Genomic DNA, 121,896 nt, shown 5'->3' with positions numbered 1-121,896 from the left:
TTCAAATCTATAACTGACGTTGTTGAGCTTCGCAATCAGGATGATTTGACCCTACTTTACCCTTTTTCCCCACCCTACTTTCACCATACCTTTTAGGCCTAACTGTTTTCATCCTGTTTAGTAGTGTGAACAACTAAATCTCTCTGTTTCCCTCTATCAAAATCCAGACGGCTCCCTGTCCCAGACAGCCATGATGCAGAGTGCTTAGGCTAAGGAGAACCACGCTCATCAAATGGCTGAGATGGATGCATTCCTGTTGACCTCGACAAGCAAAGGGCCTTGGCCACACACAAACATTGTATTAGAGATGTAGACATACAGTATGCTTTCCCACCATGTGATTTATGCTTGGGCTTCTACCTCATGCGTCCTTTCTGCCCTCTAAAAGGTAACTACCACGTAGTAAAACAAAGTCCAGTCTGATGGTTTCCACTAGTTACCACAGCCACAAAGTTGAATGTTTCTTCATTTAAGGTTAGGTTAATGCATAAGGTTAGCAGTGAGGTTAAGGTTAGAGTTAGGATTAAAAGCACATTTTAAACCTAACCTTTTTTTAAAGGTTAGGTTTAGGCATAAGGTTAGCTGTGTGGTAAAGGTTAGAGTTAGGTGTAAAATCAAATTTTATGAAGCTCAATTGTAGAAATAGGCGGGGTTTATGACTTTGTGGCTGTGGTAACTAGAGTCTGAGGCACGACCGACGACGTCAGGCTTCCTCCAGTGTAGCAGCAGTAGCCCTCAGGGTTAGCAGGGCTGGAGATGGTTATCTGCTTTCCTTTAGCATCCTAACAGGCCGGATAGAGTGGCCTGCTATAGTGTGCTGTGTCCTATATGGCCCAGGGTGGTAGGAGAGGTTGTGTGGGTGGAAGGTTCCTGCCAGGGCCCTAGACCAGTCATCTGAAGGGGTGGAGGTTAAATATCATGCCAGTTCATCTCAATTAAACACACTTCCCTCTTACACAGTTGATGGAAGGCAGATTGCAGCCAACATCAGAGGCATTGGCATGATGCCAGATGGCTTCCCGGAGTGGAAGAAACATGCCTTTGGCGGTAACCAGGCCTCTTATGGCAAGAAGACAGAGCTTACCATCCTGGAGCAGAGAGAGAGAGTGCCTGCCCATCTACAAGCTAAAGGAGAAGCTCACACAAGTCAACAATAGACATTGCCCTATAGAGAGAAATAAAGTTGTTTGTCAGACATTGCTTTATTTGTAAGGTTACCTGACTTCAATATTACTTCAACGGTTTAAATGATACATGGTATCCAGCTTTGGTCACTTCTCTTTTTCATTATGACTGGCTGTCCACGATAATCAGATCCTGATTGTGGTTGGAGAGACTGGCTCTGGGAAAACCACCCAGATCACCCAGTACCTGGCCGAGGCAGGCTACACCACTCGGGGGAAGATGGGCTGCACTCAGTCCCATCGTGTGGCAGCCATGTCTGTGGCCAAGAGAGTCTCTGAAGAGTACGGTTGCTGTCTGGGCCAGGAGTTGAGTGAGCAGTTTTACCTTGGTATACCTTTTGGATTTGCTTTTAGTCAGTGACTTTGTGTATGAGGGACTTCTCACCTCTCAATTATTTTCCACACCAGGTGGACTACCGCCCTGAGACGGTGATCAAGTAAGTACATGACATATGGTATGCTGCCAAGGGAATGTCCAATAGACCCAGACATGGGTCAGTAGACCCTCATTATGCTTGACGAGGCCCACGAGAGGACTCCATACTGACATGCTCTTTGATCTACTCAAGAAGATGCACATGGTCTTGTTCATAACAGCAAAACAGTCTGAATATTTCCTTGACTCCTTCCATTTTGAGAATAGTATAATGAGTGGTGTGTTAATTCCTTTAAATTCTCTGTCAAGAAACGCCCAGACATGATGCTGATTGTGTCCTCGTCAACACTAGATGCTCTCAAGTTAAAAATATAAAAACATGTTTTTTAAAATTCTATTCGTTGTTGGGAAGGGCCCATAAGTAAGCATTTCACTGTTAGTCTACACCTGTTGCTTCTGAAGCATGTGACAAATAACCTTTGATTTGACTTGAGTTTTCCCAGTACTACTTTGAGGCGCCCATCTTCACCATCCCAGGACGGACTTTCCCGGTGGAGGTGCTCTACTGCAAAGAGCCGGAGACAGACCACCTGGATACCAGTCTCATTACCGTCATGCAGGTCCTCACGAGTGAGCCCCCAGGTACGGTTAAAAATGGTTACAATGCATACATCCACAATGTCTACACTTCAGCGCCTGCGATAAGATGCAAATCCTCGATTGACATCTAAAGTTTAGGATTCGGCCATCAGTGACTCTTTGTCCTCTTTCGCTCCTTCTTTGCAGGTGATGTCCCAGTGTTTCTGGTGATTGACACAGCTTGTATGAACGGATGAAGTCACTGGGACCTGAAGGGCCTGAAATCATTATCCTTACCGGTCTACTCCGCCCTGCTCAGCGAGATGCAGACCCGTATCTTTGACCCTGCTCCCCTCTGCAGCAGAAAGGTACCAGAAGGGCCCACCCTAACACAAACCAGAACGGTCCCAAAAACACGTACCCACTCTTCTGCTGCCACACATGCCCGATATCGGAGGAAGGCCTAAGCCTGGTAATTTTGTGTTATTTGATTATGCAGGTAATAATTGCCACTAACATTGCTGAGACGTCTCTAACCATTGATGAGATTTACTATGTGGTGGACCCAGGCTTTGTGAAGAAGAATGTCTACAATTCCAAGACTGTCAGCGACCAACTAGTGGTGACCCCCATATCCCAGGTGGGCTGAATAGATATATGCAGATATCCTTATCATGCATGGAGAAGGAACACTGAATGTTTTTTTTTTATGATGAATATACTTTGTCTTGTCCAAAGTATTAAACTGAAATCCAATCAAAATGAACCGCTATCTTTATCTTTCTCTTTCTCAGGCCCAAGCTAAGCAGCAGTCTGGTAGAGCAGGAAGAACTAATGCTACCGTCTGTTTACAGAGCGAGCATACAGAGATGAGGTGTTCACCAGCAATGTGCCTGAGATCCAGATAACTAACCTGTCCAGCACCATGCTGTCTCTCAAGGTGCATAACACATACAGACACTAATTGGCATGTCCTAACACATACAGACACTAATTGGCATGTCCTAACACATACAGACACTAATTGGCATGTCCTAACACATACAGACACTAATTGGCATGTCCTAACACATACAGACACTAATTGGCATGTCCTAACACATACAGACACTATTTGGCATGTCCTAACACATACAGACACTACAGTTACTGATTATATGCTCATATTAGCACTGCAAAATACCAGAGTACCCTGCGTTAGTACAGGTTTATTTGCTCAGACCTGTTCTTCCAATGCCATCCACTCACTTCCCTCTCTCCTTACTTCCTTAAGGCCACGGGCATCAAGGGGCTATCGTTGACTTCATTTGACTTCCTCCCATGGATACAATTATTACAGTACATGCAGATATCCTTATAATGCATGGAGAAGGAACACTGACATTTTTGATCGGAGATGCTCTACATTTTAGGGGCTCTGGAGTAATGGTGCCGGAGAGGATGGTTGATGTTTTATTGGCTCTTATCCAACCGTGCTATTTTGTAGTTTTTGTTTTGCATTTGTTGTAACTTATTTTGTACATAATGTTGCTGCTTCCGCCTCTTGTGAACGAAAAGAGCTTCTGGACATCAGAACAGCGATTACACACATTGAATTTAGGAAGAAATTTTCATTAATGAGTCAGACAAGAGCGATTTACTCCAGACACTCGAACAGACCCTCATCCCCGTCATTCGCAGGAGTAAGTGACTGATATTTCGCGGAAGGAGGATCAGGCGACGAGTGGCTAATCTGCCTTTGCCATCCGTATTATTAGCCAACGTACAATCACTGGAAAATAAATGGGACGAACTAAAAGCACGTATATCCTACAAACGGGACATTAAAAATGTAACATCTTATGTTTCGCCGAGTCGTGGCTGAACAACTACATGAATAACATACAGCTGGCAGGTTGGACACTCTATCGGCAGCATAGAACAGCAGCCTCTGGTAAGACAAGGGGTGGCGGTCTGTGTATATTTATAAACAACAGCTGGTTCTGATATCTAAGGAAGTCTCAAGGTTTTTCCCGCCTGAGGCAGAGTATCTCATGATAAGCTGTAGACCACACTATCTTATCCTGATGAAGACAGCTTGGCTGTCGAAACGTTGGTAATTACATTTTTGCATCTGAGCTCCTAGAGTGTGCGGCTCTCTTTTATTTTAAAGTTTTCTACTCCGCTAGCCAGCACCTCGTCTTAATAGGTGTGCGTTTATTTTTCTTCTAGACCACACTATCTACCTAGAGAGTTTTCATCTGTATTTTTCGTAGCTGTCTACATACCACCACAGACCGATGCTGGCACTAAGACCACACTCAATGAGCTGTATACCGCCATAAGCAAACAGGAAAACGCTCATCCAGAGGAGGCGCTCCTAGTGGCCGTGGACTTTATTGCAGGGAAACTTAAATCCGTTATACAAAATTTCTATCAGCATGTTAAATGTGCAACCAGATGGGAAAAAATATAGACCACCTTTACTCCACACATAGAGACGCGTACAAAGTTCTCCCTCGTCCTCCATTTGGCAAATCTGACCATAACTCTATCTTCCTGATTCCTGCTTACAAGCAAAAATTAAAGCAGGAAGCACCTGTGACTCAGTCAATAACAAAGTGGTTAGATGAAGCAGATGCTAAACTACAGGACCCAGCTGTTCCAGATGACTGTGTGATCACGCTCTCCGCAGCCGATGTGATCAAGACCTTTAAACAGGTCAACATTCACAAGGCCGTAGGGCCAGATGGATTACCAGGACGTGTACTCTGACTATGCTCTGACCAACTAGCAAGTGTCTTCACTGACATTTTCAACCTCTCCCTGTCTGAGTCTGTAATATCAAAATGTTTCAAGAAGACCACCATAGTCCCTATGCCCAAGAAAGCTAAGGTAAATGACTACCGACCCATAGCACTCATGTCTGTAACCATGAAGTGCTTTGAAAGGCTGATCATGGCTCATATCAACACCATTATCCCAGAAACCCTAGACCCACTCCAATTTGCATACTGACCCAACAGATCCACAGATGATGCAATCTCTATTGCACTCCACACTGCCCTTTCACACCTGGACAAAAGGAACACCTATGTGAGAATGCTATTCATTGAAGACAGCTCAGCGTTCAACACGATAGTGCCCTCAAAGCTCATCACTAAGCTAAGGACCCTAGGACTAAACACCTCCCTCTGCAACTGGATCCTGGACTTCCTGACGGGCCGCCCCTGGTGGTAAGGGTAGGTAACAACACATCCGCCACGCTGATCCTCAACACGGGGGCCCCTCAGTGGTGTGTGCTTATAGTCTCCTCATGTACTCCCTGTTCACTCATAATTGCTTGGCCAAACACGACTCCAACACCATCTTTAAGTTTGCCGATGACACAACAGCGGTAGGCCTGATCACCGACAACGATGAGACAGCCTATAGCGAGGAGGTCAGATACCTGGCCGTGTGGTGCCAGGATAACAACCTCTCCCTCAACGGGATCAAGATAAAGGAGTTGATCGTGGAATACAGGAAAAGGAGGGCCGAGCACACCCCCATTCTCATCTAAGGGGCTGTATTGGAGCAGGTTGAGAGCTTCAAATTCCTTGGCGTCCACATCACCAACAAACTAACATGGTCCAAGCACACCAAGACAGTAGTGAAGAGGGCACGACAAAACCTATTCCCCCTCAGGAGACTGAAAAGATTTGGCATGGGTCCTCAGATCCCCAAAAGGTTCTACAGCTGCACCATCGAGAGCATCCTGATGGGTTGCATCACTGCCTGCTATTGCAACTGTTTGGCCTCCGACCGCAAGGCACTACAGAGGGTAGTGTGTACGGCCCAGTACATCACCGGGGCCAAGCTTCCTGACATCCAGGACCTCTATACCAGGAGGTGTCAGAGGAAGGCCCTGAAAATTGTCAAAGACTCCAGCCACCCTAATCATAGACTGTTCTCTCTGCTACCGCACGGCAAGCGGTACCGGAGAGCCAAGTCTAGGCCCAAGAGGCTTCTAAATAGCTTCTACCCCCAAGCCATAAGACTCCTGAACATCTAATCAAATGGCTACCCAGACTGCCCCCCCATCCTCTTCTACGCTGCTTCTACTCTCTGTTATTATCGCTAGCATAGTCACTCTAATAACTCTACCCACATGTACATATTACCTCAATTACTCAAACAACTTAAAATTGGTCAGTTTATGGTCAGTGACTAGTCTGAGTTAAAATGGCCTTGACCCCAACCATAATATTATAGTAATGAATGTGATGAAATGTTATACACTCTTCCCCACTCCTCTCCCTCTGTCTGTCTCTTTGTTTGTGTCAGAGGACTGAGATCCCTCTGGAGCCCATGCTGTGTAAGAAGCCGATCATGTCCGTCCACCTAGGCTGCAGTGAGGAGATGCTGCCTGTGCAGAACGTCTTCTCCAGGCCCAAGAAACCTCCGATCATAGGTCCATAAATACTGTGTAACCATGGCTATTATTAATGTCCACCAGGCCAGTGAGTGGTGTAAGTGAAAATCACAGAAAGAACATGCACGGTTAAAATAAATTAACTTCTGGAGCTTTACAATGGTGAAAGCTATTCAAATGAGAATAAATGTATCTGCTGTGTCTGCAAATACTATTTTGTCATAAAACATTGGGGTCAACATCGTGTTTAATGTTGTTAGCTTTCGAGTTAGCTAGCGATCAAAATGACCTGAATGTCAGCCCCACATTCTGCTAGTTTTGGCTGATAATAAATGTATTGATACATTACTTAAATTGCCTGATGTCTCTCGAATTGGTTTCAAATGTGCACATCCCAACTTTGTTATACAGCACACATATTAGCAAATATCTACAGATGTTAGGGAGCTAGCTAGCAGAAGACAAGCTAGCATCAAATTAAAATGTAACTCACTGCAGTTGGACAAAACTGTTATTTTTTGTCTCGTTGGCTAACAAAATATAATATTACTACTTGTTGACATACAGTTGAAGTCGGAAGTTTACATACACCTTAGCGAAATACATTTAAACTCAGTTTTTCACAATTCCTATCTTTTAATCCTAGTAAAAATTCCCTGTTTTAGGTCAGTTAGGATCACCACTTTATTTTAAGAATATGAAATGCCTTTAAACAGCAACATTGCCTTTAAATTGTTTATAACTTGGGTCAAACGTTTCGGGTAGCCTTCCACACACTTCCCACAATAAGTTGGGTAAATTTTGAATTTAAGCCATTTTGTCACAACTTTGGAAGTATGCTTGGGGTCATTGTCCATTTGGAAGACCCATTTGCGACCAAGCTTTAACTTCCTGACTGATGTCTTGAGATGTTGCTTCAATATATCCACATCATTTTACTCCCTCATGATGCCATCTATTTTGTGAACTGCACCAATCCTTCCTGCAGTAAAGCACCCCCACAACATGATGCTACCACCCTCGTACTTCACGGTTGGGATGGTGTTCTTCGGGTTGCAAGCCTCCACCTTTTTCCTCCAAACATAACTATGGTCATTATGGCCAAACGGTTATTTTTTTGTTTCATCAGACCAGAGGACATTACTCCAAAAAGTACAATCTTTGTCCCCATGTGCAGTTGTAAACTATAGTCAGGCTTTTTTATGGCGGTTTTGGAGCAGTGGCTTCTCCTTGCTGAGCGGCCTTTCAGGTTATGTCGATATAGGACTCGTTTTGATTGATTTGCATTGGATTGATTTGCAGTTTCGCACTAAAGTACGTTCATCTCTAGGAGACAGAACGTGTCTCCTTCCTGAGCGATATGATGGCTGAGTGGTCCCATGGTGTTTATACTTGCGTACTATTGTTTGTACAGATGAACGTGGTACCTTCAGGCGTTTGGAAATTGATCCCAAGGATGAACCAGACTTGTGGGGGTCTACAATTTTTTTTCTGAGGTCTTGGCTGATTTCTTTTGATTTCCCCATGATGTCAAGCAAAGAGGCACTAAGTTTGAAGGTAGGCCTTGAAATACATCCACAGGTATACCTCCAATTGACTCAAATGATGTCAATTAGCCTATCAAAAGCTTCCAAAGCCATGCCATCATTTTCTGGAATTTTACAAGCTGTTTAAAGGCACAGTCAACTTAGTGTATGTAAACTTCTGACCCACTGGAATTGTGATACAGTGAATTATAAGTGAAATTATCTGTTTGTAAACAATTGTTGAAAAAATTACTTTTGTCATGCACAAAGTAGATGTCCTTACCAATTTGCCAAAACTATAGTTTCTTAACAAGAAATTTGTGGAGTGGTTGAAAAACAAGTTTTAATGACTCCATCATAAGTGTATGTAAACTTCTGACTTCAACTGTAGGTTAACTAGCTTACTAAAATTCGGATTGTTTTCTCTATTGAAATGCATGGTGGAGTGTACAACTTTGCACGCAAATGCTCGAGTCGTTGTGCACATGTACCCTCTGTAAGATTTGGATACCCTTGTGCATGGTGAGTTATTATGGGTTTACTTACAAAATCATCTGCTATCGTAGCTATCACATTTGTTGATGGTGGTGAATTATGGTCGACTGACTTCCCTAACTTGTCATATATTGGTGGAAGCCTCAGACCATAATGAGACAGTTGTAGCCTAATGTGATTGGTGTTGATCAGTTGATGGCCAGTCATCGCTTTTGTAATTTTATTCTGTGCCGCCCCGGGACAAGCAGGCCCTGGCTGACCAGAAGAAGGCCACGTTCCACCAAGCCGAGGGATCCCACCTTACCCTGCTGAATGTCTATAGCTCCTGGATGGAAGAACAAGTTCACCAACCCTTGGTGCTTCGAGAACTTTATCCAGACTCGCTCCTTGCGCTTAGCCCTGCATTTATGCAAACAGTTTATGTAAACAGATGCTGGGCATCATGGACAGGTAGGACATTCATCATAAGAATTTCTAATTCATTCTACATCCAGTAACGTTCTCTACTGGTATTATTACTTGTGCATCGTATTAATCTTGTGACTCAAAGACACAATCTCTGGGGCCTAAATGTAACTTAATCTAATTCCCATTTATGGATTTCATAGCAAATCTATATGCCGACTTGTATCAATAATTTGGACATAGGGTGAATTATTGGAGTGTTACTTTGACCTGTGCCACGTGGAAAGGCCACAGTGCTCAAACAAAAGGTAATCTGCAGTGGTTTCTTCCGGGATGCAGCTAAAAAGGAACCCTGGGAAGGCTACTGTACCCTCATTGACCAGCAGGTGGTGTAAATCCAACTCTCCAGATCTCTGTTCAACATCCGGCCTGAGTTATGAGTCTATAACCATTGGGCCTCTAAGCATAGTCACGAGCAACTTTCATACATTTTTACTGGGGCTAGTGTTGCCTCTATGTAATGGAATCCTTGTATATACCATATATGTCTTGAAAGGCACCACTGTTCCGTGTTGGCCACCCATTTTTGGAAGTAAAGAGTGTAAGTGTATAGACTGTGCTACTTTTTAATATATATAATCAGGGAACAGATCTCCAGAAAGATTAAAAACATACTCTTCTATACCCTAATTTTCCCCACTCCTTTCATCCCTTTATCGCAGTCTAAGGCACTGCATCTCAGTGCAAGAGGCGTCACTACAGTCCCTGGTTCGAATCCAGGCTGTATCACATCCGGCCGTGATTGGGAGTCCCATAGGACGGCGCACAATTGGCCAAGCGTTGTCCGGTTTTGGCCGGGGGAGGCCGTCATTGTAAATGAGAATTTGTTCTTAACTGACTTGCCTAGTTAAATAAAGGTTAAACATCAACAGGTTGGTGTATGAGTTGCTGCTGACAATGCATCAAACAGAAGACGCAGCAGTGCCTCGACCCCCTCTATAACCGCTACGAAGAGCCCAACGTATAGAGAATCTTCCGCACCTTCCGCAGGAAATAGATGTGTATCCCTTTACCCTTACACACAGGCTCACACCACAGCAAGAGAGAGAGAGAGGGAGACAGTCATTGATTGGTTGATACATACCAGGCCATTGTTCTTCTCTGTGTTCCTTGAGTCATTTGGTTTTATGGTTCAATGTCAGTTAACTTACTCCCCTCAGATAGAAATCAAAAGTTAGTTTTACTTAAGAAGTTGAATGTATAAATCACCTTAAAACCGAACATCAGGGATTCCCTTAAATAAATAACTATTAAGTGAATAGGAAGGGAAGGGCAGTAATCTCATCAGCCAGTGGAAGTCTGTCTGTTTTTGAGGACACAATGCACAAAGTTGGATTAGTCTAGTGATCTCATGTAAATAGTTTATATCAAGGGAAATGGATGGGACTTTGATTGTAGGTCAGCAATTGCCAGATCTGTCGTTTCATTAAGACGACGGAAATGTAATCAGACTGAAATTATGAGTGAATCCTTTACTGTAATCGCCAGTGAAATGCCTTCTTTTTTTTTTCCCGAAATGACCATAAACCTCATAAAATATTGGATGGTCTCATGACTGTTGGTTTTTTCTTGTTGCTGTTATGTTATAATTAAACTGTCATGATCCGCCAGTGACATAAATGGATAATATAAAACAGACCAGTTACAGAATTGGCCCTTGCAGAACTACCATCAAAAGTTTGCAGGTAGCCGAGCGATTAAGAGCGTTGGGCCAGTAACTGAAAGGTCGCTGGTTTGAGTCCCCGAGCCAACTAGGTGAAAAACCTTTCAATGTGCCCTTGAGCAAGGCACTTAGCCCTAATTTCTCCTGCATATTTACTCATCTGGCAAATAGACACGCCCCTTTTAAACATTTCAGAGTCAAAGATAGATCTAACCCTAGGTTTTCTTCTGAGCTATCTGAGCTCATTCAGATGAGAAATCAGGACTGGGCCAAAGCAAGGGAAACTGACTCTGTAGTGGACTGGCAATCTTTCAATTGAAAAACAGATGTACTATCTCGATTAAGAAGGCTAAATCAAGCTACTTTTTAAGCTCTATCTCTGACTCTGCTGGTGAGTCAATCGACTTGCTCTTCCCTCTGCCAGCCTTTAGCCGACCCGACGGTTAACCCGTCAACTTCTAGTGAAACTTTGTTTTCAATACAACAATTTACTGTCTGTGATGTGCTAGATGCCTTGCTTAAGATTGATGTGAAAATATCCACTGAAAAATCTGCTGTTATGCTTGATCCATATTTGCTGCAGCTCTCTGCCCCCCGAATTGCTGAATCATGAATCAATATTTTTTACCTGACTATTATATCTGGTTCAATCCTCAAGGTGTGGAAGGCGTCCATGTGCTCCCCATTCACCAAGGTGGTGACCTTTGTGACCTAAATAATGATTGCCCTATTTCTAAACTTTCTTGACTAGCCTAAAATATTAAAATCCTTGATTTAATTCTCATCTAAGATCTTTCTTATCTTTGAAATGTATTGTAAATGTACATCAGTTAGACCAGGTCATAGCACTAATCTCTGCTGCATCTCTAGTTGTAAATGATGTTAACCGTATGGATAAAAGGCAACATTGTGCTGCCCTCTTCATTGACCTGTCAAAGGCCTTCGATACTATTGATCACTCACTGCTAATTCAGAGGCTTTCCTCGATTGGCCTCGACCAGGCTGCATGTAACTGGTTTAACAATTACTTGACGGATAGAACTCAATGTGTATCTACTGATGGTGTTAAATCAGGTTGACTGGATATTGTGAAAGGTGTGACGCAGGGGTCAATTCTGGGGCCTGTGCTTTTTATTGTTTACTTGTGTCTGTAAAGAATTATAACGTGCACTTGTTTGCCGATGATACTGTTGCGTGTGCTATTACCCCCACGGTTGACCAGGCTCTATCTGAACTACAGTCTGCCTTCATCGTATTACAGAAAAACTTTGACCTGAAATTCGTGTTGAAGTGTATGTTGTTCTCTAGAGTGCATAAAAATAACTCTTTGAATGCTTTCCATATCGATTGTGTCCCTGCTTACACATATCTGGGCATCTGGATAGCTGAAAAATGGTGATAAGCCGAAGAAGCTGAGAATAAAAATGGGCTTTTATAGAATATATATATTTATAGGTCCTGCCTCTTGCTAAATAGTAGAAAGCAGATGATTCAGTCGACAGTCCTATGGAAACATCCTCTATTATGAACGCAGCTGCCTCTTCATTAAAGTCATTTTGTACTCATGCAGTTTAGTACTCATTACTGCATTCTCTGACAGAAAGTTGGTTGGCCCTCTTTGATGTCACGTAGGTTGATGCGTTGCTATGTTTTCATTTATAAAGCCCTTTTACAAAAAAAGTCCCACTGTACCTAACATCCATTACTAAACTTTAGACACTAATCTGAGACCCATGGTCTCAGGGCTGGTAAACTCTTGAAATTCCTGTGGTCTCTACTGAGTTAGGTAAATCAGCTTTTAGTTTTCATGTACCTTATTTGTAGAACAATTCATAAAGGCGAAATAAAAAAGTCACTCTGGATAAGAGCGTCTTCTAAATGACTTTAAATGTCAAATTTACATTTCAACTGATTCTTTTAATTGATTAATTTGCAGGTGTCCCATTGCAGCTGGAGCGTGCTGTGTGTGCATATATTAGAAGAGGAACAGCCTGACCTTTGAGAACCTTTGTAGTAATCATGTTTCCTAGTTGACATAAGGTGTGACCACTGATACCGTCAGAAAAGGAAATGGCAGGTAGGAAATGCATGTGCTCTTTTGTCACCGACTTTGACTTCAGTTTGGTTAACTGATTTTGATGTCCATGATTTAGAAATGACTCCATACCTTGAGATAACACCCATTCTCCCTCTGTGTAGCCATTCCCAATCTGCCACAATGTTATCAGAGGAGTAAAACAACATCTTGGCACATAGAGTAGTAGTAATATTGTGTCTTTATTAAGCAATCTCTTTAACCACAGTCATGTGTATGGATTGAATAGGCCTCAGAAGTGAGAGGAATGCAGCTGTTAAAAACTCAAAAATCCCTAATGAGATTATTTCAAACAAAAAACACCATAGCCTTATATACAAGTGAATGGGGTGGGCATGTGCAATAGGTGGGTATTATGGGATATTACAGAGAGAATTTGGAGGATGGGGTCGTAGCATTAGTACATGTAGCCTTTGGAGTAGGGCTGGGCGCCCATGTTTGGTGGGGCTTGTTCTTGGGGGTAGGAGGCCCCCTCGTCCATGTGGGACAGGGGCACGGTGTCCTCCTCGTTGACGTAGCGTTCAAACTCGGCCTTCAGGCCGGGCCGATGGCTGTCGGGGAAGGCCAGGGAGATGAGGGCCTCGGGCTCGCACACAAACTTGTAAACATAGCGCTCCCCTGCCACCTGCAAACACAGAGGAAACGGATTTCTCTGTTAGACATGTTAATTCGTTGGTGTTGTTGTTGTTGTAATAATGCAAGTACGGAACAAATAAGCCATTTCATATAAAAACATTGCTTCCAAATTGAATTGAAGGAGCCAACAAACTGACAGGCAGTCTCTCCACTCTCAGAGACAAACCGGAACTGCTGAGTAGTAAAGCCTTAGTTTGTACCTTCTGCATAATTCCCTTCTCGTAGTAATATCGCAGAGAGCGACTGAGCTTGTCGTAGTTCATGGCTGGACGGTTCTTCTGCATGCCCCACAGCCTGGCCACCTGAGAGGAGAGAGGGAACGAGAGTGGAGGGAGGGATAAGAGAAAGCGAGAGGAGGGAGGGAACATAGGGAGAAGAGAGAGAGGTGGTTTTGCATCAGGGTCTGTTCAGCTCCAATGGATAGACCCTCTGCTCTTTACAGGTGAATGAACACACATTAAAGGAGACAATGTTTTTATAATCTGTCAAAGGACACTCCTATTATACTTTATTATATAGATTGAGTTTAGATGGAGTAAGGACTTTCACTCAGGAACCAATATGAATGAATTCCAAATAATTTGCCCTAGAAGGAACAACACAATTTTTCTTGCGTCAGCCTGCAATGTTTTACTGCCACCACTAGGGGTCCTCAGTGACCAGTTGAAATGCTCTTCCTCTCTGAGCTAACTGACTCATCATGTCAAAAGCAGGGCGAGTCCCCACATGTGGATTCACTTCCTTTTTATGTAACCCATCACCACTTGAATGCAAACAGAGTCCCACAATGTACGCAGTGAAATAAGAGTCTGGTGCCTGGTTCTCATTGAGGCGGCGTCGTGAAATTTGTCTCAACCTTCCGTTGAACAGCCTGTTAATTCCAATACCTATGAAAAGTCTCACATCTCCAAGCGAGTGTGAAGTGAAACCACTGTGTATGACCTTTGTGTTGTTGACAAACATTCTGGTCACTAGGAAGAGTTCAGTGTAGAAGAGGCATATTAGACTCCTGACTCGGCGGTTCGAGGGAGGTTTAAGGGAATGCTAGTGTCCCAGAGCAGACTCCTCTCTTTGATCCTGAGTGCACACTCAACCTTAATTGCTCTTGTAAAAACCTTGCAGTATTAATTATTTACGTACAGCTACCAGATAATGGAAGTGTCATTGTATCAGAATGTCTTATAAATAAACGTCTTAGAAGTTTATTCAAACAGGTAAATGAATTTCTAAGTCAACAGCCCTCAACTTCAAAAGCTCCTCTCATACATTTCATTGACTTATGGGTAATGTGATGTAAGGAGTGAATATTAGGTGATGAAGCTCTTCCTCCATTTTGTGTGTGTATCTACTGTTACGATTGGTAAATAATGCATGGAGGCTAATGGGCGCCTGGCAGTTTAGATCAGTGCATGGCCCAAGAGGGATTGTATAGAAGTAGGGAGGGGTAGGGAGGAGGAGGGAGGAACAATCTCAAACATTGAAACGTTATTCTCGACAATGACATGATCCGCATTAAAGACCTCCTACATCTGACTGACCCAAAGCTACTTCTAATGTTTCTAAACAACGGTCAGATCCCAAATGGACTTCACGGAAACGTAACAGAAATGCTGTAGATTTAGCTAGACTAGACCCCAGTTGTGTTAGGGTTAGGATTAGGGTTAAGGTTGGGCCTTACCCCTTCTGACTAGATGAGTTTGAACTCTACTTCTTGCTTTTTTCAACAAAGAGCAAAAATCCCAAATGGACTTATAATATCACGTAACTGTAGATCTAGTTACTGTAGTTTGGGCCTTACCTCCTCAGGTTCGATTAGTTTGAACTCCATGCCGCGGCCGGTCCAGGCGATGAAGTGTGCGTTGCCAGGGTCGTCCAGCAGGGCCACCAGGAACTGCCAGAGCTGCAGGGATCCCCGACGCTGGTAGGGGGCCCCCTCACGGAACACGGTACCACCCTCCTGCTTCACCTCACCTGGAGAGGAACAGGGATGCTGCAGGTTGGACCAGGCTGGAGGCTCAGGCTGTTTGAGGAAGTATGCAGCTACCATTGACTAGGGATGGTACAATTAGTGTATAATCGTGTGTAACAGACAATTATAACTGCCGTAACAAAACAAAAACAATTGTGCGGTTGAGTCTGAGTCTGTTTCTGGGTAACATGTATTTTTTTTTTTACAACGTGATGAAACCTTGTTGCTCCTTGCTGAAATAAGCAAAAGGTGTTGTAGCAAACAAGTCTTTGATTGCCTAGGCAACGCCCCCCTCCGTGCAGCTGCAGCACATGTAGTCAGGAGTGGAGGAGAAATGTGCTTCTTAATAATAAATAAATGAATCATTTGCTATTCAAATGATTATAACAGTGACCGCGCGTGGTCATTTGACTGACCATTAACCTGCAACCAAAGTTCCATGACCATCACAGCCCTACCATTGACGTAGGACAGCTAATGACAGGGATGGCAATGTGGGCAAAGATTTTTCAACATTACTAATAGGATAATGGACGAGACAGTAATTTTGGTTGAGTCCAATCAATGGCTGTCTTGACAGGCTTAAGATACTGTAGTAACTGCAACATTGTGAGTGACAGTTGATTGGTTAATTATCTTGAGAAGCAGGGAATGGTGCCAATATATAGTTCTATGAGTGTGGGAACATGGGGACTGTCACTGTAAGTAGCTGTCACTCTAACCCGGTGTGTTTCGCCAGTTCAACCTGTGCAGGAGCCCTCAGGCTCTCCCCTCACACCAGTCACCCCAGTGCACCATGGGAAACTGACTATCAGCTTGCTCCCATGACACAGGAGCCCGGTCCTTACCTCAAGCACGGGAAACAAAACCCACTAACTCAGCTCCAACCAGGAGCCTGTTACGCAAAAAAAACACAAAAAAAAACCTCTAAAGCTTATTGTTCAGTTATACTTTATCTGATACTATTGGCAGTGATATAGTGCTGATACCGATACACGTACTTGGGAAGATTATTGTGAGCGATAGGTACTCGATCCCAAATGGAGAGCCGCGTGGTGTGATTGAGTGGATTCTATGTCTCTCCCATGGAGAACTGACAGTGGACACCCTCAGTGCCATCATCAATAACCATAATCTGATCTCAGTGACACCTATTGGAGTGGATTGGAGTGTGCAAGGAGTTGGTAAGACTCACCTTCTAATTTCTCAGGAACGACACGGGAGTCGTTTTCAAAGAGATAGCCTGTAAGAAAAGACAGTGTTTAAAGTGGTCTTGTGTTGCTATAGCTTGTTCACCATGCCAGATCTCGGATCACATTTTCACAAAATGAATGACTATATTGGGTTCATGTATCTCTTACACTTCAACAAGAATGTGTAGAGCACTTAGTGAGAAGGGGAGGATTCCTCACGCTAAACATCTCGAAAGGACTCCATCTTCCCTCTTACTTTTGTTTTAATTATACTTTTGATTTGAAGTGTCTAAGACTCTTGTGATTCCTAAAGGGGCACCTCAACACGGATTTGGTAAAAGGCTGAGGGATGGGTCTGGAGATATTTAACCACTCTCAAACGCATAGACAGAGCTGTGGATACAAGGACTGACCATCCATGATATCAACATTATAGTTTTGTTTTGAGACTGTACAGTGTTTGTTTACATGTAAAACAAATGTATATTTTGGGTTCTGATGGGGTACGAGAGTTAAACGAAGCTCATGAGTAGGCCATCATTGTAGGCCGTCATTGTAAATAAGAATGTGTTCTTAACTGAAGGTTAAATAAAGGTTGAATGCATTTTTTTAAGGAGGCATCTATAAGTTATATTCTCCAAGAATCATTGGGTATATATCATTCATTTAAAAGGCTAAAATGGATGAAGCAACTGCAGAATGCCCACTTATTTAGGAAATTATGCTGGACAAGAACTAGAATGACCCAAAATGGTGTGACAAACAAAGGGAGTGAAGATGAGGATTGTTTTTCTTTTCTCAAGGAAAAATACTCTGTCTTTTTCCAGGAGTAATATTTATCCAGGGATTCTTGGGGCATGGGAGAGGCCAGAGCCTATGCCAATGGAAACATAGACACACCGCCGGTTAGCCAATGGAAATAAGGACACTCTGGGCTGGTTAGCCAATGACCGCAAAGCTACAGCCAGTAGCCAGGCCTCATTTAAATGAAGAATAGGAGAGGGAGATTCAGTACATGTAGTATCCCCCATCCTATCTTCAGTGCCATGAACCATTGGCACAGACTTTTGGTAATAAGGCATGCATGTAAAAAACAACAACATGATTAGGCAGTCATAATGCATTATAACACTTGTCATAAATGTCTATGTAGTATCTACGACAGGCTTATACATGCATATAACAGGTAATAATGAATTACACCAGACACATTTTTTGCTTACCTTCATTGTTGTGCTGGGGGTTGGGGTACCCCTCGTTGTGGTGGTACATGGAAGGACATCGAGGCACATCTATAGGACATAAAAACAAGCATACACCTATTGGTCAATGCAGCGAATCAAAAACAACCAGTAAAATAGTTTTTAGTGTACAGATGGATTTAGTCTATATACACTAGGCCAATATCCATGGGGAGAAAGAGCATTAATGTGCATATTTTTGTTCATCGCGAGGACAAAACGTTCATTTGTCCAAATATCACTTGTCTCCGACAGTATTTTTAGGCCATGAGTTAGCTCCTAGGGAAGAGCAGCAGTATAGTTCAGTGCATTGGTAGAGAATGTGAGTCTGCATTGTCAGCACTCTGTCCATCCACCTGTACACACCTCTACCTGACTCAACCATCCCACACTGCAAATGGATGGGATCTTCATACTTCTATCAATCCCAAATTAAATGTCCATTTCCTAAAGTTGTATTAATTGAAAACCTCGGATGTTTCCGCCTGTTGCTAATGGCTGCGCCCGGGTTGGTGACAAACTGCTCTTATCGCCTACACAGTGTACAGTATGTGTGCCTGTGTGAGTGAGTGCATGAATGGCAAGAGGAGGCCAGAGTGGGTGAAAGGTGCAGCAGCTCTAGTCTCCTGCCTCGTCTGCCTCTCAGTGGTGTTTAGCCTGGTGACTCACTCCTGGAGAGTGCAGTTGCAGCGCTGTGGCTGTGATAGGATGTCACTGGGGTATATCAGACCCTCCATTCCGGGCCAGCAGACTATCACACTGTAAATAATATCACTGTCAGCCAGGGAAGCCTGCCACTGGGGAGTGATGGGAAGATTTGGGACGAGAGCGCCCGGGTCAATTGTTTTCTGGCTGGTGTCGCCAGCTTTCGTAGCCATTTTGTGTCTTTCACGCAACACAATGGCACACATTAGTATACTAGATGGACATTTGAATATGAAAAAGACAACTTTATTCACAAGCCTGAACTGCATAACTGCCTATGTGCTAGTGGTGCGCTTATCTATAATTTTGGTCACATTTCAGCAGTGGTGTAAAGTACTTCAGTAAAAATACATTAAGTACTACTTAAGTCGTTTTTGGGGGTATCTGTACTTTACCTACTATTTATATTTTTGCCATACATTTTTCCTGACACCCAAAAGTACTCATTACATTTTGACAGGGAAATGGTCCAATTCACGCACTTATGAAGAAAACATCCCTACTGTCTATGATCTGGCAGATTCACTAAACACAAATGCTTTGCTTGTAAATGATGTCTGAGTGTTGAACTGTGCCCCTGGATATCTGTAAATAAACAATATTTTTTTTAATTGTGCCTCCTGGTTTGCTTAATATAAGGAATTTGAAAATATTCATACTTTTACTTTTGATACTTAAGTATATTTAAAACCAAATACTTTTAGACTTTTACTCAAGTCATATTTTACTGGATGACTTTCACTTTTACTAGTCATTTTCTATTAAAGGTATCTTTACTTTTACTCAAATATGACAATGGGGTCCTTGTGATAGCATTTCGGAGAAAAACAGCTGCTAGCTTTTATCTGCGGCACACGTCTCGGGCAGGCCCACCAGCCTCTTCAACTCCTCCTATCACTTTCAAAATATATAAACGCAGCCGGTATGATGCATTTTGCATTTTGAAAGTTATATATCTTGAAAACTTGATTGCTGATATGCATAACATTTTTGACTATATCAACAATGGACCAATAAAACAAATACCAAAAGAGATTTTTCCTTTAAAGGGAACAGCCAGGGCTTCGGGGCTGTTCTGCTGCACTGTGTTGGTATGGCTGCCAAGGCCCCTGGCTACCCCACCCTGTCCTCCCCCCTCCTCTCTCCCTCCACAGTCAGTGTTCAAGTTACTGCGGCCGCGCTCATTTTTCCATTATGAGTTCATCTGCCTGCAGAAAAGGGAGCCGCTGTTGCAACCCGACACCCCAGAGTGCTCCACTGGGGACTCTAGTCTTTCCAGTGCCCTCCATTTTCTCAATGAAATTCCTCTGCCTCTCTTTCGGTGAGACAAGTGTGGAGAAACTGTATTACAGTCCAGAGTCAATACCTTTTTTTGCAAAGTGCCAGGGAGTTGAAAGGAGGAGTTTGGAGGTAGGGAGGGGGTAGGGCAAGGTCTGTAGCTGATATAGAAGTGTCTGCGTTTGGACATTTCGTTCTAATGTCCAGACACGCCAGGATGACGCAAAGGAACCGTTTTTTCAAAGGAACTTTTTGTAGGACAGAGAGAAAAAGCCACAAATCGATATGTGTAAGTAATATGTGTAAGTAATACGTCCTACAGAAGGTGAATATGCCTACATGAGTGATATGGAATTAGTTAGGGTATGTTTTGCAGTATTCCGTGGGTCAGTGTGTTTTGAGTTGTTAGGGGGGAAAGACGCTCTGTGACCTCCGTGAGAGATTAGCTTCCCTCCTAAAACCACGAGTCATTCAGTATAGATTCTTTATATTAAACGGGGGCTGCCATTCTAAACAGACTCATATTGTATCTCTGTCATTCTTCCCTTGGACCCTCAGTGTTTTAATCACTCACCAGGCTCATAGGTGTAGTCGGTTGGCTCCTGCTTTACCATCATGTGGGCAGGAGGGAACCTGTGCGGATGGTGGTGAGCGTGCGGGTGGGGTTGTTGGTGTTGGTGAGGTGGGTGAGGCCCGTGCCCTGATCCATGCCCGGGTCCTGCCATGTGGGTGGCCCTCTCGTAAAGAGGGTCCAGGTACTCTTGCTTGAAGCTCTGCTGCAGGTAGGGTAGACAGGGGTCTGAGTGCTGCCGATGATAGCCACCACCTCCACCTGGTCCTCCACCTCCTCCTCCCCCACCACCGCCTCCAGCTGGGGCAGGGTGCATGCGCTGGAAGGCCTGCCCTTGAGGGGGGAACCCCTGGGGGCACATGTCTGCTGAGGGGGCCTGATACCTGGAACTAACAGAAGGGAAAAGAGAGGTTATGAAAACTATCAGTACCGACAGAATATTATTATGCCAACCAAAGGCTAATCGTTCTGTGGCACAATTTTAAGTATTTCATACAGTACAGGGGTTAATACCTGGGGTTCATGGGGTAGTTGTTGTGGTTGGGCAGTGGCTGAGAGGCGGCAGGGGAGTTCATGTTGTAGGCCGTGTTGTCAGGCCGTCCACCAGCGCCCCCGGCAGGCTTGGGGGAGTAATGATGCTGCATGGGAGACATGGGCGTCCCTTGGGGGCAGGAGCTCTTATTGGGTCCTGGAGCCCTCTTCGGCTCGTAGGCACTAGAAAACACACACAAGCATGGTTTATGAATCGCAATTTGGTTCATGAGTATTACCAAGGCATCAGTAGTAGGCCCTAACATTAGTAAAACAGGTCAGTAAGCCAGTGGGCTTATGGGGGATGGGTGTTTTGTAGTGACTCACGTTGTGTTCAGTAGCTTGTCTGATCACTCTCTTTGATGCACTGCCTTGTGTATGAGAATTGATTGGAATTGTTTGACTAGTGACCTGCTATGGATCCTCTGACTCCATAAGATGAGAATGTTTGTATACGGGCCATAATAAGCTTAGTACTGTACTTGTTGACATATGTACCTGGCATAAAGGCACTGCTCTCCATTGGGGATCTGCTTGTGGCTACAGGATTGGCTGGGGTCGGACCAAGGGCTCGGTGGTTCCTTCTTGATGGTGACTGGCGGGCTGTGGAATGCCACTGCTGTAGAAGAACAGAGACAGAAGAGCAGGTTGGCAAACATGGATCGTTTTTTTTTTACCCTCTATGATGTCATCAAGTTCAAAGGCAAAGCAAACACTTTCGTCCGCACAGGGATCCCTAACATGTGCCAGACCGCTTCGGTGACAGTCAGTTGAAAACAAGGGATGCAGACAGACACATCTAAACACGAATAAACATACATGTGCATACACACATTCCTGCAGTTCCTTTGGAAGCCATTGGTGTCCTCGCCAACTTTTTCTCCTCACTTCCAGACACAACACAGGCCATAACTTCCTATGCACCCAACACAAAATATACCCAAACCTAAACAACGGCACCGGCCACGAAACTGTCTTTCAATGAACAAAAGGCCAGGCAGATTGCTCAAAAGTGACTTCGAAATGGGATGTATATCCATGTCTCGATGTCGTCGGGAAATGCCTTCAAAACAGGCCACTAGGGGCAACAGTGAATATTATTACCATCAAGTAGGCTTGGATTTTGCAAGGGCGTTGTGGACGGGGGTGGTGGATCAGCCGCAACTGAACTATGCTGAGCAAGAGGAGCAACCCAGGGTGTCAAAAACATGTTGAAATTTTGACATTTGGAGCAACTTTGAAATTTGACGTTTTGGAAAAACGTAGATAAACGTCTAGTTCTGCAGTGAGATTGTGAGCTTGTTGCAAAAGGCAATGCAACACTTTGGTCAGTATGATGTTTGAGTGAAACATAATACATTCTTCATTTCCTTGGCAAACAATGTTATATAATTTTGGGTATTTCAGTTAATAACTTTATTTTCCAAAAGGAGACGGCCAGAGAAACATTTTACGTTTGACCTCACAAGGTCATGTTACTTGTTAAGAACAATATTATGATGATTATTCCCTATTGGAATTTGGACTCCAGGTACCCTCTCTAAGGCCAGAGGTCACCTTAAAGCAGGTCTTAGTAAGTGATATCTAGCCCTTGAGCCATAAAATTGGCCATGGGTGTCCTTACGCAATGAAGATGTTTCAAATGTTTCAACCCCTTAATGTAATGTTTTGGCCCAGGGCAGGGAAGGATGAGACAATGAACAGATAAAGAGGAGTATAACGTCTGGCCTCCCCCCCCGGAGGATGAGAGATTCTCTGCGAACCTCTTAGAGGAACGTGTCTGTCTTCCCATATGTATACGTCTGTCTATTTCTGTCTATTAAACCTTTAAATGTAGAAGTTGTTCGTCTTGTATTTTGCTTCTTGCATTTCTCCACACCTTGACTGGTTTTCAATTCCTAACATTTCCTGTCTTGGTTTCGTTCTTCATCTGCATGTACATTCTGAGTATGTTTACTAGATCTTCCACACAGCCTATATTCTTCCCCCATTTTTCAATCCAAACTCTACAGAAGACATCTACTTTCTGTCAAGCTCTTCCCTTGGTGGGGACCTTTGCCTTGAAGGCCACACAAACCACCCAAAGTGGAGCTTCAAACTGCTGAGGCTGTGTTTATTATGTGAGGGGAGGTTCTCACTGACTGACTGTACAGCACAGGATGTTTTTCTGGGCCTGAGAGGGTAAACAGCAGCAGCTGTGCACTTTCAGCTGGAGACGACTGTGTGTGTGTGTGTGTGTGTGTGTGTGTGTGTGTGTGTGTGTGTGTGTGTGTGTGTGTGTGTGTGTGTGTGCGTGTGCGTGGGTGTGCGCGTGCATGTGTGTCTGCAGTGGGTGTGGAGCTGACGGAACAGGCCACACCGAAACCCAAGACCAGGTAATTGCATACTGTCTGTATCCCATTCACAAAAAGGGAGGAGAGAAAATGCAGCGACATACTGTAAATGGCTGAGAAAGGGACGTCTACAGACAAACAGAGCAACAAAGAAAAAAAGGAGGCTCGGGAGGAATGGGGGGAGTAAAAAAACACGACAGACAATCAGTGGGAAATAAAGACAGAACGAAAGAGACTGAGAAAGGGAGAGAGAGAGAAAGTGACAGACACAGACAGACATACGCAGACAGGCAGACCGACAGCTTGTGGAACGTTTGAAAATGGGGGGAAAACCCCTATTGTTTTAGTCTCTTCTTTCCCATGACACACCCGGGCAGGTGAGGAAGTGTTGGCTTTAGAGTGCGATCAAAAAGGATTAGAAAAGTATTTACCCAGATTTCCCATACAGACACAATAGGATTACAGCCCTCCAAATCCCTCTGCCCTCTTCCTTTCTCCTCATGCCCAGGGTGGCACATGACCGAATTTGTTTCCAATATGGCTATGAGATTGTGGAATGTGTTTGTCTCACACGGTGACCCTCTCACTACACACAATCCACGGTGTGTAGAGTGTACACAAGTTCAGTCACAATGCAGTACAAGTGGAGCAGCTAATTCGTTTGGCAAACATACGGCCTTTTGCCGTGGCCCTGCTTTTGTTTAATTTCGAACACTGCGTTCTGCTCTGTGAACGGCATCGAATCAAGAGCATTGGCCGCTGTTTGAGGATGAAGCACAGCACCGTTCAACAGTAAGTGGGTGGAGATTCGTGTGTCAGGATATACAATATGAATTACTCTTGTATATGAGCTTAGGGCGGCTGTGAGTGTGTATGATTGGTGCTGTCGTCTGGCATGCTCCCCCCAATTAGCAGGGGTTGGCGGACTTCCCTGTTAACGAGGCCCTAGTGAATCAACTGATTTCTCAAGCTCAAGATCAAAGGAGGTTGGGACACGTTTGGATATCCCTTGATCCGAAATAGAAATGTCACAACATTTTGAGCATCTGAATTGTTTCAGTTGTATTTGATCAGAGTAAACTATGGAATCAGAAAACATCTAATCAAATGGCTACCCAGACTCTTTGCATTGCCCCCCCCCCCTTTTACAGCGCTGCTCCTCTCTGTTGTTATCATCTATGCATAGTCCCTGTAATAACTAATGTACATACTACCTCAACTAACCGGTGCCCCCGCACATTGACTCTGTACCAGTACCCCCCTGTATATAGTCTCGCTATTGTTATTTCACTGCTGCTCTTTAATTACTTGTTGCTTTTAATTCTTATTCTCATCCGTGTTTTTTTAAACTGCATTGTTGGTTAGGGGCTCGTAAGTAAGCATTTCACTGTAAGGTCTACACCTGTTGCATTCTGCGCATGTGACTAATACGATTTGATTTATGATTTATTTCAACCCGGAAAAGGGATTCTTAAAATGTACAATTTAAAAAGGATTTAACAAATAATGGCTTAACAAATCCTTGAACAAGGTGACATTATCAAGGTAAATTCAAATCCTCCGAAGTTTATAAAGGAGTGGCAGTCACATAAACAGAGTTTGGAGAGCATGGCTCTTCCCTATTGGTTTTATTTAGGGGACATTTGACCCCAGCTCACATGGTTCTGGTTTCCCTCTCTACATCTCTGTTAGTAGTTACACTTTTTTCCACCAAGATCCTCATATTTCATGGAGTTTTTTTCTAATATGGGAAGGGGGTGTTGTGAACTTAAACATAATGTATAATGGTAGAGAGAAGTGTTTAGATATTTTTGGACAGATACTGTACACATTAGGTGAGAGAGAGAGAGAGAGAGAGAGAGAGAGAGAGAGAGAGAGAGAGAGAGAGAGAGAGAGAGAGAGAGAGAGAGAGAGAGAGAGAGAGAGAGAGACTCTCTTTGTATTTGGAATGGGTGTTGGGGGATTGGAAATGTGAACACGTCCTAAACTTGTGTAAAATTATGATCTCAACAAAGTAGGGGTTGTTAACTTTAGAGACGCTTTAGAGACGTCTTATTTCCCCCAACAAAATTGAGGGCATGTGGAAAGTCTTCTTGTTATGAAAGTTGAATGTTTTCATCTTGTGTTTGCTCCTCTTCCTGATTCGTAAAAAAAACAAAAAAAAACATTTTATTTATCTTGCTTTCCCTGGTGTCTTGCCAGTCACTCCCTTTCTGATCACAGGATGATTCAGGATATGGATGGGGTTGGAGGGAGGAGCAGGGGGACTTCATATATGTAAATAGTGAATCTTTGGGGGAGGACGCAGGGTGAAAGGTGATGGTCTTGGTTGAGTGCTTTAGGAAGTGGAGGGATCATCATGGAGGGAGGCTATTCAGTCAAACCCCACCACAAACAAATCTCAGGACATGAGACCCCAACAGCACCCTCCCCACCCCTATCCTCGTCCACACAAAGTGTCCTCGGCTGGGTTAAGGTACTAGTGGGAACTCCTCGGGACTGAGGATCATCAGAAGCTTGTCTGAAATGGGACATTCTTCTGCAGCTTAAGTGCTAAAGAAATATCTCATGCCACTTTGTGTAACGCAAAGAGGAATTGAGGATTCAGAGTGTTGTGACGTCAAGAGACAAAGTTAAAAACATGAAGCGTCAAGGAAGACTACCAAATAAAGCTGCGAGCAGCAATAAACGGTGTTCAGGATGACAGAATGAATACAAGATCATTTGGAGAGCAAAGCAAGTACTCTGTCATGTAGGAACAATCTTCCTCTATGTGAAATCATGAGTCTAAATACAAAGTCTGGAGTGAATCTGCCGTATGGTTCATAAGGAGAAAATGGTTGTGAGCATTAGTGTTACATGTGCAAAGAATGAGTTGTTAATGAATAGTTTTACTTTTTTTTATTTTTTTTATATCAACACCAAATCTTGTTAGGTTCGTTTTAGAGATGTCTATGATATCAATGACAAGTTTCACGTTGATAGGCCACTGTGGAGTGGAGTTAGAGTGGTTTAAATGGACACATAAAATCAGATTTTTGATCTGTTAATAACGCAGCCATCTTTTGACCAATCCCTTGTACCATGGGCCTACATTCCAAATGCGGTTTCATTTGGTCCTATGGTACATTTTAGAAGTATTTTAGCATATTTTAGCCTATGTGCTAATATGCATCTACTGGTATAGTGTGGCCATCTTTAAATCCATCAACGTTATTATTGTGATGAGTCCAAAGGCCACATTTGGAGTGAATCATTGACTTTTAGTCAATGTGAAGAAGATTTTTTAGGATTATTTTAAGCGTAATCGTTACAACAACAAAAAAGAGAATTATTAATACTGCCCTACCAAGCAAAAAGGCAGTAACTGCTCATTTTCTTGCTACATTAAATACATGCTTATTAATTATGTGAACAAGTCTCTATTGTATTGTGTTTTGGAGAAAATGGGGGTCACATCTTTGCTGTGAACCCCTAAATAGGGTATGTACCTCTTCTTACTATTGTCTTGTGATCTTAAGTTTGTACAGGATTCCAATTATAGTTTGGTAGCTAATGGCAATGATCAAACGAGTAGCAGCCAGGGTTGAATGCCAGGTAGGAACCCCCATCTGTAATCTCAGTTTATTTTATACAGAGCGTTTCCTACCATTAAAGGTTCTTCTCCAGAGTAATCAAACCTGAACTCAGCGAGAGAGGATCTGGAGAGCTTTACATTAGGGTGTTTATCTCTGGGATGGGAAGTCAGTCTCTGGAAGTCTGCAGGACGTGACAGCTTCTTATTTTTATCCTTATTTTAACAGGTAAGTTGACTGAGAACACATTCTCATTTATAGCAACAACCTGGAGAATAGTTACAGGGGAGAGGAGGGGGGGGATGAATGAGCCAATCGGACGCTGGGGGTGATGGAATGAGGGCCAGATTGAGAATTTAGCCAGGACAATGAGGTTAACACCCCTACTCTTACGATAAGTGCCATTAGCGACCACGGAGAGTTAAGACACCCCGTTTAACATCCTATCCGAAAGATGGCACCTTGGTATATATATATACACTGTATCTTTGTGCCTGCTACTGGCCCTCCATCACCCATTCTAGCAGCATCTGGTCCCCCATCCAGGGACCAACCCTGCTTAGCTTCAGAGGCAAGCCAGCAGTGGGATGCAGGGTGGTACGCTTCTGTACCCACCAGCCAGTCAAGGAGCTTCCCAGTGACTTATCATTCTGTTTAACTGTATCTCAGTTGCAATGTCCAATAGGGTGAATAGTACTATGAAGACGTTTTATTGTCATGTACACCAGATAGGGGCAGTGAAACGTGTGGTTTTACAGGGTCAGCCATAGTAGTACGGGACCACTGGAGAAAATTAGGGTTAAAATGCCTTGCTCAAAGCACGTCAACAGATTATTCGCCTTGTCAGCTCAGTTATTTGAACCAGCAACCTTTCAGTTCCGGGCCCAGCGCTCTAACCACTAGGCCATCTGCCACAGGCAAACCATGAGAATGAAAGGAGATGTATTGACGGGAACATCCATAGTAGCTATAGTCCATTTCAAATATGGGCAACTGTCACATGATTGTTCCTTGAATGTTAGATGATATACAGTTTCCTGTATTAGTGCACGAGTTATATAAACTACATATGTACTGTACACCCTAGAACAGCTTTAGTAGAGCCCACGGAGGGTTTCTTGAGAGTCAGAGAGAGAGAGAGAGATGGTCCCTCACTGGCAAATTGATCCCAACAATGACAGACAGTTCAATAAAAACATCCCTGATGCCCAATTATGTGGCTCTAAAGATTTCAAAGGAACGTATTGATTTCTGGGACATGCCAAATAGCAATCCTCTCTCCGCCTCTGTGGCCTGGCTCAACTGTAGAAAGTAGGGTACACGAGGGATAGACAAGAGTCTTTCTTATAGGTTATGACGGTGGAGATCAAATGCAGTATATTAACACATGCCGCTTCCTCTACATCGCACTGTGCCACCTTTTCTGTTGTCGTGATTCATAGCTCTTATTTTCAACTGGGCTTGTTGCCCCTGCTGTAACGTTCAACCCTAATCAAGTAGAGAAGAAAGGCCTTCCATTTCACTTACTGCAAACATTTAGGTGACATTGAAAACGCGGACATTTTCATCCCAAGTAATGCTGGCCCACACGTTGAAAGTTCCGCATGCAAAAAGTGTGGTCGGTGGAAAATCTAGTGGGATGGTGAGTCAACGACGGCGATTCAATCTGTTCCACCTCATTGAGACTGGAAAGACAATCCAGCAGCAATTCCACTGTGGAACTGAAACATGTGCAGGACATGTGTGCTTCTCAGGTCAATGCACAATCAGAAAGAGCAGAGAGAGAGAGAGAGAGAGAGAGAGAGAGGGGCGAAATGACAACTGGAGATCCCTAAAAGCCAACGCTGGGCTCCAGAGTGGTCTCAATGTCTATTGCAAACATCGCCTGGTCCATTTAACCATTAGTGTCTAGTATCTGATTTACCGGTCACCCTTTCTTATCGGCTAATGCCTTTGTGACTTGGCTTCTTTGAATATTTAAAGCATTGTTGTCAGATACCTGCCAAACAAGCCTGGCGAGATTGAGAGAGAGCACTGTAGTATCAACAGGAAGTGATTGGACGGTAAAGCGACATAGCACAACAGATCAACTATGTGATGCTTTAAGATAAACAAAAGTGTTTCATGTATTTTGGTTTCATATTATTAGGTGTCGCTTGATGTTGTCTTGGAAACGAGGATGTGGCGGACACAGAGAATGGAGTGTGACCGGAGAACGGAGTGTCACACGTTGCTGTCATCCAAGTTTCACTTCTCACTTCGAGAACATTTGATGTCAGGTCGAACTTTTTCGGACTGTAAGATATTCCCTTTTAATGTTCCTATCGTGTGTGTGCTCTGTGTGGCAAATGATTTCACAATTTGACAGTGAAGATGGAGATATTACTGTAAATCAAAAAGTGTGTGAACATCATGTGACTGTGTTATGGCCATACCATTGGGCAAGACATTTCATCCCCAGTGCATTGCGGTGATATTTTTTACGTGGCCTGTGACCGTCTATAAATCTTTCTTCCCCATTGCCGTTTAGTAGGCACAATACAATACATCCCCATCCCAGGACACGGGCAGCGAGTGGGGCGTTCCATCGCAAAAAGCCGGGGGTGTAAGTAATGTGGCAAAATATTGACCCTTCACTCTCGATCCCACAGCCCCAATATAGCTGTCCCCTCTAAATGTTTAATGTGATAAACAACCCCCCCCCCCCTCCACTGTTACTGAAATGATATAAAGAGCTCCCACTGACCCAGCTAATATCCATCAAGTGGAGAAGTGAGAGAGGGAGGGGAGGAGATATAGGGGCGGACAAGGCTCATCTTGACTGAAGGAGGTAGATAACACATTCTGCACTAAGTTCCCATCAAGCCCAGTAGAAAGCCTGGTCAAACTCCTCCCTGTAAATATCAGAGCACATGCCACATCCACAGATCCTCTCACTCTATCGTTCCCTTCTCTCTCTCTCTCTCTCTCTCTCTCTCTCTCTCTCTCCCTCTGTCTCTCTCCCTCTGTCTCTCCCTCTCTCTCTGTTTAGCGATTAGGATCTCAACATGATGCCCCGAGGCACAGGGAAGCGTGCTGTGTGACCCCTCCCCCCCACTTTCCTGATTTATCTACACTTTATCTTTATCCATCTATCTATCCCTCCCCATCCCTCGCTGGGATCAATACAGCCCTACAAGGCTCACTCCACACAAGGCCTGTCCTGTGTCAGCAAGTCACTATGGCAATATCAAGACCTCAGCCTCAACCATCAATGATCCCCTCTTAAAGTGACATGTGGCAGTTGGAAAACGGAGCAAACCACGGCCATGTTTAGTAAGACACACCGGAGCAAAACGTTTTCTCCCTACTTAACAGGACCCAGCTATGTCACGGAGACAGAATCTAGGGATATCCCTCGCTGTGGGTCTTGGGCATAACAATAGCGTCACCAAGGGTAATTAGCTCTGACGCGATTTCGTGATGGCATGCTTGGTTTGTTGATGTGATCTCCTGGTCTCTCGTGCTCCTGTGTATTCTTGCTAAACGTGGAACCCGGGTCTGTTATTTTTAGGCCTGCCTGCATCTGTTGCCCCTGGTTTTCCCCTGCTCTCGTCTTGGAAAGAGGAAACGTTCCAGCTGTGGAGAACGTTAAAGCTCAGCCGTTCCTCAAATCCCCCTTTCCTCTCCCTGAACATGCAAATGCACTTCTCCCCTGACACACCACGCACAACATTTAGATCACCCACGGAAGACCATTTTTGCGCGAGTTAGAAAAGTATTATAGTATTATAACATTGGGTGCATTATAAGAGGGGGGAAAAAACTGTTTACGTTTGGAAAATAAATGGAACCCCTTTGTCATGAATGTATAACTGAAAGATAACATTGGCAGAAACCAAATGGTGAGAGAGAAGGCATTTGAAGTGTTCACCTTCTCTTTTTGTGGTGGTAGTAGAATAACAGCCGTCCAATTCATGAATGGAGATTCCCTCCCTTTAACCCAATGTGCTGCCTCAGCCAGTCTCTCACAACCAGCCCATTCATAAAACTGTGGGGCTGAAGTGTGAGTGTGTGTGCGTTTTATGTGCGCCTGTGCGCTTGTGCATAGTGTGTGGCTGTAGGTGGCCAGGATGCATGTGTTTCTGGAGAGAAATGACCCATTCAGTCATGTGTTCACATGTACGCACAAACTCCCGCACACACACACATCGAAGGGGAATCATCCCCCTTGGGGGCGAATGGTACCCCTGCATATCTGTCAGTCACCTGGATGTTTCAGCAGACTTGTTGCATAGCAGCTGTATTTTGGAAAGTTGAGAACACTGGGCTGCATATTTATTTTTGTTCAACTGGAGAGAGAGCAAAGAGAGGTAGGAGCTCGCCAATTCATGGTCCCTCTGCTCTAAATGGGGACTGATTGGGCCAGCTCTGAGCGAACCAGTGAGCAGGGGAACACAGCAACACAAAGAAGAGAGAAGGTCATAAATTCATGACGAGGCTTCCTACCGAAGAGACGAACTGTCGTGAGCATTTGCACTCAACTGCACTCTCTCTCTCTCTCTTTTTGTCTCTAAAGGACTGGAACGGCATCTACAGCCACAACTTCCTATATAATTACTACAAGGTCCAAAACTAAACAATCAGCCCACACAGCTCTGAAATAGTTGGATTAGCTCACATCTTGGAACGCTCAACGTAGAAAAAGCAAAATGGTAGATGGGTGAAAATGAGAGAGAGGCTAGGGGTGTCCAGAGTTATAATTCAGCTTAGTTTGTACCGATACAGGAAGAGGGAGGGGTCAGAGAATCCACTCAAAGAGAGGGGGGTCACAAAACGGGGTAATAGTACTGTAGCACTTTTTTATGAATGAAGACTAAGGGAGAGGGGGAGACGCTTCCTCTTACTTGCAGGAGAAAATATATGAATGGGACACGTCTCTTGGGCTGCTCTCCGTCTAACAGAACATAAAAAACGACTTTCCACACTATTTTTTATTTCAGCAACAACACATTTATCAATGGCATATTTGGTCTCAGACAATTCTAAAAAGTAGAAACTAGGTAAACTATCAGTGCGTGGAAGATTCAATTTGCATTTGACTGAGTTCCCTCCCTCCAGACAGATAGATTGAAAACAAAAGGGACTGTCATTATCCAACACCCTCATTACAGATCAGATGCCCCCTTCAAAAGTTCTGTCAAACCCCCAAAAGTTAACAACACTTCCCCTCCCATTTAGCTATCACGAACTGAACGTCATCCCCCCCATTTTACCATTGACTTCATTTCATAACGGTGTTTAGTGAATCATCCGTTAAGGGACTAACATGTGTCGTATTAAAGCTTGAAACTCCCTACAATACACAGTATAGGTCAGAGCAGTGGTTTAAAGTATTTTTTAAAGTAAAAAAATACTTTAAAGGACCTACTTAAATAGCTATTGTGGGTATCTGTACTTTACTACTTATATTTTTGACAACTTTTACTTTTACTCCACTACATTCCTAAAGAAAATAATGTACTTTTTACTCCATACATTTTCCCTGCCACCAAAAAGTACTCGTTACATCTGATCTGTGGGACTCACTAAAGACACATTCTGTGTTTTAAACGATGTCTGAGTGTTGGAGTGTGCCCCTGGCTGACCGTAAATAAAAAAAGACAATTGGGCCGTCTGGTTTGCTTAACATAAGGAATTTTATGTATAGTATTTACTTTAACTTTTTCCACCACTGTCCTTCAGTACACTTAAAACCAGATACTTTTAGACTTTTACTCCAGTAATATTTTACTGGGTGACTTTTAGTTTTACATGAGTCATTTTCTATTAAGGTATCTTTACTTTTACTCAAGTATGACAACTGAGTACTTTTTCCACCACTGGTAAGGAGGCAAATGACGTGTTTACATAACCTTCCCTCAGTGGAACTCTGGAGACAGAGCATGCTTGTTAGCTGTTATTGAGAGAAAAGGGAAAGAGATTACATAGATTTACCAGATGTGCAGGTATTGCACAATCACTTCTTGCCCCCCCCTCTCCCCTTAATCTAGCATTCCAGAGTGTCCCAAAGTCTGACGCTCTGTTTTCCCTCATCCCTCTCTCTCGTTCTCTCTGTTTCCCTCTATCTCCCTCTGTTTCCCACACCCATCCATACAGGTAACAACCTGACTCGGAAAACAACTATGTTTGATTTGCTGTGGCGCCTTTTCAATGCGGCTTCAATTATTTTTTGGCACAAGGGATTAGGACTTTGTTTGCCGACTTTACGCTCTGTACTCTGAGTTTCCCTAGCACCTGTCACCTGTTAAGAACTGTATTACAAGGCTGAAGAGCGATGAGTTTGATGGAATAATGCAAAATCGGGTATGGGAATAGATAAGGCCTTCATCAAATCCGCTGGTTGCTTCAATAGACTCACTTCAAGTCGCAACCACAAACATGTAGAAGAATATCTTTATGTCTGTGGCAACCTGTCAACTTGGAGCTTCCCATCAAATCATGTTGAATAGAGAGTCTTCTGGTCATTGAGTGTGAACAGCAGGTGCTAGCAGGAGCGCTGTCTGTCAACCTGAGGCCTTCTCGGCTCAGACTACTGTGTATAAGTGAGCTGCCTGTCAAAGTGAAGCCCCACTGACCCTACGGAGCATACCGAGGACTACCATGGGCAGCAGGCTGACCGCCGATTGGTTGGGCTGGCCCGGGGTTAAGTAGACATGACCCTTACATGCTCTAGGGTTCATCGCCGCTTCCTTGTTACCGTTGTTAGCCCACAGGCGGGAACTATATGTTTCACTGGGCATGTGTTACTGGGACTAAGGAGTTGTCACTGTGGATAAATGGCACAGTGTTTAGCCACAATAGCAGTTGGGTTTTGAACGGGGCCAGGGGGAACTAAATTGCTAAGTTTAAAATACACACAATAAAACTTCAGATTTATTTGAATGTTTAAATTATATTCAAAACATGTTCAAGTTAAGACTTAACCCGTCAAAATTGCTATGTTAAGTTTGCGTCAAATTTGCTGTTAAATATATTATTTCCCCATTCGTCATATTGTATGAACTCACCCATAAGTCTATGAATGAGTTTGAATGAAAAAGGCACAGAGGACGCTGTTTGCAAAGCGCACACTCCCCTACTCTGAATCGCCATTGTTTCAACACACAACAAAAAGGGAAACCCATTCAAATAGCAGCCGCGCAGTTGTGTAGTATAGGAATTTGCTTTCCCCTCTTACACCTCAGACATACACAAAAGGGAGTCTTTGTACCTGGACTCTGAATGATCTTTTACTGGTTTCCTGGGCTGATCCATTCAGCTTTTCAAAACCATGCAAATGGATAGAGGAGGACAATGGTAGCATCCACATTCACCCATGATGAGTAGGTCATGTATTAAGTTTGTGTCTCGGAAATGCTTTTTCCCAGGCAAAGATTAATGTGACTTCGACAAATACAGTAGCTCCACCCAAAGCCTCGAGCAGTTTCACAACCCAATGCTGACCCCGTATCTGAGTTCCCTCTCTCTGTCTCTCACGCACACACACACACACGCACACACACACTAAACAAACACATACACACACACACACACCAAACAAACACGCAAACACAGAATTCTTAGAATTTACACTAATGCAATCTTTACTTACAGTTTTCGGTGTGGAAATCAGGAACAAACTGTTCGTCACTGTCAGGCACTTGAGCTGAAATCAGAAAAGAAAGAGAAACCGTTAGCGTCATGTCATGGTTTGAGCAGAATGCTAAGCCTATCAATTAACCTACTGTAGCTAGCCTTGGTGGTCTGCAATTTACCTAGACAGTGAGCGCTACGCTAGCCTGTCTGACTATTTACATTGACCCCCCCCTGTTTTTACACTGCTGCCACTCACTGTTTATTATCTATGCATAGTCACGTTACCCCTACCTACATGTACAAATGACCTTGACTTAACCTGTACCACCGCACATTGACTCGGTGCCCACTGTATTTAGCCTTGTTATTGCTATTTTATTGTGTTACTTTTCATTTGAATTTTTACTTTAGTTTATTTAGTAAATATTTTCTTAACTCTATTTCTTGAACTGCATTGTTGGTTAAGGGCTTGTAAGTTAGCATTTCACGGTAAGGTCTACACCTGCGCATTTTCCTATTAACTGAGCCAGTCCTTGGTGCTTCATGCTGTCCGGCAGCCTTGCCAGTGTGGAAGCTCGGCTCACCCTGTCCATGGGTCCTGGCGGCCATGGTGCTGGGCCTCGCCAGACTCTCTCCTTGGCCATGAAACTTGACCCACTACCTGGATCCAGCCAAGCGACCTTCACCTCCACACTTTCCAGCGTGCCAGCATTTTGTCAACACCACATAGTCAGGGGGGGAATGAAGCTTAGCTCCTTGTTTCATGTGGCATTCAACGTCTTGACGGCACAAACACTGATCTATTAGTTAACCCTTTGAGCTGCAGCTCGCGAGGGTTTAACCTCAAGTCATGCCTTGACCTCAGTCAAACATCGTAACTGGGATTATTGACTGTGTTTTATTCTGGTCTGATCAAAAATGGTGGAAAAGGAAGATAGTTCACTTGGGCCGTTTATCATTGGGAAAAAATTGTAAGTTCCGATCTGCTTAAGCATGTGGCTCTCCCATAGACACCAGTGCGATAGAAGCTGGGTCTGGTCTACCTAGTTCATTAACTAATGTAACCAGAAAAAAATGAGGGAGTGGGGTTTCTCACTTCCTCTTCTGTCTCTGGACTGATCTCAACTAGGGTCAGGAGCTTTTCCTGACCACATGAGCTGACCAGGAACATCTCAGGGTCCCTACTTCAGACTGGCTTGTGAAGCTGTCTTTCGGTATGATGGACGATGCTCTGACTTGAGGCCTAACGATGGCAGCACAGGGTGATTTATGACCTTAAGAGGTGCACTTATAGTGGAGACAGGGTTACTGTCACTCACGCAGGCTAGCTATCGAACCAAACTGGTGATAGATGGATAAATACAAAGGTGGAGCTGCCTTCGGTCTTTTACACCCAGTTTGTGAAGCTGGAGGACGATCTTGGACAATATAGATGCTCTGAGGCTAGTGAAGTATTCTGGAAATCGTCACCTGCTTTGAGGTGCGTTCAAAAGTCAAGCTAGGGGTGTTAGGAGTATGAGGAATTGAGAGAGAAGTTGGGGGAGCTGAGAACAAGTTTAGGTTAGCACTATTTAGGGTTAGATCTTGGTCACAATGCCACTATCTAGTAAGAATGAGTGATGTTTTGTTGAATAATTCAATCACAAAAACAGCAGAAATGATCCAAATTAATCCAAATACTGGACTTGGTGAAATAAATACGAATCTATTCATACTAGATCTTAACTTGGAGTGAGTTTAATTTACAATCTTATAATTGATATTATATTTAAATGAACCGGATCCTACCATCTAGGCCCTAACATTCTGAATTGTCTTTATGCAAACCCAGCCCATTGGGTACAGGTGCAACGGGGCTTGGTAGTATTGTACTATCCTGTTTGCCAAGATGTTCAGATCCAAATACATTTCCGATATCAATTGTCTTCCCAAGCACTGGACATTGAACCACACAAACAGGTTAGGAAAGCCAGATTAGTGAACTGCCAACACCCAAAAGGGTGAAAAGGTCAAATTTACCCAGTGAGCCATGCATGAGCACACTGGCATCTGATTCGCTACATGTGGCTAAATCGCCTAACCCTAAACCTCGCCTGCAGCCAGGACTAGAAACCCTTACGACTAGCATCAGTCCAATTTGAAAGGTTCCTGCTTTTTCCATTGCTTCGGTCTTGCACTTACGCAACAGTATACTTAGGAAAAGTTGATGGTTATCATTAAATATTGAGACAACAATCTGTCCATAATGGCCAGCGAAAACAATAATTCCACCACATGGGAAGCACAGATCCACTCTCCACTCTGAAATGGTTTAACATAACCAGAATAAGGAACATGAGATTGTATAGTATTATAGGAAACCAAATCTGAAGTTTAATTTACAATGAACATTAAAAAGTCTCTCAAATTGAAACTACGGAGTAAGAAAAATGACTTCCATAGAACCCACAAAGAGAGAGTGAGTGAATGCCAGCGTCTGTGACATCACCCAGCCAAGTAAAGACCCCAAACTATCCGAAAGGTCCCCCCTCACTTCATCCACCAGCTACCAGACCATAAAACCTAGCTTGGAAACCAAAACGGAGTGAAAAGAGAAAATAAGAACTTCAAAATCCACTTTCACGTATTTCTTCCCCTCTTCCTGTGAGGAGGAAACCGGATGATGCCGTCTTGGAGCATGTTCAGATAAATTACATTGATTTCTTATATAATACTGTGCCTTGTTGCTATACGGTAATACTATTACCCCCTTTTAACTTTGCAGTCTTTTGCCCTAAGGAGAGGGATAAAGCTGTTTTATGAGAAAGAGCAGAGGCCAATATTTAGTCCACCAGACCAAACAATAAATCATTTCCACTAGTTTCAACATGTCTAAAATGGAACACGTTGGATCGAGCTCAGAAAGGGAAGAGAAAAACCCCCATTAAGGATGTCTGAGCGTCAGTGTGACTGGCTCGCAGACAAGAGCACAACCCCTGTGCTTAGGCAGACAGAGGGAGAGTGTGTGTGTGTGTGTGTGTGTGCGCGTGAACGCGTGTGTATCCGATTTGCTTCCAGGAACACCTCGTCAAAAGTCTTTGAGATGCAAGTCAGCACAAGACAGAAAGTGTGTTTATATGAGCACAGATGCATGTTTCCTTTTTTTCCTTCCAGACACCTCGAATGAAATGTTTTTTCTCAATGGAAGATCCTGATGGGATCGCAGAACTCTCAGTCATACATGTAAAGGAAAACAACAAGACGAGACAAGCTCCTGAACTCTTTCTCTCTCTCTCAACTTTCTTGTCTCCCCTCTCCCTTTCTCCCGCTCTCTCTAGCAGAAAACTCCCTCCTGCTACGCGGGTGAATCCCTTGTAACCACAATCAGTCAAAATGACAGGCCTGTAATTAATGTAAAAGGAAAGAGTTCTGCCAGAAGAGCTCAAAAACAATATATTATTTAGGGTTAAAAAACAAACACATTGATAGTTACACCACCAACCTCCACCCAGGCAGCTCGGCCTTTTAATTCTCCCTTTGGCCCTCTTCTTCTAGCCAATCTCTTTATGCAGTACAACAGCACCCCATATCTACTGCTATGCATGTTACCTTTGTGGCTGACTGAATTCAAATAATATGTCCATCAAAGGGACAGGACTTCGGAGTGGTTCTCATTGTTGTCCCTTTTATTGGTGTTGGCTTTGTCTTTGTCTGTGGAGCGTGGTGGTGTGAACTTGCCCGTTTGACGCTGCATGAGAATAGGCACCTTGGCCGAGATACAGTGAGAATTGTTTGCCGGGCTTCATAAACCGTCGTTTTCTTAAGAGGGAGGCCCATTTGACCCTTTTCACACTACCGTGCCGACCCGAACCATACTGTGTTGCCTCGGGTATTTTCTTTTCACGTTGACCTTTCCAGCACGGTCCCAGCATATATTTGACCCGGGTCTGCTCTAAATCACAGGGTATCAGTTTGGCTGGTTCAAGATGGTAAACATTTTGTAGTCGGCTGCATTTCTGGTTTAGAGATTGCTAACGCGTTACATATTGCCTTGCCACTTCTGGGCCCCAGATTTACCAAACATTACCAAACAAGCGTGAGTCATTCCTCGGTTTTGTTGTCCCGTCTTAACATATAATTGCTTCTTCAGAGCGTACGTCACGTTGTACTTTTAAACTCCACACTGCTGACAATTGCTGCTGCCTGCCTGGGTCCATTTCATCGGTATGTGTGTTAAGGGACAGGGGCTTAACATGCTGCTTGTTTGCATTGGCTGGGCATATTGGCACGCACGCATACTACATGCCAGCATACCAAAATAGGGCATGTTTACAGCTAATCATGTCCTGTCTATGTTCACAAAGGACATTTTTTTCTGTCACTAATGGCCATGTGTATTGCATCAGCATGTTTTAACTCCCCAGGGTTTTTTTCACTTCCTAAACGTCCTCGTTTTACTTTAAGAAACAACGTCTTGGTACTTCACCCCGTGTACTGTGTGTCTAGCACACACTATTGGCCTTTCCTGGTGTAGCCTGGTGACTATTTGGTACACATAACTAACATACCAATTCATTGTAATTATCCTACTGTAGATTATTTCAGCCCCACTCTACATGAATACATCTGTAGAAATTGAATAAATAATTGAATAAATCTACTTCTGGACAAATGAGCTCTATCATGACCAGGAATTGTTTGAAGCCATTGCTGCTTGGTGGTGGTATGACAGATTTATAAGCATAGTTTAAGTCATTTATCCAAGTGTTCTCATCAACCAAGAAGTCATTAACTGAGCAAATGGGATCAAACCCACTCACACACACACAACTATATCAATAGACTTTGTTATGGACCATTTCCATGTTTGTCTGACCAAGGCTGGTCCTCCAGGGTATCAATACGACCAATGTTCAAGAGATCAAACGCATATTTTAACATAACATTTTCATCATTGCCAATGCCTCTGAAACATACACAATTAAAACACATTACCTTCTGTGAGCCATGTCTCCTGAAGTTGGCTTAAATCCTGAAAGAGGTCTAAAAACACACACACACACACACACACACACACGAATACAACAGAACAACAAGATCAAAGATCATTACGCACATGTCATGTCAGCTAGGTCAGGTTTAGACAAGTTAAGACATATTTATCAATCCATAAATAGAAGTGATATATCTGCTTGCCGGATTGGTAAGCAAAGCATTGGCGAGGTAAACGTGTCACGCAAAGGGACTTCAGGCCATTGCGAGCTTCCTTTGGAGTTCTAACTTTACCTTCAGATTCCTGAGGGGGTAATTCCGTGTCCATGTATTTCCTCTTCGCTGCCATCAACAGTCTATTTAGGGGTCCATTTCCTTGTGACTTCTGCAAAGCATCAGAAATATTACAGATGTGGAAAATACAGTCAAACATGTCGTACACCCTTTGATGTCACAGGCTACATAGAACATGCCCACTGTCACTAATTGGTTTAGTTAATTAGTCAATATGGCCATAAATACTCAAATAAGTACATATTGCATTATAATTTGGGTATTACAAGGCTATTATTTTCTTATTATCAGTAGCCTAATTATTATAATTATTATCATTATAGTTGTAACTTTCTGTGTTTTTATTTTTTTCTTATCATTCCAGACTAAAAAAAATATATACCACAACAGAAAAACAATGCCGGTTGTCTCTGTGAATTGCAATAGTGTTGCAACTCAAACGCGCTTTATCGTTCCATTTGCCCTCTCAAATTGTTAGCCCATTTTCGGTGTTACACTGTCAACATCTCCTGTCTAGAGACAAGAATATGTTAATAAACAGTGTAAAATAAAATCTGTTGAAGCTGCTAATTTATATTATTTAGTTTTAAAAAATGTGCAGACCTTTTGATAGTTTAGAACCGAACTGAATAGAGTTTTCATCGCGCACATAGTTGCTTCAAACAAATCGCATGGAACGGGCGATCGAAAGAGAAAGCCCGGTAGCCAAGTCCTACAACTGAGTAAAGCATTAAACAAATACATGACTTTATACATACGTACATTTGCTAAAGTGTAAGGCACTTGCTGATCCAAATATCCATCCATCTTATAATCCATCCGTTAACCGTTTGTGATCATTTAGGCTGAGTTGAATGTGATCCACGCAGCCAGCCTGCAGCGAGAGAGGGACAAGGGGGAGCGATAGTTGTGAATGAAGCTGGGAGAAAGCTGCATACCTAATGAGCTCCATTCACAAAAAAATGCAGAGAGGGGAAGCTATGGCGAGCGATTACCCAGCGGGCTGGTGCCACCTTTACCGCTAACTAGACCGTAGTCTGTGGTTCGGGATAGACAGTCATCAGATACCGCACACAATTAACTCAATAAACAAGCCTATGCAATGTGCCAATTGCTCTTATATAGTTATAAAATGTTACTTGAATGTGTCTCATATAGGTTTTTATGTAGGCTAAATATAATAATCATGTAGAATTTGCAGTTGTAAAATCGTCCGGTAAACCAATAAATTGTGATTTTATAGGACATGCACTTATACAACTACAATACACAAATTGTAGAGGCCCTTCTTACTAAAAAGTATAGGCCTATGCTTTCTATTTAGGCTACATCAATGCCCAGAGAGAAAATGGAACCGTGGATAATGTGAAAAGAAACAGATGTCGCGTCTCAACTGCTACAGGGCAACTAAATAACTGTTTTAACCTCACCTTGCTTATAACAGTCAACAATAAGAAAATTTCAAGCTTAATGCGTGTGTTATAAGCATGGGACAGAAATGCCCAAAAAAACAATGTTGTTGTCAATTCTTTTCCAGACTTGAGTCTTGATTTGGACTACGGAGAGTTGCTTTTCTTGCTCTCTGACGCTCGCTTGGCCAAATGACTTGGCGATTCGTGGATTTCCTCTTTCAAGGGCTCGAATTTCTTCCTTTGTCCTAATGAATGACCTGACTTATGAATGAAATCTAGGCTCTCTCTTTGAACCAATCCGCTATGAGACTGTCCGGGTCCCTAGCAACCATGGGCGGAGTTAGAAAAGCAGTAGCCAATCAGAGTTTGGGACTCAGAGTCTTTATACTAGATTTTCCAGTTGTTTTTCATTCACAAAGCCAGAGAGGGGGGAAAGTTAGAAAAAAAACGTCCATTCATAAAAACCTGACCTAGCTTGAATGTTCCAACTTGTTTTTCCCTGCCTGCCCAGACTCTGTCAAATAAGCTAGTTTGTTTACCTTCTTACACTTCTTCTCCTCACTTATAATGTCTAGATAACATGTTTTATGTAATGTACAACTAGCAATTACGTTGTTCACTGACGGAGTCAGAGGTTGGCTATTTGAAACACCCTTTGAATATAAATTACATGAAATGTCACAGGTAGCTTTTAAACCAAACAAACTGAGGGAAAAGGTTACTATCTCGTTATTATATTTAATGACGATAAACAAATTACATCTTATTCTGTTCCATTCTATCACATTCACTCTAAAATGAAGGGAAAAAACTGGATTGAAAAGCAAGCTTTCTGTGGCTTGAAGTGGTTGTTTATTTCTGAAACTAATGGAGATGTTTCATTTTACTCAAAGTACACATACTTCATTTCCAAAAGATACATTAATAGCCATGTACTGTATGTTTGCCTGAGTCTAATAGCTGGCTCGGAGCTAAAAATAGATGCTATAAAGCTTTCTGTAGGAGGTAGTAGATGGAACCTGGTAGATAAGAGTGCTTTTTGATAAAAGGGGACTTTGTTTGTAGGGTAAAGTATTAATGTTTTTCTGCCCGTACTTCAATAGTGCTTGTTGTGAACAGAGACGGGGAAGCAGAAGTGGGGAAGACAGAGAGAGAGAGAGAGAGAGAGACAGAGACAGAGACAGAGAGAGAGAGAGAGAGAGAGAGAGAGAGAGAGAGAGAGATAGGGGGGAGGAGGGGTTTCTGTTTGAAGGAGGTGGGGATGGTCTAGTGTGGAAGGCTCGTCCCCAACACCGCTGTCCACTTCCCTCTCATCTTCTTTCTGGAGCTCTATCAGACCTTCCTCTCCTCCCTTCTCCCCCCTCTGTCCTGATAAGTCTGAGGGTGGCTGATAAACCCCTGAAGCTCCCTGAAGACCCACGGACATCACATTACTGGAACAGTATGCATACCTTTCTGCTGTTTTTAATACAAAATAGCTCACAACAAAGCCAGTACTGTTGAAAATGCTCAATAGAGCAATGATGATGTCCTGAAGTGGTGTGCTTGTAAAACGTTTATTTTTATGGCCCTTTATTCCCCTTTATTTTGTATTTTCTTTACCAATCTTTATTAATTCAAGCAGTTCCTGGCCATGTATTTTTTATTGTGTCTACGAGACAGCTTGCCCTGGGTCGCATCAGTGGCTCCATGGTTGGGCAGGTTGCCCCTACCCCCACTGGGAATCTAATGACTTCCCATACCAGAGACGAGCCATGCCAGAACCAAACCATGTGGGCTACATGGATCTCTGACAATATCTTACCCCTCACCCCATATATCCGCTTTTCCTTGATCATATGACAAGGAGAAATGTATGTTATTGTTTAATAAGAAACATAATATCTATACATTTTATACATCTTATTTCCTTAGAGTTGACGCTAAGCATTTACGGTTTAAATGAAGATTATTATTAACCATTTATATGTACTATCCTTCATTCTTCAATCTTCATTCTCCCCAAAATAGTGAAAAATGTAATAACGCTACATTTAGAATGGTTCATCCATTACATAATGCACATGAGGATGCCCATTCATTGAGATGACCTATGCATGACATCCATCGTTCCATGGCCATTAAAACAAACAGGACATACTCTCTCAGGCAGTGGGCAGAGGCCAGACAAGACAGGCAGCCCTGGTTGTTTGCAGTGGGGACCAGGCTTTCGACGAAGAGCAGCTTGCTCTCACGTGCCATATCAACTGGAAGATGATTCCCAGTTTAAACAGTGGTCGTGTGAAAAGAGGTGCAGCCCGGCCTGGGTGAGTGTGTGTGTGAGAAAGGAAATGTGTGTGAAGTGTGTGTGAGAAAGGAAGTGGTGTGAAGTGTGTGTGTGCTGCTAAAATGACGGGTTACTTATTTGGACTTTGACTTATCACACATCCTTTTTCTGCCATGCTGCCAAATTTGGATCCAGGCTGCCCTCCCCAAACATTATGTTCTGACTGCCCTGAGACCAGGGCGCCTATTCCGAGTCCAGGAAAGGACTCCAGGACTTCCTCTATCCTCCTGGACAGCAAACAATGCACACCTGAAAATAACTCAAGAAAAAGCTGAGCCAATTCTGTTAATTAATGCCAAGAGGTCAGAACATTTCATACACATCAAGGTTTTGAACCCACATCCTTGAGAGTTGTTGTGCTTTTTCTCAGACATGCCTGTAGAGTCACTGCCTGCCGCTGTCTGTTCAATAGAACTGTCTTCATCAGACAGGCACTTGTCCTGTTTTGAATACACCTGAGTAATAAACAGATTTTCCCCAAATCCAGAAGGGAGTGAGAGTTAGTTTCAGTACTTTCTCTAATATGAACAGTTTTAAGTCATGAGTTGGCGCAGTGGCTGATGAACGTCCCCTGGCTCGGGCTTGGTGCATGGGGTTGTCACTGGCTGCTGGCTTAGACCGCGACACATCAACTGTTTTCCCACCGCCACCCCTGTGGAATGCCTAGCACTGCAGTTCACACAGACCCCAGACAGGCTCAGCTCAGCCTGCCTCCCCCACAAAAACAGATGATCTTTAACTGCTGTGTGACTCTGTGTGCGTGTGTGTCTGTGTGTGCGCATGCATGCTCTGTACCCTCCGGTGGCCTATTATTCATTCCCCCAGGACATAGGGCCGTTGCTGGGATGCCTCGTTGTGTATAGGCACAGCCAGGAAATGTCATCGTTGGCATCTGAGGGAGGACTAGCGCGCCAACCCAAGTGTGCTCTCAGCACCTGCAGCCTCAGTCCCTTGCCACAGACACTGGCTTGCTTGTTTGTCAACGCCACCATCCATGCCCCACCAAAGTCAGCCTGTCTAGCCTCCACTGCCTTATGAAAGATCAATCGGGTGAACACAATAGTCTCTTCGTTTATGGGGGTGTTTTTCTGATGCCGCCTGAAAGTCTGCATGCAGCTGCACTGGCCTGCTGACACTCCAAACAAGACACAAAGCAAACCCCCCTTTATATACAGTTTTAGACCGGCCCGCTCCGGTTTTCTCCGCAACGCAAGATTCTTCATCAGGAGCCCATAGAGAAGAGCTGGGACTGGGAGAAGTTATTTTGTTCTAGCGTGGGATGGCTCTGATGAGGAGACATAGAGGAGCCTTGTTGCCGTCTCTGTCACTGTGTAAACACTCTATTGTCATTCGATTCGCCCACATTTTCATTTATATCCCATTTTCCACTTCATTTCCATGCTACTTTTGGGACAAAACAAAATCCCATGTACTTCTACTATGGTAATCCATCTGTATCATCTAGGCACATGGGGAAAAGCCAATGGTTTGGCTTTGGGGCCTGCGCTGTGCCTCATCATCACTGTTTCAGTCTAATCAAAATGCTATATGGACAGTATTGTGGATTTTTTTGTCTTGTTGGGGGGGTGGGCTACATGCACGATACATAAATGTATATCATTTAATAGTTATAGGCTGCTACTGAAAAATAAGAATACTCTTTTTTTTTTTTTTTTTAAAGGAACACAACTACAAAGCATTGATCATCATGATCATGACACAGAGCCAAAAATTAACAATACATTTAGTAAGTAACTAAATAAAAAATAATTGAGGCTCCACCCACAACCTCCCACCCCATTTCCCCAACCCCACCCATCCAACATCTTCCTCCACCCACAACCCATTTCCCCAACCCCACCCATCCAACATCTTCCTCCACCCACAACCTCCCACCCCATTTCCCCAACCCCACCCATCCAACATCTTCCTCCACCCACAACCTCCCACCCCATTTCCCCAACCCCACCCATCCAACATCTTCCTCCACCCACAACCTCCCACCCCATTTCCCCCCCACCCACCAACATCTTCCTCCACCCATTTCCAACCCCACCCATCCAACATCTTCCTCCAACCACAATCTCCCAACCCTACAGATCCTGGTTCAACCCCGGGTTGTAATCACAACCGGCCGTGATCGGGAGTCCCATTGGGTGGCGCACAATTGGTCCTGCGTCATCCGGGTTAGGGGAGGGTTTTGCTGGGGTAGGCCATCATTGTAAAATAAAAATGTGTTCTTAATTAACTTGCCTAGTTAAAAAAAGGTTAAATAAAACAAAGACATAAAAACTCATTTCCCTAACCCCACCCATCCAACGTCTTCCTCCAACCACAACCTTCCAACCCATTTCCCCAACCCCACCCATCCGACAACTTCCTCCCACCCCCACCCAGAAACCATGTTTACCGTCCCTTCCCACCCCCTAGCAACTAGAGTTGCTTGTTAGTCCCCCCTCCCCCAACCACCGCGTCCCCATCGACCTGAACAAAGAAAGACAGTAAAAAAATATGATAAAAGGTACATACATCTTTTTTTGTGTGTGTTGGGCTTCATAGATTATTCTTTACATAGTCATATGTATGTTCAGGCCTCAATTGTTCCTTGACTAGCACCATTCATTCACCATTTTAACGTTACAACTTCTAATTGTAACTGTATCCACTGGTGAATTGGGAGAGAGTGAGGTGATTGCCATCTAAGAGCCACCAACTTTTCTTTGCTGCAGTGCTGCCTGCCTGCAGTAATCTACTCCGATTGATTGAGAGATTCAAAGCGCCATCATAGTTAAGTAACATAATAGATGCAAAGCACAGAATATTTAAATTCATGCACTTGGAAATGAATTTGATAATGTTGTCCCAGAAGCATTTAACAGCACGGCACTCCCACATCACAGGAAGGAATGTTCCCTACCTGATTCAGGGGACACAGTGAACAGTTGGGAATTGGGGTCAAATTTTTCGTAAAACGTTTCCGTGGTGCTCAATACAGTCTCGGAACAAACTTAAAATGTATAAATTGATGGTTCAAATGATGGGATGCCAAGGTCATATCATTCCATATTCTGTTAATGTGGAATGTTTATCATGAATTTTAAAGCAAATAAATGAAGGAATGTTCCCTACCTGATTTGGGGGACACGGTGAACAGTTGGGAATTGGGGTCAAATTCATCGTAAAAAAATGTTTACTTGGTGTTAAATACAGTCCGTGAACGACCTTAAAATATATAAATTGATGGTTTGGATTACAGGATGCCAAGGTCATATTTTCCATCTTCTGTTGTTGTAGAATGTTTATCATACATTTAAAGCAAAGAAATTGGTAAGATACAGTAAACCCCTGCTGGTGTAACGGCTCTCTTCTATCTCCTCCTCTGACGAAGAGGTGTAGCAAGGATCGGACCAAAATGCAGCGTGATGATGATTCATGATATTTTAATGAAGGAAAAAACTATACATGAAGAAACTACAAAATAATGAACTGTGAAAACCGAAACAGCCCTATCTGGTGCAAACACAAAGACAGCAACAATCACCCACAAAACACTCAAAGAATATGGCTGCCTAAATATGGTTCCCAATCAGAGACAACGATACACACCTGCCTCTGATTGAGAACCACTCCAGACAGCCATAGACTTTGCTAGATAACCCCACTAAGCCACACACCCAACACCCCACAAAACCCCAAGACAAAACACACCACAATAAACCCATGTCACACCCTGGCCTAACCAAATAAATGAAGACAAACACAATATATTACGACCAGGGCGTGACAGCTGGGCTCTTTCTACTTTCATCGCTACTCAGACAGTCATCAAAGCTCTACGCTATTGCATGCTGGGAAGAGAAGAGACTTCTCACTAATTCAATGTCTCAGAGTTAACCAGTCATCTCACCCACCCTCACCTCTTCTCTCTTCCTAAATCACATTTTTGAGGTTCGCAACACTCCATTGCTCTGATTTCACAAGGGAGCCTCGCTAATTCAGTCAAAATCCTTGTTGTAATTCATTTGGATCGTTCTAAACAATGCCCTGAGACCCCTCAAAACGACTCAGGCCTGTGTTGGGATTCCAAACAACTGTCCGGTAGTGTTTAGTTTTGGTTCATCCGGTTTAGGCCGACCTCATAACAAAAGGTCACTCAGCTTGACTGAAGATGTAATGTACGACAGAGCAGTCTCATAAAGTTGATTAAACTGGATTGTCAAGAAATAGTTCTGGCTTGGACTATTGCAGCTGGTAGTTTTTAGTTTCTTCATACTGTATATTTGACTGTAGTTCATGTTGTCTGAATTCTCTATGTTTATGCAACTTGATATCCCATGTTTGTTAGATAGCCACTCTTAGGAAAACAGAGGTATGGACTCAAGCAAAGCAACTATGCTCAATCTAACATCCTGTATGCATGCGTATGACGTCAGTATGTACAGTGCCTTCAGGAAGTATTCAATACCCCTTGACTTATTCCACATGTTGTTGTGTTACAGCCTGAATTCAACATTTATTAAATATATTTTTCTCTCCAATCTACACACAATACCGCATTATCACAAAGTGAAAACATGCTTTTTGAAATTTTTGCTAATTTATTCTACAGAAAATACATATATCTAATTTACATAATTATTCACACCCCTGAGTCAATACTTTTTAGAAGTACCTTTGGCAGTGATCACAGCTTTGAGTCCTCTTGGCTATGTTTGTATCAGCTTTGCACATCTGGATTTGGGGATTTTCTCCCATTCTTCCTTGCAGATTTTCTCAAGCTCTAAATGGAGAGCAGTGTTGAGCGGCAATCTTCAAGTCTTTCCACATCTTTTCAATGGGATTGAAGTCTGGGCTTTGGCTGTATGCTTGTGTTCATCGCCTTGTTAGAATGTGAATCTTCACCCCAGTCTAAGGACGTTGGCACTTTGAAGCAGGTTCTCGTCAAGGATTTGCCTGCATTTGGCTTGATTCATTGTTCCCTCTATCTTTACTATTCTCCCAGTCCCTGCCGCTGAAAAGCATCCCCATAGCATGATGCTGCCACCACCATGCTTGTGCCTGGTTTTCTCAAGACACCTTGCATTCAGGCCAAAGTGATAAATTTTTGTCTCATCAGAACACATACTTACTTGCCTTAAGCTCAGTCTTTCACGTGCCTTTTTGCTAACTCGAAGGGTGCTGTTATGTGCCTTTTTCTCAGGAGTGGCTTCCGTCTGGCCACTCTCGCAAAAAGCCCAGATTGGTGAGGGACTGTAGAGACTGTTGTCCTTCTGGCAGGTTCTCTCATCTCAGCCAATGAGCTCTGTAGTTCTGTCAGAGTGGTCATTGGGTTCTTTGACAAACAACTTTGATTCCTAATAGATGTGTAAGAGATTTGGTCAACAATGGCACTAGAGCCATTCAGTGCGATCTGGGCATTGGCGAGGCCTGGTATGTGAACGACCTCCCGTTGGGATGAACTGGGTATGTGGGTCTGGCAGACCAGTGGCAGTGTGGACAGGCGTTTACTGCCATTAGACATAGGAGATATAGGAGAGGTGCCCAGGGGACAGGAGTGGAAATGCCAGTGGCTTAATGGGAGGACTCTAACTAATGAATTATTAAGAGTGAGAGTGGTGGCCTCTCACTGGTATTCCAGTATTAACATAGCTGTAGCTGTAGCCAAGATTTGAACATGAAATAGATTTGAACAGGAAATCTATTTGAATAGGTTCGGTTTGAATAAAGTAGTTGTTCAAGTGTTTAGTGGTCTACAGTGCCTTGCAAAAGTATTCATCCCCCCTTTGGCGTTTTTCCTATTTTGTTGCATTACAACCTGTAATTTTAATGGATTTTTATTTGGATTTCATGTAATGGACATACACAAACTTGTCCAAATTGGTGAAGTGAAATGAAAAAAATAACTTCTGTCAAAAAAAAAAAATGGAAAAGTGGTGCGTGCATATGTATTCTCCCCCTTTGCTATGAAGGCCCTAAATAAGATCTGGTGCAACCAATTACCTTCAGAAGTCACACACTTAGTTAAATAAAGTCCACCTGTGTGCAATCTAAGTGTCACATGATCTGTCACATGATCTCAGAATATATACATATACACCTGTTCTGAAAGGCTGCAGAGTCTGCAACACCACTAAGCAAGGGGCACCACCAAGCAAGCAAGCGGCACCATGAAGACCAAGGAGCTCTCCAAACAGGTCAGGGACAAAGATGTGGAGAAGTACAGATCAGGGTTGGGTTATAAAAAAATACCAGAAACTTTGAACATCCCACGGAGCACCATTAAATCCATTATTAAAATATGAAAGAATATGGCAGCACAATAAACCTGCCAAGAGAGGGCCGCTCACCAAAACTCACAGACCAAGCAAGGAGGGCATTAATCAGAGAAGCAACAAAGAGACCACAGATAACCTTGAAGGAGCTGCAAAGCTCCACAGCGGAAATTGGAGTATCTGTCCATATGACCACTTTAAGCCGTACACTCCAAAGAGCTGGGCTTTACGGAAGTGTCCAGAAAAAAAGGCATTGCTTAAAGAAAAAAATAAACAAACATGTTTAGTATTCGCCAAAAGGCATGTGAGAGACTCCCCAAACATATGGAAGATCAGATGAGACTAAAATGGAGCTTTCTGGCCATCAAGGAAAACTCTGTCTGGCGCAAACCAAACACCTCTCATCACCCCGAGAACACCACCCCCACAGTGAAGCATGGTGGTGGCAGCATGGTGGTGGCATCATCATGCTGTGGGGATGTTTTTCATCGGCAGGGACTGGGAAACTGGTCAGAATTGAACGAATGATGGATGGCACTAAACTAAATACAGGGAAATTCTGATATTTGAGACTGGGATGGAGGTTCACCTTCCAGCAGGACAATGACCCTAAGCATACTGCTAAAGCAACACTTGAGTGGTTTAAGGGGAAACATTTGAATTGTCTTGGAATAGCCTAGTCAAAGCCCAGACCTCAATCCAATTGAGTATGATTTAAAGATTGCTGTACACAGCAGATCCCATCCAACTTGAAGGAGTTGGAGCTGTTTTGCCTTGAAGAATGGGCAAAAATCCCAGTGGCTAGATGTGTCAAGCTTATAGAGACATACCCCAAGAGACATGCAGCTGTAATTGCTGCAAAAAGGTGGCTCTACAAAGTATTGACTCTGTGGAGGTGAATAGTTATGCATGCTCAAAATAGGAAAAATGCCAAGGGGGGGGGATACTTTCGCAAGGCACTGTATCCCACAAGTCACTGCCAAAATAATAGAAACAACAATATAATGGGGCGTTGGGCCATTATGTTCGACGAGCAGGTGCCCACATCATTTTGGTCATGAAGTGTAATTTGTAGCTGCCCACAGTGTAAAAATAACATTCAACCAGTTTTGAAAAGAGAAAAAAAAAACATTCTGCTCCATTGTGAAGTGCAAGGGTGCCAATATACTACAGCAGCAGACTGTACACTGCATTTATCTGGCTTTGGTGGCTCAGTTGGTTGGGAGTTGGTCATTCCAGCATGGGCCAAATGCTGTATACCACATAAAACGTTGGATAAAAGCATCAAAAGATCATACTTTGTCATATCACCATTACACTAATCCACCTCATCTATCACTGGATCAAGTCCGGGGCTGTGCACAGACGTTTCAGAGGACAAGTGCTCAAAATGAAGAAAAAAAAACAGACTTTCTTAATTCATGTCTCAAAATTCATAACATACTGTACCAACTGCCTCTGTAGCAAAAACTTTTTTTAAATTTATCGCATAGGCCTATTTATGTCTGCAACAACACATTCATCATAAATTGTAAGCAAGGTAAGTACAGTGCCTCCTAAAGACATGATTGACATCGGTAGCGAACGTGACGACGTGCTTAAAGTGCGCTTGGCGAATGGGAGGGCCAAGGGGCTTGTTCTCAGGGCAGGCAAACTGCTATCTGTGCACGTGCCTGCTGAAGTCGAAAGCATCAATGAGGGTATAGTCGTATATTATATCACATGAAAGCAATACACCATTCATAATACTAGGCCTTTATGAAAGGTATCAGAAGAACCCTCCCTGCTAATACCATGCTAGGTTAGCTCTTTTCAGGTATGGCCCTACTGATGTCAGCACTCTCTACCTAACGTCAGGCAGGGAATGAAGTCAGTGGTATTTTGAAGTCATGAGATCATTTTTCCATTGACTGCAGACTGGGCCAGTGTGTAAGGGACACCTTTGGCAATCAGTGAGATGCTGCAGGTTCACTTCACTCGAGATCATTAGATGAGCCCAACACATGCCTGCTGATGTTTCCTCACCCCCATCAACCAACCCCTACACGCACATGCAGTACACTCTCACACACCTCTCTCTCTCTCACTCTCAATCCAGGACCCTCTAATCCTGCAGCCTATTGTCTAGGCTGGGGTCATAACTATCACAGTTAGTCACTACCGTGTGGTTTTCTGCCTGTACCCCCTCACCTTCACTGCAGAAGCAATATGACAACCCCCCCCCCCCCCCCCCCCCCCCAACCTTACTCATCACAGCATGACATCATCCGTCCCGGGTTACACGGCCTCCTGAGTGTCCTGATGGCAGAGATAAGTCACTGATTATCCTGGAATCTTGTTACACTGGAGCAATGGATCCCTCCCTTCCTCTCCGCCTCCACTGACAGTTGCATGAGCAGGCCCATAAACCCAGGCAGGTGAGCGGAAACCAGCTCCCTCCACAACAACACTGATCTTGGAGAGGTGAGAGAGATGGTGTGGTAAAATAATATAGAGATTAGTAAATGATCTAACGTTATTCCATAGTACCTTGTTCACTTCCTGCTACTCTCACAAGACACATGTAACGTTTTTGAACGTTGCCGCAACTTGGTGTCCTGGATGTTGTGAGGGTGTTATTGTGGTGCCGGTGTGTTGAGCCTTTTGTCTGGGGAACAAGGGGAGAGGGGAGAGTGCACATGCTTGAGGGAGCCCCATTTAAGACTCAATCAATCCTATGGTGAGGTTCACTGACCCAGAAAATGGTCTCCCACCACAGAGGAAATGACAGCCCAGTAATCACCTTACTGCGAACAACAACACCACAGAGGAAATGACAGCCCAGTAATCACCTTACTGCGAACAACAACACCACAGAGGAAATGACAGCCCAGTAATCACCTTACTGCGAACAACAACACCACAGAAAGAATGCAAGGAAATCTGACGCACACTGTAAAGCAGTGAATATACAATTGTAAACGAGCAGTTGGATAAAGTGTAGATTTGACTTTCATAGTCAAAATGTTTGAATGACCTCATAACAGTATCTATTTTGCACCTTACATTACTTGGCCTTCACATGGCCATTTCCCCTTTGAATTTTCTCTCTCTTTTCATTCTAAATGCCATCCTGTACTCTACAAGGCTCTTAAGTATGGGTATATTGTTTGTGTTTTTGCGCATGCTGTTATGTTGACTTATTGTCCCAACTCATTCCTACCACATGCTCATACAGGGGCGTCATGAGCTGAGAGGTGGATTGTATTTCTCTCAACTTTCTCACGGGAGCTAGCTAGCTAGGGTGGTGCAGTCAACATCATAAATACCGTCGATCTTGGAGGTGCTTCGTATATCCACTCTCTATCTCCCTGGCTGAGACAAGTATGTACCCACTCAAGAGAATGTGTAGCTAAGTGCCTAGTCAAGTAGCATCACAGATAAAAAAAAAAACTGGCCATATCAAGCCCCTTATATCCCCCCAACTATTTGACTTGTATGTGAAGAGACCTGCTGGTCTCCGGGGCTCAAATGTTATAGTGAGAGGCTCAGTGCACTGATATGGGTGGGGCCTTCCAGACGAATGGAAACATTTCCCCTACGCTAGCCTGTCGTTGCATAATCATGTTTGAGTTGTACATGGAACTTTCAGACACTTGTTACTGAAGCTATCTGCAGCAATCTCGGTCAATCTGGGCAAGGATCTACAGTGCCTTCAGAAAGCATTCATACCCCTTGACTTATTCCACATTTTGTTGTTCTACAGCTTGAATTGAAAATGTATTAAATATCGTTTTTGTCTCTCACCTATCACACTTACTACCCCATAATGACAAAGTGAAAACATGTGCATAGAACATTTTATACGGAAGCATCTCTAAGATGTCTCTAAGTCTCTAAGAGCTTTCCACACCAGGATTCTGTAACATTTTATAGGGAAGCATCTCTAAGATGTCTCTAAGTCTCTAAGAGCTTTCTACACCAGGATTCTGTAACATTTTATACAGAAGCATCTCTAAGATGTCTCTAAGTCTCTAAGAGCTTTCCACACCAGGATTCTGTAACATTTTATACGGAAGCATCTCTAAGATGTCTCTAAGTCTCTAAGAGCTTTCCACACCAGGATTCTGTAACATTTTATACGGAAGCATCTCTAAGATGTCTCTAAGTCTCTAAGAGCTTTCCACACCAGGATTCTGTAACATTTTATACGGAAGCATCTCTAAGATGTCTCTAAGTCTCTAAGAGCTTTCCACACCAGGATTCTGTAACATTTTATACAGAAGCATCTCTAAGATGTCTCTAAGAGCTTTCCACACCAGGATTCTGTAATATTTTATCCGGAAGCATCTCTAAGATGTCTCTAAGTCTCTAAGAGCTTTCCACACCAGGATTCTGTAACATTTTCCCATTATTCTTTAAAATATTCTTCAAGCTCTGTCAAATTAGTTGTTAAACATTGCTGACAACCATTTTCAGGTTGCGAGCTCACAGAACAGGGCTCCGGGCAGCCGAGCGGAAATGGAGGAAAACTCGCCTCCCTGCGGACCTGGCATCCTTTCACTCCCTCCTCTCTACATTTTCCGCCTCTGTCTCTGCTGCTAAAGCCACTTTCTACCACTCTAAATTCCAAGCATCTGCCTCTAACCCTAGGAAGCTCTTTGCCACCTTCTCCTCCCTCTTGAATCCTCCTCCCCCTCCCCCCCCCCTCCTCCCTCTCTGCAGATGACTTCGTCAACCATTTTGAAAAGAAGGTCGACGACATCCGATCCTCGTTTGCTAAGTCAAACGACACCGCTGGTTCTGCTCACACTGCCCTACCCTGTGCTCTGACCTCTTTCTCCCTCTCTCTCCAGATGACATCTCGCGTCTTGTGACGGCCGGCCGCCCAACAACCTGCCCGCTTGACCCTATCCCCTCCTCTCTTCTCCAGACCATCTCCGGTGACCTTCTCCCTTACCTCACCTCGCTCATCAACTCATCCCTGACCGCTGGCTACGTCCCTCCCGTCTTCAAGAGAGCGAGAGTTGCACCCCTCTGAAAAAACCTACACTCGATCCCTCCGATGTCAACAACTACAGACCAGTATCCCTTCTTTCTTTTCTCTCCAAAACTCTTGAACGTGCCGTCCTTGGCCAGCTCTCCCGCTATCTCTCTCAGAATGACCTTCTTGATCCAAATCAGTCAGGTTTCAAGACTAGTCATTCAACTGAGACTGCTCTTCTCTGTATCACGGAGGCGCTCCGCACTGCTAAAGCTAACTCTCTCTCCTCTGCTCTCATCCTTCTAGACCTATCGGCTGCCTTCGATACTGTGAACCATCAGATCCTCCTCTCCACCCTCTCCGAGTTGGGCATCTCCGGCGCGGCCCACGCTTGGATTGCGTCCTACCTGACAGGTCGCTCCTACCAGGTGGCGTGGCGAGAATCCGTCTCCTCACCACGTGCTCTCACCACTGGTGTCCCCAGGGCTCTGTTCTAGGCCCTCTCCTATTCTCGCTATACACCAAGTCACTTGGCTCTGTCATAACCTCACATGGTCTCTCCTATCATTGCTATGCAGACGACACACAATTAATCTTCTCCTTTCCCCCTTCTGACGACCAGGTGGCGAATCGCATCTCTGCATGTCTGGCAGACATATCAGTGTGGATGACGGATCATCACCTCAAGCTGAACCTCGGCAAGACGGAGCTGCTCTTCCTCCCGGGGAAGGACTGCCCGTTCCATGATCTCGCCATCACGGTTGACAACTCCATTGTGTCCTCGTCCCAGAGCGCTAAGAACCTTGGTGTGATCCTGGACAACACCCTGTCGTTCTCAAATAACATCAAGGCGGTGGCCCGTTCCTGTAGGTTCATGCTCTACAACATCCGCAGAGTACGACCCTGCCTCACACAGGAAGCGGTGCAGGTCCTAATCCAGGCACTTGTCATCTCCCATCTGGATTACTGCAACTCGCTGTTGGCTGGGCTCCCTGCCTGTGCCATTAAACCCCTACAACTCATTCAGAACGCCGCAGCCCGTCTGGTGTTCAACCTTCCCAAGTTCTCTCACGTCACCCCGCTCCTCCGCTCTCTCCACTGGCTTCCAGTTGAAGCTCGCATCCGCTACAAGACCATGGTGCTTGCCTACGGAGCTGTGAGGGGAACGGCACCTCAGTACCTCCAGGCTCTGATCAGGCCCTACACCCAAACAAGGGCACTGCGTTCATCCACCTCTGGCCTGCTCGCCTCCCTACCACTGAGGAAGTACAGTTCCCGCTCAGCCCAGTCAAAACTGTTCGCTGCTCTGGCCCCCCAATGGTGGAACAAACTCCCTCACGACGCCAGGACAGCGGAGTCAATCACCACCTTCCGGAGACACCTGAAACCCCACCTCTTTAAGGAATACCTAGGATAGGATAAAGTAATCCTTCTCACCCCCCCCGCCTTCCCCCCCTTAAAAGACCTAGATGCACTATTGTAAAGTGGCTGTTCCACTGGATGTCATAACGTGAAAGCACCAATTTGTAAGTCGCTCTGGATAAGAGCGTCTGCTAAATGACTTAAATGTAAATGTAAATGTCTTGCCATACATTTTCAAGTAGATTAAAGTCAAAACTGTAAATTGGCCTCTCAGGAACATTCACTGTCTTCTTGGTATGCAATTCCAGTATAGATTTGGCCTTAAGTTGTAGGTTATTGTCCCAGTGTCTGGTGGAAAGCAGACTGAACCAGGTTTTCCGCTAGGATTTTGCCTGTGCTTAGCTCCATTATGTTTATTTTTTATCCTGTAAAACTCCTCAGTCCTTAATGATAACAAGCATACCCATAACATGATGCAGTCACCAGTATACTTGACAATATGTAGAATTGTACTCAGTAAAGTATTGGATTGGATTTTCCCCAAACATTTTTTTTCCCCAAACAAAAAAGTGAATTTCTTTGCCACATTTTTGACAGTTTCACTTTAGTGCCTTGTTACAAACAGGATGCATGTTTTGGAATATTTTATTCTATACAGGCTTCCTTCTTTTCACTTTGTCAATTAGGTTAGTATTGTGGAGTAACTACAATGTTGTTGATCCATCCTCAGTTTTCTCCTATCGCAGCCACAATTCTGTAACTGTTTTAAAGTCATCATTGGCCTCATGGTGAAATCCCTGAGCGGTGTCCTTCCTCTCCGGCAACTGAGTTAGGAAGGACACCAGTATCTTTGTATGCATGGGTGTATTGATACACCATACAAAGTGTAATTAATAACTTAATAATGTCTGCTTTTTTTTTACCCATCTACCAATAGGTTCCCTTTTTGCGAGGCATTGGAAAACCTCCCTGGTCTTTGTGGTTGAATCTTACGGATGATTGTATGTGTGGGGTACAGAGAAGAGGAACTCATCCAAAAAATGAAACACTATTATTGCACACACAGTGGGTCCATGCAACTTATTATGTGACTTGTTAAGACCATGTTTACTCCTGAACTTATTTAGGCTTGTCATAACAAAGGGGTTTAATACGTCTTGACTCAAGACATTTCACCTTTTTAAAAAATGTTGAAAAGCACAACTTCACTTTGACATTATGGGGTATTGTGTAAAACTCACATTTCAGTACTATTCTATGTAGGCCTGTTAGAAAACTATTGGTATTGCAGCTAAGCCCAAAACCAAAAGGCCAAGCATTCTTGATAAAGTGCATCACGTGGACCCTCTTTGTTTTCTTAATGGTCAATGATGTCATAACTGTAAATCAAATGCCACATATTAACCGAATAGAAACCAGTGTAGCAAAATCAGGCCACCTCATGGACATTTCCAGAAATGAAAGGTTGGATACATGAATATAGATAGAGATATATCCACATCGTCAGTTCTCTCGCTGTCTTTCTCTTTCGGGTGAGTGCCCATATACTGTAGGTGGATGTGGTCCTTAACGGATGGGTCAGTGGGGGAACTGAGAGGAGCAGATAAGGTTTGTGGCGATATCTCTCAGCAACATGACAGAGATTCAATTCAAATCTGGACCCGTGTTTGTTGGAGGTCAATATTTTGGTGACCTAGAAGGGGATTTGCTGGAAAAAGCACCTAATGGCTCCATATTAAGAGCTAGTTAAGAGACATTGAGATGCAGTAAAGTGAAATAGGTCCTTATCAGTGCTGTTCAATCCAGGATACTACTTTTAACTGTGTTCATGTAAGTGAGCTCAAATTAACTATAATTATTAAGCAATAAGGCACGAGGGGGTGTGGTATATGGCTAATATACCATGGCTGTCAGCCAATCAGCATTCAGGGCTCGAACCACCCAGTTTATAATGAGTCATGGATCATTATTCATTATGTCTTGTGTTGTTTTTCTACTCAAACAGAGAACATCACATCAGGGATGCAAATGGCCATTTTGTTGTCAACTTCGCCACCATGTGGTCATTTTTGGTACAGCTCAAGCGCTGAAAACCATCTGTTCATAGTACTGAGTGACTCTCAGTTTACAGTAGGTGGCAGTAAAGACCTAAAACTACAATGTGATGTTGTTAACTGACTGGTCACTGATCCCGATAATCATGAGTTATTTTCTAATATCGACTGCCTGCCTGTGACTACAGCCACACAGCCTACCTATCTTTACAGTAACACTCCATCAACTCCTTGCTGTGAATTCAAACATTTTGAATACTACCTGAAAATGAGCAAGCAGCTAAAGTGGTCTGCTTGATGGATCGGCCAGAGCAGATGAACAAAAGCAAACAAACTCAAATGATGGGCATATTGGAAGGCAAAAGACACATTTGTTTTTTTTGCTTAATATTAGCCTTTTTGTCGATAATTTGATTTGTCTTGTAAGTGGTGTAAGCCTTCCCTGCTGGGCCTGCAGCAATGAGTCCATTATTTTGTAGCCTAGAAACAACTGTAACCTATTTCTGTTACTAGTTAGACAGGGCAATGATAGATAGTTGGTACTGGTAGGGTGTGGAGCAGCAGGTAAGGCTGCAGGGCACATATTGGGCATGAATCCACTTTATTTACCACACTACGGAGCAAACACACACACACACACACACACACACACACACACACACACACACACACACACACACACACACACACACACACACACACACACACACACAATAAACAGAGAAATATAATATCTTATAACCCATTTAGTGGGGAGAAGTGTAATAAACATTTCTCTTATTGCATCTGTCAGGTCTCTCAAACTGATTGTCCTTTCGCTCTGCCCCCCCCCTCTCTCTCTCTCTCTCTCTCTTTCTCTCTCTCTCTCCCTCTCCACCCTCCTTCTCTCATTCCGTCTCCCACCTTTGATGAAATATGGTGCAGGAAGATGAGTGAAAGTCTGCCTGTTGTGAAACACATGGGCTGTTGGGGGAGAGGTCCGGAGGGGAAGGAGAGACAGGGTGCAGCAGCATAATGGAAGCCCTTTTGGAGTGGACTAGACCTGATTTCTTTCATTCATCCTGCCTGTTTTTAGGCGTCTGGTCGATTTAGGCATGCTACATTTACTTGAATCATTACGTTGAACACAATTGGTTGCCAGGTTGAAAATACCTGAGCAGGGGCAAAACCAATCTATTGGTTGACACCGTGATGAATTTCAGTACATCAGTGGTAGCAAAAAAGGCAATAAATAGGTAGCTATTGGAGATCTGTCAAGAACATTGGACACTAATTACATACTGTCTATGAATATTGTGCATCATGTCCACTGATTACATAGAAAGAGGGTGTAAAGAGATTGAAAAAAGAGATATTCAAATCACAAGATCTTCACCTTTTTTGGGAAATGAAGGCATTGAGACGTTTGTCATGTATTTCCATCTTCAAAATTAGGCTTTGATTTCTTGTCAGATGGAACAGGGGTCTTAGAAAACATCTACTAGAAAAAGTATTAAAAGATATTCGAAATACATAAAAACACAGTAATGTTGAAGTAAAGACCTCTGACAACTAATATAAACACTTACAGTATATTTCGTTTTGGATAAATTATTTGCCTTCTGTAACTTTAAGAAACATTGTCTTGTAATTCTGTGACAAAACCCCCACATATCTTTAAGAAATGGCCCCGGAGGAGATGGCTGCCGTTTTACCGTCTCCTAACCAATTGTGTTATTGTGTGTTTTTTTTTCACTTTATTTGTAACTTATTTGGTACATAATGTTTCTGCCACCATCTCTTATGACCAAAAAGAGCTCATGGATATCAGAACAGCGATTACTCACCTCGAACTGGACAACAATTATTTTCTTTAACGAGTTGGACACAAAAGATTTACTTCAGACACCAGACAAGTCCCAGTCATTCGCATGAAGAAGAGACATAGATATAGGGGACGTAGGGTGGGGTGCCTTGTAAGAATCCGACGGCGAGTGGGTAATCCGCCTCTACCATCCGTCCTATTAGCCAACGTGCAATCATTGGATAATAAACTGGATGAGCCTAGACCAAAACTATCCTACCGACTGGACATTAAATACTGTAATATCTTATGTCACAGAGTCGTGGCTGAATGACGACATGGATAACATACAACTGGCTAGGTTTTCGGTCCATCGGCAAGATAGAACAGCTGCCTCCGATAGGACAAGGGGTGGCGGTCTGTGTCTATTTGTCAATAATCTCATATTAAGGAAGACTTGAGGTTTTGTTCGCCCGAGGCAGGATATTTCATGATAAGCTGTAGAACCTATTTACCAAGAGAGTTTTAGTAGCTGTCTATTTACCACCACAACACGATGCTGGCAGTGAGACCGCACTCAACGAGCTGTATAAGGCCATAGGCAAACCAAAAAATGCTCATCCAGAGGCGGCGCTCTAGTGGCCGGGGACTTTAATGCAGGGAAACTTAAATCCCTTTGACCTAATTTCTACCATGTCACATGTGCAACCAGAGGAAAAAAAACTCCAGGCCACCTTTACTCCACACACAGAGACGCACACAAAGCTCGCCCTTAATTTGGCAAATCTGACCATAATTCTATCCTCCTGATTCCTGATTACAAGGAAAAACTAAAGCAAGAATTAATAGTGGTCAGATGACGCAGATGCTAAGCTACAGGACTGTTTTGCTACCATAGACTGGAAAATGTTGAGGGTTTCTTCCGATGGCATTGAGGAGTACACCACATTAGTCACTGGCTTCATCAATAAGTGCATCGATGACGTCCCCCCCACATTGACCGTACGTACATACCCCAACCAGAAGCCACGGATTACAGGCAACAATCGCACTCAGCTAAGGGGCAGAGCTGCCGCTTTCAAGGAGCCGGGACTCTAACCCGGAAGCTTATACGAAATCCTGCTATGCCCTCCGACGAACCATCAAACAAGCAAAGCGTCAATACAGGACTAAGATTGAATCCCACTACTCCGGCTCCGACGCTCGTCGGATGTGGCAGGGCTTGCAAACTATTACGGACTACAAAGAGAAGCACAGCCAAGAGCTGCCCAGTGACATGAGCCTACCAGATGAGCTAAATTACTTCTTTGCGCACTTCGAGGCAAGCAACACAGAAACATGCATGAGAGCACCAGCTGTTCCGGACAACTGTGCGATGCGAGTAAGACCATTCACAAGGCCGCAGGGCCAGATGGATGACCAGGACGTGTACTCCGAGCATGCACTGACCAACTGGCAAGTGTTTTCACTGGCATTTCCAACCTGCCCCTGACCGATTCAGTAATACCAACATGTTTCAAGTGGACCACCATAGTCCCTGTGCCCAAGAACACCAAGGTAACCTGCCTAAATGACAACCGACCCATAGCACTCACGTCTGTAGCCATGAAGTGCTTTGAAAGTCTGGTCATGGCTCACATCAACATCATCATCCCAGAAACCCTAGACCCACTCCAATTTGCATACCGACCCAACAGATCCACATATGATGCTGTGATGCTATGATTGCACTCCACACTGCTCTTTCCCACCTGGACAAAAAGAACACCTACATGAGAATGCTATTCAGCGTTCAACACCATAGTGCCCTCAAAGCTCATCACTAAGCTAAGGACCCTGGGACTAAACACCTCCCTCTGTAAATGGATCCTGGACTTCCATCACTGGGGCCAAGCATCCTGATATCCAGGACTTCTATACCAGGCGGTGTCAGAGGAAGGCCCTAAAAATTGCCAAAGACTCCAGCCACCCTAGTCATAGACTGTTCTCTCTGCTACCGCACGGCAAGTGGCGCATGTGAGAAATAATATTTGATTTGATTTTATAGTTTCTAATTTCTCTCCATCATGAGAAGGGAGGATAATGAAAGTTCACATAGGTAACAAGTAAAGGTATATCTGTCAATTAGTTAGTGTTTTTAATTCTATTAATTTTGTTTATGAATTAAGTGATTAAAACTCAATTCTGTTTTCCAAATAAGTAACAGAATTACAGATGTATTTTTAATGGAATTACAGCAATTGAATTGGCTACAATGGGGAATTAATGGGGAATTACAGTAGAACCCACTAGAGAAGAGTACTGTACTGTACTGTGCTCTACTGTACTGTGCTCTACTCTACTGTGCTCTACTGTGAATTCCAAACTTGTGAAACACAGACTTCTATGATTGGTTCAGATTTGATCCAGTCCGGACCAACCACATTTGGTCTTGTTTGGGGGAAGGAGTTCATTAGATTAATACCCAAATATGCAAAGGAGGATATTGCATATTTCTATCTGTGTATACCTATTCAGGATACATCACCATGAAGAGAATTGTCACGTTCATCGTATGAAGTGGACCAAGGCGCAGCCTGGTATGCATACATTATCTTTATTAAAAGAATGAACACCGAACAAACTAACAAAATAACAAACGAAACGTGAAGCTATACAATATAGTGCTGACAGGCAACTACACATAGACAAGATCCCACACCAGAAAGTGGAAAGCTCTGGACTGTGGAGGTGCACTGGAGGTCTGATGCGTGGGACCGGCACAGGTGGCACCGGGCTGATGAACCGCGGGAAGAGGCACAGGACGTACTGGACTGTGGATGCGCGCTGGAAACCTGATGCGTGGGACAGGTACAGGTGGCACCGGGCTGATGACACGCACCTCAGGGCGAGTGCGGAGAGGAGGCACAGGACGTACTGGACTGTGGAGGCGCACTGGAGAGTAGAGCTGGCACAATGAGTCCTGGCTGGATGCTCACTTTAGCTCAATATGTGCGGGGCGCTGGCACAGGACGCACTGGGCTGTGAAGGCGTACGGGCGATACAGTACGTAGAGCCGGCGCAGGATATCCTGGTCCGAAGATGTGTACTGGAGACCAGGAGCGCTGAGCCGGCACAACCCGTCCTGGCTGGATGCCCACTCTAGCGCGGCAAATGCGGGGAGCTGGAATAGAGCGCACCCGGCTATGAATGTGCACTGGAGACACCATGTGCGCATCACTGCATATAACACGGTGCCTGACCAGTCACACGCTCCTCACGGTAAGCACGAGGAGTTGGCTCAGGTCTAAACCCTACCTCCGCCAATCTCCCCGTCTGCCACCTCCCCCAAAAAATATTTTGGGACTGCCTCTCGTGCTTGCCTCGTTGGTAATACTCCTTGTAACGTCGCCGTTCTGCTTTCGCTGCCTCAATTTCCTCCCTTGGACGGCGATACTCCCTAGCCTGTGTCCAGGGTCCTTTACCATCCAGAATCTCCGCCCAAGTCCATGTCTCCGGTACACGCTGCTTGTTCCTTTTGTGGTGGGATCTTCTGCCACGTTTGTCGTATGAAGGAGACCATGCATACATACTCTTTATTAAAAGAATGAACACCGAACAAAATAACAAACGAAAGGTGAAGCTATACAATATAGTGCTGACAGGTAACTACACATAGAGAAGATCCCACACCAGAAAGTGGAGAAAAGGCCTGCCTAAATATGATCCCAATCTGAGACAACGATAAATAGCTGTCTCTGATTGGGAACCATATCAGGCCAACATAGACATACAAAAACCCTAGACATACAAAAACCTAGAGTACCCACCCTAGTCACACCCTGACCTATCCAAAATATATAGAAAACAGAGATATCTAAGTTCAGGGCATGACAGAGAATTTCTAAGCAAACAGCTGGAGGCAGGGCTTTCTCCTATAGAGCTCCATTTTTATGGAATGGTCTGCCTACCCATGTGAGAGACGCAAACTCGGTCTCAACTTTTAAGTCTTTACTGAAGACTCATCTCTTCAGTGGGTCATATGATTGAGTGTAGTCACTTAAGTGGGTTGAGTCACTGATGTGATCTTCCTGTCCCAGGAGTGTGAAGGTGAACGGAAAGGCTCTGGAGCAACGAACCACCCTTGCTGTCTCTGCCTGGCCGGTTCCCCTCTTTCCACTGGGATTCTCTGCCTCTAACCCTATTACAAGGGCTGAGTTACTGGCTTACGAGGGCTCTTTCATACCGTCCCTAAGAGGGGTGGCGGATATCTTTGTGGGCTATACTCGGCCTTGTCTCAGGATGGTAAGTTGGTGGTTGAGGATATCCCTCTAGTGGTGTGGGGGCTGTGCTTTGGCAAAGTGGGTGGGGTTATATCCTTCCTGTTTGGCCCTGTCCTGTCCTGACCCCTCCTGTCTCAGCCTCAAGTATTTATGCTGCAGTAGTTTATGTGTCGGGGGGCTAGGGTCAGTTTGTTATATCTGGAGGACTTCTCCTGTCCTATCCAGTGTCCTGTGTGAATTTAAGTATGCTCTCTCTAATTTTCTCTTTCTCTCTTTCTTTCTCTCTCTCGGTGGACCTGAGCCCTCGGACCATGCCTCAGGACTACCTGACATGATGACTCCTTGCTGTCCCCAGTCCACCTGGCCGTGCTGCTGCTCCAGTTTCAACTGTTCTGCCTGTGATTATTATTATTTGACCACGCTGGTCATTTATGAACATTTGAACATCTTGGCCACGTTCTGTTATAATCTCCACCCGGCACAGTCAGAAGAGGACTGGCCACCAGGTTTCTTCCTAGGTTCTGGCCTTTTTAGGGAGTTTTTCCTAGCCACCGTGCTTCTACACCTGCATTGCTTGCTGTTTGGGGTTTTAGGCTGGGTTTCTGTACAGCACTTTGAGATATCAGCTGATGTACGAAGGGCTATATAAATACATTTGATTTGATTCATTTCTATAATTATGCATCACTTTTTCTGCATAGTACAGATCAGGGACCCAAGATGTCCTCCAGTTACCATAATACTGTTACCAGGTCTGGATGTAAATCCACTCCACTTACTGTAGTTCAATAACCAAAATATATTTTTTCAAACTCAAGATGTCATGTCATAGTTGACACCCCATTCTTTCTGCAGACATCTGTGAATCTTTAATTCGGAGCAGACATGTAAGAGAGTTTTGGAAAAACGAGGTCGCATAAAAAACTGAGGGAGATTTTACTTTAATTCTGTTACCAAACTTTGCATCTGGACAGTTCCTTCAGTAAATTAGTTTTGGATTTGCCCGTGTATAATCTAACAAAAGAAAAGAGCAATCCAACACTCTACAAGAAGAATAAACATGTATTACATTAGGCCAGGCTAGTACTGTCCGTCTGTGTCCAGTTTGTCCGTTTGTCCAGACGAGTTGGGAATGCGGATTTATGAGCGACCATGCAGATGTGGACAGGACAGCAAGTGCTTTGGCGTGTGCCCCTGGTGTGAGTCCACCCCTCCATCCACCCTCCACCCCTCTGTCTTATCCCCCCTTCATGCGGCAGACAGCATCCCTGCTGGGCTAGGCCTGTTTATCTTTTCCGAAGCGGCCATGATTAATGAGGCCCTAAACACAGCCTCTTTCCCCTGGCTGGACCTGGGGAGCCCTACAGCTGAGTAAACAGCCTCCCTCTGTCCCCTGACTCACTCTCTACTCCCTTCAACCGGCCTTATCCTACCCTGCCTGCCCTGGGACAGGGCAGCAACAGCTACAGGTAGTCAGCCAACAGAGAAAACACACACACACACACACACAAAAGTATGCACATATAAGAGCATCTAGCATGAATATATTCCATTTTTAGAGTACTAAACAAGAGCCAATCACTCCCAACATGCTCATTCATAGGCTACATGACCATACCTACATCTAACATATTGGGGTGCATTGTCAAAACAAGGTGCACCACAAATCAGAAGAAGCAAGGGTAGAGGCAGATCCTTATAGGATTGCTTTCAATCCTTTTGTTGCACTTGTTGCACATAATATTTTGTTGCACTTGGTTTTAATTGATCCGCAACAGATTAGTGTGGAAAGGCAGATACTGAAGACATATCAATTGATGTTGGGGGGGAATTGTTACATTCTGGATTTGAATTCAATGTGTATTGTGTAGCGCAATACCAAATTCTTTTCGAGCCTTTCCTTTGGCAGCGACCTTTCAGATTGATCTCTGAAACGCTCCGTCTTGACAGGCTGGTTAACAAAAATAGATATTGAGTCACAAAAAGCATTACTTGTGCAGAGAAAACAACTTAATTTCCAATAGCACATTGGAATTTGGATTTATTTAGGCTAGCCAGAATCACAATTGCCCAGAATTGGTTCAACACAACTACCTTCCATGCCTGGGAGTGCCTTATGTATCCAATCTAATGTAAAGTTGGGATCAGTTTTGGGATTTAAGATTTTTATTTGTATTTTTCTTTGTTTTTGCATTTGTTTGTGTTGCTTCCGCAAAGCCCCGGTTTATTTGTTTAGGGCAGACAGCGGTGCCAAAAGTTTGTTTCTCATGCAATGCTGCGGTGTCAAAAGTTGTGCTCTAAACTCAGCAGGGGGTTTCCCCCAGTTACTGACAGGAACTACATTTAACGGCCCTAACGCCCGCTATCTTCTTCTCTTTCACAGGCGAAGTGACAAGGGAGCCATATACAGTGGTCACTTTACGTTTGGCCCATTTGTCCACACAGACATTCCCTCTACTGTGTGTGCTTGTGTTTCACTGGTCAAAGTGTGAGAGGTGCTGCTGTTGAGTTGGATAGTGGTCGTCAAACACTCATTCTGCTGCCGTACACATCTGTTGGACAAACGCTGAACAAAGGATGCTCGAGTTAACTTTGACAATTTAATGCACTTATTGACTGCCTCCTAATCCTGAGGCTAATTCAGTTGTTTGCTGTTGTACTCAGTCAAGATGAGATATTTTCTACTAAATGCCTTTCGATTGCCTTGGGCTACCCGCTCAAGGCAGTGTGGTGTGTAACTGCCAGGAATTTGTGTCTGTCAGGATTTTCCTTTGGAAAACATCTCAGTGATGAGAGGTGAATGTGTACCTATCAGTCTTCATCCTGCCAAGGGGGGGGGGATTCCCTAATGTCCGCAGGCATGGCATGTTTGTGTGTGTGTGTTTATGTGTTTGTGTGTGTGTGTGTGTGTGTGTGTCTCTTCGTGCTTGCATGTGTAATGGATATAGTGGTCTCCAGCAGTAGAGGCCTTCTTCCCATGGTTGATTGGGGCCCTCTCCAGTCTGTCTGCCCCTGGTCATCCCGTCTGGCTGGCCCCTGGGCCCCTGCCTGGTCGGGGGTGTGGGATGATGGGGAGCAGGCCGGGGTGCAGCCATTACTGGAGACGTGGGTAGATGTGGGTAGACACTCAGACACACACTGATATGGGTTTCTGGGGGAATCTGGCTCCCTCTTCATCACCCTCAGCACTGTATCCTCTTCCTCTCCCAGACTGGAAACCCGGAGGAGAGGAACAGATCTGTCCGAGACGAGACTGAGAAACAGCTGGGGCAAGGCTCTATATGAAGGTGTATGGTGTGGTGTGTGTGAGAGAGAGAGAGAGCTAGAATGTGTTGTGTGTACTCTGTCCGTCTATCTGTCTGTCTTGTCCATCTGTCTGTCTGCCTGTGTATGTGTGGCTTGGAACTAGATGATTGCTCTGGGCTTGTATAAATGTGTGTGTGCATGTGGGAACTGTCCTGTTTCTTTGGGCATTGGCATGTGTGTATGTAGGTATTTGTGAGGTTGGTGGACTGTGACCTGTCTGTCTAAGGGCTGTCCCCCAAGGGCTTGTGCTGCTTACTGGAAAAGTTGCTTTGACGCTCTTCCTGTCCTTCTCTTTCATTCATTCTCTCTTTCTCTTTCATTTTCTCTTTCGTGCACGTTCTCTCTCTCTCTCTCTCTCTCTCTCTCTCTCTCCCTCTCCCTCTCCCTCTCCCTCTCCCTCTCCCTCCAGCCCAGGAGAGGAGAACACAAACAGAGGTGCTGCCTGCGTGAGGCACAAATCCCTGCTTCCTCTGAAACTTCCAGCAGCTCTGCTTTTTTCCTGGCCAAATTCCACAGCCTTTAAACTTTCCTGGCAAGCGTTCAGAAAACAATGGCGCTCGACCCCCCCCCCCCCCCCCCCCGCACCCCTCCTCTGGATATCCCAGAACTTGCGGTCTGCCTTAAATAAAGATCTGACTTCATTGTTGTTTTGGCTTGCCGATCGTGTTACCTCCAAGGTGTCTACTGGTTTTCACAAAAGGTCACGATAAGGTGTGGGTGAGCGCCGAGCACGGTGTTCACTTCCTCTTCTCCTTTCCTTCCGGCTCCACTGTCTCAGTCAGATGTCTGGGGCTACTCTGCTTCCATCCAGCACAATAGTAAAGATGACAACATGGCTGGATTAGTGCAGGGTAAATAATAAATCAGGGCTGTGAGTTTAAGGATGTTTGACTGGTGGTGCTGCATTGGTTTGGTTCACTGGTAGCCGTTACAGTACAAACAATATGGCAGCCCTCTTAGTGATTCAGCAGAACTATTGTGCCGGACAATGTTTTGATTTGGAAATGGTGGCTTTTCAGAGAAAAATGTGTTCAATGGATGTGTCAATGTATTCTTCAAATAAGTATCAATATTGGACTGTGTATACTGTAGAAAGTCTATTTTGGGGACAGAATAGTTAGAAGTTAGCACAAGTATGAGAAATAACACATAAACACCATACCATTGCTAAACTTACCAACTACCATGTAGCTATAGTCTATCAACCTTAATTTAGAAGTTTTCCTTAATTATGCACTAAACACAGTCTGTCCAAGTCAAATCCCACACTTAGGCCCACTCCTAAATGAGGAGCAGACCGGGTGGGGACAAGTCTCACACACTACCCCCAGCCCCCTCTCCCCTGTCTTCGGCCTTCCCCGCCCAAATGTTAATGTACCTTTGGTGTTAAGCCTCCAAACTTTCCCTATGTCACTTACCTCGGAGCTTTATCTTTTTAACAATCCCAAATCCTGGGGGATTTAGTGGGTGAGCCCAGCTGCTTGGACTTGTAAAAGAGAGAGAGAAAGAAAGAGGAGCAGAGTGCTAGTCTGGTCTGGGTCTGGTCGGAGGCTGTGTGGGATAGTTCCCCCAACATTGCCAGGGCTAAATGAAAACAATCTGGAACTGCCTGTGTGTGTCGGCCCCAGAGAGTGACAGAGAAGGAACGAGGGAGAGAAGAAGGGGTGGGGGATGGGTGTAGGGCTCGGGGAATTACAGAGCTCGTCAAAAACGAGAAAAATTGTCAGGAGGGGAGGAGAAGAAAGGCTCTGACACCTGCGGCGGAAGCCCCCAGCCAGCCGGCCTAGGGTCTGGCCTGTGGTACGGCTACTCTCTGCTGTGGAGTTCTGCACTGGGCTGATCTGCTCTGTGAAGGGCCGCCCTGTAATAACTCACAGGCCTCAGGGGCCAGGGGCCTGAAAGGTGATAGCCTGGCAGGAGTTGGTTTACAGCCAGAGAGCACCGACTGACACTCCTGGATGCTGGCCTGGCCACGTCCCTACCGTCAGAGCCAGACAGAGAGGCAAATTTGAGCGTGATCGCTGTAAGACTAGATTTCTTGTCTTTGGGTTTGTGCGGAGAATGGGACAGGATGGAGTGATGAGTTGGTTAGAGTTGGTTAGAGTTGGTGATGATGATTATTATATGGTGAAGACCTCTGCTTTGCAGGAGTAACAAAGTGTGTTGGGTCAGTTTCTGTCCAAGTGCAGTGCTTCTATGTGATGGGATTACAGAGTAAGATACAGTGAGCCTCAATAGATAAATGCCTTGACCAAAACCTTTGGAAGGCAAGCTACAACACCCATTCATTTAACACTACGTCCATTATACTTTGAGAGGTCTTTATGTCAAAAACCTGTAGTGGATAAAAAGCATGCTACCCTACACTACTTAACCATACTACCTGCTCAACCCTACTTAACCCTACTTTACCCTACTCCACCCTACTTACCCTACCCTTCTTTACCCTACCCTACTCCACCCTACTTTACTCTACCCCACCCTACTTTACCCTACTCCACCCTACTTCCCCTACCCTTCTTTACCTTACTCTACTCCACCCTACTTCCCCTACCCTTCTTTACCTTACTCTACTCCACCCTACTTCCCCTACCCTTCTTTACCTTACTCTACTCCACCCTACTACCCCTACCCTTCTTTACCCTACCCTACTCCACCCTACTTCCGCTACCCTTCTTTACCCTACCCTACTCCACCCTACTCTCCATACCCTTCTTTACCCTACCCTACTCCACCCTACTTCCCCTACCCTTCTTTACCCTACCCTACTCCACCCTACTCTCCATACCCTTCTTTACCTTACTCTACTCCACCCTACTTACCCTACCCTTCTTTACCTTACTCTACTCCACCCTACTTCCTCTACCCTTCTTTACCCTACCCTACTCCACCCTACTTTCCCTACCCTTCTTTACCCTACCCTACTCCACCCTACTCCCCCTACCCTTCTTTACCCTACCCTACTCCACCCTACTTTCCCTACCCTTCTTTACCCTACCCTACTCCACCCTACTCCCCCTACCCTTCTTTACCCTACCCTACTCCACCCTACTCTCCCTACCCTTCTTTACCATACCTTACTCCACCCTACTTTCCCCTACCCTTCTTTACCCTACCCTACTCCACCCTACTTCCCCTACCCTTCTTTACCCTACCCTACTATACCCTACTTCACCTACCCTACTCCACCCTACTTCCCCTAACCTTCTTTACCCTACCCTACTCCACCCTACATCCTCTACTTTACCATGACCCTACCCTATCCTACGTTTTCCTACACTCTACTTAACCCTACCCCACCTTACTGTAACCTACTCTACCCTGCTCTAAATCAAATTAAATTAAATGTATTTATAAAGCCGTTCTTACATCAGCTGATATATAAAAGTGTTGTACAGAAACCCAGCCTTAAACCCCAAACAGTAAGCAATGCAGGTGTAGAAGCACGGTGGCTAGGAAAAACTCCCTAGAAAGGCCGGAACCAAGGAAGAAACCTAGAGAGGAACCAGGCTATGAGGGGTGGCCAGTCCTCTTCTGGCTGTGCCGGGTGGAGATTATAACAGAACATGGCCAAGATATTCAAATGTTCATAAATGACCAGCATGGTCAAATAATAATAATCAATAATAATAATAATCTACTCTACTTAACCCTACTCTACCCTACTTAACCGTACTTACCCTACCCCACCCTTGTGTACCCTATCCCACCATACTTAACCCTACTTTCCTTACCCCACCATACTTAACCCTACTTTACCCTACCCCATCCTACTTAACTCTACTTTCCCTTACCCACCCCGCTTAAGCCTACTCGACCCCACCCTACCCTACTTAACCCAACCCTACTTCACCCTACTCTACCCTACCCTACTTTACCCAACCATACCCCACCCTACTTAACCCTACTTCACCCTACCCTACCCTACTTTACCCTACCCTACCATACTTAACTCTACCCTACCCTAATTACCCCTACTCCACCCTACTTTACCCTTCTTCACCCTACTTTCCTCTACACTACTTTACCCTATCCAACCCTACTTACCCTACCATACTCTACCCTACTTTACCCTACCCTACCATACTTACCCTACCATACTCTACCCTACCCTACTCTCCCCTACCCTACCATATCAGAGCCTTTCTTTATGATCTTACCCCCCCAACATAATAAGCTACTCTTGTTGTTCAAGGACTGCTGTTGCCTTTCCCCCCTGCTCCTCTCTGGATGGTGTAGAATAGTGTTTACAGAGTGAATATTGACTCATGTCCACCCTGGCACAGACGGTCTCAAAAGCTACTGGCTGGCCCTGTCTGATAGATCAGTGTAAACTCTCAAACAAACAGGATGGTGACCACAAGGTTGCTTTGGTAGTGTTCATTCAGCCTGCTGACTACCACAACAAACTATCCCTACAGGAGCTCAGAGCTGCTGCTGGCCAATCATACTCACTTAGAATACATCAGATTTATTGAAAAACAATCAAATGTATCATTTGAGTCGCACATTTTTCTTGTTTGACTGAATTATTTTGGCTTGACTTTGAGGAATATGATATTCAGCCAGTAAAAAATAAGTAGGTAAGTCACCAGAAACCAAAGCTGTTGGGACAGATTGTCTGCAGTGTATATCACCACCATCACCATGAGCCAGTTTCTTTTACCAGCAGAAGAAAACACTACACCTTCTCCTTCTCCCTTTCCTTCTCCACAGTCCAGAATATACTGAAGAGCATTCCCACAGCTGTGTGTGTGTGTGTGTGTGTGTGTGTGTGTGTGTGTGTGTGTGTGTGTGTGTGTGTGTGTGTGTGTGTGTGTGTGTGTGTGTGTGTGTGTGTTTGCATTCTATTTGTGTTCTATTTGTGTTCTATTTGTGTGCCTGTGTGAATGTGTGTGTGTCTTTGCTCTGCATTCTATACTTGTGTGCGTGTCTATGTGTGTCTATGTCTGTCATAGGGAAAGGTGTGTTAGGACATTCCCACCAGTCCCGCCTCCCTCCAGGGAGACGCCAGGAATTTAGTCCCACTCCGAGGCCAGAGGGTGTGGACTGTGGAGCCTCCTAATTACACACAATGACCTCTGTCGGGCCGACAATGGGCACGCATACATATTGTTATGGTTTGATCCTTCTCTTGGCCCCATTGTGATGGATGGCTTTCCTCACTCGCTCCGTCTGGCGTGTGCCTTGGCTCACCGGACCCCAGTGGACCACCGGGACCGGCCCGGCTCTCCTCGCTCCATCCCTGACCTCCGACAGCAACACAACTCATTAACCACTGTGTCGTTTTTTTCTATCTTTTTGTTTCCCCAATGCTGTCATTGGGTTCTGGCTTCTGGTATTTCTCAGGTTTCTGCTTTCAAACAATAGAAGTGTGTGGGAAGAGCTGCGATGTCTTCTGATTACCGTACTGGTAAAGGAAGGGGCAGACACGGCGGGGGACAGACCCTTGGGACATGACCACATTCTCAATAGCCACCTGAATCCTAGTACAGCAGGTATGATGAATCTAGCTTGCATCTCAACCAAGCTAATCCTGTGGACATGTGCCAGCTTGCTAAGACATCTACTGCCCACATGGCGCTGCGGTTGCCGGTTGGTGTGGCAGTTCCGTTTCAGCGAGTTGGGCCGGAGGTGTCAAGACAGGCCAGATCAGTATCCTCAGGACGTGTGATGGAGCTGCGGCGCTGCAGCTGGAGCCTTACCACTGTGAGAGCTCTAATCCTGCAGACCCAGGCGGCTCCAGACCATAACATACTAATCGGGGGCTGGTGTGATATAGAAACAGGTGTTACTAATTGGAGCCTGGGACGAGGGTGAGGAGGGATCTGGTAGGGGGGTGAACGGGTGTGACATCACTAGCCCCCATCCCGTCGAGGTGGCTGGGCGGTTGGGACACTGACAGGTCCTCCTTTGTTTTTTCGGCGGCCCCCGGGCTCCATGTGTTAGAAATCATCCTCCCACGTGCTGCAGACAGGGGCCCGGCGGTGAAACTGTACACTAGCAGCCCCTTCCCTTCTCTCTGAGCAGTCTGTGGGCCGGAGGACCTGATGAAAGACAGTGCGGGGATGGAGAATAACACAGGCTAGGAGCTCCAGAAACCCCCGCCCGCCTGTCACGCCACAGGCTCCAGCCCGGACTCGGGTTCCATCTCTGGGGCTTGATGGGAGTTGGAGTGGGTGAGTGGGTGTATGGATGGATGGAGGACTGGTTCTGTGTCTGCACAACCTGCCGATCGCTGCTGTTCCTGCGCAAGGCTGATTGTCCCTATGCCAGCGTCAGCGTCAGAAGACAGAGTGCTCATAACTAACAATCTGGAAAGAGACTGTACATTTTTATCATTGAAATGTGTGCCCTTATTATTAGAGGTAATCTGTGGCCTTGAGTATCGCACTTTACCTCCTCATGGCTCCAGGGTCTCTGGACTGTGGATGACCCTGTGAGTTTCCGGTGTTTGTGTTTTGTCTGCGGTTGGGAGCAGTAGAGCAAAAAAACACATTTCCAGATGGAAACCTGTGAAATAGTACCACTATTCTATTCATGTTGCTGATCCATGTCAGTGTTAAAAAAACGTCAAGATGTGTACAGTATATGTGTTTTTGGCCAAAATATAAATGCTCATGACTAGTTTATGTTTACGTTCTAAATCTGGAAATCTTGTTCCGTCAGTGAATGTGGGACAGAGTTTGTGTAATACATTGACAGGCTGAGTAGTATACCGTAGGTATAAATAGGACATCCAGCCCCATCTGTGGTCTTCTGAGGTTTTAATATCCTCAAGTACACACCTCAAGGCCAGGGTTATTTGAACTACTAAAACTGCCCCATGCAGTGAGAGTACCTTGTATGTGGATGTTTTCTCTACTGGCCTTTCTACACGGCCAGTCATGCATGAAACCTGTTTCCCATTTCCCAAGGGTTCCTATGGCTTAGCTGTGTCTGGAAGAACTGGGAACCTGAAGCCTGTCCCACACTCTACCTGCCCCCTCAAACGCACTAAAAGAACGTCCCGTACACAATGGCTCCTACGTATACACAAAATATGAACTGTCAAAGTAATTCTGTCACTTCTACGGAAAGAATCTGCACCACAGATTTGTTGCATAATGTAGTTTGTGGTGTATTTGTGGCATGTCAACTTTGACCTTATTTGGGCTAAGTCAATCAGGTTTCTAATGACAGCACCTGATAATTCGGATTTGTACTTAAGCGTTCCTTCCATTCCCCATCTAAAACGTTGGATACCTGAATCCATGGAATTTACTGAAGTAATAAACCTGAGCCTGACAAGCAGTAACCTCCGATATTTATTGATCATCTCACCATACAGCTTCCATCATTACACTAACACAAAGAGCTTTATTGAGACCGTCTCTACTGACACACCATATGTCCAAGACCCGGTAGTGTGATGATTTCCCAACGATGTCGTTCGATACACCAAAGGACCATCCAAAGACGAACCATCGTTGTATATGGAAGACGACATACTAAACTGAGAAAAAACCCTCCACCCACAGACAGCAGATCAGTTCCCCAGCCTGAGACAATAGGCTCTTTGTTCTATAGATGGCTCCTGTCTGGCGGCCATGACACCTTTATGACAGCATAGCACTGATCCTAGAGCTCCTCTACTACCCAGCTCTATTACTGACAACACCCCTTCCTACCACTCCTCAGACCCTAAGAACCTGGGCTATTGGGTGAAGCGACCTCTAGTACCTGGATGGGAGTAGACTGACTCAATGGCTCTTGTACATGATGGGGATTGAGGAGGATGGTGGGGCACGAGAATGTGCTAGATGAGGGATTGTCGTACCTGGAAACAAAGACTACTGTTCTTGCTGTCAATTTGACAAAAAAAAAGACATCTCATATAGATCTGGTTAGAGATCGTAAATATCATTGTTTTATAGGCCTAGACGGTATGAGGTGGGATTTCAGATACTGTAGTCTAAGTCACCATGGTAGTTCAGACTCCTGTGTCTAAAACACATTCAATGAATGATGTTCTTCCTTCCTTCCGTGCCTGTTCTGAACAGGACCCGCCACATCCAACTTGGGGAGCAACAACACAATTGAGTGCTCTTCTCTGTGATTTAGAGAGTGTAACTGCTGGCGGCCTTCCTGCCTCCATGTTGGTCTGAGGGAAGAGCAGGTCAGTATTACCAGCCAGAGGGAGCAATAGAGAGTCCCAGGCCAGGGCCGCTGCTCTCCACCTGGCTAACGAACCGCCAAAAGAACTTTGCAGGAAGTCCTGGATAATTTAATGTTGTGCTCCATCTTTGACTGAGTGTGCAATGGAAGACGGAAGATTTATCTGTCCTGCCGGGGTCGCTATTCACTGCAGAGGGGGGGATGGAGGGATGAGGGAGGAGAAGGTTGCTCCAGCGACTTTCACTGACCACATGCTACTACATACAGTACCAGTCAAAAGTTTGGACACACCTACTCATTACAATTATTGTTTTATAGAATAATAGTGAAGACATCAAAACTATGAAATAACACATATAGAATCATGTAGTAAGCAAAAAAGTGTTAAACAAATCAAAATATATTTTACATTTGAGATTCTTCAAAGTAGCCACCCTTTGCCTTGATGACAGCTATGCACACTCTTGGCATTCTCTCAAACAACTTTTCCAACAGTCTTGAAGGTGTTCACACATATGCTGAGCACTTGTTGGCTGGTTGTCCTTCACTCTGTGGTTCAACTCATCCCAAACAATCTTAATTAGGTGGGGTCAGGTGATTGTGGAGGCCAGGTCATCTTATGCAGCACTCCATCACTCTCCTTGGTCAATCACACCCATCACACCTCCTCCTCCATGCTTCACGGTGGGAACCACACATGCAGAGATCATCCGTTCACGTACTTTGCGTCTCACGGCGGTTGGAATCTCAAATTTGTTATTTCATAGTTTTGGTCTCTTCACTATTATTCTACAATGTAGAAAAAATTACAAATAAAGAAAAACAGAGAAACCTTTGAATGAGTAGGTGTGTCCAAACTTTTGACTGGCACTGTACATACAGGCTGCTTTTGCCAGACTTGCTCTGCTACCCCTAGGGCACACACACTCACATGTACACGCACGCACGCACACACACACACACACACACACACACACACACACACACACACACACACACACACACACACACACACACACACACACACACACACACACACACACACACACACACACACACTCTCTCTTTTTCCTTGTATCCCCCCTTCAACACAACTGCTGTCTTGGGAGGAAGTGCGGAAGACATCGCACATTTCCTCCTTCTTCTTCTTCTCCCATTCAGATGCCTGTCTCTGCATTGCATGTGACAGAGGGGGAAAAGCCGACGCAGGAGAAGGATGGAGGTATAGATTAACAGGTGGCCTAAAATAACAACGAGGATGAAAAGAAAGAGAGGATGTGTCTTATGAGCCCCTGTGCAAGGACCTGGGGAGGAAGGAGGGTTGGGGGCTGGAGGCAGTCTTGTTACGTTACGTTTCTCCTGGGTCCATTTGGCTTGACGAAACCCAGTGTTCTCTCTCTCCTTGGAAGAGGTGGAGAGCAAGGTGAGGCATGTCTGTGTTTTTGGATAGATCCCACATTATATGTTGATAAAAAAGTCTAGACCAACCATAGACTGAATGATAATGAATCACTATGTCTTCAGATGACGGGTTACTCTTTTCGGTGTATAAGTTAATTGTGGTGTCAACCAGAGGTATCTAGATGGTAGAGAATGGATCAGTGGTGATGTTGCAATACATACTTTGGAGAAGATCCAGCCTTTGTGAAACTCATGTGTGTTTCTACATGATTGTGGTAAATGAATTTGAGAGTTGTTACATTACTCTACCACCCTCCCTCAGCTTGATTTATGTTTTTTTAAATGTATTATTATTTAATGTTAACATATAGTTTATTAATATTACACACACAGAACCTCGTTGTCCTATTATTATGTTATCTAAACTTTCTTTCCCCATAGGCAAACTACTCACAGTGGGGTCCTTCCGTGTCCCTGTGTCAGGGTGTAGTAGAGGTACCCTGATGTCAGCGGTGAAACGTTGCCTCAGTCTGTCAACAATAACATTGTGCAGATGGGTCTGGCCCCTGAGGCCTGGGCAGGGCCTGAAGGACACGCTTTCATTTCAACGAACGCTTCTCAGCGCTGACCTCCACACCTCCGGCGATCCATCAATCTCTCCTTCCCGCCCCAGAGCTTCTGCCTGTTTCCGACCCACTTCCAGCCGGCGTTAAAATAAAAGTATTTGGCTCTTTGACCCAGCCTGAAGTCTGCTACTGACATTGGTCACATTTCCTTGAAAATCATGTGGATTGTCTAAAAAGGTGTAAAAGGGCAGTCTTGCTATGTGCATACACTTTCAGTTACATTTGAGTAGATTTCTTCCTCTGTTGCACTAATAACGTGCCTTATATGGATAGTATATTTTTATATAATAGTATGTATTACTCTTTACGTCATTTGGTTATGAATGACTTATATCCTAAATGTTTTCATAGTGGTCATGTATGGCACGGCAACCACTAGACCACAAGTACATTTTGTTTTGTGTATAGATGCAGTGGTGGTTTGGCTGAGATCTCATTCGTTAAATAGAGAGAACTCAGGTCAGTTTTGCAGCTTTCACAGTAAATCTGTGTTTTCAGAAGTCTTCTCTTCTGTGTGTTGAAAGGCCATATTTAGAGGACGTTCCCGTTGCGTTAGGGAACGTTCCCGTTGCGTTAGAGAATGTTCCCGTTGCGTTGCAGGGTGAAGTCACCAGCTGCTCATCCAAATGTTTTCTTATGAGCGCAGTTACTGAGCTACCCACAAAAAAAAAGGTCATATTCACAAAGCAGCAAGTCAGGAGTTATTTAAAGAATGTCCTTTGACTAAAGTCTGCTTTCATAATCAAAGCTGGTTGGATATTGACTGAGCAGACCCTATCCTGATGTCTGGAATCTGCCGCAACAACTTTTAGATGTAGGTCTGTGCCACTGTCAACTAGAATCGTGCCAAAGATGGGAAATTATGTTATTCTTAAAACTCAATTTTGCACGACTTCTACGCTGCAGTTATTTAGACGTTTCTAGAGAGTTTCTAGAGAGTATGCTTCGGGTAAACGAATACAACATACAAGATAAACCAGGATTAAAGAACGTGTTTTTTGTTGTTGCAATAATTCAACCTGAAAAGTGAAAGGAAAACCTAGTATTTCAATGTTTTGGCAAACATACAGCTCCCCCAGAACACAATACCATCGAATTAAATGTAATCCATAAATTTGGCCACCCTGGACCTTTTAAAGAAACCTTAGTGGTACAAGAACAACATTCCAAGTTCATTGGTTTACACAAGTGGTATTAATACTATCATTACAATTGGACATAGTTTATTTTCACTACTATTACCACTAATACAATAATAGTCCCTAATAGAGGCCCAATGAAGAGGAAGTGATGAGGGGATCGGCTCTGAGATTTTCCACCCCTAGCAGCTGCTGCGCGGCCTTTACCAGGTCAGCGTTACAGTCACATTTGACCCCTACCGTGGGTGGTGTTTGGAACCTCTCCCCCCCCGACGGTGGAACAGAGAGGGCAGTAGCGTCTAAAGTCTTTGTTTGGGCCGACCAGCACGAGCATAGGCCTGCCATTGTAAGTCCCAGGACTCCTATGCTTTACCTCTTGTTTTCTTTGGGAAGCAGGAAATTGGATGACTGGCTACCTGCTACAACAACATCCTGTACTCGAGAAGTCGTCTTTTCACCCATACCTACCTATTATTTTCCTTTTCCATCATACGCAAGCGGTCAGCCAACAGTCTTCTGGTTCCTAGGGGCCCTCACGTGGGCTTGTCTGAGGGTTCCACTTGGGTTGAGATCAAATTGGCCCCAGCCTGATGCTTCCGTTGAAAATAGTTTTGGGGCCCAAATAGGGCTTTAGGAGCCAGATTCCACCTCAGGTTAATGGCACTTTGTGAGCTGATTGGAATGGCAATGATGATGGTGTGCAAAGTGAATGGCGTCATTCAAATGCAGGCCGACTTATGCCCATGTCAGTACCACGTCAGATCAATTTCTTTCTACCAGAATGATCTTCTTAGGGTTTATTGCAATAGGAAGAACACCAGACCAAACCACTTCCCAGTGTAAAAACATCCTAGAGGACTTTTTAAAATATACACCAGGTTTTGTGTGGGCGCAAATGAGTTTAATCAGATCCTACTAAAGGAAAGTCCCCCCCACACCACATGAGGTATTAATGAAGATTATAAGGCTAGCTCTACATTCGCTCTCCCTCTCCCTCTCTCTCTCCCTTTCTCTCCCTTTATCTCTCCTTCCCTCTCCCTCTCCCTTTCTCTACCTATATCCCTTTCTCTCTCCATATCTCCCTCTCCCTCTCTCTCTCTCTCTCTCTCTCTCCCCCTTTCTCTCTCTCTCCCTTTCTCTCTTGCTCTCTCTTTCTCCCTCTCTCTTTCTCCCTCTCTCACACACACACACACACACACACACACACACACACACACACACACACACACACACACACACACACACACACACACACACACACACACACACACACACACCACACACACCACACACACAGTGACATAAAAAAATATATAGTTGCCTTAGCGACAGACGATCTGCAGACAGTTGTAATAGAAATTTGACTAAATAGCATGTAAATGCCAAGCATTGGTTCTGTCCTATAATGTAGCCAAGACGCTTCATACACTGTCACTTCATAACTCACATGTGGCTGGTTGGAAGAAATTATCAAAGTATTTTTTTTTAAATGATTTATTCATTTTAGCAGATTTCAATAGGCAACATCTGAATTTCATCAATATCTTTCAAATGTTAAAAAAGCAAGAAAAAAGCTGAAAAGTACAAAAAAAGAAGACAAACTTGTTTGACAGAAAAAGTGTATTCTAGGAAAACGTAACAACACAACTTTGAATAAAATCAGATTTTTGAGGCACTTAAGGTTTGGCGACGCTGAAACGGTTTGAGTGTCCGCAGGTGGCTGCAGTCAACCATGACTACGGATCGAGAACTGAGGAGATGTTCTCAAAAAAAAAAATCTAAATCACAGACTTGTCATCGCTGAGTTACAAGTGCTCACTCGGGCAGGGTGATAAACTGCAACATGTAGTCAGTCTACACTAAGATGAATCCATTCCTTCATTTATTTATTCCAATACTCCCATCGCAGTAATGCTCCAAGAGTTAGATTGTATGGGTATAGAAAATATTACAACCCCTTTCAAGTTAGATCTAATATTGTCCTCATTCAACAGAGAAGGGTAAAAAAGACGTTGGACCTTGTCAGACCAAATACTACAGTATTTACAAAAGGGGAAACACTGGGGTTCAGACTGACTGCCGACTCTCCGGGGATATTATAAGATGGCTGGTGTTCTCTGTGGATGTTTGTGTTGGGGGGGGTGGGTGGGGGGGGGGGGTTCTCCTATCAGGACAGCCTGTTTCCCCTCACTCTGAGCTGGGTGAGGCAGCAGAGTCTATGTCGTCTGTCTCCAGGTCGTTAGGGGAAGCAGGCTGTCCTCCTTTCACCCTCTTCCACTTCATCCTCCTGTTCTGGAACCACACCTTCACCTACAGGACATAGACAGGAGGTGTCACTACAATGGAAGTAGGGGTGCTGAGGGTGCTGCTGCACTTCCTGAAAAAATTTCAATTAAGAACAAATGATTAAGAAATAATATATTTTTTGTTTAATACTGGAGACTACGTCAGTCATTTGTTTGTTTTTGGTGCTTGTGGAAGAGTCTGTGCAGTCTCAGTGGAAAGCTTAAGTTCAGGTTTTGGACCACACTCCTAGTGGGTTGCAGTAGCTAAATGCCCACAGATTACTATAGTCTACTATATAACCACAATGAATATGACCCATGACATAATTTCCTTGGACCCAGTCCGCCGCCATTCTGTACCGACCGGGAACCTACATACGAGCTCAAGGGAGGGCTGACCTCCGTGCATCCCTCTCAGCATTCCCCATGGCAACACTGGGACAGACTAGTCTGTTCCCACACTATTTTTATGAAGACTGTCCCCTGGTCTCATACTGTCTACCTCTCGTGACAGAAGGAACGGAAACTGCCAAGCAATGTAGGATGCATCGGAAAAAAAATCATAAAGAATTATTGAGCCAGAGTTGCAATGGGACTCAGAGCCCAGAGTGTAGGGTTTGGACCTAGCTGGCTTTGAGCACCAGAGGCCTGGGAAATTCATCTTAGAGCAGGCTATTTGCGGCCACTGAGAAACTATGGGCTCATTGGGCAGAGGAGGGAGTGGGCACAGGGGCTGGAACTAGGGAGAGGAACAGGACAGACTGCCAAACCCTTCTAAAAGTTAGCCTTGGATCTAAGATCTGCTGCCCAATCACAAGAGAAGGCTTCAACATTAAACCAGTTGGACACCTATTAGGGTGAGTGGTATCAACGAGTCTGTAGTTGTAGGTAACAGAATTTCAGCAGAGACTCAACTAAGTTTTCAACTATGATCCAGCTCACTATATCAAGAGCACTGTTCATTTTATGTCCGTTTTAAAAATAATTTGTGGTTAATAATATTGGCCTTCAAATCACACATTCTCATCCAATCAACAGACTCTCTTCTCTTGTTTGTCAGGCAATTGGCTGGAGACTGGAGACTCTTTTTCATAGACCTATTCTTTCTATACCTTTAAAACAAAATGAAGGCTTATAAGACCACTAAATATTGTCATTGTGTAGAAACATTCTGGTGTAGGTGTTGTTACCTGTCTCTCCGTGAGGTCCAGGTTGACAGCGATCTCATAGCGACGCAGTCTGGTCAGGTAGTTATGGTGGGTGAACTCCGTTTCCAGTTCCCGGAGCTGCTCTTTGGTGAACGCTGTGCGCTCTTTCCTCGCTTTGCAGTTAGAGCCCACCTTGAAGTCCTGAATATCTGGAGAACACAAGAAGAGGACGCCGTTGTTATTTCATGACTATGCTATGATGTACAGTAGTGTTGAGAAATGATCCCGTCAAATGCTGTGCACATATATTGGTTTAGCACTGAATTTGGACACCAGTTGAGCGGTTTGTCTGTCTGGTATTAGGCCCATTTCACAAAGAAGAGGTCAGAGGTCCTCTCAACTAACAAATCTCTCCGAGCTCTAGTCGTATACACTCAGAGAGCAACCGGACCACCACTCTGCGAGAGACCACCCTGACCTGTCCCACTCCCATGCACCCCGAGTTACACTATCTAACGACCAATGCCCCGGTCAAGTCAACACTCCTCTGCCCTGCAACGGGGACCGCCGAACCAGGCGGCAGAGGGCTTGAGTTAGGGAGGAATGCAGCGGAACATCGTTAAAGCCTCTAAGAACAAAGGCAGGGGCGTGTCCAGCTCAAACGTATGTGTCTCTGGGAAGACGGGAAGACATCCCCTTCTAGGCCAGAGGAGAGGAGGCTGACGGCCATCGCACAGTAACTCACACACAACCTGGCAGCCACCTTGCCTCACCAGCCTCTGGGAAATAGGAAGCACTCTTACCGATATAGCAGAGCAGAGGAAAGAGGAATTATGAAATCATGTGCTGTACGTCTGCATTGTGTTAACTGGTTCACTTGGATTATTTAGGGTAGTAAAAGAGTGTATGACAAATGTGTACGACAGGGAATACAAAGGCTTTTGGTTGGTAGGGATTTTGAGAGTTATTTTCCTCTTGGTAACCTTGGTGAAAATGAAATGTGCATAAACTACATGAAAGCCACTTAATCATTCCTTGTTAAAAATCTTGACTTTATATGATATGGAATGATACTTGTGCATTGGTAGCGACACTAGCTGCTGATGTAATCTTGAGAAAATGGTTCTAATTTGTCAAAGTGAGAAGTTCTGCATTGTGCTTGCCAGAGCATGGAGCCAGATTGTGAAATGGACTGCAGTGCCTGGTCCAGATGTGACTGGGCAGATCCAGATTCACTGTGTGGGTGTGTGTGCGTGTATGTGTGTGCGTGTGCATATGCATTTTTGCTCGGGTCCTTCTGCGTGTGTGTGTGCTTGCATGTGTGTCTGTTTGCATGCGTCTCTGCGCGTGTGTGGATGTCTAGGTGTGTGTCTATACAACTTAGTCAAAAGACTCCCATTCAGAGAGACCAACCTGTAGCCTATAATGCCTCATGTTGAGAATGCCAAATTATTATAATTAAAACCCCATTAAGGACTACGTGTTCCAAGTGTGCTGCTCTGGTCTGTTGTGGTGGAACTGAGTAGATGTGAGAGCAGGTTTAGTTTGCTGAACACCTGGCAGAACAGATTTAGTAGGCACACACACCAGCCCTCAGTAACCCGGCCTCAATAAATATCCTGCACAGCCAGAGCCCGTAAACTGAAGGGGAGAAACTCCTCCTCCGTAACACAAACAGCATTTGCCATTGGGGGGGGGGTGACAGTGCAAAAGTAATTTGTCTTAATTAACACTCAATTAAGAATGTTGTGAATACGTGAGGGTTTCTCAGACTTAAACAGAAATTAAAATGACTGTTTAATTCATTACATGATAATTTAATGTATTGAAGTGTGGGCCAAGGTTCATACACCTCTAATATGTTTATTTTTTTTAAACAGTCAAACTAAAGGGTGTCATAATTTGTTTTATATTGGAGTGGTAATATGTTTATTAATGTTCTTACTGAAATTGTTTACAGCCCGTTTGTTATAAAGTTGATAAATGAACAATGATAACCAGATGGTGGTCAGGCAAATGCTTAAAAAATCCCCCTGAAATGCTAACAGGTTTAGCAGCATTATCAAACTGTTCTAAAGATAGAAACATCTAGTTACAAAAAAAAGGACACATCTGTCAGTATTATTACAACAGGGCTAAGATAAGCATCATTTTAAAAGCATTTCATTAGACACCATTCAAAATGCATCGCTATTGTAATGAAGTTGGATATATCTCACCCTGCTTGAGTCAGACTAAACGGGGCATCTCTGAACTACTTCTTACAAATGGTTAATAAAAACGTATTCAACCTGTAGAGAGGCCTGTCATTCCTTCAGTCAAAACATGTCGTAAGCTGCACACCAATAGAGGTTGAACCTTTTTAAATGGTTGAAAGTAGGAATAAAGGTGAATCATATCATTATAGAGCTATATGCCTAAATATGGTTGCACTGTTGTTGAATTTTCTCTAGAGAGTTGCCACAGCGTTTTACCCAAAACGCTCAGACTTTTTTTTTATTTCCATCTACGTGGGCCCGGCACCTGTGTCTCACTGGGCCATGGCTCCAGCTGACCTGCTCGGACTTGGTTCCAAGGCAAGGCCACTGGTACTTTTCAGCTGTCATTTACATAACAATGGTTCACTGTGAACTTTAACACCTTCTCTGTTTGATGAGGCAGAGGTTGTGGATTCTGCTCGAACACAAGTCTTTAGTGTCACTCTCCTGAAGGAAACGCAATAACACGAGAACTCACACTAACGTTAAACACTGGTGACACCCTGGTGTGTGGTAAGTCCTTCGTGGAAATGCAGCCTGTATCAATGCCTTAAGGGTATATTCCTAATTCTAGGTCAAAGTATTCAATGCACGTTTGAATGGTCGTCTATGAAATACTGGGTCTATACAGTGGTCAACCGTGTTGCGTGTGTTCAGTGGGATATTCTGTTACGGCTTAACGACAGGAAAATGTCAATGGAGAAGAATGTAAAAGTGGGGTTGCAGGCAACAGATTTTACCAGACGTGGTCTGGCATGTTTGAGGGAGGGCTGCAATACGGTAACCCAAGAAAAGGGAAAAAATCTATATTTCCCCCAATTAAGTGCCTAAGGCCAGTGTCTGGTTCCCTAAGAAGGAGATCTTAAATTAGACACGTTTATTGAATGTCTCCAAGCCCTACGTGATTTTCCTAACGTGGGTATTGCATCGCAGTTTTGGCCATCCTAATATAGCCACTGGAATTCTGATCGAGGAGGTAATACATTTATCTGCAAAAGATTTCTCCCGTTCTAGAGAGGGCAGGTTTGGTTTCCATAGCGTGGCTGAAAGCTGAGGGGAATGCTTTTACCAGATGTGCTGAAAACAGTCAGGTTCGCTTTTCCTCTCATTCAGCTAGCACGAAATTGGGAGGGTATTTGAATAACACATCTACAGCTAGACGACAAATGAAAACCGTTCCTATGGCTATTAACTCAACAGCAAGTCATTAAAAATGGTATGACTTTCAGGAATTAGCACTTCATGCACATCAGTTACTGTACTAGAAACGTGGTATCCGGTTGGTCTGATGAGGTGACATCATCGATAACGATGAGATATTTCAATCAATTATCAATGGGCACTTGCAAGTAATAAACAGTTGCCTGTCGATGTTGATATTGCTTATAATGCTGGCAATGGTATTGCTTGTAAAGAAATCTAATGATATATTTGCTTTCATGGACGCACATCGTGTAGCACCACAAGAATATGAGCTATGGCGAGTTTTTTTGCAGACAAACATCTCAGTTGATTTATACCAGCAGCTTCCTGAAAGTTGTCATGTCTCCCTGAAACAAAGGACACACGCGTGCAGCAAAGATTTACGGTAAATTTGACATTTTTTGAAGAGGCTTAAAAACAATGAGAGGACGCAACTGTTCCAGTCGGGATGTTCTTGAACACAACGTGCCGTCACCTTTTGCATACCTACGTGTCCAGGCGCCAGGGCAAGACTGTCTTTTGGTGAGGAAACCGATACAGAGACTCTGTCCCATTGCCAGCAATGACATGGGCAGCAGTGAATGTGATACCATTGTCCACTGATAGAGTAGTCTGGTGAGAGTTTCCCTGCAGAATATCACATCTCTCTCTTGTATTCATGACGAAAAGGGGTTTGTACAAATAGATTTGTGCAAATGGATGTGTCGAATCTGAGAAGCGCGATTGAATTTCTGTCTCTGCACGGCATTTGACTCATATTTGCATTCTATGTAGGCCTACTGAAGTGGTATCTTTTTCCACATCTTTCCAGTCATGGTATTTACCAGCAGCCCAACTGATCCCATCTTGGCTTATCACTGACTCACCTGCTATGTCTCTCTTCCTCTTGGAGCTCTTCTTCTCTGTGTCGGCCGATGCCATGCTCTGTGGCGAGTACTCCCCCTCAAGACACCCGGCCACTGCCCCTGGCAGCCTGTCCCCACCTGTGCTGTCTATCTCCCCCGCTACGCCCCCCACCACTCCTTCACCACCCACCGCCACGGGCTCCACCGGACAGGCCTCCTGCCCCCGGCCCCGCGTCTCACACTGGGGGAACTGCCAGTCGGCCCTCTGAAAGCCCGCATGGGGCTCTGGGTAGAGTCTGTCGTCGCGGGGGAAGCTGGCGTGGGGCGCGGGAACCAGGCAGGAGGTGGAGAAGTCTGTGTAGGCCAGGAACTCAGGCTTCTGGTGCAGGGAGAAGGGGGCCTGCTGGTAGGGGGACTGGAGCCCTGCTCCGGGGTGAGGGTTCCTCACGCACCCCCAAATGGGGCTGCCGGGGTGGGCGCTCCGCATGCAGCTGCTGGCTGGCTGATCCATGATGATACACACCAATAAATGCTCACACACACACACACACACACACACACACACACACACACACACACACACTCTCTCTCTCTCTCTCTCTCTTCTGGAGTGAGGTCCTTGCTGAGAGCTGAAAGTCCCTTCAGAGAGTTCTCCGGTTCTGTCAATACGGGGTTAATATCCACTTCAGCTTGTTGGTTTCAAAAGCACATCATCTCCCCAGCACATCCAACTCTGGAAGAAGTTACTCTGTCTGTCTGTCTGTCACTGACCGTGGCTTGTTGACTGTCCTCAGTCCAATGTGTAAGGATGGAGACCTTCCTCTGCTTAGTGGGTCTCCCTCTCGTGTGTGTGACGTCGTAGAGAGCAGCTCCTCAAGACTCCACACACACTCTCAGACACACTGGCGAGTGGACAAATGATCTGACTAGCTGTGCTGCTAGAGGAGTGTTAGGTTAGCCCCTGCGTCTGCACACACACTGACACACTCCCTGCCGACTGGGCTGGCTGTTTTCACAGTTCTAAGACATTCCTGACAAGTGGTCCCTCCTCCCTTTTAAACACATAGGTGGGTAAGAGTGTGTAACCTGAGCTTGAAGAGGAGGAGCCCTGGCAGCCACATGTGGGTAACCTGCGACCAACCCCACCAACCCCGCCTCATCAACTATTAATCACAGTAGAAATGTTATATGCACATCTAATGGCCTTTCCAGATGCGTCGCTCTTTTAAGAGACATTGTCTGTAAAACACACATGAGAGTCAAGGTCCAGCGGCTAATTATTCTACTCAGTGTTTTTTGACACATCATTTTAGCCCTACACTCTTTAGAGGAAAGTTGACCTCCACGCGTTCTCTCTACACCCCTGGTTCCCAGTCTGTCTTCTACAATCTAAAAACTGTTTCTCTCAGAAATAGCTTCATGCTTCTGTATATGTCTTTAGCCTTGAGGTGTGTGTACTATACAGCCTAATTGGCCTGGCAGGATTCCATTTAGTGTTTGGGTGATAAATTGATTTAGTAGCTAATGATTCTCACACGTGTTGAGTATGGAATACGGGATTTCAGAGCAGTATTTTAGATTTTAAATTGTCCAATTCATATTTTCTTACTGTGTATTATCTTGGAAAATAATGTCATAATGTAGGTTTACTTTTTACAGTTAGATTTTTTTCACAGTATCTGATTGATTGTGGCTACACTGTGCTATGTTTCGCACATATTTTTTTTTACTGTGACACACTGTGACACTTCTGTCAACAGCTTCTGTTTGCTCAATATTTTCTGAGTAGTGAAAGATAAAAAGGAATAACAAAAAAGATACATGTTTGTTTATAATAAAGTCGATTTAAATCAGAAAAACCAGATTCATAAACTACTAAAAGCCCTTGATCATGGTATTGTATCTCCTGAGTTATTATTGTATTTAAAAATTGAATCGAAAAAATATATAAATTCATCCTCAAAGTACCGTATTGCACTTTCAATTTCATTTCAATTCCACTAATGTTACACATCCACATGTCCACAGAAGAGAACAGAATGTTTCTGAGTAAACCTGAGATGAGACTTCTCTCTGTCCTCCTACTGACCCGACCTTTCTCAGCGGACCTCACCACTGTCTGATACGCACCACACACACACGCGCACGCACGCACACACACACACACACACACACACACACACACACACACACACACACACACACACACACACACACACACACACACACACACACACACACACACACACACACACACACACACACACACACACACACACACACACACACACACACACACAGCCTGCCTCAGTGGGACCATGAAGTGTCTCAGGTCACATACAACCTCTTTCCATTTACCCAGCGAATAGTTGAGCCATGAAGCATCCCCTTTTTACTGGCAATCTGGGCCATAACGAACCGCAGGGTGCAAAGGTTAGACGGCATTTGTGGTCAGACCAGGGGCCATCTTTGTGTGTGTGTGTGTGTAATAAGTACGTTTAGCTATTGGTTTTAGCTACAGTGTAAAAATCTAGCAGCCATTTAAATCTGTACCATTTGGGCTAATCAAATCAACCAACTACTATGGTTCAACCCTAATTCCCATAATTCCTATTCCCAGGATGCATATTTATTGTATGTGTGTGTGTGCGCTCATGTGTAAGTCACTCAAGTCACTCAAGCAGGTAGCCTAGCGGTTAAGACCGTTGGGCCAGGTTGTTGGTTCGAACCCCCGAGCAAACTAGGTTAAAAATATAGGATTAAAAATGTGCCCTTGAGCAAGGCTCTTAACCCTAATTTCTCCTGTAAGTCACTCTGGATAAGAGCATCTGCTAAATAATGTAAATGTCAAATTAAACCAGTCGGGGGAAGAGCAGGAGTTTTCCTGTTTCATCTGACCCATCGTCCGGGCAACAGTGGGATTAGTCCCTCCATCAGTCCCTGCTGGCTGACAGGATGACCCATACTGACCCATACTACACTAGGTTCTCTGGGCTCCCTACTGTGGGAGCCAAGGCCTTATCTCTGCTGCTGGTCCTCTGAGAGAGGCCTTATCGAGGCCACTACTGTAATACAGTAGTAGAGTTGTGGTCACACCGATCAGATAGTACACAGGTAATATGTGGCTTATACCTGAGATCTACATGAAGTGGGTAGTGGGTAGAGTAAGGCATCAGATCAAATCAGATCGTAATAATGTCAGACCCTGTAACTCTTTACAATACTGACCCAAACAGTCACTGTGAAGCCAGCTCACACGGTAGCCACAGTGTACACTCAGTAGATTAGCCTGTCTACAACACTGACTGACATCCCAGAGTATCACTTACCAGAGGGCACATGCCAAGAGTTCCAAAACAGCAAGTATGCTACAGGTCACCTAAACCATACACAATGAATAACATGAGAGTTCGGTATGGTTAAGAAGTTGCTCTACAATTCAACACAACATCTTTGAGAGTCTGAGCACATTGCTACAGTTGGCTACTTCAGGACAGACAAATCAAAAGTGAGGAAACATACTTGTGGAACAAACCACCCTAGGGAATATCAAACAAATATGATATCCAAACAACATAAAACTGTGACAACCTGTAGCTGAGAGGTTATGATAGTTCCACCTGGCCCAGAAATATACATGTGCCAAGTGGGTAGTGGGATAGGAGCTGTTACTGGACAGGACTTTCGTCTTTGGAAGTTAGAGCATCACAGAGCAAAGTAAATGAACAGTGTCCTCTAGTGGTCACAGCCGGTACAGCGGACAGACTGACAGTTCAGCTCCCGTTAAAAAGGGGGATTTTCTCCTATATTTGACAGGGAATTAATTCACCAATGAACTCGATTAGCTCAGTAATATTGAATGTTTGTTGAAGGGTGCTTTGATATAAAGGGCAGGAGGAATTATACTTGGTTGGATGTCCAGTGTGGAGTGTTGAGGCTGTTTCTTTTACAGCATATTTTTCAGAATGCAAATATTTGACATGAACGTGGATGATGTAAAGTAAGGCTGTGAAACTGGTGCCCTGTACTTAGAGTTCATGCAAACACATAGACGTACAGTATCCTGTCTATACTCCCTCCTTCTGTATCTAAAGCAGATAGCCCAAACTACAAAAAACCATACACTAACATTTATCAAACTTTTACAACCTACACCAAAAAATATGTACATTTCTGGCTCTATTTCATGTCATGGTGTGGGTAGGCGTCAGTGTCAGTCTGATCTCAGATCTGTTCAGTGGTTTCTGGCTCTATTTCATGTCATGGTGTGGGTAGGCGTCAGTGTCAGTCTGATCTCAGATCTGTTCAGTGGTTTCCGCTACCTCTTTCATCCAGCCTCCAACACACAGGCTGTGTACCAAATGGCACTCTATTCCTTATTTAATGCACTACTTTTGACCAGGGCCCATAGATCAGTATGAGGATAGAGAGAGGAAGAGAGAGTGCACTATACTGTAGGGAATAGGATGCCATTTTGGATGCATTCGCAGGAAACAAGAGCCATCTCACCTCAGCTGGTTCTGATCAGATTGGCTGTAGGACAGCTTGAAATGCTAAATAAATCACAATAAATAGTTGTGGGCTCTTTGGAATCACCCCCATTGGCCTGGCTGGCTGGTGGGAGTGGGTGGGTGTTGTGGACAGTAGCATTGCGTGTTCATGGAATACCTTCCTTCCTGTCTGTCTGTCTCTGTGTCTGTCTGTTCTCGTCATGTTCAAAACAGCACCGGGCTGGACTTCCTGCTTGGGGGCTGGACACTTTGAAGAGGCGGACTGAGATTGTTCCTCACAGGGTTCTCAGGATCAGCCTGGGCCAACAAATAGCCCAACAGGGAACACCCTCACTGGGTCAAACACTTCTTTCATTTAAACACTAACAAACACCCAGGGTTGGGTTTATAACCCACGAGACCATGCAGGGGCAGAGCTGGCCAATCTCCCGTGCCAATGCCCTCAGTGCTATGCTGTAATTCTGTGCACAGACGGAATTACACACACACACACACACACACACACACACACACACACACACACACACACACACACACACACACACTCCCACTCCCACTCCCACTCCCAATAATCCCTTCCTTCATGCTTTACTGTAGCAGCAGAACATGCCATATTTTAATTTTATATCTCCACATCTGAGTGCTGTGTAAAGGGGCCGCTGTGTCAGAGCTGCGGCATCCTGTTGGTGTCTCTGTGGACTTGGGTCTGTGTGTCTCCTGCTCTGTACAGACAGTCAGTGATTCACTTTAGTGGTCTAGTTTTTCTATCTACTGAGACTGGGGGGAAAAAAGCTCTCTCATCTCTTGTTCAGGTGGAGATAGTGTCCTTCTTTAGGTCCTTTATGTCTAGAAGGTGTTTGACGCTGAAGGGGAGGTGATTACTGTACGGTATATGCATTTCTTCTACCTGATTGGATGTTAGGTTGTTGCGTGCCTCTAGGTGATTTTCTGTTTGAAAATACTGCATGTGTCAAATACCAAATTTTGATACAAATCAAATGTTATTTGTCACATGCACCGAATACAGTGGAATGCTTAATTACAAGCCCTTAACCAGCAATGTAGTTTTAAGAAAAACAAGTGTTACATAAAAAAAACAAGGGTAAAAATGAAAAAAATAAGAAAAATAGAAATATAACAAATAATTAAAGAGCATAAAATAACAGTAGCAAGGCTATATACAGGGGGTACCGGTACAGAATCAATGTGCGGGGGGCACAGGTTATTCAAAGTAATATGTACATGTAGGTAGAGGTAAAGTGACTATGCATAGATTATAAACAGAGTAGCAGCTGCGTAAAAGAGGGGGTGGGACAATGTAAATAGTCCAGGTAGCCATTTGATTAGCTGTTTAGGAGTCTTATGGCTTGGGAGTAGAAGCTGTTAAGAAGCCCCTTGGACCTAGGCTTGGCGCTCCGGTACCGTACCGTGTGCTGTGCGGTATCAGAGAGAACAGTCTATGACTAGGGAGGCTGGAGTATTTGACCATTTTTAGTGCCTTCCTCTGACACCGCCTGGTATAGAGTCAGGATGCTTTCGATGGTGCAGCTGTAGAAGTTTGAGGATCTGAGGACCCATGCCAAATCTTTTCAGTTTCCTGGGGGGGAATAGGCTTTGTTGTGCCCTCTTCATGACTGTCTTGGTGTTTTTGGACCATGTTAGTTGAAGCTCTCAACCTGCTCCACTACATCCCCGTCGATGAGAATGGGGGCGTGCTTGGTCCTCCTTTTCCGGTATTCCACAATCATCTCCTTTGTCTTGATCACGTTGAGGGAGAGGTTGTTGTCCTGACACCACACGACCAGGTCTCTGACCTCCTCGCTATAGGCTGTCTCATCGTTGTCGGTGATCAGGCATACCACTGTTGTGTCGTCGGCAAACTTAATGATGGTGGTGAAGTCGTTCCTTACCATGCAGTCATGGGTGAACATGGAGTACAGGAGGGGACTGAGCACGCACCCCCGAGGGGCCCCCGCGTTGAGGATCAGTGTGGCAGATGTGTTGTTACCTAACCTTACCACTTGGGGGTGGCCAGTCAGAAAGCCTAGGATCCAGTTGCAGACGGAGGTGTTATGTCCCAGTGTCCTTAGCCTAGTGATGAGCTTTGAGGGCATTATGGTGTTGAATGCTGAGCTGTAATCAATGAATAGCATTCTCTCGTAGGTGTTCCTTTTGTCTAGGTGGGTGTGGAGTGCAATAGAGATTGCATCATCTGTGGATCTGTTGGGGCGGTTTGCAAATTAGAGTGGGTCTAGGGTTTCTGGGAATATGGTTTTGATGTAAGCCATGACGAGCCTTTCAAAACAATTAATGGCTACAGACGTGAGTGCTACGGGTCAGTTGTCATTTAGGCAGGTAATGTCAGTGTTCTTGGGCACAGGGACTATGGTGGTCTGCTTGAAACATGTTGGTATTACAGACTCAGTCAGGGACAGGTTGAAAATGTAAGTGAAGACACTTGTCAGTTAGTCAGCGTGTGATTGGAGTACACGTCCTGGTAATCCGTCTGGCCCTGCGGCCTTGTGAATGTTGACCTGTTTAAAGGTCTTACTCACATCAGAGAGCTTGATCACAAAGTCGTTCGGAACAGCTGATGCTCTCATGCATGTTTCAGTGTTGCTTACCTCGAAGCGCGCAGAGAAGTAATTTTGCTCGTCTGGTAGGCTCGTGTCACTGGGCAGCTCACGGCTGTGCTTCCCTTTGTAGTCTGTAATAGTTTGCAAGCCCTGCCACATCCTATGAACGTTGGACCCTGTGTAGTTTGATTCAATCTTAGTCCTGTATTGATGCGTTCTCTGTTTGATGGTTCGTCAGAGGGCATAGCAGGATTTCTTATAAGCGTCCGGGTTAGAGTTCCGCTCCTTGAAGCGGCAGCTCTACCCTTTAGCTCAGTGCGGATGTTGCCTGTAATTCATGGCTTCTGGTTGGGGTATGTACGTACGTTCACTGTGGGGATGACATCATTGATGCACTTATTGATGAAGCCAGTGACTGATGTGGTGTACTCCTCAATGCCATCAGAAGAATCCCAGAACATATTACAGTCTGTGCTAGCAAAAGAGTTCTGTAGCTTAGCATCTGCGTCATCTGACATTTCTGTATTGAGAGAGTCACTGGTGCTTCCTGCTTTAGTTTTTGCTTGTAAGCAGGAATCAGGAGGATAGATTTATGGTAAGATTTGCCAAATTGAGGGGGAGGGAGAGCTTTGTACCTGTCTCTGTGTATGGAGTAAAGGTGGTCTAGAGTTTGTTTTCCTCTGGTTGCACATTTAACACGCTGGTAGAAATGAGGTAAAAGGAATTTAAGTTTCCCTGGATTAAAATCCCTGCCCACTAGGAGCACCGCCTCTGGGTGAGAGTTTTCCTGTTTTCTTATGGCTTTATACAGCCCACTGAATGTGGTCTTAGTGCCAGCATTGGTTTGTGGCGGTAAATAGACAGATTCTAAAAATATAGATGATATCCAGAAGCTCTTTTTGGTAATAAGAGAAGGTGGCAGAAACATTATGTACAAAATAAGTTACAAATAACATGAAAAAACACACACACAATAACACAACTGGTTAGGAGACGGTAAAACGGCAGCCAGCTCCTCCGGCGCCATATACTGTATGCATTGGATTGTTTCATCTCTCAATTGTCTTTCAATTTTCAAAATTTGCGCTTTCTCTCTCTCTCATTTCTGTCATCACTCATTTCTGTCATCACTCACTCACTCTCTCACTCACTCTCTCACACACTCTCTCTCTCTCTCTCTCTCTCTCTCTCTCTCTCTCTCTCTCTCTCTCACAGTCTCTCTCTCTCTCACAGTCTCTCTCTCTCTCACAGTCTCTCTCTCTCTCTCTCTCTCTCAGTCTCTCTCTCTCACAGTCTCTCTCTCTCATTTCTGTCATCACTCACTCCTGTCATCACTCACTCCTGTCATCACTCACTCACTCAATTCCCTCTCTCCCCCTCTCTCTCAATTCTGTCAATTGTCTCTCTCTAAATGCTCTCTCTCTCACTCAATTCTTTCTCTCTATCTTGATTCTAAGACTGGCTCTGTGCCTCTCGTTCTTCTATGTGTCATGACCAACTCTGGCCGTACATCCTCCCTTACACAGAGACATGATAGCCTACACTCTAAAAATAAAAAGGTTTCTGGAGGTACCTTTAGGGGTTCCTCAGAGTGCAACACCGGCGGAACCCGCAAAGGTGCTTCCAGGAACCTTTTCCCTGAGGAAGCTTTAAAAGGTTTCCTCAAATAACCTTTTAGGGTGTCAAGGTTCCTATGGTTCCTACATATGTATTATGTCCCATGTATTCTGTTATGAATAATAATAATATTAACAATTATAATAATACTATTAACAATTATAATAATACTATTAACAATTATAATACAAATAAGATTGAGAGGTGATCTTGTAAAATCACAAATTAATTTGATTGACTTTAAAAGTCCCAGAAATCTAATTTGCAGACATCACAGAAATCTCTAGTCTCCCTTATCCCGCTCTACAGCAAAAAGTTGGCCATTAGTACAACATTTGTTGTTAATTTACCCCCCACATCAATTCCCAGAACACATTTCTGAATGAACAGCATAGTGCTTTTCCCTGATACTGCATACTCAGTATTAAAAAGGAAACGGACCCCCATCCTCCTACATTTAACATTTACATTTAAGTCATTTAGCAGACGCTCTTATCCAGAGTGACTTACAAATTGGTGCGTTCACCTTATGACATCCAGTGGAACTGCCACTTTACAATAGTGCATCTAAATCTTTTAAGGGGGGGGGGGTGAGAAGGATTACTTTATCCTATCCTAGGTATTCCTTAAAGAGGTGGGGTTTCAGGTGTCTCCGGAAGGTGGTGATTGACTCCGCTGTCCTGGCGTCGTGAGGGAGTTTGTTCCACCATTGGGGGGCCAGAGCAGCGAACAGTTTTGACTGGGCTGAGCGGGAACTGTACTTCCTCAGTGGTAGGGAGGCGAGCAGGCCAGAGGTGGATGAACGCAGTGCCCTTGTTTGGGTGTAGGGCCTGATCAGAGCCTGGAGGTACTGAGGTGCCGTTCCCCTCACAGCTCCGTAGGCAAGCACCATGGTCTTGTAGCGGATGCGAGCTTCAACTGGAAGCCAGTGGAGAGAGCGGAGGAGCGGGGTGACGTGAGAGAACTTGGGAAGGTTGAACACCAGACGGGCTGCGGCGTTCTGGATGAGTTGTAGGGGTTTAATGGCACAGGCAGGGAGCCCAGCCAACAGCGAGTTGCAGTAATCCAGACGGGAGATGACAAGTGCCTGGATTAGGACCTGCGCCGCTTCCTGTGTGAGGCAGGGTCGTACTCTGCGGATGTTGTAGAGCATGAACCTACAGGAACGGGCCACCGCCTTGATGTTATTTGAGAACGACAGGGCGTTGTCCAGGATCACGCCAAGGTTCTTAGCGCTCTGGGAGGAGGACACAATGGAGTTGTCAACCGTGATGGCGAGATCCTGCTCTTCAGTGAGTCGCTCCTCTCCATCCAGGAAGAGTTGGATGTGGCTCTCATCCGCAAATGGATCTCTATTCTTATGGTAGGTGAATGGGAACTTAACACACTGAAGAAGTACGCATTTTTTAAATGAAGGTTACTCATGTCATATTTCAAACAGTAAGTTAACAACTGAGCACAGCACACCTTACACAGTACTACTATATTTGCATTCATTTATTCTTCTGCTTGGAAATAATACCATGTCTGTGACGTACAGCCCACTCGGATCTTCTTTGAAAAGGTAGGGGAGGAGCAAAATGGCTGCAGTGACCTTCCGACCTTAAATGGGAGTGCAATACAAAGGCTGGATAAGAATAAATAAATTTAGAATGGCTCCATTCTGTTAAGGGTACATGCAGTAAAGTTAAGAAAATAACCTTAGGGAGCTTCCTCCGTTTGTGAGAGAAGTGCCGTCGTGTAGAGATTCATCAACTCCACTGCCACACCCCTCCTCTCCGTTTCTGCACTGAAGTCAATTTGTTTCTAATTCATCATCAATATCTCTTGGATTCAGATGACATTACTTGGCTATGTTACATTAGTTATGCTTTTTACCATTTCTTTCCATCAGACTTTTTGTCTACTTACATTGGCCGACAAAACAGAGTGCCGGGTACTGTTTTAAGATGGCGTTGATGCCTTGTTGTTTTATAAAAAAGTCTTTTTCATGTGGTCTTGTAGGGAACTTATCCGTCTCTTGTTTTGGCACTCCTCCTGCATCTTTTCAACATGTAACTTCTGACTGAAGGGATCCTCAGTCTCAGTTTGAATATCAAATATAAATATGGATCAATTATTTTTTACATACAGCGTCAAACACGATCAAAGTCGATAAAAAAATGCAAAACGTGCAGTATTCACAAAGCATCTCAGAGTGCTGATCTAGGGCCAGGTCCCCACCTGTCCATACAATAGTATTTATGATCTTAAAAACTGATCCGGGATCAGCGGTTTGACTTTGACACACTGAATGTGGGTAATTATTTGTATGTGCTTACCGTGGCTATTCAAAATCTGGTCTTAATATTTGGTGTAATTTGGGCTTATTTTTTTCCCTCCCAAACCTCTTCTGCATTTCCTGTACTTGTGCAACGTGAGCAAGCGGCTGCCGTTCTTTTTTGTATTTTTTCTTTATAATGCCGTGCCATGATAAAAATGTGGAGAGGAGAAATGCCATGATGGATTATCGGGACTGAGATCAGAGGAGCAGACTGAAGACGGTCTTGTTATGCTCCTGGAAATGTGATGGTTTAACAATGTGAGACGAAAATATGCCAGCCAGCACATTAATGGTGTGGGTATGCACAATGGTGTTAAAAGTTTATTAGTGTGAATTAATGAGTAGAAAAACTGTAAAATTCTTACATATCACTTCCCTGTCTGGTCTCTCAACGAGGGGTACTTTTGAATGAGCGCCGTGCACACATCCATGTATTGCCGGGTAGCGGGTTACCTAATAAAGCAAACGAGAAACATACAATGTTACATGTAGATGAGCAATTCTGTTTGTAATACAAATGACATTGATTGATGGCGTTGATTATCATCAAGTAAAGGTTGAGTATGTGCTATGCTATCAGCTGCAGTGATTATGACAACTGTATGGAGAAGAGTACGCGCACACAAAAAGCACTAGGATTTATGATCGAGGAACTTACATCCTTAACATTAAGCTAAGATCAGTGTACTACATAACTATACTCACCAAGTGTAGGTACACATGAAGTTCGAACAACACCTGCACAATCCGAGACCTCCACAGTAGGGCGATGGAGATCATCGCAATTTATTTCCTCCCCGTTTTAATTTGAATACGGCTGGAAATCCTGGAAGTCTAAACACAGGTGGCCAGACTCTTTGGCTGATTGATGTGTCCTGTTGCTGGCCAGTTGATATGTCATGCTGAAGGCCAATCGGTGTGCCATTTTGCTGGGCTGTTTGCTGCAGCTGTGAACTAACAATGATACAGTTATTTTTGTGCTTTCAGGCTCAGAAAGAAACAAAAAGAGCATTCATTTTGTGAAGTTGAGTCGATCTTTGGGTTATTGGAATGAGTTGCTCCACCATTCTTCGGTCCAATGACATCAACGTCTCTCCATCAATTTGGTGTCAGTGTTCTAGTCAGTGCATAGCAGAATAGAAACAAAAGTGTGTTGTGCTCAATAAGTTAATAAATCAATAGATTTTCACTAACTGTAATCCAGGGGTGGAGTAGAATGGACACTCTTCTGTCTGGGTCCCTGTATCCATCTAATGGAATGGAAATCCATCTCCTCACCAGGCCTTATAGCAATCCATTGTTGACTGTGTTGAACCATGTATGCGTGGTGATGGCTGTTTAAACAGGCTAGTAGTAGTACTTATCATCGTATTTATCATCATTAGTCATTTAGGTCAACATTGGATCATTCAGAGATCCTCACTGAACTTCTGCAGAGAGTTTGCTGCACTGAAAGTAAAGGGGCTGAATAATTTTGCACGCCCAATTTTTCAGTTTTTGATTTGTTAAAAAAATTTGAAATATCCAATAAATGTCGTTCCACTTCATGATTGTGTCCCACTTGTTGTTGATTCTTCACAAAAAAAATACAGTTTTATATCTTTATGTTTGAAGCCTGAAATGTGGCAAAAGGTCGCAAAGTTCAAGGGGGCCGAATACTTTCGCAAGGCACTGTAGTTAATCTGGGCAAGTGTCATTTGCTTCTCTTGAACCAGTCGTTGCAGCACTAGTCTGAGCACTGTTGGTATGATGCCCTCATGAAGGTCATGCAATACGTCTGGTGGAAACAGATGGGTAATTGGAGAAGGCACATGATTCAGCTAAGAGAAGGAACAGGCTTTTTTTGATGCCACACATCGATGATTTGTCTGGATTTTTTCCCGCAGCCTGCATATGGTACTTGTAGTTGTCTTTGTAACGCATGGTGAATTCCTCTTCAGTGATTTTTTAGTAAATGTCCCCCCTTGGTAGTCAAGCAGAGGAAACAAATGCGACCAGAGGAAATGTTTTGCTCATGTGAGGAGAGAATATTTGCTGAGATTGTTTTGATTGTGCCTCGGAAGCTTTTGTTTTTTCAACTTCAAATTCATCTACATAGAACTCAGTGGAGGCTGGTGAAGGGAGGACGGCTCATAATAATGGCCCGGAACGGAGCCAATGGAATGACATCAAACACCTGGAAACCATGGAAACCATGTGTTTGATGTATTTGATACCATTCCACTGGTTCCGCTCCAGTCATTATCACAAACCCATTCTCCCCAATTAAGGTGCCACCAACCTCCTGTGATAGAACTGCAGACGGAGGCTCTGCTTTGTTAGGGTGGGATTTGATTTGAACAATTCACTGTCAGTAAAGTCTATCGGAATTTCATGTGGCTTTTGGTCTTGATTCAAGGTGGCACAGACCTCGTCATTCCTTGTTATTTTTTGCAGTATGCGGACCAATGGGATGTATTGAAATGACCTTGTATTATTACCTTCTTTGTTGCTCAGGGGTACTTCATTGGGCCTGACCGTGCCCAATTCACCCACACAGTAATGCTCCAGCATCCACCATCTAATGCATTCCTCAAATACTGCAGAGTTTTTAAGCAAGTCCCTGAGATTGTCATTTTCATCCACACTTATTTGCTTATTTATAAGGTGGAACCTGAGGGCATCACTGTACAATGCTAATCTGTACCGTAGCTGGGATGCAGTGTTCTTCCCTGATTTTCAAAAATAATAAACAGATATTCTTTTTGAGGACTTCAATTAGCTGCTCAGTGTTGATGTCTGTGGCTTGAACATGTTCAGCCTCTGGCAGACTCTCTACATCATTCAAGCCATCTTCAATGGGATCAGTTCCAGTCTCAAATTAATCATGAGGGCAATTCTCATCTAAGTTGGCGCTTAAAAGCTCTCTGTGGTTTCGGTAGATGTGTGACCGATAGGCGCTGAAACATCTCTTTGTTTTCCCACACCCATTAAGTCCACATTTAATTAGAAAATGTGTTTCATGCTGGTGATAGAGGCCAAGATATGTGAGTAGTCTGGACACAGAGAAAGTATGTTTGTTGCTATGTGGACAATTGAATAGAGTTGGCATTCTTCAGACAGATTGTGAACCTTGATGGGATGGAATCACGGAGATCATTGGTACTCAGCCACTTGCATACATCATGAAGGGATCAGTCTTCCACAGCCACACTCAAATTCAAGTTGACACTAAAAGCAAAAGTGAAATGTATTAGTATCGAGACTAAAACAAAACCTATCCCACTCTTTCCAGACCTTTCTGTCACATCGGCTCCCACTCTTCCCTCCCCCTGGCGCTTGAGGGCGCCAGGTTGCCCTGCATCACGCACTCCTGCCATCCATCACGCACACCTGCCATCCCTCGTCATGTGCATCAGCATTATTGGACTCACCTGGATTCACTTATAGGTGATAAGTGAGTCCAGGTGAGACCAATAACGCTGATGAGTTCATTTCCTCCCCTATATTTGTCAGTTCCCTGCTCTGTTCCCACTGCTGCATTGATTGTCTTCTGTCTGTGTTATTAGTTTGCTGACGCGGTTCCTGTCTCGTTCCTTGTCCGTCTTTATTAAATGTTTTACTCCCCGTACCTGCTTCGTCTCTCCAGCGTCAACACGTGACACTTTCCTCCTAATTTGCATTTATGGTTGTTCCATAACGAAGCAGATCTTGTCAGGAAAGGTGAAGATGTCCCTCTTTTATCTGACCACATATTTCTTTGTATGGGACATTATGGGATTCTGCAGTCCCACATTTAAGTGTTGGCTCAGATAATATGATGCTCCAAATGGAGAATTAAGTTATTCTTCCATGTAAACCCAAATTAGCCTATTAGAGTTCTCAATAAAGAGAGCTTATTTGGGCAGTCTGCATCTTGATATAATTACAGTATTTTCCTGTAATATAGCTAGGTTAATCCTTGCAATTTAAAACTGGAGTTGAATTTTGTTCAAATATACAGGATGTAAAATAAACGTTTTCCTTCCCCTAAGAAAAAATGTATCTTCTCACATACGAAAGAAGACAAAATGACAGACATTCACCATTCCGTTAGTATTGGAAAAGACAAAGGAATTACACAGAACACACAATAATCACGCTGTATTGATTAATTGATTGACTGTAAATACATGTGTCGTCTGCAAACTTGATGATTGAGTTGGAGGCGTGCATGGCCACGCAGTCATGGGTGAACAGGGAGTACAGGAGAGGGCTGAGAACGCACCCTTGTGGGGCCCCAGTGTTGAGGATCAGTGGGGTAGAGATGTTGTTTCCTACTCTCACCACCTGGGGGCGTCCCGTCAGAAAGTCCAGGACCCAGTTGCACAGGACGGGGTCGAGACCCAGGGTCTTGAGCTTAATGACGAGTTTGGAGGGTACTATGATGTTAAATGCTGAGCTTATTGACTGCAATTGATTGACTGTAAATACATTCATTCACCATTCAGTTAGTATTGGAAAATACAAAGTAATTACACAGAGCACACAATAATCACACTGCAAATACATCCAAATACTTTATAGAGGCTAACCGGTTTGTAGATCCATAGTGAGCTTTAAACATCATCTTGCTTTAGTCTGAGGACAGAACAGGCCGCCCCAATACACCAACCTGAAAGACATAAATTAGACACAAACACAAAATAAACAACATGAGCATTCAATGTCAAATGCATCTAACTAATCTGATCAATTTCATGTATTCTTCTTTTTGTCAAATTTAACATAACCTAAATTGGGTCGTGTGTGTGTGTGTCTTACCTGTTCGTGGAGGTTGATCTATTTCTCTATCAGAGTTCACATCTCCCAAACTTTCCACCACTTAACTGGACAGGGGCAGGATAAGTCAGGTACTAAAGGGAGGAGGATGGAAGGAGATGGTGAGAGAGTGTATCATTGGTTTAAATGAGGTCAAAAATGTCTTAATATTGAATCTAGCTAGCTAAAGTTAGCTAATGTTACAATAACTAACTAGCTAGCTACATTGGTACTAGCTTTATATAGCCTAATTATTGTTATTTTATTGTGTTACTTATTTTTATTTTTTACTTTTGTTTATTTAGTACATATTTAAACGGCATTGTTGGATAGGGGCTTGTATGCAAGCATTTCATGGTAAAGTACACCTGTTGTATTCAGCGCATGTGACAAATAACATGTGATTTGATTGATAGCTAAAGTTAGCTAAAATGTACCAACACTTATTCAACAATTACCAGCTAACAATACAGGCTATGTAGCTTGGCTAGCTGATGAAAAACAAACAGTATATTACATTATGTATTGTTTTTTAGTTATTTGATAGTAGTTTGATAAATTATTATCTTAGCTAGCGAATAGCTCGTGTTCACTCACCTTTCATGTCGATCTGTTGCAAATCATCTCTCTCTAACCATCTGCGCGCTTCCCGATTCCAGTTGTCTTTTGACCAATATTCTCAATTTGAATTATTCAAAGGAGCACCCTTTACCCACTTGCACAATGCTGGTTCCAAAACAAATCCATCTTTTGAAAAGGGTTATTCAAAGCACCCCTCAAGTCTACAAAGGTTTTTTTTTAAATTATGGCGGAGTACAGGTTCTTAAATGAAAAAAAAATTTTTTACCTTAAGGATCCTCCAGGAACCTTTTCTTTTTAGAGTGTCCGATAGGCCAATAATCCTGTACATTGATATAGTAGCCATGTTGTGTTGTTGTTGTTCAAAGGCGTGGTAATCTGATTGAAGTTAACACAGTACAGCATCTTCGATCATTTCTTTTTTTTAAAGGCACCTCTCTTGAAGGATGTTTACTGTTGTTGATGAGTCTCAACGTTTTCCCCTCTAGTTATTACAGAAGCTGGAACAAGTACAGCAGCACTGTTCGCACAACATTTGATTTGATTTGATTTGGGAAAGACATTTGAATCTGAAAATTGGATGAGAGCCATAGAAATGGTCAAAGTAGTTCTCTATAGGATGAGAGCATCCATAACAGTCACATGTATACAGAGGAACCTGTTATGGTGGCTTAACATGGAGGAGTTTCACACAGTCAGCTATGTTCTCCACAGTCAAACATACAATGGGACATGATAAAGCCATACAGTACAGTACACGACCATTGGACAGGCAACAAAAAAAACATTTTGCACACTGACGCCTTTACGATGATGGATACAGTACGAGCTGGAACACCAGTGAGTCACCCCTCAATCAAAATAAGGAGGTGAGAGGAGCAGAGAAAAAAAAGTGAAGGGAGGAAAGAAATTCCAGATGTCAACAGTAAAGTTTGTCCAGCTCCGGTCTGTGGCCACAGGAGCTTTGTGTACCTGGCCCTGCTAAAGCCATTACCCGTCTCCTGTACCCTGCAGAGGGAAGCACACAACAAAACCAGAGAATTCTGGGAAGCCTTTCCATCAGTCCCTCCTCTGTCTCTCACTGGAGCTCCGCACCAGGCTTCTTCTCCCTTCTTCCCTTCTCTCCCCCAGCCATGTGAACCACTGCTAATTTAACAGGGATGTGTTTGAGGGAGAGAGAGTGAGAGAGAGAGAGAGAGAGAGAGAGAGAGAGAGAGAAAGTGTGTGCAGAGTAGAGGTGGGAAACCTGGGAATTGGCGGGAACTCTAGATCTGTGCCTGCATGGGTCTCGGGCGTGTTGTTGTTGTTGGGAATCTGACTGAAGTTTTGACACAGCACAGCATCTTCGATCAGTTATTTTTTTAAAGGCACCTCTGTCAAAGGATGTACTGCATGTTACTGTTGTTGATGAGTCTCAAAGTTTTCCTTCTAGTTCTTCCAATGGCCTCCCAAGTCTCACCACAGAACCCACCTGTCAAGTTGGAGACATGGTCATCATAGTCACTTTAAACTGAAATGAACCAGTGCAGTGGAGTAGACCGTAATGCCTTCCATGGTTTCTCTAATCTATCTAGTCCAACAGGGGCCCCTGTGAATTGCCCAAACAAACATGTTGCAATCATAGAAAGAGCGACAACCACAAAAATAGGCAAGATATAAAAAGACATGTTCATGACTCATTCTGCCTGCCAAAGACATGATTGAATATGTCCCTTTCTTTCAGACTAATAGTTTACTAGCCTATACAAGTACACACATACCTTTCTTCCTTGTACTGTGGTAATGGTTGTCAATTGATATTTAAGTATTATTTACAGTGCACGATAATGACTAAAAACAGACATACCAAAACACAAGGCCGTCAGAATTACTGTAACGTGGTATTACATGACTTCAGATATTAGACATGACTGCCCTCTTCTGGAGAACTAAAGAACTAAAACGTATCAAATTTTAGGAAATGGGCCAACTAAATCTAAAAACACATTCAATCCACCACTGTTGTTGAACAATCTGTAATTTAAGTTTGTGATTAAATGTAAATTGATACTGTAAATAGTTCAAAATACCAATACCAATTGACTGATACTGTACAGTAAATAGTAAGACAAAAATAACTGATTAAAATATTTGATGAGGAAAAAAATCATGATACATTTTGAACATGGGCAACTTTTGGGAAACATTTTTTAACTGTAGTGCGTTGTGTATGTGTGTGTGTGTGTGTGTGTGCGTGCACATGTGTGATAGCAATATCATATTTACCCAAAGACATTCACAAAGCACACGACCTGGCCAAGATAAAGCAAAGCAGTGAGACAAAAACAACAACACAGAGTTACACATGGGATAAACAAAACGTACAGTCAATAACACAATAGAAAAATCTATGTACAGTGTGTGGAAATGTAGTAAGGTTAGGGAGGTAAGGCAACAAATAGGCCATGGTGGCAAAATAATTACAATGTAGCATTAACACTGGAGTGATAGATGTGCAAGTAGAGATACCGGGATGCAAAAGAGCAAAAAAATAAATATCAATATGGGGATGAGGTAGGTGGGTGTGCTATTTACAGATGGGCTGTGTACAGGTGCAGTGATCTGTTAGCTGCTTTGACAGCTGATGCTTAAAGTTAGTGAGGGAGATATAAGTCTTCAGCTTCAGTGATTTTTGCAATTCGTTCCAGTCATTGGCAGCAGAGAACTGGAAGGACAGGCGGCCAAAGCAGGTGTTGGCTTTGGGGATGACCAGTGAAATATACCTACTGGAGAGCGCTACAGGTGGGTGCTGCTATGGTGACCAGTGAGCTGAGATAAGACGGGGCTTTACCTAGCAACAACTTATAGATGACCTAGAGCCAGTGGGTTTGGCGAATGATATGAAGTGAGGGCCAGCCAACGAGAGCATACAGGTCGCAGTGGTGGGTAGTGTATGGGGCTTTGGTGACAAAATGGACGGCACTGTGATAGACTGCATCCAATTGGTTGAGTAGAGTGTTGGAGGCTATTTTGTAAATGACATAGCCGAAGTCAAGGATCGGTAGGATAGTCAGTTGTACGAGGGTATGTTTGGCAGCATGAGTGAAGGAGGCTTTGTTGCGATATAGGAAGCCGATTCTAGATTTCATTTTGGATTGGAGATGCTTAATGTGAATCTGAAAGGAGAGTTTACAGTCTAACCAGACACCTAGGTATTTGTAGCTGTCCACATATTTTAAGTCAGAACCTGTCCAGAGTAATGATGCTGGACGGGCGGGCAGGTGCGGGCAGCGATCGGTTGAAGAGCATGCATTTAGTTTTACTAGCATTTAAGAGTAGTTGGAGGCCACGGAAGGAGTGTTGTATGGCATTGAAGCTCGTCTGGAGGGTAGTTAACACTGTGTCCAAAGAAGAGCCAGATGTATACAGAATGGTGTCGTCAGCATAGAGGTGGATCAGAGAATCACCAGCAGCAAGAGCGACATCATTGATACAGTGAGGGGAAAAAGTATTTGATCCCCTGCTGATTTTGTACGTTTGCCCACTGACAAAGGAATTATCAGTCTATAATTTTAATGGTAGGTTTATTTGAACAGTGAGAGACAGAATAACAACAAAAAAATCCAGAAAAGCGCATGTCAAAAACGTTATAAATTGATTTGCATTTTAATGAGGGAAATAAGTATTTGACCCCTCTGCAAAACATGACTTAGTACTTGGTGGCAAAACCCTTTTTGGCAATCACAGAGGTCAGACATTTATTGTAGTTGGCCACCAGGTTTGCACACATCTCAGGAGGGATTTTGTCCCACTCCTCTTTGCAGATCTTCTCCAAGTCATTAAGGTTTCGAGGCTGACATTTGGCAACTCGAACCTTCAGCTCCCCCCACAGATTTTCTATGGGATTAAGGTCTGGAGACAGGCTAGGCCACCCCAGAATTTAACGTGCTTCTTCTTGAGCCACTCCTTTGTTGCCTTGGCCGTGTGTTTTGGGTCATTGTCATGCTGGAATACCCATCCACAACCCATTTTCAATGCCCTGGCTGAGGGAAGGAGGATTTGACGGTACATGGCCCCGTCCATCGTCCCTTTGATGCGGTTTCCACCTCCATGTTTGACGGTGGGGATGGTATTCTTGGGGTCATAGGCAGCATTCCTTCTCCTCCAAACACGGTGAGTTGAGTTGATGCCAAAGAGCTCCATTTTGGTCTCATCTGACCACAACACTTTCACCCAGTTGTCCTCTGAATCATTCAAATGTCCATGGGCAAACTTCAGACGGGCATGTATATGTGCTTTCTTGAGCAGGGGGACCTTGCGGGCACTGCAGGATTTCAGTCCTTCACGGCGTAGTGTGTTACCAATTGTTTTCTTGGTGACAATGACCCAAAACACACGGCCAAGACAACAAAGAGTGGTTGGTGGAGTATGCTTATAGCCTTTAGCCCTACCCTTATCCTACTCCTCCTCTGTTCCTCAGGTGATGTAGAGGTTAACCCAGGCCCTGTAGCCCCCAGCATTACACCTATTACCCAGGAGCTCTTATTTGTTGACTTCTGTAACCGTAAAAGCCTTGGTTTCATGCATGTTAGAAGCCTACTCCCTCATTTTGTTTTACCTACTGCTTTAGCACACTCTACCAACCCGGATGTCTTAGCCGTGTCTGAATCCTGGCTTAGGAAAACCACCAAAAACCCTGAAATCCCATCCCTAACTATAACATTTTCCACCAAGATAGAACTGCCAAAGGGGGTGGTGTTGCAATCTACTGCAAAGATAGCCTGCAGAGTTCTGTATTACTATCCAGGTCGGTACCCAAACGATTCGAGCTTCTACTTCTAAAAATTCACCTTTCCAGAAACAAGTCTCTCACTGTTGCCGCTTGCTATAGACCACCCTCTGCCCCCAGCTGTGCCCTCGACACCATATGTGAACTGATTGCCCCCCATCTATCTGCTGAGCTCGTGCTGCTAGGTGACTTAAACTGGGATATGCTTAACACCTCTGCCATCCTACAATCTAAGCTTGATGCCTTCAATCTCACACAAATTATCAATGAACCTACCAGGTACAACCCCAAATCCGTAAACATGGGCACCCTCATAGATATCATCCTAAATAACTCGCCCTCCAAATACACCTCTGCTGTTTTCAATCAAGATCTCAGCAATCACTGCCTCATTGCCTGCATCCGTAATGGGTCTGCGACCAAATGACCACCCCTCATCACTGTCAAACGCTCCCTAAAACACTTCTGTGAGCAGGCCTTTCTAATCGACCTGGCCGGGGTATCCTGGAATGACATTGACCTCATCCCGTTAGTAGAGGATGCCTGGTTATTCTTTAAATGTGCCTTCCTCACCATCTTAAATAAGCATGCCCCATTCAAAAAATGTAGAACTAGGAATAGATATAGTCCTTGGTTCACTCCAGACCTGTCTGCCCTTGACCAGCACAAAAACACCCTGTGGCGTTCTGCATTAGCATCGAATACCCCCCGTGAAATGCAACTTTTCAGGGAAGTTAGGAGAAATATACACAGGCAGTTAGGAAAGCTAAGGCTAGCTTTTTCAAACAGAAATTTTAATCCTGTAGTACAAACTCAAAAAAGTTCTGGGACACTGTAAAGTCCATGGAGAATAAGAGCACCTCCTCCCAGCTGCCCACTGCTCTGAGGCTAGGAAACACTGTTGCCACCGATAAATCCACTATAATTGAGAATTTCAATAAACATTTCTCAACAGCTGGCCATGCTTTCCAGCTGGCTCCCCCTACCCCAGTCAACTGTCCGGCAACCTCCACATCAACCTGCCCAAGCCCCCACCATTTCTCCTTCACCAAAATCCAGATAGCTGATGTTCTGAAAGAGCTGCAAAATCTGGACCACAACAAATCAGCCAGGCTAGACAATCTGGACCCTCTCTTTCAAAAATTATCTGCCCAAATTGTTGCAACCCCTATTACTAGCCTGTTCAACCTCTCTTCCGTATCATCTGAGATTCCCAGAGATTGGAAAGCTGCCGCGGTCATCCCCCTCTTCAAAGGGGGAGACACTCTTGACCCAAACTGCTACAGGCCTATATATCTATCCTACCCTGCCATACAAAGGTCTTCGAAAGCCAAGTTAACAAACAGATTACCGACCATTTCGAATCCCACCGTACCTTCTCCGCTATGCAATCTGGTTTCAGAGCTGGTCATGGGTGCACCTCAGCCACGCTCAAGGACCTAAACGACATCATAACCGCCATCGATAAGAGCCATTACTGTGCAGCCGTATTCATCGACCTGGCCAAGGCTTTTGACTCTGTCAATCACCACATTCTTATTGGCAGACTCGAAAGCCTTGGTTTCTCAAAATATTGCCTCGCCTGGTTTACCAATTACTTCTCAGAGTTCAGTGTGTCAAATCGGAGGGCCTGTTGTCCGGACCTCTGGCAGTCTCCATGGGGGTGCCACATGGTTCAATTCTCGGGCCAACTCTCTTCTCTGTATACATCAATGATGTCGCTCTTGCTGCTGGAGATCCTCTGATTCACATCTACGCAGACGACACCATTCTGTATACTTCTGGCCCCTCTTTGGACACTGTGTTAACCTCTTAGAACTCTCGCTCTATACTGCCCCTGTTGGAGAAAGTGCGTACCCATAGTAAACTGAAAATATTTTTCCCCAAAATTGGTAATATATGCATATAAAAATTATTATTGAATAGAAAATACTCTAACGTTTCTAAAACCGTTTAAATTATGTCTGTATGTAAAGCAGAACTCCCAGGGCAGCCTTTCTCCCAAAGTCTCTCTTGTCATGAGAAAAGTTGGGTCAACTTTGACGTCATGGCCCCCACCCTTTCCAGGCAGCCACCGCTCCAAGGAGAGCGTGTTCACTGTGAGAATCCCACGAGCCCTGCACCTTTGGCCCGCGAAATTGCTCGTGTCCCTCTGAAAATCATGCACTCTATTGCGCGCAGCCGATTTTGAGAACGTCTTTTTCCAAGATCCAGCATTTGAAGCCGGTTTGTCTGTTAGCGCTGTCCTTTGTTCTACATGCTAAAAACATCATAAAGCTCGATTTTGCACATCGTTTGACCAGTTTAATCGACATATAATATGTAAATTGGAAGTTTTAATGCGCAAGAGTGCTGGACCAGAAGTCATTTTTGATGCATTTCAGCTGAAGCAGTTAGCATATGCTAATACAGGGACACGCAACGTGAAACCAAACGATTTATTGGGTAAGTATGACTCCTTCTACGTCTTCTGATGGAAGAACATCAAAGGTAAGGGAATATTTATGTGGTTATTTTGGGTTTCTGTGGACTCCAAACGTACTGCTAATATCTGAGCGCCGACTCCTAGTATAGCCAAGTGAACGATGTCTGTAACGTTAAAAATAAATGTAATACAGCGGTTGCATTAAGAAGAAGTGTATCTTTGTAAATATATGTAGAACATGTATATTTAGTCATGTTTATTGCTTGTTATCTGACGTTATCTTGAGTAGCATGTTTTTTAAATGTCGTCAACCGAGATTTATGAATATAAATAGCATATTATTGAAAAAAAATGTAATGTACTGTGAAAAACATGTAATATTACTGTCATCTGATGAAGATTTTCAAAAGGTTAGTGAATTATTTATTTTTTAATCCTACTTTTAAATTGTAGTATCTTTTTCTGGGACAAAATGGCCGCCGCTTGCCTTTTGTTTCGGTGGTGATCTAATATAAATATGTGCTATGTTTTCGCCGTAACACATTTTAGAAATCTGACTTGCTGGGTAGATTAACAAGATGTTTATCTTTCATTTGAGCTATTGGACTTGTTAATGTGTGGAGGTTAAATATTTTTAGGAATATTTTTTCGCATTGTGCGTTATGCTAATGAGCTTGAGCCGTAGTCACGATCCCGGATCCGGGAGAGGGGGCTCTAATTAACCTCTTGAGTGTAGGGGGCAGTATTTTGATGTCTGGATGAAAAACGTACCCAAATTAAACTGCCTATTTTCCAGTTGAAGCTCGCATCCGCTACAAGACCATGGTGCTTGCCTACGGAGCTGTGAGGGGAACGGCACCTCAGTACCTCCAGGCTCTGATCAGGCCCTACACCCAAACAAGGGCACTGCGTTCATCCACCTCTGGCCTGCTCGCCTCCCTACCACTGAGGAAGTACAGTTCCCGCACAGCCCAGTCAAAACTGTTCGCTGCTCTGGCCCCCCAATGGTGGAACAAACTCCCTCACGACGCCAGGACAGCGGAGTCAATCACCACCTTCCGGAGACACCTGAAACCCCACCTCCTTCAGGAATACCTAGGATAGGATAAAGTAATCCTTCTCACCCCCCCCCCCTTAAAAGATTTAGATGCACTATTGTAAAGTGGCTGTTCCACTGGATGTCTTAAGGTGAACGCACCAATTTGTAAGTCGCTCTGGATAAGAGCGTCTGCTAAATGACTTAAATGTTAAATGTTAGGCCCAGAATCTAGAATATGCATATAATTGTCAGATTAGGATAAAAAACACTCTAAAGTTTCCCAAAACTGTGAAAATATTGTCTGTGAGTATAACAGAACTGATATTGCAGGCGAAAACCTGAGGAAAATCCAACCCGGAAGTTCTGTTTTTCCTGAAAGCTCTCTGTTCCATTGCCTGCCTTCGCTCCATTTAAAGGGATATCAACCAGATTATTTTCCCTATGGCTTCCACATTGTGTGAACAGTCTTTAGACATAGTTTCAGGCTTTTATTTGGAAAAAATGAGCGAGAAAGATCCCATCGCGTCATTGTATGGCTGGGTGCCAGCAATGTTTTGCATGCGCAACAGCTTGGAGCAGACATTTTCTCTCTCTCTCCTATTGAAGAAGCTACAGTCCCGGTTGAAATATTATCAATTATATATTGTAAAAACAACCTGAGGATTGATTATAAAAAATGTTTGACATGTTTCTACGAACTTTACGGATACTATTTGGAATTTTTTTCTGCCCGGTCGTGACTGCTCAAGCCTGTGGATTTCTGAACATAACGCGCCAACCAAATGGAGATATTTTGGATATAAAAATAATCTTTATGGACCAAAAGGAACATGTATTGTGTGACTGGGAGTCTCGTGAGTGCAAACATTCGAAGATCATCAAAGGTATGCGATTAATTTTATTGCTTTTCTGACTTTCGTGACCAATCTACTTGGCTGCTAGCTGTTTGTAATGTTTTGTCTGCTGAGAGAGATGTCCTTACATAAATGCTTGGTATGCTTTCGCCGAAAAGCTTTTTTGAAATCTGACATGCCAGGTGAATTAACTAGTTGCTCCTACCCTCTACTTTTTTGAACATTTTGTTAAAAATCGCGCAACATTTCAGCGCCCTGCTACTCATGCCAGGAATATAGTACGTTCATATGGTTAGAATGTGTGGATAGGAAACCCTCGGACATTTTTAAAACTGGTTAAATCACGACTGTGGCTATAACATAACGTGCGTTACATCGGAAAGCGCAGGAAAACCTGATCACAGAAAATGGAAATAAATATCCTTGCGCCACTTCCAGCAATTGTTAACAGTGAGCCGAATTAGATAAGACCGAGCATTCAACTCCCACAGCATCCCCATGTTGTCTAGAGTCTTGTGAATTGAATCATCTTTGATTCTTGGTTGAACCGAAACAGGGGCACCACTTACCTCCAGTCTCCGCCCAGATCATTCTGGAAGAGCTCTCTCCTGAAATTTTTTCCAAGACGACAGCTAATGATTTTTACATAGCCTACGGATGATTTTTATCGCTTATTAACGTTTACTAATACCTAAAGTAGCATTACAAACGTATTTCGAAGTGTTTTGTGAAAGTTTATCGTCTACTTTTTGAATTTAAAAAAATGACGTTACGTTGTGAAATCGCTGTTTTTTTCGTTTATCACACAGTCTACATATAACGATATCTTGGCTTTATATGGCCCGATTTAATCGAAATAAAGACCCAATAGTGTTTATGGGACAACTAGGAGTGCCAACAAAGAAGATGGTGAAAGGTAATGACTGTTTTCTATTTTATTGTGCGGTTTGTGTAACGCCGAAATGCTAATTATTTTGTTTACGTCCCCTGCTGTGCTTTTGTGTTGTAGTGTATTGGTGCATGCTATCAGATAATAGCTTCTCATGCTGTCGCCGAAAAGCATTTTAAAAATCTGACTTGTTGCCTGGATTCACAACGAGTGTAGCTTTAATTTGATACCCTGCATGTGTATTTTAATGAACTTTTGAGTTTTAACTAATACTATTAGCATTTAGCGTAGCGCATTTGCATTTCCAGAGCTCTAGTTGGGACGCAAGCGTCCCAAGTAGAAGCAAGAGGTTAACAACATGCTAAACTGTGTTTTGCTATATTGCACTTGTGATTTCATGAAAATTTAATATTTTTAGTAATTACATTTTTATTTGGCGCTCTGCAATTCAGCGGATGTTGACAAAAATGATCCCGGTAACGGGATGGGTGCATCAAGAAGTTTTAACTAACTCCAGGCAAGCTTCAATGCCATACAACTCTCCTTTCGTGGCCTCCAACTGCTCTTAAATGCAAGTAAAACTAAATGCATGCTATTCAATCGATCACTGCCCACACCTGCCCGCCCGTCCAGCATCACAACTCTGGATGGCTCTGACTTAGAATACGTGGACAACTACAAATACCTAGGTGTCTGGTTAGACTGTAAACTCTCCTTCCAGACTCACACGAAGCATCTCCAATCCAAAATTAAATCTAGAATTGGCTTCCTAGTATATCGCAACAAAGCATCCTTCACTCATGCTGCCAAACATACCCTTGTAAAACTGAACATCCTACTGATCCTCGACTTCGGCGATGTCATCTATAAAATAGCCTCCAACACTCTACTCAACAAATTGAATGCAATCTATCACAGTGCCATCCGTTTTGTCACCAAAGCCCCATACACTACCAACCACTGCGACCTGTATGCTCTCGTTGGTTGGCCCTCGCTTCATACTCGTCGCCAAACCCGCTGGCTACAGGTTATCTACAAGTCTCTGCTAGGTAAAGCCTCGCTTTATCTCAGCTCACTCGTCACCATAGCAGCACCCACTCGTAGCACGCGCTCTAGCAGGTATATCTCACTGGTCACCCCTAAAGCCAATTCCTCCTTTGGTCGCCTTTCCTTCCAGTTCTCTGCTGCCAATGACTGGAATGACTGCAAAAATCACTGAGGCTGGAGACTCATATCTCTCTCACTAGCTTTAAGCACCAGCTGTCAGAGCAGATCACAGATCACTGCACCTGTACATAGCCCATCTGTAAACAGCCCATCTGTAAACAGCTCATCTATCTACCTCATCCCCATACTGTATTTATTTATTTATCTTGCTCCTTTGCACCCCACTATCTCTACTTGCACATTCATATTCTGCACATCTACCATTCCTGTGTTTAATTGCTATATTGTAATTCCTTCGCCACCATGGCCTATTTATTGCCTTAACTCCCTTATATTACCTCATTTGCACTCACTGTATATAGACTTTTCATTAGATTTTTTTCCACTGTATTATTGACTGTATGTTTTGTTTATTCCATGTGTAACTCTGTGTTGTTGTATATGTCGAATTGCTATGCTTTATCTTGGTCAGGTCACAAAATAGCAGATCCATGCCACGTTGGGTGAGGCGGGTTGCAGGAAAGTATATTTAGATTGTAGATGGAAAGTGAGGTTAAAATATATACAAAAAAAACATGAAAACCGGCTATTTACATGGACAAACACACGTCCAACTGCAAAGCCATCTTGGATTAGAAGATCCGATGGTGAGCAACACAGAGGGGTATAATCCACATTGCATACCCTGCAGAACGAGTGGTGGGTATCAAAGGCAAATGAAATACACTCATATACCGATATGAACGATATGCACAACTTTTATGATGCAGTGAAAACCATCTATGGCCAAAGAAACTGCTCTGTCTCCCCCCTGAAATCTGCTGATGGCTGACCCTCATAAAGGACCAGAAGCACATCACACAAAGATTAGCCGAACACTTCTAAGCCCTTCTGTACTAGCCCTCCCCATCTGACCCCTCAGTCCTGGAAGAACTACCTGACCATCCCACCATCCAAGACCCTGGATCTCCCACTAACCTTTTCAGAGATCCATTCTTCCGTCAAATCCCTGCTGAGATCTTCAAACAGGGAGGCTACCTGTGCACCCGAGCACTACATCTGTTCATTGCTCAAGTCTGGGAGCATGACACTTGTCCCAGCAATGGAGGGACGCTAACATAATCACCATCTACAATGGCCCACACACCAGAGGCCCTGCAAGCTACCCTTGAAGCTGCTGCAAGCGCCTATAGTAGACTGGGTCTCTCGGTGAACACTGCGAAGACCAAGGTAGTATATCAGTGGAATCTGCTGTTCCACCTCATTCACCAACCTTCACCATCTCAGACAAGACACTTACTACATTAGTGAAATCCTTCAAATAAATGGGTGGCTTCTTCTCTGACGACTGCGGTATCGAAAGAGAACTACAAACCGGATGACGCATGCATCATCCTCATTTGGCAGGCTTTGTTCTGGGTCTTCCAGAACAAAGACCTCAACATTCACCCGAAAATATCAAGACCATGTACAGTCGCCACATCAAACTTGGCATGCTCGAGTGACACATACTGATATACTCTGCAAAACCAGGATGCCAAAGGAGTGCCTGCCGCGTAAGGTCCTCTGTGGCCAGCTGCACATGGGCCGCCGTTCTGCAGGGGGTCAGAAAAGACACTACAAGGACTGATTAAAGACTGTCATGAAAAGGGGAGTCTTAAGCCTACTCACTTGATGGACACTGCTGCCAAATGCCACATCTGGCGCCAGCTCTGCCGGCAAGGAGTTCAGAAGCACGAGGAGACAGGAGTGAGATTTGAAAAGGAAGCATCTCAAGAGACATGAAGCCAGGAATGCACCTACACCCCCAATCCCCAAGACACCCCCAAGACTTCACATGCCCCATCTGCAACAGACGATGTGGGTCAGAAAAGTCTACAGAATAATCGCATGACTGCTATTCTTTGGTTTGATGATCACAGAATCCTCTAGAAATTATAAGGATAATATCAATCTCAAATAATAGCTTACATTAGTTACAAAACTGTCTAGTTATAAAACATTAGCTAATATGTTATATGACAGTAAACCTGTTATGGCTGCAATCCCGATACCGGGATCGATATGACAACTAACAGTGAAAATAAAGGGCGCCATTTTCAAACCACAGAAAAATCATAATTACAATTCCTAAAACATACGTGTCTTATATCATTTTACTTTTCTCGTCATTAATCCCACCAAAGTGTCCGATTTCAAATAGGCTTTTCAATGAAAGCACTACAAACGATTATGTTAGGTCTCCACCAAACCACAATAAGCACAGCCATTTTCCAGCAAAATATAGCATTCACAAAAAGCTGAAATAAAGAAAATGAATCACTAACCTTGAATTATCTTCATCAGATGACACTCATAGGACTTCATGTTACACAATACATGCGTGTTTTGTTTGATAAAGTTCATTATCATGTAAAAAAAATCGGAGTTTACATTGGCGCGTTAGAATCACTAGTTCCAAAAACATCAAGTGATTTTGCATAGCCACATCATTCAACAGAAATACACATCATAAATGTAGATGATAATACAAGTTATACACATGGAATTATAGATATACCTCTCCTTAATGCAACCGCTGTGTCAGATTTTTTTTTTACTTTACGGAAAAAGAAACGCATGCAATAATCTGAGACGGCGCTCAAAAGTAAAAACAACACAGCCGCAAAGATGGCGTCAACATAAATAAGAAATTACATCTACATCAGAAAGCACTCCAGGAATCCCAGGTCCACAATAAATGTTTGTTTTGTTCGAAAATGTCCGTTATTTATGTCCCAAATACCTTCTTTTGTTAGTGCGTTTGGTATACATATCCAAACGCTAATTCTGGTCAGCATTATATCGGACAAAAACTTCAAAGAGTGATATTACCGGTGGAAGAAACATTTCAAACTAAGTACAGAATCAATCATTGGGATGTTTTTAAACATATAGCTTCAATAAAGTTCCAACCAGGGTATTCTTTCTTGTCTTCGTGAGCAATGGAACGCAAGTGACTACCATGAGGAAAAAGTGGGATCACAAAATGGCTGCTTGATGGACATCTGATATATTCTGCTCTCTTTCACTCCCACAACAACATAGAAGCCTCATTATAATTTATATTGATGGATGACATCTAGTGGAACCCCTAGGCAGTGCAACATCATTCATTTCTCAAGGGGATTTCATTGGGGACTCTGGTGAATACATACAAGCTCATATTTCTGACTTCCTGTTTTGATTACAACTCAGGATTTGGCCTGCCAATATGAGTTCTGTTATACTCACAGACATCATTCACACAGTTTTAGAAACATCAGAGTGTTTTCTATCCAATACTACTAATAATATGCAAATATTAGCAACTATGACTGAGGAGCAGGCCGTTTGATATGGGCACCTTTCATCCATGCTACTCAATACTCCCCCTGCAGCCATAAGAAGTTAAATGCTAACCTGTCAACGTGATTTAATCTAACTCACCTGACTGGAGGTCACCTGCTTCCTCCTTAACTTCGAGGTTGACTGTGTTAGTGGTCAGGGGTGTTGTGATGTTGTCAACTTTCACTAGGATAGCAACCAGGGTTGTTGTGGTGTTGTCCACCACCTTGTCATGGGTAGTGGTCAAGGGCTTTGTGATGTCTGGCAGTAAAAGGGGTCCAACACGTTGACAGGGTTAGGGACAGATTTGTCAGAGATTGCCAGGTTCGAATCCACAGACTGAAAGCAAAAATGAATGAGTGGACATAAAGATGCTTTGAAACAGCGTTTGAGCCAATCAGTTGTGTTGTGACAAGTTAGGTGTGGTATACAGAATATAGCCCTATTTGGTAAAAGACCAAGTGCATATTATGGCAAAAACAGCTCAAATAAGCAATGTGAATCGACAGTCCATCATTACATTAAGACATGAAGGTCAGTCAATGTGGAACATTTCAAGAACTTTGAAAGTTTCTTCAAGTGCAGTTGCAAAAACTTCAAGCGCTATGATGAAACTGGTTCTCATGAGGACCGCCACAGGAAAGGAAGACCCAGAGTTACCTCTGCCGCAGAGGAGAAGTTCAGTAGAGTTACCAGCCTCAGAAATTTGGCTTCACCCAAATAAATGCTTCAGAGTTCAAGTAACAGATACATCTCAACATCAACTGTTCAGAGGAGACTGTGTGAATCAGGCCTTCATGGTCAAATTACTGTGAAGAAACCACTACTAAAGGACACCAATTAGAAGAACAGACTTGCTTGGGCCAAGAAACACGAGCAATGGACATTAAACCGGTGGAAATCTGTCCTTTGGTCTGATGAGTCCAAATTTGAAATTTGTGAGTCACATAGTAGGTGAACGGATGATCTCTGCATGTGTATTTCCCACCTTGAAGCATTTAGGAGGTGTGATGGTGTGGGGGGACTTTGCTGGTGACACTGTCTGTGATTTATTTAGAATTCAAGGCACACTTAACTAGCATGGCTACCACAGCATTCTGCAGCGATACGCCATCCCATGCGCTTAGTGAGACTATCATTTGTTTTTCAACAGGGCAATGACCCAACACACCTTCAGGCTGTGTAAGGGCTATTTGACCAAGAAGGAGATTGATAGAGTGCTGCGTCAGATGACCTGGCCTCCACAATCATCCGACCACAATCCAATTGAGATGGATTGGGATGAGTTGGACCACAGAGTGACGGAAAAGCAGCCAACAAGTGCTCAGCATATGTGGAAACTCTTTCAAGACTGTTGGACAAGCATTCCAGGTGAAGCTGGTTGAAAGAATGCTAAGAGTGTGCAAAGACAAAGGGTGGCTACTTTGAATAATATTATAATTTATAATATATAATAAAACTATTATATATATATATTTTTTATTTTTTTATTTTTAAACATTTTATTGTTGACTACATATGACTACATATGTGTTATTTCAGAGGTTTGATGTCTTCACTATTCTTCTGCAATGTAGAAAATAAAGAAAAACCCTTGAATGAGTAGGTGTGTCTAAACGTTTGACTGGTATTGTATATATATTGTGGAAGACAGCAGGGGAGTGGTAATTGAGGAGAGTTTTTTTTATACCTTTATTTAACTTGGCAAGTCAGTTAAGAACAAACTCTTATTTACAATGACGGCCTAGGAAAAGTGGGTTAACTGCCTTGTTCAGGAGCAGAATGACAGATTTTTACCTCGTCAGCTCGGGGATTCGATCTTGCAGCCTTTCGGTTATTAGTCCAACGCTCTAACCACAAGGTTACCTGCCAACCCAATTGAGGAGAGATATCTTGCAGGTGGCTGGCTCCACCCCCAAACCTTATATGGACTTCCTGCCCCAACGAGGAAATGCTGTGTGTCGTTAAGCTAGGGAGTGCTTGGAAATACAGGTGGAAGAAATCTGTACATAGGGGCAGAGGAGGAGCGAACCAAGCAAGGTATGAGGAGTGAAAGCCAGAGCCGTTGGAATGCCTGTTGTGACCTGGACTGTTGGACTACCCCCCTTGTGTATTGGACCGGAATGGCTGAGAACCCAAGTGTGAGGTTTACCCCTGGGAAAAAGAACGAACAAAGAGAACGGCTTGTAGACTGTGAGGTGATTGGTGCATTTCCCCCTGTATGAAAATCCCTAAATAACTTCCCCTTTGTATTCTATTTGTGCTACTGGTGCCTGTGTTGTTACTCAACTTGATGTGGAAACCCCACACCCTTGATTTTACTACAATATGTATAGATTTTTTTGTTGTTGCCTGTTTCGCATGTTAGTTTGTCATTAATATATGTCACATCAGTTTGCAAACAATGTAAATAAATAAATAATGGAGTTACTATAGCCGGATACAAACTAGGTCTCTCTTTTTTGCTTTCTGAAGGCAGCTCCAAAATGCTTGTTTCAGTCCTATTTCAATGCTTTCTATGATGGCGGGGCAGCCAGTGGAACATACGGATAGTAGGGGTTGGTAATCTTCTCTATTTGTGCCGTGATTGGCTCAGTGTTCTGTCACTCATGCGGACACTACGTCACTGAAAGATCCACGGAAGATCTCAAATTCAAGCACCCTTGGGTGCTGCCATAGAGTTACATAAGAAGTGCCCATCCAAGATCATTGACCATAGATACAATTACGTTATATCTACAGTAGTTTTGATTGGACTGACTTTCAAAATCTTAGCTAGCAGTCGTCATCATGAATCAAGTAGACAATCTACTGGCAGATCCTTTTCCATCCTTGTCATATGAAGAGAAATGACAGATTAAATGTATCGGTGCTCATCGGGCATTGGACATGAACGTTACGCAAATAGTTGGAAATCGCAACTTCAACGTGTGGTTTGAAAGTAATCAGTGGCTAACTGCAAGCATTGCAAAGCAATCACAAGCCTGCTATTCAGTGTGTGTGTGTGGTCTGGGTTTAAGGGTCTCTTTTCCAAGAGTAAAAGTATAAACATTTGACTATGGTGGTCTGGTTAAAACATGTTGGTATTAAAGAATCGGACAGGGAGAGGTTGAAAATGTCAGTGAAGACACTTGCTAGTTGGTCAGCGCATGCTCGCAGTACACATCCTGGTAATCCGTCTGGCCCTGCAGCCTTGTGAATGTTGACCTGTTTAAAGGTCTTACATCACAAGCCCCATGTTACGGAATAGGTGCAAACTTTATATAGGCAGAAAGAGGGAACTGAGCTGCAGACACTACAATAAACGGTACGTCTCTAGTATAAACACACTGGGAGTTATTCAATAGTCAAAGTTATGTCACCGTGTGACGCACGACTGCGTCATTCGACTCTAGGGGGTTTAAATGTCATGATTTGGCAGCAGCTAAAACCCACTTGGCTGATCTAACTAAAATGTGTTTTTCAATAGGCAGGATTAAATTGATCCAAGTTTATTAGACAAAAGCTAGCTTGTTGGATAAATTATGATGGAAACTGTGATTTTCTAAAACATGATGATTGCTAACTATAAATCTCCACTCCACATTTAATTATCACTGCCTACTGCTTGCTAAATCTATTTTTTTCAACTATGCAAGTTATGTTTCTTCGCAGGATAAGGATTGTCCTGACTTTCAAGAATGCCTGAATTGCTTAGATTTGACATTTTTTGTAGTTAGCTGTTTGCAAGTTTTACCATCCAATTATTTCAGCTCTACAGGAGTACACGTTTCACTATAGTAGCCTACGGACAGTGGCACATGAGAATTTTCGAGGTAAACTTCAAGCTGTAGGATTTCCCCTTGAACACAAATTATGACCACATTTCCACTAGCTCTAAATTATAAGTATTTATTACTTCTATATAGCTGAGCATCTCAAGGAGAACTCCACCTTTTTGAAATCCACAACACATATACTATGTAGAACACATGTGTCAATGACAAACTCATTTTATTTAGAGCAGGTAGTTGTGTTGTAACAATTGCCAAATATTGAAATTCACATACAGTATTTCAGGAGAATGTTGCCAATGATTTTTGACTAGTTTTTTGCCTTTGGCTCAAAATCTGTGTATTGGACTGAAGTGCCACAAGGGAGTTTTTCATCCATTATATGTGCCTCAAAGTAGAACAATATCAAATGAATTTCTGTGGGGAACTGGGGCCATTTATCTGGTGAGCTGCTTCAGCTCTTCTTGCCAGGAAATGTAACAGTCCTATTGTGAAGGAGAAGACCACAGAGAACCGATATTGGCTACATAGCTGTAGAAAGACAACGTTGCGTACACCAGAGAGGTGTTCTTGTGGAGGCCGGAGCAGCATGTTATGAAGCCATGCCAGAAGGTCGCTTTGTGACCCTTCTATGTACCTCACAAGGAGAGAGGAACTGGCCGTACATCAACAGCAGTGCATTGTAAACCTGAATCCCCCCTAAGTGCAAGCCAGGCACTGTGTGTGTGTGTGTGTGTG

General features: G+C 43.9%; 2 protein-coding genes and 1 pseudogene across 3 annotated transcripts; 1 reads left to right on the top strand and 2 right to left on the bottom strand.

The window, feature by feature from the left end:
* Positions 1-828: 828 nt before the first annotated feature.
* LOC115107190 (ATP-dependent RNA helicase DHX8-like) lies at positions 829-9,479 on the top strand (annotated as a pseudogene).
* A 3,460-nt stretch (positions 9,480-12,939) lies between these two features.
* LOC115106453 (ETS translocation variant 4-like) lies at positions 12,940-41,331 on the bottom strand. 2 transcript variants are annotated; one of them, XM_029629215.2, is made up of 13 exons: positions 41,121-41,331; positions 40,453-40,564; positions 39,691-39,781; positions 39,400-39,447; positions 34,442-34,495; positions 21,399-21,519; positions 20,883-21,083; positions 20,373-20,758; positions 17,798-17,866; positions 16,577-16,624; positions 15,211-15,383; positions 13,613-13,714; positions 12,940-13,401 (listed from the first exon to the last, which is right to left on the bottom strand). In XM_029629215.2, the coding sequence occupies exons 2-13, from the start codon at positions 40,507-40,509 to the stop codon at positions 13,174-13,176; spliced, it is 1,578 nt and encodes a 525-aa protein (XP_029485075.1). In that variant the 5' UTR covers positions 40,510-40,564; positions 41,121-41,331; the 3' UTR covers positions 12,940-13,173. The 2 variants fall into 2 exon arrangements, with proteins under 2 accessions (XP_029485075.1, XP_064864008.1); XM_065007936.1 differs by lacking the exon at positions 41,121-41,331 and having other exon boundaries at positions 40,453-40,621.
* Positions 41,332-80,246: 38,915 nt separating this feature from the next.
* LOC115106455 (homeobox protein MOX-1-like) lies at positions 80,247-87,500 on the bottom strand. Its single transcript, XM_029629220.2, has 3 exons — positions 86,514-87,500; positions 82,229-82,395; positions 80,247-81,063 (listed from the first exon to the last, which is right to left on the bottom strand). Exons 1-3 carry the CDS (start codon positions 87,001-87,003, stop codon positions 80,941-80,943), a joined length of 780 nt encoding a protein of 259 aa, XP_029485080.1. The 5' UTR covers positions 87,004-87,500; the 3' UTR covers positions 80,247-80,940.
* Positions 87,501-121,896: the final 34,396 nt, after the last annotated feature.

This window comes from Oncorhynchus nerka, linkage group LG23 (genome assembly GCF_034236695.1).
Source record: "Oncorhynchus nerka isolate Pitt River linkage group LG23, Oner_Uvic_2.0, whole genome shotgun sequence".
Classification (NCBI taxonomy): domain Eukaryota; kingdom Metazoa; phylum Chordata; class Actinopteri; order Salmoniformes; family Salmonidae; genus Oncorhynchus; species Oncorhynchus nerka.
Note: the sequence above shows the minus strand (reverse complement) of the source record. Positions and strands in the feature narration are given on the sequence as shown.

Coding starts and splice junctions, on each gene's coding strand:
- LOC115106453 (XM_029629215.2), bottom strand. CDS start 40,509: ATGGATTATAAGATGGATGGATATTTGGATCAGCAAGTGCCTTACACT. Junction 21,520..34,441: donor TGATTTCCACACCGAAAACT/GTAAGTAAAGAT, acceptor GTTCTTCTACAG/CAGTGGCATTCCACAGCCCG. Junction 20,759..20,882: donor AACTACCCCATGAACCCCAG/GTATTAACCCCT, acceptor CCCTTCTGTTAG/TTCCAGGTATCAGGCCCCCT.
- LOC115106455 (XM_029629220.2), bottom strand. CDS start 87,003: ATGGATCAGCCAGCCAGCAGCTGCATGCGGAGCGCCCACCCCGGCAGC. Junction 82,396..86,513: donor GAGGAAGAGAGACATAGCAG/GTGAGTCAGTGA, acceptor TGTGTTCTCCAG/ATATTCAGGACTTCAAGGTG. Junction 81,064..82,228: donor TGGACCTCACGGAGAGACAG/GTAACAACACCT, acceptor TATGTCCTGTAG/GTGAAGGTGTGGTTCCAGAA.